Source organism: Ruditapes philippinarum, unplaced genomic scaffold (genome assembly GCF_026571515.1).
Source record: "Ruditapes philippinarum isolate M1 unplaced genomic scaffold, ASM2657151v2 ctg1175_1_1_1_1, whole genome shotgun sequence".
Classification (NCBI taxonomy): domain Eukaryota; kingdom Metazoa; phylum Mollusca; class Bivalvia; order Venerida; family Veneridae; genus Ruditapes; species Ruditapes philippinarum.
The window spans coordinates 1-131,035 of NW_026853488.1; the positions used below are offsets into that span (position 1 = coordinate 1).

Genomic DNA, 131,035 nt, shown 5'->3' on the forward strand with positions numbered 1-131,035 from the left:
GTGTAGTCTCTATTCTTTGCCTCCTATCAGTTCAGTGTCTATAATGGTCTGAAATATTTAGAAATTCCCAACGAGTTAAAAGAATGCCAGACTATATGACATTTCCTTGGACATTGACCCCAGTGGCATTTATCAACATTAAAGGCTCATTATGCCCCAGAAATGCTTTATTCTTATTTTTCTAAATGTTGTGCTGTTATAGCTTCCAAAACTTAACCATCTCTTTCATCTGTTGCATTTTGGCAATTAGTACATTTATAGTGATTTAGTATTTTGTATGGAAGTCAAAATACTACTTTGTTTACATTTTGCTGCTTTTATGACAAATAATTTCACATTTATTAAGCGTTATTTTCTTCAAGCGGCAGGCATCCAACACTCTCTAAAACCATTATTTAAATTCAATTTAAATTATAATAAAATTCATGTTTGCCCTTAATTGCCAAAGCAGTAAAACATGATTTGTTTCTGAGGAACAATGTGCCTTTAACAATAGATTTCCATGTGCATGTACCATAACTTTTCAAATATTGACAGATGAATTGGTGTCTTGTACGTAAAGATCATATAAAAATATGCCTTTTTGTAAAATTGTAATAATAATAATAATAATAATAATAATAATATAATAATAATAATTATAATGATAATAATAATGATGATAATAATAATAATAATAATAATAATAATAATAATAAAAATTGCGGGAACAAAATTGTGACTATGTCGGGAAAATACGCTACTATGAGTAATATTCTTTGTATTTAATCATGTAGTTTAACAGGGACTGGATTTTGATGATCAACGAGAGATTATTTTATGATAATTTTAACATTACTGACAAGACAAATGAGCTCTAATGCCTGTTATATAACAACCCATATCGTTTCTGATGTTATATATCATTTTAAAAGATCTGGCGTTTTTCTCGATGTACTAAAGACGCACCGTGTTGATTTATTTTTTGAGCATTGTCATTGGCTGGCATAAACCTCTATAAAATCAAAACACAGAAGATTTGAAATTGCACGATTATATAATCCTAGACTTTATCTCGGGTGGGAGTGGGTAAAGTTGTCTTCTTTAAACATATAGTTTCGAAAACAATGTTAGATTTGGATTTATGAATCTTGGCTAGTATCGAAAACAATGCTAGATATGGATTAAGGAAAATTGGTCCTACATGTACTCAGGGTCCTGATGTACTTAATGTATGTTTCTTATCGGGAGATCTTCTTAGAATTTGTGTAATTGTTCTCGTCTGATGAACAGACGATATCAAGCACTTATTCCACATGACGATAAGATAACCAAAACGTGAATAGATTTATGTTTTTAAACAACATGTTGTGCATTTATGTAATTAAATTGACATAAACATTACAGTAAAGATAAACCGGAATGCATAAAATATAAGTTAAGGTATATGCTTACCTTGCACGCCACTTAATATGAAAATGAATGTGAAGGATATTAACATAAATGCATTGCGAAACTGGAACCGGAATTCAAATGTTATGTCACAAGACTACGATAATTTATTTATTTATTTATTTATTTATATTATACTTAGAAGAAGTCACGTGTCATGCGTACTAAAACAGAAAAAAAAGTGTTATGTATGGTATTTCTATGCTTTAGATTGTATCTACAAGACTTTTAATATATCCTCCTCAAATGCATGGCGGATTTTGATGAAACTGTATTGCATTTCAAAAAAGAAGAAGCTAAAATCATTCTGACCGGTGTGATATAAAAATATAAACAAGGTAAGATGGCATATCCCTTGCATTAGGAAGACTCGGTCCTTGGTAGTCCTGCACAAAAATAGTTCTGGATCGCTGAACAATATGTCCACCAGAGTTGAAAATAGGAATCCTTTAAAACTCAACAAATCCAGGGTTCTAATAAAATTGATTTTAACGATCTTTGCACCGGTGATCTTTGAGTGGTACTGTAAAACTTAAAATTGTTAAAGTTTAACAAGATGATCACCAGGCCCCGTGTTCACTAAGAAAAGATCAGGGTCAAGATCAAGTGATTCTGATTTTCTTTTCTTTATTTTATATAACTAATATTGATCATATTTTGCTAGAATTAAATGGTACATATTCAAAATGTAAACAATTGCTGATTTGCAAAGAAACAAACCTATTTTGGGATAAAATTGATGAATATTAAAACAAATACAAAAATAATCGGATCAAAATAAGGATCAATTTTAGGATCAAGATCAATATTTGGATCAACTGTAAATTGTCCATATCTTGCAAAAATAACAATATATTTATTCTAAAATTTCATAAACATGCTATTTCAAGTCCTGTTTTATCATTTTAATATTAAATATTTAATCTATGAGGATAAACAATGGAGAATATTTGAGTTTTTAGATTTGATCCTGATCCTTAAATCTTTGTGAACACGGGGCCAGATCTTAAAACAGAAATAAGCTTTTATGACATATATCTCTTAAATGTTTGTCAAACTTTATTAAAAAGTTTGATAAAACTTTTCTAGAATGTCACTTGGCTTTTGATATGAAAAAAATCGTTTCGGACATCAACAAGACGACCACCAAAGCTAAAAGAATAAAGAAAATGTAAAGAACAAGTTTTCAAACAAATTTATGACATTACTCATGACTCACTTGAGCGATCCAAGACCCTCACGTCCCTCTAGCTCGTTTTTTTTTAAATTTATTTATTCATTTGAGTCAGCCTATAAGTGCTGTAAAACTTGTAACAAAACACACTCATTATCATTCTGTTCTCCGCGTGACTCGAAAGAATCATTTTGGGCGAATCGAAACCACATTGAAGAAAAAATAAAAATGCTGGCCATTGTGTTTATTCTTGTGGTCAAAAGTTGTTGTATACTTATCCTGTTCTTTTATGGTAACTACATGTATTATGTCCAAAGTACTTTTTTATATGAAGTTGTTTCATGATACTGGTAATTCTCACGAAACTGATAATTCTCACGAAACAGTAAAGTACTTTTTTATATATACAGTAGTTTCATGACGTGGTAATTCTCACGAAACTGATAATTCTTATGAAACAATTAAGTACTTTTTAATATACAGTAGTTTCCTTATGGTGATAATTCTCACGAAACCGATAATTCTCACGAAACAGTAAAATACTTTTTGCATATACAGTACTTTCCTAATGCTCATTATTCTCACGAAACTGATAATTCTCACGAATTTTACAGTAAAGAACTTTTTTATATACAGTAGTTTCCTGACGCTGATAATTCTCACAAAACAATGATGACGTTTTGAAAGTTGAGATTTCGGGAATACAAACACCTTAACACGGTTTTATTTTTCTTCCGTGGAAGAAAACAGCATACGGTTTTGCGTACAGGTTTCGCTTCAGAAAACCTGTTTTATCAGCGATATATACCGGTATGCAGTAAATGTCTTACAAACTTTGCGCGTGTGAAAATTATATTGCTCAATATTTACACAGACGTTTTTCTTTAACAAGTTTTCTTCGGATAATATTAGGTTATTTCAGCGAAATTAAGTGTGCCTATAGATATTGTGCTCTCTTGTTTTTGGTGGATTTTAGCGATACTTTATGCTGAAATACTTTTGTGAAGTTTTAAAATGACTCAGCCTGAATTATTGGGAAATATTTATTTTAAATACGTACTCTCCCAGCTAAGGTATGTTGTGTATTCATTGTTTTCCGGAAGTTAATGATGTATGTTTTCATTGATAAAATTAGTGTCGAGTCAGATAAGGGTCAGCTACCAGGTATTTATCTGTTAAGCAGAAATAATAACGAAAACAGAATACATGCTGACAGCCAGGACATACCCGTATATTGCACGAATACAGATGATCTATAAATACATTTTGATCGATTTAAAACACGAACACTGTTTAATCTATGTATCTTGTTATATGAAACTGTCATTTGAAGACAAATTTTAAATGTAGTAAAAAGAATGTTCTGAATATTAACTTAGTTTGGTATGCTCTAACGACCTTTTTTATGTTAATAAGATAGCTCGGTGTTCATCTTTTAGATATATTTACAAACGCGTACTAGTTCCGCCATTCATGTTCATAGCTTTAATCTTGGTATTACGTTTGAGTTAAAGTTGACTTTTTACCCGTAGTTATAATTAAATAGTTAAGCGGAATCCCTGTAAATGTTTTGTAATTTGGACCATCCCATGACCGAAACCAACAGATTATGCATTCTTTATTCATTATACCCAAGTCATGCTTCCTTTTTGTTTCATGGTTATAAAATAGCATGCTATTTTAGATTATTGCTTGGATTTCTTTTCTCCACTGATAGGTCACCCAATCTATGATAAAAGTATCTCATACACCATAAAACATATATCAGTTCATAAACTTCTCAATTACTTTGGCTTTATTTTATGATTTGATAGTTTTTGATGTGTCGACTTTTAGATTCCCTCGACCAAAAAGTGGCAATAAATTTTTTATCGACTATGTACAACATTTAGTACCATCCCATTGAATGGCGACTGTTCAGCTTGACTAACCTTACTATGCAGTATTTATTTTCTCGGATTACAAAAAATAACTTTAACAATGAACATTCCACAATAGGCGCAAGCAAAAACAACTTCTTCGTTTCAACGGTTTAAGGGTTTTAGAGTACCCGTTTTTGGAATCAAAATTTTGTTACCCAAACGGCACCCAGGGCTATTATTCAAATAACTCGGACTTAATCGGATAAAAGTTTTTCAACGTGGGTTCAAATTTAAAATTTTAAAAACAAAGGAAAAAAAAGTCCATTTCTTTAAAAATTTATTATAAAAAGTCTGAAATCATATAAATTTTAAAAAAAATACCCCCCCGATGTAGTTTTAGAAAAAAAAAAAATTTAGTTTAGAATTTTTGTATTTGGGTTTCACAGCCGTTTATAAGTATAAAATTTTTACTGTTTACTTTATTACTAAAATTTAATTTACTTTTAGGATATTTATTGGATAAATAGCAAAACTCCCCAGCATTTTTAAGACTATTTGTTACGAGAGCCTTACCCGAAGTTTGACGGAAAGTGTCCAACAGTTGCGATTGGTGCTTACGGGGATCGGACAACCTGGTTATGAGCTTGAAACAGCCCTACTGGCTATGTCAATAGATTATTCTGTCGTTCTTTTTTCTTCTTCTGTCGTTCTCAATAGATTATGAATCTTATAAATGTCTGATGAGAAATTTGGGTATGCTGTTGCGTATATCATGATTTAAGAATATTAAGAATATTGAGAAATGAGAATATTAAAAAAATCTGTTTATGATACATATTGTAATGTGACAGTCTCACGCCCCTTATTATCATCAAGGACATATTGTTCGAAACTTTAAAGTTTCTAACGGATCTTTATACTTAGAAATAAAAATGTAAAGTTCAGAGAGTGGCTTTCTGTTTGTCGACATGTAAAATAGTTCGTTTAAAACTGCACATCTTTTACATATTAACATACTTTTTACACTGGCAGGTTACAATTGCTGCAGGATAAATAAGAAGATAAAGGAGATCCTTCACCAGCGAAATTATTCTTAATTTTGTGAAAATTACACCAATCAAGTGCACTTTTTCTTCGAGATACTTGATTTTTTCCGGAGGATATTTGGTTTCATCGCAGTAGGTAATTATTTTAAACTATATTTTATCTAACTATAAATACCATCAAGTATCCCTCCGTAACGACGTATAGATATGAATTCTTCACAGAATTTGTATTTTCTTATCAGCTCTACAATATGTCTATGTGGTTGCTCGTAAAAGATTTGACTTGGCTCTGAGTTGGGCTGAGTACCGAAGCTTTCAGACTTTATGATTCAGTTGTAGTATTTATTTATGTCAAAACTCCAAGCATTACTTTTTATACGCCCGTTTAAAAAACCCAACTAAAAAGGGATCGCACTTGGTGGGCCAGTGGGCGGGCGGCGTCCAAGAAACATTCATGAACTAGAATATCTAGGTTCAATGCTATGGTCACACTTAGATCTTTAAGGAACACACTTGTCCGTAGCAAAACGTGTACGTAGATTTGCACAAATGTTCACCATTGTAAGGTGGTGTGTGCACAGAAAATTTACCCCCCCCCCCCTTGGTGAAGATGAAGGTTAAACAAAGAGGTCAAAGTTCAGATAAAAAAACAAATTGAGAGCGGAATATATATACGATCATGAGTTAGAGTATCATCAACATAATTCAGGTCAATATATGCAATAAAGATTATCAAAAATAAATATTTTTTTCCAAAGAACACCTTGTATGAAAGAAGCTTAGAATGACTTAACTTAGATTTTCTTCGTCATGAGACAAGTGTTGCGCATATGAAACAGGTCTCAAAGTCAAAGAGGAAAACACTTGTCCATATTGGACCTTGCACATATCTATAGGGACTGTTATATAACTTTGTACAAATGTTCAACACTGTTAGACATACGTATTGTATGCTTGCGGGAGATCTTTGCTTGTGTTATTTTTTGTATACTTCAAATGACAAGAGGGTGGGGGTTCTTTTAAGGTAAATGATTCAAATCCATTAACACAAATATTGCTCCATTTTTTTCCGGGCGCCTTATCTTTTTATCTATAAAAGTTGAATTAATTACAATGTGTTTTCGTTTGCTTTAAGCATAGTGTATATGTTACCTGTTAAACTTAAGTTCTCTCATGTTTTGTTTAAAATACAATGATTCTCTCATTTTCAAAAGCATTTTATACGGACAAGTAAATGAATACATGTTTTAAAATTGTGTTAACATGAGACGCTCGAATTTAAACTGGACGAAGTACCAGTTTATTTCTTGCATTCCTGCAGTCCTGTATTCGCCCGACGTAACCATGAATAAATGAATAAAGTTATGTTCTGTTCTTCATTAAAGTGCATTGTCATAATTTGCAAGTCATCTTGCAGTTTATGTCAACGCATGCGCAATAACGCCTGGGGTTATAATGTCTTGTTTATTTGACAGCCTGCTCATATTTAGTTTTTCATTCAGCAGTAGTTGCACAAAATTGATGAATGAATGTTTCATTCATATTAAGCCGTCACTATTTTTTGCATTTTAACGCGATATAAAAATCTTTCACATTTTGTTTTATCATGAATATAGGTCATGACCTTATTACAATATTATAAAAATAACGTGCATCATATTTCTTGTTTTATTGGATTATACATGTATTATTTATTCACACTTATAATCGAATTATTTATTTACTATAAGCCATGTCCCTGGTGCGTGTAAATGTATATAAATGTGTATATAATTAGTTGCAAAACAGTACATGTCACCGAAAAAAAACACTGACGTTCACAGTACTAAATCTAGCAATTTTCTGAGCCTTTTCTGAGTGTTTTCTCACGCGACAGACAATATTTCGGTAAAACAACTTTACAATGACTTGTCACATTATATACAAAACATTAACACCAAAATATGCACAATCACGCAAGCTAAATTATGATTGTATTATACATAAACGCCTAATTTGAATAAACTGTACATATTTACTGTCTGTCCACGAACCGTATTTCTTTCTTACGTAGTATAAAATTTTACTTTTGAAAACGCCGTTTTACACTATTTTGACATTTGGTGATAATTTGACAAATTAGTCTCCTTTAAATATGAAATATCTTTTTAGAGATTTATTAAAGAAAAGCGATATAAAGTTAAAAACCTCATTTACACTTTTTTGGGTTTTACGTCACATCGACACAGTATAGGTCATATCGCGACGTCCAAAGGGTTGTTACTGTGGAGAAGACTCGGATGCCTTCGTGCATTATCTTAAGGCACAAAAAGGGCCCCGAGTAAGACCACCTAAACGTTCTAAGCTATAATTCTGGATAGTTTTCCGAGCATGAAATAATCCAAAGTCCCTGTCTGGATTCGAACCCACAGCGGTGAGGGGCAAGTGGTTTGAAGTCAATGACCTTAACCACTCGGTCACGGACGCCCCTTATTCATGTTATGTAAAATGGTAGCTAACGTGGAATAGTGTCATGTAGCATGACATATCGTGGATTAAAAAAATGAATAAATAAATAAATAAATAAAACTTTCATTTGACAAAAAAAGAAAGAATATTTTTTACGTTTTTAAACATATGCAAGTGTATCTGCATATTTTAGTCTGACATTACGAAGATTATGTACAACTGCTGTGTTTTCATCCAGGCTTCTGGTTAAAATTTTTGTGCACTATAACTTTTTTCTGAAGGGATCTACTTCAAATTTCAAATTATTTTTTCTTATCATCACTCACATCATATGTTGCAAGGTTCATAATTTTGGCATTAATATTTCCAGAATAAATCCACAGGCACGAGTATCGGACCTGGGATGAAAAAATATGACCAGATTGATAATAAAACCTGTGTTCATCTTAAAAGTGTCAAAAACCAAAAAAAAAAAAAAAATGTAAATAATGACCCCCTTTAAAATATACTATAAGAGAGGGCCGGAAACTCCAGATTCGAGCCTACGAGCAAGGGATTCATTTCCCGAGCCGTTGTGAAAACAATTGACCAGACAATTAAAAAAGACTTTTATCACTATTTCACGTTTGTATTAAGCTTCCAAATGAGACCGACCCCAAGTCAGTCTCTAGCCCTTCCCGTTCATGAAATATCTATCGGGAAACGAGCGAATTCGTGCTAAAAATCCTTGGTAGACAGAATTGCGGCACAACGATTCGGTACGTAAACATAGACTAATACATGTTTGTCAGCTGAGTACGGGTCAAAATCACTTGAATTTACTAAATAATATTACTAAATACATTAAGTTGGACCACTCACAAGCGTCAGTAGCACCTGATACACACGAGATTCGAGTTTCAAACATTTACACGGTCTTTCAATCGCTTTCTACGCCATTATGCATCCTTGTGTGAAACGTTTGCGGTTTCGTTGCTATTGGCCAATCAGAAGACTCGTTACAAAATATCGAACAGCTGATTGACAATGGCGTTGAAAGGAATCTAAATACCGTGGAAAGGTTTGAAATTCGAATTTTACGTGTATCAGATGCTACTGACGGGTGTGTGTGGTCCAACTTAATGTATTTAGTAATATTATTTAGTAAATTCAAGTGATTTTGACCCGTACTCAGCTGACAAACATGTATTAGTCTATGTTTACGTACCGAATCGTTGTGCCGCAATTCTGTCTACCAAGGATTTTTAGCACGAATTCGCTCGTTTCCCGATAGATATTTCATGAACGGGAAGGGCTAGAGACTTGGGGTCGGTCTCATTTGGAAGCTTAATACAAACGTGAAATAGTGATAAAAGTCTTTTTTAATTGTCTGGCCAATTGTTTTCACAACGGCTCGGGAAATGAATCCCTTGCTCGTAGGCTCGAATCTGGAGTTTCCGGCCTTCTCTTAACTTATAGTATATTTTAAAGGGGGTCATTTTTTACAATTTTTTTTTTTTTTTGGTTTTTGACACTTTTAAGATGAACACAGGTTTTATTTCAATCTGGTCATATATTTTCATCCCAGGTCCGATACTCGTGCCTTTCCAGAATAAATCCCTTAAACATAGTATTTTCCTGAAAATTGTTATTATTTTACACTTCTTCATTTCTTAAGAGATTTATTTTAAAGGCACTTTGTACCTCAGAAATGAAGCTTATATTCTTCTATATAAAGTCTTTATTTACTGAGGCTACACATTTGGTTTCCCAATCTTTCATGTGGGCCTCAATAATGACTGGAGCCTGTTGGGTGCTAATCACTAGGGTAGTAAAATAGCAAAAAGTGGTATTTTGACTTTGATACAAAATACTGAATCTCTTAAACTATACTTTATTGCCAAAATGCTTTAACAGTAAAAATGAGTCAGCCATATGTATATGACAGACGAGTACTCTTTTCGAAACTCTAAAAGGATAACAAAATAAAAAAGCTTTTGAAAATATAGAAAATGTGTGTCTTTATTGAGTTGAGTCTTTAAACGGTTAATGTGCTGTCTCTATTTACAGCTGTTGAAAATGTTTTGCATTTGTTTTAAATAAATGGACTTAAATTCCATACTTCTTTTCAGTGCATATAAGAGTTGATACGGTCCAGATAATTATTGGAAATGAAGTGTTTGTTTTACGATATGAAATATAAATGTATTCATTGTTCTATTTAAGATATAATTTACGATTATTTGCCATGTTTGCTTTATAGGTGAATGAATATTGATTCATTATTATGAACAGAACATTTTCGGACTTGAACTGGCTCCTCGTCCACAAAAATAATGATTACAATACATCATCAAAACGCAAAGTAAGCAGATCTTACATGTACAATAATAAAGAGGGAAACAAAATGAAGAGACACTGCATATGTATTACAGATACATATATATCACAAAATAAAAAAGTTACATTAGAGAGAGATCTAGTTTAGTCTTAAATTTAATGAAGAACTTTCATTTATAAGGTGAAATTGATAATAATTCAGACAATAAGATCGTATAATCTAAATGTGAGACATATTTTTGAAATATCTTCTCAAGCACATCTCACAGGGGCATCCGTGGCCGGGTGATTAAGGTCACCAACTTTAAATTACTTGCTGTTGGTTCGAGTCCCGTCATGGTCTTTGCATTCGTTCATGTGAGGACACTATCTAGCTCGATAATGGAAAGTCGGTGGTACTACTTAGGTGACCGCTCGTTCTTGAAAAAAATGAACTATGCACGAAGGGGCTGAGGTCTTCCTTCACCAGGATAACCGGAAAGTCACCGTATGACCTTTACAGTATTGGTGTGACATAAAATCAAACAAATTGTCGCACACACTTCAGAATGAGACTGTGTGATATTTGATTAAAGATTGGACAGTAGCAAGTTATGAAATAAAATTTGACGATCTCCCCATTTCACAAAAATATGCTTATTTTATCGCTATGACAGACATGTTCATTTATAATAAAGTATAATGTGCGTTTCCACATCTGCTGTCTGACAGATATATGAGTTAAAGTTCAAGAAATATCTTATCTTTTGACAAATGTGTTTCAGTGTTTACAGTAGATTTATGACACCTTTTAGTCAGTAAAGGTACGTTTTTGTGATAATGGGTCATTTTCTGCGCGTTAAGTTCACATGACTTTTAGTACTGTTTTATGCATGTTGTTTTACTTAAACTAACGGACACTTTTTTGTGATTTTGGAACTTTTGGTAAATATTTTTTTATTATTATTTGATGTAAATTTTGGTTGTTTGCTGTATGATGCTGTTTATTTTATTTCTCCTAAGACTCAGTGTAACATTATTTTTTACTAATAAATATCACCAGGGTAAAAATAAATATATAAGACAAAATAAAAAAGAAATCTGAATGACTTTTCGTTTAAAATTGTAGCATTTATTCAAATATATTCACTACATGCTCCTATACGCCTCAACAGAATAAAATGCAGTAATATTTTATGCGTCGAATTTCAGCCTCCCGAATCTAGTTCGAGTGGGAATTTTAAATGGCTGGAACTGATAAGGGTTATCATGTATTCTCACATTGCAGTGCTTGTTGTTGAATATCGTCTGCATAGAATGATCAGAACTTCTATTTTTATACATCATCAGTCTTCACTCCACAAATCCTGATGAGAAATCCATTTGCTAGGGAAAATCCGTTCACCATTCATGTGGCTATCCTCTTTGTTAATATAATGCTGAATATTGGAAATATGAACCCGTTAAGTCTGAGACGACAGCGACCTGATCGATATGTTTATACCCAACCCACGCAATCCCAGCATTCATTGATCTTTTTGCCAGCTTCATTGCGGAGGATAGTTCTTAATTCCTTAGAGACATGAACTTTTTATTATAGCAGTGTATTTAATAAGATATGCTAAATACAAGCCGTGCAATATTAAATATAATATGCTTTATAACATTATGACGTCAAACAATCCCTGTTAAACATTTTAAACAGTATTATCGTTTTTATAGCTAAACTGCTCGTATGTGTTTTGAAGGGCCGCGGCCGTCCGCCGTCTACATTAAAAATGTAAGTCTTCGGGACCGTATCAGCTACATTCTTGCACAAAACGTGAATCATTAAAACATTTTTATTCTTATCTGTCTTAATGGATGAAGGGCTTAAATGGCATCGTTTTGCCTCGGTGCTTGTTTTCAAAAAAGATGAAATAGATGTCAAAATTAAAATTTCAAAAGTTCATGACCTACAGTTCTAACATTTGGCATGCAGCGTCATTTAGTGGTCGACAGAGAAGTTTGAATTCCTGGTCTTGTCACACAATGACCTTCGTCTGCATTACAGAAATCATGTCCTTCTCTAGCAATAGTTCTCAATAGTGACTAGGGCCATATTATCTATTATCTATGAACGGTCAGTTTAAAATAGAAAAGTACAAATTGTATGTTTCTGTTTAACAAATTTATATGTAACGTAAACTGTAAGAAATGATTGTTTTTTCTTCACAAATTTTTTTTTGAGGTCACACATCAAGAATAACATCATCAAATGATATTTACAAATTTTAGTTGGTCAAAAGTAAAGTTGCTTTTCTCAAAGAAATAAACGTGCAGCTGATGATAATGTCCTTTCATTTTTAAAAATCATTCCTTTGATGTACTTAAAACAAACAGGTTTCTAACGTATCTCAGTCTCTTTTGACTACTAATAAGAGATAATATAAAACTCGAACACATTGTCACTTTTGAGAGGCAGACATATTGACTGTTTAGACCACCGTTTCTGTTCTTTCTGAAGTAAGTCTTAAAGCGGGTTTTCTTGTTTGTTTCTTTGTGTGTGCGTGAGAAAGAACTATCCTTTTAAGTGCGTATCGACTAAAAGTATTAGCAAGGATAGTGAATGGCTAAGCTTTCATTCATGAAAAATTCGCTTATCATGCAAGTAAGTTGTACTGGATTTATAACGAGAAAAATGGTAATATTATCACTCGGATATTAGATGTCTGGTACGATTAACATTTTGTTGGTGTGTTAAACGAAAATTTGATAAAACGTGAGACAGGTGAATCTAATTATTTGTTTTTTTTATGTGTAAAATCTACATTAGTAGGGACGTGTTTTGAAAAACTGGTGAAAGATATCTTTCATTCAGATACTGAAAATCAGCCATTTTATTACACTATCGACAAATTACATGTAGTTTGAACGTAATTTTCATGTGACCTCGAATGTGATATCTTTAAAATTTTCTCAAGATTTTGAAAGGATTGGCATTATATGAATTGAGGAATATATGCGCGGATGTGTAGATGTAATGAATTATTATGGATGAGTTATTGTGGATGCCTTATTGTAGATGCGTTATTGTGTATGTGTTGTTGTAGATGTGTTATTGTGTATGTGTTGTTGTAGATGTATTATTGAGTATGTGTTGTTCAGGATGGGTTATTTTGGATGTGTTGTTGTAGATGTGTTATTGTGAATGTGTTGTTCATCTATATATAGTAATAGTCATACGTTATTGTGGATGCGTTGTTGTGAATGCGTTTGTTTTAGAGCGTTATTGTGAATGAGTTGTTGTGGATGCGCTGTTGTGAAAGCGTTGTTGTGAAACGTATTTGTGGATACGTTGTTGTGGATGTGTTGTTTGGAATGCATTGTTGTGGATGCGTTGTTATGAATGTGGTGGTGTGTATGCGTTGTTGTGAATGCGTTATTGTGGATGCGCTGTTGTGAATGCGTTGTTGTTGATCGTTATTGTGGATACGTTGTTGTGGATGTGTTGTTGTGAATGCATTGTTGTGGATGCGTAATTGTGGATATGTTAATTGTGGATGCGTTGTTATGGATGCGTTGTTGTGAATGTGTTGTTACGAATGCGTTATTATGGATGTGTTAATGTGTATATGTTATTGTGTATGCAATGGATGCCTGTTTACTTTATATACTATTTTAGCACGAAGAATCTGGTCTAAATTAATTTATAAGATATTAAATAAGTTGATAGCTATCAACTGATTTTTACCATTATATTGTACACGTATTTAACTTTATACTTACCTTAACTATGCTTATTTTCTATGCAATATTTCCGTTGCACATTTTTGTTGTTATTTTCATATCAAGAATCTTAAAGATGTGTTAATATGTTGAAATCAATCACTTGATTTAAGGGAAACATACGAGAAATGGAATATGAATATGAAACAACATATTTTATATTAAGTTGTATTTAAAACTACATACTGCATATAAAATGCTGAAATGTTTCACGAAACAGACCTATATAATCACGGTTTATGTGTCCGCTGCTCACCAATCTTGATGTAGTATTATATATCTTCATTTTCTGTGATTTATTTTTGTACACGAGTATATTTAATTCCCAGTGGGCCAATAATCGAAGTCGCCCTTCTGTTTCTGACTCAGTAAAATTGGCACAGATTCTCTCAATGTTTTGATAAAAGGTATTCTAAATATTTTTTCAATACATAATTATGATGTTCCGCTCAAGTCGGGCTAGTTTTTTTTAACTAATCGGGTTATTCGAAACTTTCTGAGTAGCAATTCTACATTTTTAAAAAGATGGTACACTAGAGTAAACTCAAAATAAAACTAATCCATTTTGTGTTTTAATTAATTAATTTCACTTCAGACTTGTTTTCGATGTTATTATCAGTCAAAATTGGCAATAGACATGTATTTTTTTAAATTACTGCGTGATCAAGTGTATAAATTGTGTTTGAAGTTTCCGTGTTACTTTGTGCCTGATTATTTAACAGCTTAGAAACGGGGAAAAAACAAGTGTGTAAATTCGTGCTTTAAAGTGTGTTTATATAAAAACAATAATATTTATGTGTTTGTTTTCATAATAAATATTATAGGGAACATTCTTCATCTCACTAGGCGACAGTAATTGAGCCGCGTCACGACAAAACCAACATAATGGGTTTGCGACCAGCATGGATCCAGACCAGCCTGCGCATCCGCGCAGTCTGATCAGGATCCATGCTGTTCGCTATCAGTTTCTCTACTTGTTATAGGGTTTGTAAACGAACAGCATGGATCCTGATCAGACTGCGCGGATACGCAGGCTGGTCTGGATCCATGCTGGTCGCAAACCCATTATGTTGGTTTTGTCGTGACGCGGCTCAATTTATTTTTGCAATATATTTAACCATTTATAAACGTCGTGGCAGGGACGTTCTCGTAGCAAAAGAAGATATTTCGTGCCTTTTAATAAAGACATTAGTGAATGTTAATTCGCCGCGAACATACTCGGTTGTCAATACATGCATTTATTGCAAACCTTTGTTAATTTCGCTTTATTAATTAGACAATGTGTTACATTACATAAAATGGGTCAGTCTGCTTCACAGCAGCTTTCCGAATTAGTAATTAATTTAGCCTGAAGCCATTCCGACCGGAAGTGGATAAACCAATGTTATCAGAGACCCAATCTCACCAATCTGTCTATTATTCTATTAGTTTTCATTATATAGCATATGAGTGTTGATTTATAGAAAATCGAAATGGATAATTATGTCTATGCTTAACAGCAAAATTAACTGTGCATTTTTGGTGTTACGTTAAAGTGACAGCGCAAATTGTAAGTTCAGTTCACGTTATATTTTAATTTTAAAATATAAAATAAGTTGTTACTTCAACAAACATCTATTATACTGTTAGCAAGTATTTTTTTATTTCAAAGTTGTACAAATATCGTCGATCGGACGATCGTACTTATATACATTTTTGTATATTGAATGCTTCACTGATCCGTTATAGCCTGTAATGAAATATCAAAAATAAAATATGTATCTTTAAAGGCACATTATATCTCAGAAATTGGTAATATTTTAATTCAATCATGTGATGAATTATGACCTAAAAATAGATTTGGAGCATGTTAGAGGTTATAAAACTGAAGAATTAACGCTTAACGTGCAAAAAATGTGCCATAAAGGTAGCGAAATGAAAATAAAGTAGTATTTTGACTTCTGTATACAAAATACTAAATCACAATAATTATACCAATTGCAAAAAAGGGACAAAGAAGAAAAAGTGAGGAATGAGATGAGTAACATTTTGAAAACTGTGAAAAGATATCAAAAATAAAATAAGATTTCGAGAAATAAAAATGATTGCATTTCGGAACAATAAAATTGGGCCGTTTTAGAGCTACAATGCAGAATGAAATTTTAATATTTAATTTCCCGTACACAGCTGCTTTTCAGTGTGATTTAGAAAGTCATGGATAATTTTTTTACAAAGACATAGTAACTGTAATGTGCACAAATACATTTCATTGATGTTTTCATTTTTTTAGTATAGATAGTATAGAAAACGAAGCGGTAGATAATTTACAGGCTTGATTACAATTCAGGAGGGCTTTTGTTTTAATGTATATAGTTTATGACACGCTGATTGCTGTAATATTGGAATAGAGTGAAATGAATGCCTATGTGTCGAACCTATTCTTTTAGGTTATTCTCAAATTGAAACGCAACTAAATTCAACGACAATAACTGATATCATTTTGCGAAAAAGAAAGTATTTAAAAACTGCTAACAATAAAAAAAAACTTTGTTGTAGTAACAACTACAGAAGCCTCTGAAAACTATTTGAACATAAATTCAACATTAACCAGATACGAGGTAACATTCCATTGAAATGGCCCATTAATAATAATTGATTATAGGCTGCACGAAATCACGTGTACGAACAGAATCAACACGCGGGAAAGTAATTATCACCCACCTTTCAGGATAATATTTTTCCTTCATCTGACTCAGCTTAAAATTCATAGAATTCTTCAAAGAGAAGACGTGTGAAACAAAAATACGGAGGTGTATTTATGGAAAATAGGTGTTTTTTTTTCGTGTTCATAATTTCGTTTTATTTCTGTTGTTATGAAGTTGTCAATCAACTCATTATTTTTAGATATTTTACAATATTTCTTTTCTTTTTAATTCAGCTCAGCCTGGCCCTTTTTATCTCCGTTTTTTCCTTGTGACTTCTCAGCCCCGTTTTGGGTATATCTCAGCTGAATGTTTATGGTATTTCAACCATGTTTTCGTTCATTTTTCAGGCCTAACTTTGCCTTGTTTAGTGCATACCTCAGGGTCTCTGTAGTCCTGTTAGATTTTCGTCTCGTATTTTTTTCTGATGGTTTATACGAATGATTTAGGTTGTTGACTTCGTACCATTTTCCCGTGAGGGAATTTGAGCAAGCTATCCAGCTGGCTTTCCAAAGATCTGTGGTTCTAATTAGGTGCCCGCTCGTGCCTGAAATAATGCACGGAGGGGGACAGAAGTCTTCCTCCACCACTAAAGCAGGAAAGTCGCTATATGACCCTAATGATAGCGATGTGAATTATCCCAACCAAAAAAAACAAACAAACAAACGAAAAAAAAAAACGGTCCGGTATACATCTCAGCCTCTTTTTAATATATATATATATGTGTAGTTATATAATACTTTAGTGTCTTTTACGTACTTTATATGCAATGACATTGTTGAAAGTTTCCAGATATCGTGCCTGTTGGGGTCCGTTGAAGCATATTTATGTCACATCTTAGAATGTAAGACTTGGGTGCGTTAATTAGTTCTTATTAAACCTATATACTGATGATTTTGGGATATTGAATTTCTCTACATTAACTATATCATTTAAAAAAAAATCGAGAAAAACTTTGCATATCCAAAGTCTCTGCCATTTTTGCAAGCATTTTCATCAAGACCATACCAAGTGAAGTCTGTCAGTTTAAATAAACATAGCTGTGCCCAAACTTCGTCCTTGACCAAGATCACGTGACATCATGTAATAATCATGCCATGAATAAAATTATATAGCCAAATACGGAATCTACGGAAGCCAAGAGTTACCATCTTCGCTGTTACAATTATTAAAATATGGTCCTTGAAATGATACAGAGTATATGTAAACAGTTGGTAGCCTCATCACATAACAAATCTATTCTCGCACTGATGAGGTCATAAATTTTGTTTCAGAAGGAACGTTTTATACGTATAATAAATGTCACCATTCACACGACATGAAAGCTTCACGTAAATTATCTTATTGCGTTATCAACACAATCACTCAAATGGTTGGAAAACAATCGTACCGCAATTTGCCTTTGAAAAATCATTTTTCTTTGACGATAAATATATATATAACTTTGTATCCATCTTTTAAAGCTGCGAAATTATGCACAAAATAAGCTACAAATGACATAATTGTATATGATATTACGTCTTCGTTATCACTCAGCTTTATTTAAACCAACACAATCCTTAATGTATGCGGTTATCATTTTCTACTTTCAGATTGGATCATAGATTCATAGAGACGTATTTGTCAACAGCAGACTTTTAACGAGTTAAATAACAACCTGATCAAAGATGTCTTTTGAAGAACCGAAAGCTCCTATAGTCCGTATCAGGAAAAAAAGAACGAAGAAAAAGTCCAAGGACAACGACATTGTACATCTGCCGGTGAGATTTACTCCATATATAGATCTTTTTATGAAGCGACCTGTTGCTATGCAAAACCAACTGTAGGTAGTACTTTCTCGCGCTTGCGAAGGATTAAGTATATGTATGTCGGTTTGAATAGTGTGAAAGCGCAGAATAAGTGACAGTTCTTGACACAAATGTTTTCACTTTTTAGACTTGACTTAAATTACGTTCATGTATATTTTTTGATCAATAAAGTCCCTGATTTGGGAACAATTTCTTGTCTACCATTGCACTGGTGCTTTGTTATGTTCAGTGGGACTATTTCTTTGTCTATAGTAACACACTGATGTTACCAAGAAATTATATATAATTTGAAGATTAATACATTGAATATTATAAAATATCTTCTTAACTGAAAATTTAGTTATTCAAAAGGTCATGTGAGGGATATTGGATTTACTTAAATGGCTGCAGTAATATATATTACAGAGCTTGCTAATTAAACAAGATCAAGTATATCTGAAGAGGACATCAGCTGTTCAAATGTTAGGGTTTCTCCTGTAAGAGAAAGAAATAAAGTTGTTTCTCTCAGTATTGGAGTAACAGTTATGAATATAATGAAATTCATCACCAAGCTCATGACTAAGTACAAAGTGTGCATACTCGTTCATTCCTTTCTTAACCATAGTATATTTAAGATTCTATAGGAAATTTAAAGTTGCGTGTTCTGAATTATGCTCTGTTAAATACCATGAAAAGACTGTTAATGTTAAATAAGGAAGGCTACAGAGAGAATATAGAAAAAGTGATATGGCTTAGGGGTATGTAATGTATATTATCCCATAATGGAGTGGGGGATAGGGGAGAGGCGGACTTATCTAATTACCGATCTTGTCATTCATTATTTATTGAAAATAAATTCTTTGTAACAAATTTTCAAATTTGTTTCAGGTTCGAGCGTCTCAGCAGGGCCGATATTCCAGTCTAACAACACCGCCAAATCCGCAGACGAAAGGTCGAGAATGTTGCCGCCAAATTTTTGCGTGTTGCATGAAAATACCCGTATGTAGAATGATCTGTTTCCGGTGTATATTACCGAAATGCTACAGCGGTGAAGGAAGTGACGACGAAGAAACAAATATAAAAGATGAAGGTTATCATAGCCAAAATAGGCGGAGTTCGGAAATAATTCCAAACCCAGAGGGCGGTGCTCATGGTGGTATGGACCCACAAAGTGTTGAAATGACCGAAATCAAAAGTGAAACAGTAACTTTAATACCGCCTCCGCGAACTAAGATAAATGATTATAGAAAGGATCCATGTAAATCCGAAAAAGCAAATGACAACATAAAAGACGAAGTAACTTATATTGAAGTTGAAAGTGTATCTTTGACAGGCAGTGTAAATGCAGATCATAACATTCCAGACAATGACTCTCTAGTAGATGATTCAAAAACGTTTAAACTCGAAGCAACAGAAATGGGTTACGAAGAACCGGTTCACGTGGGTGTACCTGAGTTTACTAATTTAAAATCACTTGCTGCGGAGGATTGTTCAGAATATGTTGACTGTGACAAACCGGATAATTCTGAGTCACAAGTTTATGTAAATGACAGTGTGTTAGGTATACATGGGGACTCTGGTGAAAAGAATAGTCCACATTTAGAAAGACATTACATAAATATAGCCCCAAGTGGTGTACAGGAAGAAATGCATTCCGAAGAACAAGTGGAAATTTGCAAACCGCATGAATATGTAAATTTACCGTCGTTTGAATCAACAGAGATTGGAGTAAATAAAGATGAGAACGGTTATAAAGTTGAAGTATCAAACACTGAAAAAGAAACGGAAATAGGAAACTTATTGGAAGAGGTTGTGAATGAAATCAAGTTTGGTAAGAAAGATATAGATGATAAAATACTGAACACTGGAACTGAAGAGCGTGACGAAGTTAAACAAAACGAGTTGAATGTTAAAGATACTATACACCATGATAAAGATTTTGTGATAGAAAATAGTGATGGTGAAAAGTTGTTAGATAAAAAGAAAACTAAAGTGCATAAAACTGCAAAAGCAAGTAATGATACAGCAGATGATAGTTCCGATAATGAAGGATCTGGTGACCAGACAAAACTGATATGAATAATTTTAACAAACATTTTACAGCCTAGATTCCGTCGCATGATTTATAATATAAAGTAAATACCATTCGTAATCAACAGTATAGAGTAATGTGTTAGATATTTTAGATCGTAAAGTAAGATAAGACTTCAATTTACATAACCTTAATAGTCAATCATGGCCTTTAAATTCAAAGTCAAATAATTTTAACCCTGACCACGTTAGATATCTTAAATGGACTAGTCCGTCTTAAAATCAGACTAAAGCCATTTATCTATTTAGGGAAAATTTTAAAATACATTTTTTGTATATACATGTACTTACTAAATAACGAACAGCGCAGACCATGATCACACTAGGATGTGCCGGTAAACATTGGTCTGCATTAAGCGCATGCGTAGAATTTTTGCCGCTGGCAGGCTTAGAGAAACTCATTTTAGAGATTGATGTTTACAGATTACAAAGTTGGTTTTCTTGTTGTTGTTTTTGTTTGTTATGTTTTAATTTCTGAAACTGTATGGGAAGTTCACTATTCTATATTGACAATTTGTTGCGCCACCGTAAAAAGGGTGAAAGTACAGTGCCTAGAGGCTGAGTAACATCTAAGTGTTATGTATTCATATAATATCATCATTTTATTGTACAAGGGAAGTAACTCGAAAAACTGTCCTGATATTTTAGTAAACGGATACATGTAAAATACACAGATTTTGTCAAGTTTGCTGAAACAGGTATATTTGTATGATGATGATTTATTATTATGATTTTTAATTGAAATACTAAATTGATATATACATTTACATATTTTGCATAAACAATAGATAAGTATAATTATAATATTCATAAAACATTACAAATTTAATATCAGAAAGAAATTAACATTTTTATACATAAAATACATAAAAAAGCTATATAAATTTTATTTTTGAAAATTACTGTCAATAAATGAATGTTAATAAACGTTGTAAAACCGGACATATCTGCGTCTTTTTTTCCTTGGTCTAAACACTAATTCCATCAGGATTCCATCAGGTGTGGAAGATATAAGCTAGCTTGCGGAACTTTGGTGGTTCTTTTCAGCTGCCCGCTCCACCAGTAAAGCCAGGGACCATTTAACTTTCAAGAATGACTCACACACCCTAGTGTCCCTTCCTCGTCGTCCCTGTCTACTCTGTATGGCCACGTCCCTCGGCTTCAGTCAGAACATCGGCAGCTGGACAGTAGAATACGGGATAAGCGTATCTCCAACTCTATTAGAACTGATAGTTTGACCTGTAGGATTTGCTCTCCATGTACTAAACAAAGCTCGGATCTTAACCAGTAAGTCAGTCAGTCAGTCAGAGAGTCAGTCAGTGTCCTCAGTGTAACAAAGTTCGACCAAGCTTTACATATTCTGCCGATGTCCTGTGCTTCTCAACAAAGTCTGAGGAAATGAGAGAGTCTTATAAATCCTTGAAATAAACCATTGAAATATACCTCTGACAGCCCCGTACGTCCCTTTTATAAAAATGATATTACTTTGTGGAAAAATGTACCTGTAATTTCGCATTTTTCTATGGTGGAAAGTAATAAAACTTCAGTAATATTTTTTTTTCTCATTTGCATGTAATTGAAAAGCGATAGTAACAAAACAAAACAGTCCGTGTCACACCAATATATACATAGTCAAATTTAGGAAAAGTGCGCCATAGCAAGGCTTCAATTTCAATAAAACCCGTGGCCATTGCAACACCACATCACCTCGTTTCATTTTGTATGGAGTAATTGATATTCAAGCAAAAACTGTATGTCCCCAGTTGCTTTGATCAACACCGACGTAATACTAGTTAGGACCGCCTTCGTGGTCGAGGGGTTAGAGTCGATGACTTCTAATCCAGTTACCTCTCTGGCGTGGGTTCGATCCCCGGGAAATGCTTTGGTAGTTTAGCACGGAGGAAGGTAGTCTAGTACTGGTGTAACTCTCCAGGAACGATGGTAAGGAAACTACCCGCCTATATGACTGAAATACTGTTGGGAAAAGGCGTAAAATGAAACAAACAAACAAATAATACTAGTTAATGGTATAATTGTTGTGCTAACCTTGATCCCGTCGAAGTTCTGAAATGGGCATACCTAGTTTCAATATTTGGAACTGTTTATTATCAATTCTGAAAAATACTAAAACTTGGCAAAAGACTGCCTAGCTCCATACACGTGTTAATGGCTGTATGATATCGAATGCAGCATTGTTAGAGATTGGGACATTTGTATAAAATATTATACATTACGAAAACAAGATAAGGTTCAACATATTTCATCGACCTTACAACTTAAACCGATATTATTTAATTTACTTGTCGATAAGTATAATGAATTTCAAATTTTCACCATCTTATGTTTAAATGTCGGAATTCTGCAAATACTGGGTGCGTGGACAGTAGGATTCTTGTACTACTCCGCCCAATCAAACCGAGCCTGCAACATTTTCAATTTCGCCCATTTGGGCATTCTTTAGGGATTCAGTTTGTCTATATTTAAAAACTATACAAAATAATTTTGAAAAAAAAATACAGCCCTGGCCCCGTTTTAAAAGTCAGGATTAACAAACCACATATCATTAATGATGAATTTACTTATATAGCCAAAACAAAAAGTCAACTTTTACAGGAAAATTTCTTAAAATAGCTTCAGGTTGACTTCATATTTATACACAAACCTACTTGACGTTGGAAGAATAATATATATTCTGAAAGCATTTTCAATTTGTAAACTTACACATATATTTTAACTCAGTCAAAACGAAACTAATGCCATGAATAAGACCGTCTACGCCATGGAATAAAGTAAGAAAAAGAGGTAGTCTTAATTCAAAAGGTTATCTGCCTCTTGTACAAGGCAAAGACACCTCATATTGCATTTTTTAAGGAAGAATAGACATTTTTAACAAAGTACATAACCGGTATCATTTCCAACCCCATAAAGTAAATAAGGAAACACATATGAGCCGCGTCACGACAAAACCAACATGGTGCGTTTGCAACCAGCATGGATCCAGACCAGCCTGCGCATCCGCACAGTCTGATCAGGATCCATGCTGTTCGCTTACAACTCTATACAAGTAGAGAAACTGATAGCGAACAGCATGGATCCTGATCAGACTGCGCGGATGCGCAGGCTGGTCTGGATCCATGCTGGTCGCAAACCTATTATGTTGGTTTTGTCATGGTGCGGCTCATATGTTATTAGTTATAAGATTTTCGACAAGTTATTTGGCCCGATATGAAATGGTTGTTTTAAAATATAACTTGACCTTTTATTTTAGTTTTGTTTCAGTTTTGTTTCAAGTCTTCACGAACATTTCATTTTTCTTCACATTTTTGTTCTTTGTAAAACACTGACACCAAATATCAATCAGATAAAGTTTATTTCCATGTCATCGTTAAAACCACTCTCACATGGTTGTACAAATACTGTATTACAGTTTTGTTAAACCTAGAAAATGAAAAAAGGATTACACAACGTGCTAAAGAACAAGGCAACATCCATAAAATGTCTGCAGACTACAATTTATAACAACTAATTAACAGAAGAAGTTGTATTTTGGCGTCCCTATTGGCAATGTACTTGTTATACAATAAACTGTAAGTTGTACGTCATGCAGGGGACTAGCAATCGATCGCAGAAAACAACTCACTGATCAATACTGTAAAACTCCGCGTGCATAGGCTGGAAACCGGTGAACTTGCTTATCAATGTGTATAAATGGATAAATGAGGGAAAAAAAATTTTGCTAAACATTTTCAGGTATGTGACCATTTTATTTATTAAATTTCAACTTGATTTATGTATCGGATCGATTACACTGATACAAATGTATTTAGAATTCAATATTCTATATTTCTTATTGATTAGCTAAGTTCCATGTAAAATCAATATGCCTGTTTCTTTTTACAACTTTATTCTACGTCACTGTTACATAATTATTCACATAAAATTAGTGGATTTTTTTATTAAAGCAAACATAATTAATTATTGCATATTAATTGTCTATCTGAAAGCTATTAAGTATCTGTTGATTGAGAGCAGGTGCCTGTGTATGCTTTATGACTTTATACTGTAGTATAATCCGACCTCGTTTTTTACAATAATATCAATGTTCAGCCTTGATTAACCTCATTACATTTTAAGTTTCAAAGACATTAATTTTGGTTGATAATTTCATCAAATATGACAATTACAAATTATCCTAGCCTCAACATTGATTATCATTTTATCTAGTACTTTTGATGCATTTCTCTTTATACCCTGACCTGTCAATGCATTTAAAGGCACAGTATATGCCTAAGAAATCCATTTTTTCTTCAATTCTTTAGATATGTGAAATATGTCTTTAAAATCGATAAGGTGCTTGTTAGATTTTTTACAACTGAATAATGAAGTGCTGAACATGCAGTTATGTGTTGTCAAGGTAGCAAAATGTAAACAAAGTAGTATTTTGACTTCCATTCAAAGTACTTATACCAATGGCCAACATAGCTAAAGATGCAAAAGTTACATATGATAGCATTTCTGAGGCATAATGGGCCTTTAATGAATGAAATAATGCTGTAATATCATTACAAGACCTGATAGTGCAGCCACATTTCATCAGTTTATCTCTTATCCAGCTAATAAAGTATAACTTAAAATTGCTTTCACTGCCCTATATCTATTTGCTTGAATGATGACCAGCTGCCGGACATGACAAAGCGAGGCCTATAGGGAAATATAAAACACATTTTTTGACAAGAAAGATAATCTATTATGAGCACCGGCGTAGAAATTACGTTGATTATGACTCATTGTCTAAAGCAAAGGATATTTTTGTAGTTTTCACAAAAACGTCTCCCTCAGGATGATTTTACTAATGATAAAAAGTACAGGTTGTTGATGTTTTTGTTTATTTAATATTGTTATAGATAAGGCAGACGATACCGGTGTAAATATAGACATCCAAGCTGGAACAAATGACTGTGAACGTGAATGAATCCGAAGGTAACGTCAACAATTTTTGTATATTCTTTTTCTTTTATCATTTTTCTGTTTATTTATTTATTTTGTGCTTATCTTTAATGCATTGTACATGTATATGAGTGTTTTGATGCTGTGCACAAGCAACCCAGCAATACGTTGTCTGTACTTAATACGTGTAGCCACTTGGAAAAGACATTAGGGTATAGCCACCGTTTTACTGACCCTTTTGTTACCTAACTTTTTTTTATTTCCGCAGAAACAATGCTTCGTTATTAACCTTTGCCACTAATATAGAGCAAGACCAGCCTGCACATCCGTGCACTTTGAGCAGGCTCAACATTTACATCATTTCTTCATCCCATTGGTATCCAAATTGACAATACTGGACCGTTCCATCAATGGAAGGTTTCACACTACATTCATGAACTTGAAACTGAGGCAAATGTTTAAATACTTTTGGCGGATTAGTACATTTGTAATTAAGAAGTTTGTTTCAGTATTGTGTGTAGAAGAAGTACAACTATGTATTGAAATTAAGTAAATGTTGTGATGTTGACAGAGATAGTTTTGACGGCGGGAAAACGTGACAGCAAAGCTGTGGTCAGATTGGACAGGCGTCACGTGACAGAAGTTGATAGGGGCAAAGTTCACCATGTGTCCGGGGGTCCGTATAAAGGGTTTCTTATCAACAAGAAGTCACAAAGTATGTTGAAATATATTAATAAATTTATACTTTTTATAATTCTCGGAAAAGAATGTCAGGGTAGACTATATAAAGTTTTCGTCTTGTTCTCTCAAACTTTTGTTCGTCTTTTTAGGTGTTTTTAGCTCGACTATTCGAAGAATATGAGAGCTATTGTAGTCGCCCCGGCGTCGGCGTCGGCCTCAGCGTCCGCGTCGGCGTCTGCGTTGGTTAAAGTTTTTTGTAAAGTCAAATATCTCAATTATTGCTTGAGATATTCAATTGAAACTTACAATACTTATTTATAGTAACAAGGTACATCAGATTGACAAGTTGGATAACTCTACCTACAATATTGACAGAATTATGCCCCTTTTTAACTTAGAAATTTTGGTTAAAGTTTTTTGTAAATTCAAATATCTCAATTATTGCTTGAGATATTCAATTGAAACTTACAATACTTATTTATAGAAACTATGTACATCAGTTTGACAAGTTGGATAACTCTGCCTACAATATTGACAGAATTATGCCCCTTTTTAACTTAGAAATTTTGGTTAAAGTTTTTTTGTAAGTCAAATATCTCAATTAATGCTTGAGATATTCAATTGAATCTTACAATACTTATTTATAGTAATAATGTACATCAGATTGACAAATTGGATAACTCTGCCTACAATATTTACAGAATTATGCCCCTTTATAACTTAGAAATCTTGGTTAAAGTTTTTTTGTAAAGTCAAATATCTCAATTATTGATTGAGATATTCAATTGAAATTTACAATACTTTTTTATAGTAACAATGTACATCAGTTTGCAAAATTGCATATCTCTGTCTGCAATATTTGCAGAATTATTTGCCCCTTTGAAACTTAGAGATTTTGGTTAAAGGTTAAAGGTCTTCAAAGATATTTACTTGAAACTTTACACATGTACTTAGGGTCATAATTTGAGGGTCATAATTGTATGTCACTGACCAAGTTCCATAACTCTATCTTGCATTAAGGCTGATTCATATCCCCTTTTCTACTTAGTCTCTTGGTTAATGTTTAAATGCAAGTTTTACATATCTCAATAACTATAAAAGATATTTATTTAAAACTTCACATATGCATTTAGGGTCAGAATTGTAGGTCACTGACAAAGATCCATAATTCTATCTTGCATTTAGGCTGATTTTTCTTCCCTTTTTCAACTTAAAAAATTCATGGTAAAGTTTTGCTTGTAAGCTGTTATCTCCATAACTACTGAAGGGTTTGTGCCTTTTTTGGGACAATTTTATATTTTATAAAAAAAAATTAGCCCTTTTGTGAACTTAGAATATTTAACATTATTAAGGCTCTTTTACTATCAAGCACTTAGAATAGTCGAGTGTGCTGTCCTACCGACAGCTCTTGTTCATTGTGCAGTTATCATAAACTGACATTTCAGATATATGGTATACAGTTACTTTGTAAAGTCTCTTCCCATGATTGATATTCAACTGTATAGTAGATGTAATCAGAGTCTATCAGAATCAGCCTTTATTAGTGATGTGGGGTCTGCAATGTTTTATACCAACTTTCTTGAGACTTGAAGGTACATGCGTTGATTTATTCTTATAGGAATGGTTTAAAAATGATTGAATGCATATACTCGTATTTTACAGATCTGGAAAATGGTGACCCCGCGGAAGCAAGGCTCGAGTTTCTAGCGTACCTGGTCAACAAGGACCATAACAACGAACCAGTTCAGGACTCCTGGAACCTTCGCTTCTGGTTTAGGGGCAAACCAGATGGTATAACCAAGAAAAGAACTTTCTCCCAGTATTTTCAAGAACTGATGAATCCAGAAAACTTTCCGAAAAGTATGTTATTTTTTCAGGGAATCTTATAAAAAGACACATTCATATTCTTTTTCAAATACAATTTTTGCAAATAATCTTTAATTTTAGACATTAATCCAATATGCAATGTATCAAATTCTCCATAACTACATGTATGTTATTATGTTATAATGTTTATTATGTATATCTGTTAAGTTATTAGAAAATGAAAATTGTATAATGATATCCATTGTTTAAAAGAAGTGTATATCAAATCAATCAATTTCTAATTAAAATTATGTCATTAATAGCTGTATGTATGTATGCATTATTATTATTATTATTATTATTCAAGATTACATGTGTTTTATGAAGAAAGCTATGGTTCTGATGAAGACATATCTGCTGATAAAAAGGGTCGAGCTAGAGGTTGAACAGGTATCAAAACTTCAATCCCCAGAGGCTACCCCGCCCGTCAGTAAGTACCTTTCATGTAATCTTGACCCCCATACCATATCAATATAAATGTAGCAGGTTTAAGAATTCATAGATTAGAAACGCGATGGTTTTAAATAACGATCAGTTGAAGTCATGATTGTTTTGCAAGATTTGAAAACTAATTAACTTGGTGTGTCATGCAATGTTCAAATCGAAATGAAAAAAAGCTTTTACTATTTGCCCCTTATCTATTTTTATTGATACCTAGGTGAATAAAGACATTTGAATTAGACTAATAAAAGAACAATATTCTTATCATTTCCAAATATACACCATTACTCTAAAGCCCCGTGTGTATTTGAGCTAAAATTATTCTGACCTATTAAAGAATTGATGAATTCGATACAAAGATTTACTAAACACTGAGTAAACATGTAAGTCAGAGAGAAAAGACCATGTTTTTGTACGAAACTAATATTGATGGATCTGAATTGTTGAGGCACATACCTTTCAAATTATTATAATAAATAAGTGCTTGCAAAGGTCATTGGGTATATAAAACTTCAGATCAATAGCCTGTAGTTATATAAGAATCAACTTCTAGAATCCTACTATATTTTCAGAAAGTTTTGTAAGCTTGTTTACTCCAGACATCTACCAGTACAACTTTGTACCCGAGATTTCCATGAACACAAAAACTTATCTAACATTCATGATCAAAGCGAAGTGTGACGCCCATATAGCATTGTCAGCAAATTACGGGGAGCTTCATAAGAAGACAATTGAAATTGTGATAGGTGCAGATCATAATACTAGATCAATGATAAAAGATGGTGTAGAGGGAAGTGTAAGGGCTGATGCCTTAACTGCTAACGTTCTTAGTGGTTCTGTAAGTTTTGTTTTGTTTAAGTTAAATAAGGTATAAATGTATGTTGAAACTACTCACGCATTCAGAATAAGAATGATGGCTGAAGACATAAAAACATGTGTTCAATTATTCTTCGGCAGCTTAATGTTGTAAGAATATGTAGTAATTTTTTTGAGGATACCAACTAAATTATCTATAAATACATATTCTAGACAGTTCTCACGTGAAGGACCATGTTTAATCTAACATAATGTAGGGGAATGACCTAGATGACGTATTTGTTGACAATATTGTAAGACTGGTTCTGTTTGTATGTCAAAAGTGTTTTTGAAATCGATTGTAATCACTTTTATAGTCATATTAATCAATCCTTGTTTCAACGCAATGATATCTCCTTTTTCTGCATGTGCAAGAAATGCCAATGCAACGTGATTAATATGCATTGACTGCACGTTTTAATTTTTTTACACCAGCAAAATTGGTATCTTTAATATTTCCAATCTCTTCTCAACTTCTTCTTTGTCCACTGGAAGAGATATGCGTATTCAGTTAGATCTTTTTGGGGGTTGCTCGTTCATGATCATACTTTCACATGTATATTTTGCAGTACAGTCAAGCACCTGTACTTATATTACTTGACAAATACATGTACACAGCTGTTTTGTCTGACCTGAAAATAGTATTCTTTCTGTTTTAGGAGCTGCGTTACTTCTGGATAAGTTGGGGTGATTTCAAGATCGAGGTTGGTAGGGGATCCCATTACGGGGAAGGGAAATTCCTTAAATGGAATCTTCCGGATAATAAACGATTTGATATAACTTCCTTGGCTGTTGCCACTGACAATACGTCACATGGGCAATTTGAATTTGCAGAACTTATGGGTTCGTTCGTTTTTCTTTCACCAATATGGTGTTCATTTTTATATTGATGCAATTTTGCTTCTTTTTTTTTCAATACATTTTTATGTGCATATTTGCAAAAGAAAGTTAAATAACTTCAGAATTTTACGAAGATTAACCCACAATAAAAATAACGCAAAACTGTTCCATAACTAAAGATTTCATTGAGAATACAAGAAAAAATTCCAGAGACACGTGGCTTATGATACATTTTATTCTTAAAGTTCTTTTCACCGATATAATTTTGATATAAGCAGGTTGGCTATATATTGTCTAAAATGGCATAGATCACGCCCCGAGAATGATCATATATACTATAAAGCAAGTAATATTTTCTTAGAGGTAGAAACTGACTTCACCAAAAAGGCAAAGAAGTCCCGTATTCAGAGACAGCTATTGTGGTTGGCAAAAAAGCAAAGAATATTACGTTGTCTTGAAGATGCTTATCCGAATACACAGTCAGTGCAAGATATTTTAGCGTACGTTTACCTGATTTTATACCACATTTCAACATGAACCATTATATTTTAACATATTTTACATCACATTTCAACGTTAAATTTTTTTTGTTTAACATTTCAACACGAATTACATGTTTTTTTTCTTATGTTGAACGGGTTTTAATATAATACTGACCAATACTGTACGGTTAAAAAATCTGGAAAAGGGGAACTCATCCGAGAGCAATGAAAAAAGTTTCAAAAAGAAAATTGCAGACTCATTTCCATTACAGATCTCTCACGCCCCCTAGCACCGGTTATATAATTAAGGTCATATGACGACTTTTCATGTTTTCACTGGTGTAAGAAGACACTATATATATGCCCTTATGTGTATGAATGTATATGTAATGTAACATGATAATTTCACAAAGATGTTTCTCACTCATTTTAATCTAAAATATTCAGTTTAAAAGAAACGAACATAAATTTAGTTATATGACCCGTTTTTTTAAACGTTAAAATCTTAAGGCATTAAATTCATTTGATTTCATCACCAGTAATAAATAAAATGTTCATTTAATTGTATTTTGTTCTAAATTTAGCCATGATTTAATTGTATGATTTTTTTCTCACCTGGTTATCCCGGTCATATATAAATTCGAATAGGCAAAAGCACACACTTAGTTAGAGATTTGTGAAAATTGTATTTTGTTATGGTTTGCAGGCAAACAGCAGGTAGAAATTTGGACTCTGGAAGTTTGGTTATGTTAATGAAGGAGTTGGAGAAGACTCAACATGTTAGAGAGGTGGAGGTAGGGAAATGGTTGAGAATACAACACGAGATTCATCATGGAACAGGTCACGGTATGTCAAAATACAGACATGGTTCTTACTCTAAATATAACATACATTGACACGCTCACTAAACCCCACCTAGGTTTTATGCCCAAACAGTTTAAACGAATGGATGTTATGGCATATTCTCAGATAAAAATGTTTTGTACCTTCTGTGCCGCAAAAGAATAACGATTATAATTCATGTTTCACTCTTTTTTTTTCAGATTTAAAACTTGTAAAGGACCTTCCACAGCTGACCGGTCGAGAACAACCTACAATTGCCATAGTGACGTCATTGTACTGTGAGAAACTTGCCGTTGACGCTATGATAGATGACAAAATAACGTTCGTAAAATATAAAACTGAAGGTGAGATAATGTTTCCTTTTGCTTTTTATGTCCATCTTTCTCAACTATATAACCAAGATAGTATTTGTAGCCGATAAATTTGATTTTTGTATTTAGTAAAACAAAAAAGGACATGAAGTGCTCTGATTTAAAATGGAAAAATTTTACCGTGTCTTTACGGGGCAGTGTTTTAGTGGTGATGCACGCAGTTGTAGTTCGACAGGTCCCGGATCGAAGTTCTTTCGAACTCCCTGCTAATTTCCTTCAGCAAGAAAATTGCCAAAATTCACTTCACCTTGGTGAAATGGACACCAAGGTGGGGAATGCGATATATGCAAATGAAGGTTCATCAGAATATATGTTCACGCATATAACTATGCCATTTATTTTAACCATTCTATGACAAAGGAAAACTGTTAGAGAATATTCTATATTTTCGTTTTTTCAATGTTTTGGTATAATTTATTTATCTGGCCTCAAATTAAACAATATGTTTTACTTTATGTCTTCAGTTCGGCGTAGTTTTGTAGGTAAGCTTTTCTCTTAAAGAAGCACTCAATTGAACTTACATATTCAGTTTTGCTTGTTTGAGAAATGGACATACGATATATGTTCAATGAGGTGCTTCAATTTTGAGTTTTTTCTGCACGATTGGTAGTTAGATATAGGATTCAACCACTGCTTATATCTGTAGAGTGTGTCTTTGTGTTTCCTCAAATTCCCAAAAGTTTGGTACGGTGTCAGTTACATTATTGTTAACCCACGTTCCCCTTATTTTAAATGTCGTCTGCAAATTTTACATTTCTGAACATACGTGTTTTGTCAACTGTCCTCCTGTCATTGTTGATAATAGTCGACTGAAGGAAAAACATCAGTTAGTTTAAAGAAACAAGTTTATATATTGTAAAAATTCTATTTTAATCACTATGTTGTTATAACGTTGATGACGTCATAGGGCGAGCAATGCCATTCTAGATGATGTGTTGTAACATTCATGTAAATATAGAACAAAATATAGAAGTACCCAACAATATAATAAACAGGAAAACTTGTGCTATTATGCCAAAATTCCATTTCATGCTATTTTCCAAATATTTTCATTATACAACTCATGATATATGTCCTCAAATTTTTCTTTAATTACGGAAAAATCTAACTTTCATAGTTATTATCATTAAAATTTATTTCAAACACATGTATTTTCAATTTGTGTGCTTTTATTTTCTTCATTTCTACATATTTCATATAATTAGAAAAACATTATAATCACAATAAAATCACCGTAGTTAATTTGCCTCATATTGGGCCAGAGGTGTGTTTGAAAATGTGTGTAATTTATACGTTGAAATATTTAATTATCATTTGCCTAGTTTGACCTCACATGAGAATAAAATGCTTACAAGCGAGCATTGGTGATATCGCCCTGTTGTCCGTGGTCCTGCGTCGTCATTAAATTTTATTATCAACAATGTTTTTATATAACACCACATCTTCCATTCGGTACATTTTTACAAAACTCAACAAAAATTATCCTCACGTGGCCTTTAACAAAAATGATTTAAATATTTCAATGGCTCAAGTCCAATGCAAGAGCAGGTCATGTGAATTATAAAAATATTTTAAAAATATAGTTAAATATAGGTTTTAGTTTTCATCATTGATCATAGTGTATTTAATAAAAAAAATCATATACATGATTCTCAAAAACTTTTCTACTTACTTAGATGAGCGATGAAGACCCACATGGGTCTTTTGTACAATTTTTGTCACTGCTTTTTTTACATTAACCACTGGTAAAACTGTTTTCACCAAACACATACTTGTTTTGGAACATAAGCAAAGTCTTTTGTTCGCAAAGATAACAATTTTAACAGAAATTTTCTAACAGAAATTTTCAATGCCAGCTAACTGCTGTCTTAACCGCTTTGTTAGCTACTCTGAACTTAAACTTGTATGAATTTTCAACTGGCAAGTGTTAAAAGGGCCATTAAGCTTCAAAAATGTAAATGTTTTAAAGCTGGTTTTCTTTATTTTTGCTGTCCTGTTACAGTTTCCAAAAAGCTACATATTGGCTATCTTCCGATTCTTTTGCGTTATGACCAATTAGTACAGTTTTAGTGATTCGGTATCTTGTATGGAAGGCAAATTCCACTTTTTTTACATTCTGCTACTTTAACCACACATTATTTCACATGCAGCGCTATTTTCGCCATAAGTGTTTTAAGTATCATCAATAAATAGAGGATATTTGTTTAATTTTGTGTATGATCTTCAAAAACAGAATACTACTTTTAAAGCTCACTCGACGAAATAAAAATTCATCTTACACAAAAACAAATAAATATCCTCTATATATAAGGGCTACATATGATCCCTATATAATGTAGATTAAAACTACGATATATGTCAATATGTACATTTATGATCCTTGTCATTTTAAACACTTAAATGTCACTGTGTATATTTAAACTACATGTACCATCTTTACTCTGTTCATAAAGACTACTTCACTTTGTACATTGATACTTAAGATATTTGTCACTATGTACGTTAAAACTAAAAATCATCACTTTGTACATTTATATTGATACTAATGTTACTATGTACATTAAAACTACAGTCCTCACTATGTACACTGATACTAAGATCTTTGTCCCAATGTACATTTAAATTACGATCCTCACTTTGTACATTGATACTAATGTTACTATGTACATTAAAACTACAGTCCTCACTATGTACACTGATACTAAGATCTTTGTCCCAATGTACATTTAAATTACGATCCTCACTATGTACACTGATACTAAGATCTTTGTCCCAATGTACATTTAAATTACGATCCTCACTTTGTACATTGATATTAAGATTTTTTTGTCACTATGTACATAAAAACTACCATCCTCACTTTATACATTGATACTTTTATCTTTGTCACTATGTATATTTAAATAACGATCATCATTATGTACACTGATATTAATATCTTTGTCATTATGTACATTAAAACTACGGTCCCCAGTATTTACATTGCTACTAAGATCTCTGTCACAATGTACATTAAAACTACGATCCTTGTGCCACTATGAACACTACAACATTTGAATCTATATTTTATCATGAACAGGCGAGTCGCAGGTGTACACTATGGGCACCATTGGTAGATTTAAAGTGGTGAGCACAAAACTGTCTCGACATCCTACATCCAACCAGAGTGCGAGGATATCGGCTGAAAACACAATTACCCGGATCTTAGGTATGCTACATAAAAAATGAAAGTTCTACGGTAAAACCTGTATGGTTTTCAATAGTGTCGTTTGTGATATATGTTTTATGTTTAAATTACATAGTGCCATAGTAGAGGTCAAAGGCAAAGCAAATTATGTAAATACATAATAATGATAAATAGCAAGAGGACTGGGCCAAAGTTCTTATAACATAAGCGGTCGGCCCTCCCCCATTTAGAGGATAATCCGTTCAAATAGACAATCCGTTAGTATTAATCTGACAATAATTCTATATGTTGATTACTGTATTTCCAACATGTGTTTATTTTCTATTTCTATTAATTAAACAACAAGGAAAATTGTTTACAAATATTCGAAAAAGCGATATTCAAAAATTAAAATTTACCATCCCCAAAGAGTAATTCCGCCAAAATGTTTGGTTCAACTAAACATTGACATAAATTTTATTCCAGGTTCATTCAACAAAGTAGAGCACGTGTTACTTGTTGGCGTTGCCGGCGGTGTACCCATGCCAAATAATTACGGTCATCATGTTAGGCCAGGGGATGTTGTTGTCTCCATGACAACCGAAAGAAGGGACCCAATGTATCTCCATTGTGCCAGGATCAACCATGATCCAAACAGAAAAGGGTTTATCTACACGACCAGGTCATTTTCCTGTCATAACAAAACCCTTCAAAATGTCTCCATGAGTTTAGAGTCGATCGTTAAAACGGAATGGAGAAAACCTCGGCCTTGGGACATCTATATTGAGGAAGGCCTAATTAACCTAGGAAAACAGGAGACAAGCTTCAGTCGACCGTGTTCCGATAAAAAATTGCGTATTATACGAGGAAATGATGACTCGGGAGTAAGTTTCGAGCACCCACTTCCCTCGATGAAACAAGACATTAAGGGTGGCATTCCAAACATTTGCTACGGAGCCATTGGAAGTGGTAGATTGTTATCGAGAACACCAGCAGCCCGAACAGATTTTGCCATAGAAAATAATATAAGGGCCTACGATTTAGACTTTGAAGCTGTCCTGGAATCTCTCGAAGGCAACAGGAATGAAAGTTTTCTAGTTATCCGAGGTATAAGTGATTATATAGATGGTACGACGAAAGATTGGCAACCATACGCTGCGCTTACCGCCGCTGCTTATATGAAAGCTCTAGTGATGGCTCTATAAAACAGTCTGTGATTTCTATTTCTATTTGTTTATTTATTTGTTGCTTGTTAGAATGGGCAGTGCCTCCTTCCATTATGCATGTGTCATATTATTTATTACGCTTTCAAACTTTCAAAAACCGGCTTCAAGCAAACACACACATGCTTTATTGATTCAACATTTTTTCTAATAACTGTCTTATCTTACCATTTCAATTGTATGGAAATAAAGGCGATACATTTTATTTAAGCAGTTGTTTTCATTTAACTAATTTACCAGTTTTTTTATATAAAACAAGCCATTAATTAAGCCATTTAAGTAAATACCTGTTGATTCGAGTTGCGCAACGGTAGAAAGATTTTACCATATATAATACATGTAATTAGGGTAAGGAATTGAAGTCGATTGATAAAGCCAAATACTTGTTTCATACCGCACTTATTTGTCTTAAACTAATGTGTTCTCGAAAAAAGAAAGAGCGATAAACAGCGAGGATATTCGATAAGTTATGTCACTTATAGGTTTCCGTAGTTTTAACTAACTAAAACGGTTTGTTTCATGTCATTTGCATGTAAATGACTGTATAATACCGTATAAGTGGTTTTTTCTGCGGTGACTTTATTTCTGCGTTTTCTGCGGTCAGTTTCGGCACCGCAGAAATAAAAACCGCAGAATATTTCTCTTACCTGCTACGATATGTATCCTTCATTGTGACCTGTTTCGTCTAAAGTAATAACGACAAACAGATTATAACGGTTAGCGAGTTTTCAAGTTGTATAAAATTGCTGTCGGCTAATTGTATGTAATGTGTGTTTGTAAGGATGTACTTATTGTTAATTATGCTAATTTAAGAATAAAGATATTTTAAACCATTCCAACCCTTATACTGCTAAATAATCGTTGTATACTTTAATTGTCATCTAATACGATACGGTAAACTTATGTCATTTTCATTTAATTAAAGATCATACTACCGGGGTATATTTTTCACACGTTACTTCACGCTGATCAAAGATGTATACCTTTCTATTGTTGCGCATCATATTGGTTTGCAAGCAAACAATATAATTGTTTGTAATTACTATAAAGTTTTGCAGTGACGACGACAAACAAATGCGAACGTGTACATGAAAATATAATAGATAGGGTAATGTGACTTAGACTTTGATAAGACGAGTCGCAGAACTTAAATCATGTTTTGTCCAAAGAATGTCCCGCAGAAATAAAGTCCGCAGAAATAAAAACATGCCAAAATTTAGAAAAACCGCAGAATTTGGAGCCCGCAGAAAAAACCACTTATACGGTATTGCAATTCGAAATACATGCAGTCATATACATTGACTAATTAACTGACCATATTGTACAATGGACAACACACTGGGCTTGATATACATGTAGTTGCAACGCATATATATAATGAATTGTGTGGCGTATATGGACCTTAGATCATTTCAAAGCGCACAATCTGCAAGTTGATCAAAGCTTTTAAAGCTGGAAAATTGTCAAAAATCATTACCGTTCAGGTAGATCTACAACCTCGGTTACCTTGATGTAGTAAATGTTATATTAGAGCAGGATGCAAGAATGTCAGTAAAGAAAATAATTTAGGAGGCAGTATTCATTTATTTCTGACCAAGCTTTTGGGTCTAAGAAATGTTTACGCTACGTGTAAAAGAAACAGTGCCTTAAGTTTGCCAAAGAACTTCTGAAAACATAGAACGACTGTGATAGTATTGCTGACAGGTGATTAACTTGGGTGCATATATATGTTTTAACCCCAAATAAGGGCCGATAACAAACAGAAGTTGCGAAAAGATCAAAAACTGACCTGCGAAAAATTGTTAGACTGTTAAGTCTTTCTTGGCGTCTGAAAATGTAAAAATTGTAAACCATCCGCCTTTTCTCCTAAATTACATGTGAGTTCCTGCAACTTTTTTCTGTTTCCCAGGCTTAAACAAATACTTTCTGACAACAGACATACGCCCAGGAGTTCTCAACGCAATTAATCAGTGTCTGCGACAAAGTCAAAAAGGCACATTATTTTTCAACTTTTTGAAGCTTGGCAGAGAGATATCAAAAATGCATTTTTAGATACTTTGAAGGTTTGAAACAGAAAATATTTTTAGGATTGAAATGTAGCAGTTACAAAATTTGAACCAAGTGCTAGAACTTTTTGTATGACCCTCGTACATAAATATTGAATGACGTCATAAAAGTAATCTTTTATACTAATATAAGTCCTTTGATCGCGGTATTGCCTCGGTATGAAACTTAAGCTTTATTAATGCTATTTTTTTAGCTTCCCTCTCTAAAGGTTTACTTTTCACGTAAATAAACATTACGATTATATGGCTACTGGGTAGATGAAGTAAAAAAAAAATTGTTCCCAGGAATGGAAAAGAATTCGAGTTACGTGTACATGTATTCAAAAAATACGACTTATCGGACGAGGAAAAAGTACAGTTGTACTTTTAACAAAAACAATTCATATTCAAATGTGGAAAGAATGTAAGAACAAAAGAAATCACAAACTGCGGATGTGATGTAAAAAATTATACACATAAAAGTTCCTTTGTACTTTCACTCTAATCTGTCTAAATATTACCCGAAATACATTTTTGTATATTTCTATATTTCTCCTCTATGACAACACTATTTCTCATTTCTGATATTAAATAATTTATAAAATAATAATGACTAATACATGTATATAAAAGTATTATTTACTTCGTGGAACTATCGAATAATTTTATTGTAATAATAGTTTAATTTTACAAAGTAGCTGATATATTGTCCTGAGTTTGAACTACCGGTATTATTGATCTGGACAACGTGACATAAGTTGTGCACGTGTGCATAAGTATATAGTCGCTAACAATACATCTGGAATACTTACAAATTGCAACATTTACGCAAATTTACAAAAATGTCAAAGATCTTGCAAATATGAACAAGAGGACTGCTTCAAAACAGTCTTCCCTACAAGGAATATAATATTATTTCAGTGCCATAATATATGCAAAGTATTTGATATGTGATCGAGTGGTTAAGGTCACTTGCCCCTTACCTCTGCAGGTACGTACCTATAGTCAAGGATTTTGGATTTTGGGAGATTTTTTTTTTTGATGCGTTTTATTTAAGGTCGCCGCCAGAAAGCCCATATGGGCGACCGTACACTCAAGTCGGGCCATCCTAGAGCGTCCCGCCGAGTATACAGCTTACAACTATATGTAGCTTACGCGCGAGCTGAAAACGATGGCTGTAATGCCGTATACGGCGTTTTCCAAGCCACGCGGAAATCTCAAGACCTAGAGTTTTGTGCATTATTAAGGCTCCCACGTTTACAACCACACGATTGTTAAGAACCGAACGGTGGTACTTCTATGTTCTATACTACTCGCCAGATGATGACTCACTTTCTATTTTAATACATGTACAAATAAACAAATAAATAATGTTCAGGGCTCATCACGATTGTGTCGGCACACATTTATTGCATTGTATCCCCATTTCTCTCTTTTGAAAGATCGAAGGAAAAAATACTTTACAAAAAATGTATTTTGTCACGAGCGATTGTTGCACGGCAATGTTGTGTGGAAGGTTGTAAACATCCATTTTCCGTTTTTGACTTTGGAATAAACTAATTAGAATTGATAAAATCCATGATTACAGGCAATGATCAAGATATTTTGATTAAACGGTAAAAAATATCGTAAACGTTTACGAATGAAAATCGAAACGAATCCGTTTAAACGTGTAAATGCATTATATTGCTGTAAAGAACAACCTCCAAACTGATACAATTTCTAATTCGAAACGGATCACTCAAAAAGAGTTTCCACGGTTGGCACCAGAATATGTTCATTTTATTAAACTTTATATTGGGAAAGAACAAATCGCCGATCCCAAAACACGACCATACCACGCTGAAATCTAAAGGCTGAATACGTTGACTGTAATACCGTATACAGCTTAGGACGTACATGTATATAGCTTATGCCTGAGCTTAATACACCGACTGTAATAACATACAGAGTTTACATCTAATGCTGTATACGCCAAGATCCTGCAAATCACTGTATATAGCTCATTTTTGTAAGATGGTCAAGTAGATAATTGAGCCGCGTCACGACAAAACAAACATAGTGCGTTTGCGACCAGCATGGATCCAGACCAGCCTGCGCATCCACGCAGTCTGATCAGGATCCATGCTGTTTGCCTACAGACCCTATTACAAGTAGAGAAACTGAAAGCGAACAGCATGGATCCTGATCAGACTGCGCAGATGCGCAGGCTGGTCTGGATCCATGCTGGTCGCAAACGCACTATGTTGGTTTTGTCGTGACACGGCTCAATTATCATCGCTCTTTTGTCCAGACTACGGCCACTTCAACCACGACTATGACAACGACTACGATTTTAACGAGCTCGGCTTCGACAAAGACAATTTCGGTCATGTACACTACGCCAACTATGACTTAATAACTACGAGTACACCAGTGACTGCGACCACTTACACAACTTCTATATGTACGCTGTATACGCAACGCGAATACATCTCATCGTAATATATACCGTATACGTCCGCAATAAACGTATACGGCTAGCGTGTAAGGTATATACTATATACATATACGGTGCAACAAAGCTCAAACGCTAGGTTGCTAAGCTTAGGTGCCCGATCGTGTCCGTCGTGTGACCTTTACAGTGTGTCATTTTGACTTAAACAAAACAAACTAACTAAACATTAAAATTTACTAAAAAATGCTTTTGAAACGCATTAACCGCGCGAATCTATTTCTCTTCATTTATATTTGAAATACCAAATGTACTTTTTAGAACGAATTTGTGTATTATAAACTGGTAAAGCAGGATGCTGACAAGATGTACGGAAGAATATTGTCAAAAACTTCATATTAAAATGGGTCAGGCTAAATTTTCCAAAACATCCCGCCAGGTACTCAGAGACCTGTATGACTAACAAGTTTGCTGTTTTTTTCTGATCATCATTTTCACTATTTAAGGTGTAAACAGAGGTAAAAGTATGTATACAGTATAGGTATAAATTGTTTAGTACAAAAATAATGTCACATGAAACAAGATATACTGTATATACATGAGTAGTTCCAAATATATGAATTATGCATGAAAGTAAACCACAACTGAAGGGCTTATATGATATTTAAATCATCAATGAATCATTGCACGTGAAAACAGCGTCATATCGGCATTGTGAATACTTAAAGTACACACAAAATTATCTTAAAATAACAACAATATACATTATAAAGATTTTGCGTATTATAAAGGGAATAATTATCCACTTATAATTGTACAAATTTAGCAATTATCTACTCATTTCCTGTATTGAATATCACTTAATATTTAATTAGTCAGTAATATACAGTCAGAACGCTCTTATCTATACATCATGTAGATAAGATATATAATTATAAAGTGGCGACCGTACATCCGTTTGTGCGAGAATACTGAAGCTTAGTCGCTCACCTCTATCTTATTCTATGTACATTAAAACAGACAAACGGACAGACATATGTGATTTATATACACGTATATAATTGTCCAATTTATCCAAGGAGCTTTATTCATACCAATAATCAATCATTCGTAACTACGTGCCCTATAACAATAACAACAACAGCAAAACCACCACCACCAACAACAATGTTTATTATACCTGGCAATGTCTGCCAATTGCCTTAGTTAAACTCCAAGGGTAACCACCATAAAAAGTACTAGTATATCTTTCTGATACCTCTTGTCTTAAAATGTTAAATAGAATACCTGTCAAAGAAGACGTTAACATCTTCAATTATGATCAGACACTTAATTTTAACAAATAGTAATAATGACTAATATCTATATTAAAATCATTAGTTTTATAACATAATCTGAAATAATTCTCAATATTAAATCACAGAGAAATCCGGACTAACCATACGATTAATCATAGCTGATACAATTTACTCCCCATTATATTTTCATACTAATTTCTTAACTAAGTCATTAACGTCAATAAACTGTGACGTCAATTTGGTAAAGCTTGATTTGAAAAGGAATCTAATACATTTAATTTTCACGATGTACATTTATATTGCTGTCACTAGAATATAACAAAGAAATGTTTATCTAAATTTTATCAGTAATTAAATTGTAGATAAATATTGTAAATTTGTATTAAATTTGGATTTACTAGTATATAAAAAGTCGAAAAAGTTACACAAGAGTAGGATTTATGGCCGCGACATTTTAAACGGTTTTTTCTTTACTGCATATATAAATAATAACGATTCAAATTTGAGCTAAAATATGTTTGAATGCATAGAGAGACCAAGCGTTCTAGGTGAGCTTAATTTTGCCAGCCACGTGATTCAAGTGGTTAACGATACAGTTATATTGTATAAATTAGACGGTATCAATATTTTGATTCAGAATAATCACAAGGTTACAAGTTAAATTAAGAAAGATGAGCAAAATCAACAAAACTGAAGTTAGGGATGGATATAAACAGGTAAGTAAAAAAAACTTTGTATCGGTAACCCTTTGTATCTGTATTCAGAAATAAAATATATTTTTCAAAGCTATGTATTTATTTTTAAAATGTAAGCATTGACACAAATATATTTTTTATTGCAGAGACCGGTTCAGAATTTTCCAGATTATCTGAAATATGTCGCTAAAAAGTCAAGGGCAGGTTTCGGCAAAGTTCACGAGGAATTATACCGGATATATTCAGAAAGTTTCGGGACATCAGAAAAGCCTGCATCACAGACACTTGGCAATCAACAAGTTTCGTCGCAAGAAAAAAGAACGTCCAGAAGTAAAGTAGGCTTAAGGCAACGATGGTCGAATGCTAGTTTATTTTGGTCATCCACCGGTCATGACAAGTTGCGAGCAACAACTTATGAAGATAAATCTACTAACAACTCATTTGTTTCCTACATACCAGAAGAGAAAGATGAGCTAGACTCAAGTACTGGTTCTAATAGAGATTACGATATTATCTCTGATGATTTAGAGATGACGAAACAAAACAATCGCGAGTTAAATCATCACGAAAATAATGCCACGCCAACACGGGAAAAGGACAAAAAAGATGCCGATCTAAACAGTTTAAGATTTTCAATGCCATACTCCAAACTGACAGACGAAGCGATTTATATTAATGATAGAGTTATACACGTTGAAAAAATCGATAATTTAAGTACAATAGAAGAGCAAGAAGATATAGATCAGGATTACGCTATACCAAAAGTGAAACACCCGCAACAAACAACCCATGAAAAAGACGATTATGTCAACTTGCGTGACCCCTGTGAACCACTTGCAACTGTCATTGACAAGGCTAACAGCCATTCTAGAAAAAAATTAAAAGACTTAGAAAATAAATCTCATAAAATAAATACAATAGATGTACCTAGAAAAGTCACTTTGACACAACGACCACCTTATGACGAAAGTAACACAGACGACGATAATGAATATTTACCTCCAACAAACTGGACCCAATCATGCTATGAGCATCCATCAAAAGTAAAACACGAATCATATTTAGAAGAACGAAAAGTAAAGGAACCGGTGTCAACAATGGCCATATCTTCCAAAACTCTTGGAATTCAAGGAAATCCATTGGCAGAGGCTCCTAATGAAATACAAGAAGACGAGACTGATGAATACTATGTTCTTCCAGCGCAGTTTAAAGATGCAGACTATGAAAACATTCCGAAAGCGCTGCTTGAAAATAAAGCTTTAAACAGAATCGTTGCAAAAGATAATTCAGTATTTTCATCTAAAAGACAAGAGAAAAACAAAACAGATATGAATAAACACGAGACTGGAAACGAAGCGGATTATGACCGTCCAGTAGGATGGGTTCAACCGACAGGTATATGTACTGAAGTTAATCCCACGTCTACCGTTGTACTTAAATCTGTTACTGACATTGACTGTCATCAAAGTGAAAATTCTACTGCTGAAAGAACTGACAATCAGTACACAAAAATTGTGAAAGATAAAAAAAGAAACTCTGAAGATGCGGATTACAGCGTTCCAACGTGGACAAAATTAGCTGCCAAGGATTATAGTGATTCCGGCGACAGTAACTACAGTGTTCCAAAAGGAATTAGACCTATAAATTCTGGAAATAGCACCATGACAAATGACAGTCAGGCAATGTATGCTACCCCAAGATCAACTTTAAACACATCTGCAGTTCCTTCTAAAACAAACCATCAAAATGCTGAATCAGAAAGTGTTCACGCAGATATAAATTCAGACAATGGAAACAGAAAAGCTGATTTTTATCATTATACAGTAGATGAGGTTGTAGATTGCCTTAACGACTGTGCACTAACAAAACTAGCCAATATCTGTAAAGCAGACCAACTTGATGGGGAATATCTTACAAGTTTGACAACAGATGAACTAAAAGAAGACCCTTTTAATATGAACTGGTATCATATATCAAAACTTATCAAAGTAATTGACGGATGGAGACCAAAACATCCTCTCGGAAGTAAAGAATGTTAAATGAATAACCGAAACTGATTTGGACCTTGTATATACAGAAAATACTTTATCTCATTTATTAAGAAGTGTCTATGAACATTTAAAACATTTTTACTAAAGATCAAGTTGAACTGGCAGTAAGTGCTTCAGATGGTTTTAAGGTTGAGTGTCAGATCGTTTTGTTGATAATGAAAGTAACCTTTACCGTATTTATTTCCTTGATGTACTAGTTATTCAATTTAAATTTCTAATATTTCTAAACAAAGTAATTCTATCTCCGTAATATCTTTTATCATCAAATAACACAGCGCCCTTAATGCCTGAATGTACATTTGTTGTTATATTTTTCATTCTTTAAAAAAAAACAGTATCTTTATTTTGCTACGTTTCTTCCTCAAAAATTTTGTACCTCTTGATTAGATTAATTTCTACACTTTACATTATTATTGTTTTGTGTAAAAGTTTTATGTTATTTGTGATAAAGTATATGCTACATATTGTTTTTATTTATTTATCTTTTATTTAAGTATCATCATCGTACAATTCATTGCGTAAAATTCATACATAATAGTGAAATTGTAAAAAACTACTTAGTATTACAATGTTATTGATAACCTTATTTTATGATGTACATTGTATTAGAAAATATATACATGTCTCTAAATTTATTGTTGTATTACTATAAAGGTCACGCGCTGTCTGCAGTTTATTGTAAAATTTTGGTTTCAAAGTATCTTAATAACAGTTAATCTCAAAGATTCTCAACTTTACCAATACACAAAGTTAATCAATATATTCACACCATTTTAACTGATGTATTCATTTAACGATTTGACCGTTATATTCATGATAATCAATGTATTGAAACCAAGTAAATGTATAATGACTTAATAAATGTTAGAGCACTCGTTATATACTCGTGTAACCGTCCGGTTAGCTCAATAGGTAGGTAGTTGGACCGAGTTTGATTCCCGTCTAGTGCAGGCCACTTTCGTTGTGAATAACCATGAGTCATTCGCAGAGAACCTTCGCTCTGGCATGTATAGAAGCGAAAGTGGAGGCACTAAAACAAGTAAACTGCTAGACAGTCTATCCAGGAACGATACGTTGGCTCAACTGTGCTCTTGTAAATTCAATATGGCTTACTGCCGTGATCCGGAGTTTAAACTGACAACAGATATACTCGTATATTGAATGTATGGTGTCAGGAATATATGTATTTGCTTATATTCATTATAAGTAAGATATAGTAAGATTATATATAGTAACATACAACCATGAAAAATTAATGTTTTAACTAAAAATTTAAACATATTGCAAATGATAACATCTGTTGAGGAGGTGATGGCCTAGAATTTACGGATCTACATGTATATGAAGAGTTTCGTTTTAACAAAAACATACATCATTCACAATGGGTAAATGAAATCATATGTATGGTTTATTGTGGGCACAATCGCCTGTTATTTCCTATCACTGTACAATATTTGCAAGCTTTATTTTACTTCAACTTGTATTATTTCTTGCCAACACAGTAAACAAATGTAGTTACTTACTGTTTTACTGATCATTTCCTGTTATTTAAACAGTCATTAACAATCGGGTCTTAAGTTAAGCTGAACATCTTCATATGAATAAAAACATATTTTTAAATATTCACAATGCCTCTGACATTACATTGGCTATATTCAAAATAGGCCTTTATTTACATTACCTTTACTTACATTGAAGGTAGTTTCTTGATTAATGCTTGCTTTAGGCTAGCTTTAATTATGTTACTTGTACATTTGACAGCTGTTTTTCTACTAAAAACAACTCCTACAATTCAAATATTAGTAGTTATTTTGTGGGACACAGCTTTACACATACAATGGCCACAATAACGTTCATACCAGAGGGTCATGTATTCTGTCTATTGTTAGTTGCTGGAATGCAACCTTCAAAACATTGAAAATAAGTAAAACAAAACTACTTTCACTTTTTTATTATATCCAAAAACTGATAATTAGCATGTATAATGAAAAAATGCTCTAGTAACAAATGTTTTACATTTCTTAATAGTGTACGTATCAAACGTACTGTATCCTATACTGTGCTATATTAATACATGTAACTAAAAGTGCATCCATACAACAAGGATGTTTCCTCCCCAACTATATGACATGAAAACACTTGTATTATAATTGTGAGTTGGACGTCATGTGACAATAGGTCATAGTTTTGACATCTTAAGACCTTGACCTTAGACCTAAAGACCTGAGCCTTGTGGGTGAAACATTGACTCATGATATTTGAAATTTCTATCGAGATGTCTTAAGTTGTTTAGAAATGACAAAATTATATATCAGCCTTTGTCAGACACAAAAATAGACAGAGATTTTGACCTTGTTTCTCTGCGTATAACCTTGACCTTGGAAAAACGACAATTGACCTTGGAAAAATGACAATTCTTGGAAAAACGACAATTGACCTTGGAAAAACGACAATTGACCTTGGAAAAACAAACAACAAATATTGACCTTGGAAATGACAAATTGTCTCTAACGATTAAAATTTCTGTCAAGAAATAACAAAATATATTGTGACTAAGTATGAATTGGGGATGATGTGTTAACACATATACACATAAATACACACAGACAAGGAAAACACTATATGCCATATATCATAGTTAAGGCATAATAAACCTTACTACATGCATCAAACACTCAAATGTCCTCATATACCATGTTCAACTTATTTTACTAATACTGAAAGTTTTACCTCTTTTTCCTTTACTATTGTCAAATAATTAAAATACAAAGTAAGTATTTCACTTTGTTATCATCTAAATAACTTACTGCTAATACTTATCAAAACATATGTACATATATTTCCCTGTTAAACATCATAAATGGAATAGTCCATCTCTTTCAATCTGGACAAATCATTATTGGACATCATTTTTAGGAATAATTTCAGAACAACTACTGCCCCATTCTTTTTTATAATTGAACATTACCGCTATATTCTGAAGGTTATTTCTAGAAATTTCCATTTGGCACATGGATTTTTTTTCTGGGTAAAATATAAAATTAAATGCAATATATGGCAGAATGTCAAGTAAGTGGATCTTTTACCTGTCCACGGACCATTTTCACTTAGATGGGCAAAATGTCACTTTAAAATGGGTATTAGAACAAATATTCTCTTATTTCAGTTTACAGACATTTTTAATAGGTCACACTTTTTTGTCATCAAGCTGTCAACATATTCTTTTTTAGCATTAAATGTTATTTTTAAAATCTACTTCATATTCATATTTTTGCTTCATACATGTATATAGAACCACTTCAACAACAACAACAATTATACAAATTTACCCTCATAAACAAACTAACAATTTCATTACAAGTTAAAAAAAAACATAGACACTGTCTGATATTACACTATTCAAAAATAGAACAAATTATACATTCTGATTTCTGAATAAAAATATTTCATTCAAACTCACAAAGTTTGTAATAAATGAATTATCTTTATGAATTATCTTAACACCCAGCACAAGAAATATACAAAAACATAAATCAACCGATTTCAGCAGCCATACACAAATATCAATCACAATCAATCAAGTTTTAGCTATCATACAAAATTCAAATCATCAAACTTATGTCAATTAGTATACAAATATGCTAAGATTTTTTCAAAAAATATACAATTTACAATTCACACACAAACACACACATGGACACACAAACACCTTTTCTTGTTAAACCAGCAATTTCATTCATGTAGCAAAGTCATAGCACAACTAATGAAAAATAATGGGCAGGAAAAAATGCACAAAACTATAAATAAACATATCACAGGAGTTCAAATATAAAACAGTACAAATAGTTTATCCATGTAAGCAGGAAATTTTACAATGCTCAGGAAGGTAACAATATAAGCAAGTTCACCAAGTTCATAAACAATATTCACAAAAAAAACCTAGTATATAAAAGATTAGCACATTATCATATCATACCTATATATATATCTATAATATAATTATATTCTACATAATATCAGGCATGCTTCATAAATAAAACACATAGTCGCAAAACATGGCTCCAGATCAGCCTAAATTTCCTTCAGGCTTAATTTAATTATCAACATGAACAGAGTAGTGCCACTTCTACTAAAAAAGTATTTAATCATGTTAAGAATAATAAAAATTGAATTTTGTGTACTAAATAAAAACTATCTGTAAAAGAAAAGAGTCTAAAAGATTGTTTGGGAAAAAACTTCATAAACTTTTATAAAAAGAAAATATTTGCAAAATACTTTAGGGAATAAAATTAATGTTTTTTACTGCATAAAAAAATATCTGGAGCCCTGTTCTTAAACATGTACAATGTGTTGCAAAAATTTCATTTTTTTTATCCATAAGTTACATCATACTTGTTATTTTAATAACAGATTGTCAAAAAGCCAAATAACATATTCAAATGACCCAAAACTAAATGTATTTCTTAATAAAGTTAAAACATCACATTGGAAAACAACAAATATAATAGGAACAGATATATTTGTTGAAATACTTATTTGAGCTCATGCTTTATTTAGTCACGTATTCACTCATTTGGCAAACATTGTCCTATGTATTACCATGCAAAATAAGACAAAAACCTGATTTAAAATTAGAAAAGTAAGCCTCAATTTTTTCAACATTAAGTAATAAAGGCTTATGTCAGAAGAATCTTAACAAAAATCAAGTGTTTTTTTTTTAAATCTACAGTTTTCGGTCAATTTTACAGATCTTTTAATACTCATACTAGAATACTAACAAGCTTTATTTCAGATATGATGTTGGTCAATGTGATAAATAACTGAAAATCTGACATTTAACGTAGACTTGTCTTAAAAACTCACAGACTATGTTTATAACTGTACAACAATACATACAATCTAACCTATCACAAATATACATAAATACCAACTCAATCATATTCTAAAGAATTCATATTCTATAACAAAAATGTCAGCTTTGAGCTAGTCAAAATTTTAAAGAACACATTAGGTTAGATAAATCTACCATTCCGAGCTACCATTTAATTAAATATAGGGGTAGGGTAGAGGCTATTAGATTGAATCTTCATTATAAAAGGACCTAAGGAACAAAGTGACCATCATTTCAACATTCGGAATAAATCACATTCAAAGCTATACCTCATTACTTGTATATATTTTTTGTATTTTCACTATGTTCTATAAAGTTTTTATAATTATTATATTTTGCAACATTACATCTTAAGGTACAATACTTATATATAATAAATAGGATATACATGTACGTATGTTTGTTTTAGTGTAAGATTTAGATTTTTTCCCCAAAGTGGAAAACAGACCTACCCGGTAACCACAAACCACAAAAATCAATTCCCACGAATAATAATGATTTTGCAGTATATCTTAATATGCAGAGCATATATGATATATGTTTATGTTTGCTGTGATAATCAAATCATGTATATTTAAACTTTTCAATCTTTCAAAACAATTTACACATTGTACAGAAATATCACCACTGATGTCCCTACTGAAACACTAAACAATCAAACCTATGGAGATATATATCTTTGTAGTCAGGAAGTCACAAGTTCAAAAAGAAAATACTGTATAATGTGTATCAAAAGTGGGTCAAGAAGAGTTATCTTTCTTAATTATAGGGAGAATTTGATTATTAGGGTGCCTCTCAAAAAAAAAAAAGAAAAAAAGAAAAAGAAAAAAAAAAAATTGTTTGACTGGATGAGTTAAATACTGAACACAGATACATAATGCAACATGGAGACAATGTTAACAGTGTATGGTCTAGAAGGAAAAAGGAGATATGAGCCGCGTCACGACAAAACTTACATAGCGCGTTTGTGACCAGCATCCACGCAGTCTGATCAGGATCCATGCTGTTCACTTACCAACACTTTTACAAGTATAGAAACTGATTGATAACAGCATGGATCCTGATCAAACTGCTCGGATGCAAATGCACTATGTTGGTTTTGTCGTGACACGGCTCATATGATAATATAAGACAGATTATGATATATAATTTAGCAAAGCCTAGCAGATAACACAGTTAATGCCCATTAGAGTATCACACTATTATGCAATTAGAATTAGTATGTTAGATCTGAACCTTAACAAACAACTGATGTGACACAACAACCGGCCCTCAATCCCTAAACAAAGAATCATGGAGAAATGTATTACTCAAAGGGGAATAATTTGGAAAATAATCAAGCTTCAGTTACAAGTCTGGGTTAGTGCCCTTGAACCATAAATAAAAAAATAAAAAAACTTGAGTGGAGTTTCAAGTGAATATGTTCTAAGTAGATAAAAGGTGGAACAGAACATGTAATTTTTTAAGCAGAATTTTTTTTAATTTACAGTGGGTAACAAGAGCGATCAGTAATCACATGTGTCGCCTCATGATGGCCAATTTCATGTTGGGACAAATTTTGTGACAGACGGACGGACAGACAGACGGACAGTGCACAACTAGACTTGGTACTGATCATTTCTGTAAAGTTTGGATAAAATTGCACCAGTAGTTTATGAGGAGTAGTCCGGACAAGCTTTTGTGTATCTGGCAACACGAAGAAAAAAACACCTTTTTATCAAAGGGCCATAACTCTGACAAAAATCATTCAACCGGAAAACCCGTGCAATATGCGCAAGGACTTGAGCTACAGATCAATCCTGTAAAGTTTCATTGAAATTGCATTAGTGGTATAAGAGAAGTAGTCCGGACAAACTTTAAAATTAAAAATTATTAAAGGGCCATAACTCTGACAAAAATCATTGAACCGGAAAATGCTGACAATATGCACAACTAGACTTGGTACTGATCATTCCTGTAAAGTTTGGATGAAATTGCACCAGTAGTTTATGAGCAGTAGTCCGGACAAGTTTTGTGACGGACGGACGGACAGACAGACAGACAGACAGACGGACAGACGGACAGACAGACGACGGAGAAGTGATCCCTATATGTCGCCACTACTCCGTAGAGGCGACACAATCCGGACAAGTTTTGTGACGGACGGACGGACAGACAGACAGACAGACAGACGGACAGACGGACAGACAGACGACGGAGAAGTGATCCCTATATGTCGCCACTACTCCGTAGAGGCGACACAAAAAAACAGCATCAATGCTGGAGTTATGGGTCTTATTCAATGACCTGCATTATTGACTGTGAGCATATGAGTGAAGTTAAATTGAATATCTTTTAGTTATTTTGAAACAAAATTTTACCTGAAAACTATTACAAAATGTTGTGAGATAAGGACAACTTCACTATTCTTTGAAAAATTTTATCAAGCCAAAATGTCATAACTCTGTAAAATACTAGTTTGAAAAGCAACTATTAGTCAAGGTATGTTTTAAGCAAGTTTGACTCTACATAATTCTGTGAATGTTCATCTAGACTGGACAAATGTTTGTACAGGGTATTAGCCTAAAAAATTTTCTGCTAGATTAGCAGAAGGAACAAACAGTTCTACAAATACTTATCATAACAGAAAAATAAATACTACATTAAAGAACTATCTCTATAACTTAAAGGAACTCCACTGAGGTCTAACAGCCTAAATCATAAAATTTGAAATTCTTACATAGATCATGCGAAGCACTTAAATTGGAAAACTATGCAAGGGATAATAAAGAATTATACTCATAATTAAACTGAACATCAATTTTGGTGTGGTTCATAGCCCGATTTACAGTGAAAAACATAGCAATGCTTTTCATTTTTGGGTCATTTTGCGCAATAAAAATTATCATTCAGGAAAAACAGGGTGAAAAAAGAAAGACCTGAAATTTTGCACAAAAGTTGCTGTTCCAGACCTCCATCAAATGGTACAAAAATCTCGGAAAAAAATATTTCCAGTCCTGTCATGTCAAAAACCTCAGTTGAGTTTCTTTAAACCATAGGGACTCTCATAACTGAGTAAGTGAAAATAAAGTTTAGCTACAAAGACTGACTAAATTTGATTGAAAGAAAATCTTGGTTTTTCGCTATATAAAATTATAGCATACCAAGTGTCTCAGAAAAAATGTTTTCATTTTCATTTTCAAGAAATTTACCACATGCGTTGGAAGCTCTTGATGACAAATTACTAGGCTTACGTTTTATATAATTTACTTAATTTAGCAGTGGGAAAGTTTGTTTCAAACTCTATTTGGTTTATTCAGAATTTATTTTAGTTCTAATGTCCTGCTATAAGCTTATAGACACTTTTTCAAATCCGTTTTCCTGGAACCAACCAGTTTTGAGCTACAAGTGTAAAGTTTCTTGCCCAAGGAAACGACTTGCTGCTGATGAGGTTTGAGCCCATTTGCCTAGTGAACTTAAGATTACTAGTCAGACAAGTTAACCACTCAGCCATGCCGCCAAACTCTATTTGATGACTGCAATTACATGTAAATAGAATACTTGAAAACAGCATAAATGTGTTAGGGACAACTCTTTACTATGTAACCTTTTATGACTGGATAACTTACACACATTTTTTCTTATCAATATATTGTTAAGATGAATGCTCCCAATGCCATCATTCTATTAATTCTTTCCTTAAACCTGGTGCGCTTATCATGCTTAGAAATAAATTAACTTTTTATCATTTTTTGTATTAGTTAGGTTAAAATGTACAAATGTCGACATAAATATCATCCCAGCTTTGATTATTTAAAATTGAATATATTTTACCCTAAACTGTGATGGCCCTAGCCTCACATCTAATTCAGCAGTATTCAAAACTAGAGCAATTACCTACCAATACATTATGTATCTGGGAATGTGTGAAATAATATTGCTCTTAAATCCACACGCCTATCAGCCAGATTTTAGCGAGGCAATCACATTGAAATGATTTAACACTTAAAATAGAATCTTTTGTTTAAGCAGACTAAAAAATATACAGAAATATAGTGAGAACACATCTAATTATGACATAGTATACTGTAAGGATTATCTTTTATAACTTGTTCTACAAGTTTATTAAATTACATCAAAGTTGAACCCTCGTCTTTATATCTCACCAGTCAAACAATAATCTGTACGTGTTCCGCTACTGTAGTAGTGATATTGTCAGGTATGTGTTCACATGTGTTCAGGCAGTATTGATTGTGTGTTCAGACAGAGGCTGTATATGATGTATATAATACTGAACGGAGGACTAACCACAACCCAGCATTATTCATACTCTAATATCTGCTTATGATAAAACAGCAAATACCTGAAAATATAATAATGATTCATAGTGTAATAAAGTATTGAACATATAGAGGATATTGAATGAATGTAGATTAAAAATTGCTTTATTCAACTCGTTCAATAAATTTAGAATTGAATCTGCATGAATATAATATTCTCTTTATCGCATACACAAAATAAGGTTTACAACTAAAAACAGTCATTTTTCACTGACGTGCCTCTTGTGTAGCGTCCACAGCAGTAATGCTGTGTTTGTATTTAACACAAATTAAATCACGTCAAAGTGTTATTATGCTAGTGTAATATCTTTATTATTAAATGGTATTATTACACTCCTGCGCATTCTGTGCCTAAGTTTATTTGATAAATAACTATAAACCTGTACATACTAGGATTTGTATAACAGACTTGTCCTACTTTGAAAAAAATAATGGAACAGTACATTAGTACATGCTCAACTATAGTAGAGTCTGTGTTTTAGTATACATGAACAAAATTTGCACAGAATTAAAACTTACATTTTCTGAAAGTGTGTAGATTTTAAAAACAATAAGTTTCCTTCCAGGAAACTCCAAAATCCAATGCTGAATTTCTTAAATAGATTTGTCCAGTTTCAATTTTTGTATTTCTCGATATCGCAATGAAAGCAACTAATTCAATTTAACAATTTTAAGGTTAAGAAAATATTTTTACCCTTCACTGTTTAGCACCTCCTGAGGCAAAGCACGAGTTATCAGATGATCATCACATTTGAACCACTGGTTCTTATGCTGTCGTATAAAACACGTGTAATGTCCACATTCTATTGTTCCACTGTGATTGACAACAGCAAATAGAGAGTACCTGTAATTTTAATACCTTACATTAATTTCAATATACATTGTTTTAAGGCTATCAGAGTGCATTTAGACAGATGTAAAATTCTGGAGAGCAATTCATGGTCATGACAGCTCTCTTGTTTTAGCAAATTTACCAGACACACAAAATGATGTCTCAACTAATGTCTAATAAGTGACTACCTTATTGTTTTCCACACTACCTAAATTGAAATAAAATGTCAAGTTTATATGACAAGAATAAACATTACAAATATCCAGTTTTATAAGACTGATGATAAATCATACAAAATTTGAACTTTCAGACTTACTGTAAGTGACTAAGAAAAGTTATGTCATAAAATGAGGACAAAATTGAATATCTTACTTGTTTTTACATGAAAGCCCTTTGGTAGAGATATGAACACTGCCATTGATATTGGTCTTTGAGGACGACATGAAAGGTGTCATGTCAAGCTCTTCTGGGAAAGAAACATACGTAGAAATCTTCTTATGGTAACCCGTAGAATGCTCAAACCGCTGTAATATTTCATCAATAAAGAGATCAGTTAAAGGTAATATTTCCAAAGCAGACGCCACTTTAATTCTTTTGATTTGACAATAATATGGAATGATTTAGTTAAAATAACATATTAAACCTTTAGGAAAGCTGAACACTGCTTTAAGATTCATCTACATGTACTGTTTGACAGATGATATATTCTAGAATTGATTGCTGCCATGAGAAAACTACTTATAACAGTTTTTTTTTAATTGACATATTTACTTTTTAAAGATTTTTTTTTAACACTTGAAATAATTAAAAGCCTATGGAAATTTGTGTAACCTTGTCTATTTATACATAACTTTTAACATCTCAAGGAAAATTCAGATTTTTATTTTAAACATTAACGGCAAGGTAAACACTTCAAAATATAAGATTCTAGATCTGTGAAATACCTTAAGATGAAAGCAAGCCACTATAGGCAGTTTCTTCATGGTTAGCTGTTTAGTTGACTCCTGATAGCAACCACAGTTACTACATTTGATCTTCGCTGAACTACCTAGGTGTTCAGGTTTTGTAAATCTGGAAAACAATTAACATCATTGATTAAGTTCACATTAGTAATACTTGAGGCAGCACTGTCATTCAGGCAAACTGGTATTTAAATTAATTAGGGCTTTTATATCTTTATGTTATGATAATGATAACAAAATGAAACATTGAAACATTTTTTTTATAAACTTTGATTAAATAAGAAATTATAGGAAAATGTAATCTTGGTACTCAATTGTGTGTTGTTTTTTAAAACTGTTTTGTTTTGTAAGTCTAAAACTTTGAAAACCACTCTGGAAACAATTAATAGATAACTATTTAATTCACAAAGTTTATCAACCGTCAATGTTTCGAGGGGTTAAAACCCTCTTTATCAAGGAGTTTGCTGTTTATTTCCTAGATCACATATTAATCTTCTTTTTTCTTACACTATGTTATGTTACAAATCAATACACGAAATGACCCTCCAAACGTTGGAGGTTGATAAACTGGCACCACATCTAAAGTGTCACATGTGGAGAATATCATTTGATCATTTACTGAATGTTTTTTGAAACATGAGTTTGTACCAGAATTGCTGTAAACATTGAATCTAATATGGATAAAGTCTCTGCTAACTATAAACACCAGTAGACAAATAGTTCAAAATGAACAACTTGAATTGACTTAACATCATTTTATTATAAATTCTATGAGACAAGATGTGTGAAATGTTACCTCTTTAAGCAGTCTAGTAATGAGGTAGGATCGTAGTTTCCTGGACTGTTTGAATACCCTGTAATAAATCATATAAATATATATCACCTTCTTTCCCAAATAACCTTTATAACAAACATTCAAATATTTTAAGAAACATTTATTTAAATATCCTTTTAAGCATTAATCAAAATACACTAATTAATATTTATCTGAATATCCGTTTCAGCCATCCAAAATATGCTATTTCACATTCATACAAATACCCCAATATATATATGTATCCAAATGTCCTAATTAACATTCATCAAAATACCCTAATGCATGTATAAACATGTTGTTTTTTGGGGCTTATTTTTGGGGGAAGAGGGGGGGGGGCGTGTTTTTCATTGCTCCATCACTGCAAATATGGCGACTTTCCAGCATTACTGTGGAGGAAGACATAAGGCGCCCTTCCAATCATTATTTTAGGCAATTACAGGCACCTGAGTAGAACCAATGATGTTCCATAAGCTAGCTGGATAGCTGCTCCACATGACAGAATCTTGACAGAGTGCAGGTCAGGATTCGAAACCCACAGCCCTGGGGAGTAAATGGTTTAAAGTCAGTCACCTTAACCACTCAGCCACCTATGCCCCATTTAGCAAATGTTATAATGATGTTAATCACAAATTATATAAAATTTTCTAACCTGTTATAGGAGCAGGGTGTGAGCCGTTATATAAACCTGGTCCTAAATCAAGTGATATATCCCATATAGGATCTATAGTTGTAGATACATTACTGAAATATACAAATAAACATGATTACATTGTATTATATTTATTCCTTAATGTTATTATATATATTTTATATATCAATTCATCATAGACTTACAAATGAAATATTGATAAAATAAATTTCGTATTTCCATTTTTTGTATTTTTTTCACAGTACAAAATTTATTTTTACTGCAGTAAAACATATTTCTTGTATTTTCACTGGTGTCTTGCCAGACTACTTTTTTCTAAATTCAGCCAATATACAAAACAAGAAGGGAAAACCTTTCAAAAAAGGTGTATAATACATTTAAAACGGAAAATTCCAGTTTTTTCTATAAATACAAGATTTATTTCAAGCTTGTGGTATGAAAATTATCATATTTCACCCGTGGCTACCGTTCATGAAATATTTATTTTCATACCACTCCATGACAATAAATCCTGTATTTATAGAAAATATCTTGAATATCCTCTATATCTTTTATGAAATATTAAATGGTTAAAACACCTGACTAGTTTTAACTGTATATATCACTATTATACATAGAGAAACAAATATATCAGTCATTAATCAAACCTAAACTATTTTATCATAAAATTTGACAAATTATAAGCCAAAGTTACGTTTACTTTTGTAACTTCTGTAAAGTCATCCAACATTGCTGAATATTAAAAACTGCTTGCAACCCTCTGTCTTAAATCTTGTCAATATATTATTTGATATAATATTGCTCAAAAACTATTATCTGTTTAACCTCTGGATGATTCAATGTAATGGGTTTACCCGGCTTTGAAATTAGAACAGTCCATTCAAAATTTCATTGATTTCATTATCAAAATACAAAAATTGACCTGCCCACAGTATAAGGGTCTGGTCAGACTGTGATGACGTGCAGGCTAGTCTGGCTCTATGCTGGAGGCAAAGGACAATTCCTTTACCTTCCAGCATGGTCCAAAAGTAAAGTAAAGGGTAAATTATAAGAAAGATAGAAACATACTTGCAGTGTTGACAGGTGACATCTGACTGTAAGCCCCCTGTGAAGATTTGGTCTATTATACACTGGCAATTGTGTGGGCTGTTACTACTCCTTCCATTTGATCCTGCTGTAATATTTACAAATTAAGTTTTGAAATAATTCTATACTGTTCTTTTGGAGCACATTTTTGTATAAGAACAAAAATATCAAGTTTTTGTTTAAAATAATGCTTGATTGAAATGTAAGTAGCTTCTTTTTTGCATACTGTCAGTAAAAAATAAGATATTTACCTTTACAATAAGTATGATATTTACCTATACAATATCTATGATATTAACTATACTATAACTATGATATTTACCTATGCAATGTATATGATATTAACAATACAATATGTATGATATTAACTATATAGTATTTATGATATAAACTATATAGTATCTATGATATTAACTATACAATAACTATGATATTTACCTATACAATAACTATGATATTTACCAATACAGTAACTATGATATATTAACTATACAATAACTATGATATTTACCTATACAATGTCTATGAAGCAGGTCTAGAGCAGCTATGAGGAACTCGTGAGCATCTTGTTGTTCATAACCTGCTAGATGACGAGCACTAGTCCACACCAGATGTAATAACCGGAATGGAATGTATGTAGAGCTTATACCAGAGTAAAACTACAAAAAAATACAATTTGAAACATTCTAATCATTTCTTCAATTTAAACACACTTTATCACAGCTTATAAATATGTCTAGAATTCTTTAGCAAAGCTTTTACTTGCAGCACAAGTTGCGAAAATGTTGATTTTTTAACATTGATTAAGGAATATGTCTGTGGACTTTTTACCCAATATCAGATGTTTATCTTTTTATTTGTTTGATAAACAAAAATGATTGTTATAACAATGACTTTTAAAGCACATATTAAATTGTTAAGCTTTCAAAAATTGAAAATAAACAGCAGTTCAAAGTTTTTTTTATTGTCAATCAATGTATGCAATCAATATGCAGTGCAAAAGGGTTGATTGTATTTCAATACAGGTTTAATAATCAGTTTTAACTGATATAGTACCATAATTGCAAGAAAATTCATTATTAAATCAATAAAATAATAATACTAGTGAACAGTGCTTTTATTGTGTCTGGAACAGGGACCATTTAAGGGAAGCCCCCCACCTTACACACACCCCTGATTTTTTTTTAAAATCAATTTACAACAAGATCTGCCTTCTCCTTTTGCAAAAATAATGTTTTATTTTGCCCCTTCCCATGTCTGTGGAAAAAAACAGGAAATAGCTAAAGATAAAAGAAAACAATACATTTGGCGATGATTTGCATTAAATAACTTTTTATAATGAAATGTTGAAAAATTATGTTCAGCAATGTTTCTAATCTTGTCAATCTTAAATCTAATTTAGTGAATGCTTAAAATTCATGTACTTTAATTTCCAGTAAAACTTAAATTCAATAATAATGCCCACCTCTTGAAAGATCCTGGAGAGTTCACAAACAAGACATTGCTCATTTGCGTCCTTTGCCATCTGACATATATGTTTATCAGCAAGGAAGTATTCACGTAGCACCGGTGTGTGGATTAATGCTTGAACTATTGAGTTCATAAAACACGTATTACCCAAATTTATCAAACCTCGTAAACCTGCGAAATAAATTAATATCTATAAGTAAGAAAGTACATATGAATGAACCATGGTTTATATTATGCTGCAAATTGTTATTCAAATTTTTTCAGTAGCCTTAGACACTCTACAATGATTTTACCAACCTGGGTGGTTCATATAAATATCCCTTACACACATCTAAGTAAACAAAGGCTGATATTAAATGGTAAAAAGTGCAATGAAAGGTTCTATAATCTGTAGAAATTTTGTTGTCTAAGCATAAGTCTTGGAGCTAATTTTGAAAGATATATTGTGTAATAATGCACTTGATTGCCCTATCTGTTTGATAGGGGAATAGTGTGAAGCATGTTAGAATGTTAAATATAACCAGAAATTTACCAAAATATCAGCAGTGAGCAGATATTATTTTTAACCATTTCTGTCATTTTTTAGATGATGATCTTAACGAAAAATCAGATGTTACACTTCAAACTGATGCCAATTTTAAATCTAGAGTCTTTATATTTTATTTCTTTTAATTCTGACCTATTGTTGAGCTTTCTTCTACTCTACGTCTTTTAGAATTTTTCTTTAGTATATCTAGTTCTCTATGACTTGGATGCCATGTCACAAACTGGTTCAATACACCTGAAAATAAATTAATGATGGCTTAAAACTAATGAATAAATGATGGCTTAAAATTAAGCATAGTTGAATAAGTAAATAATTAATTACACTAAAATAGTTTTTTGCAATCCTACTCTAAACTGAACTATAACAGTTTTTTCATGTTCTATGTAAGTTGTAATTCACAAATTTTCAGGTCAGTATAACAACTGTATACTTAAATGCAACTAAAATAAGACAAGAAAATTAAAACAGTTAGTAGGACTATTTATAAGATAAACATAAATTCCCATTTTCTTGCATATCAGACAGGATTATCTACCGTTTACATCAGTGCTAGAAAACCCTGTCTTACATGAACAACAAGTTGCGTGCTTTACATGACGTCATTGCTGCGCGCCTTTTATGAATGAATTGCGTTCTTAGAATGACGTCACTTAACCGTTATGAATGAAGTTGTAAGTTCATATGCTAGTATTAGAAAAAAGTGCATAATGAAAATAACAGTTTTCGTAATTTATGTTCTGAAAATAATTGATATGCAATATGCAAGGAAAAGAATCAAACACAGGCTGTTGGTGCAGACGGGAATATCTAGCTCTCGGGTAACTGTTTAGCAGTAAGTTGGCAGAGCCTTGTTACCGCCGTAAACAGTCACCCTTGAGCTAGATATTCCGGACTGTACCGACAGCCGGTGTAAGATTCATATATGATGTACCTGTTTTTGATGTACTATGCAAAGTACAGATTCAGTAAGTTTTACCGAAATTTTTTTTAAAACAGTTTCTATAGTTTTTAAAACATAATACCCTGTGATGAGCTCCTGTTATTCAAATGTCTGGCTATCTTTTCAAAATCTCTATCATAAACATAGTCTCTGCATGCAAAACAATTAATCATCCCATAAGTCATATCCACAGCTGGAAAAAATCAAATATTTATAAAAGAATAAGCCTTAGTATTGTGTGTAAGTTAAAAAAAATCAAACCATTTATTGATAGGAAAAGAGACTTTAAAGATAAGTTATACTGAACAAAAGAAAATTTCATTCTAGGAAGAACTGAATATGTATAAACAAACAGTGCTAACATGTAATATACAATGTAATTTTTAATGTATAAAATTCAGGTCAAAAATTCTTTTCACAGTTTAAGTTAATCAAGTTCAATAATAACAAAATCATGAACCTCAGTAAAACAGTAACCCAGGCTATTCACTGTTATCAGTTAATATTACATGTCATATAAATGTGTACTGTGTGTTGCATTGTGTACAATGTAGAACATACATGAAAAGCCAGTTTGTAAATATGAAATATTAATCTGTTGAATGGTTAAAGTAAGAGAATTGATGAACGATGAACATTTATGTTAAATTTTTTAAATGCTGTCTCAGTAACTTTAAATAAGTATACATTAATAAATGAAAAATAATAGAAACACGTATATAAATAAAACAAGTATTCCCTGAAAAAATATACCTAGCCAGTGCTTGTTTACATAGGCATGATCCTGTATATGATGGTCATCATAGCAACCAAAATAGACACATGAAAGGCAGGCATGTAAACGTGCCCCATCTTCCCGGCATGTGTGACAGACACCGTGTCGCGCCTGCAATTATAAGAATAATTTGCAATTATGCATTATAATCAAGCAGATAGATAAGTTAAGAAAAGAATCTTGTTGAAAAAGAATGGTTTGAATGAACTCTGATGAATTGATAAACAAAAGACATCTGTGGAAAAACTAATTGGTCTAGCATAAATTCATTACTTTAAATGAAAAAGATTAAATCAAGGTATAAAATTTATTTTAAACACCTGTTTAATAAAGTATTCAATAATTATATACAGACAGGCAGGCGAAATAATGCATGGATTTGAGACTGATTTATGCTTTAAATATTTGAACTGTGAAAATTTTTATTGGAAGGTGTGGCAACCAGGTTGCACCAGAATGAGTAAACATATTCGAACACGAAAGAAGCTTAGGAAAGTTCGACGATATTTTTTTATTTAAATTCTTTCTTTAAATTATAAATTTTCATATGATTCTCTTCCGTTAAATGTGTTTTTATCATTCAGCTGTTTAGCTGTCAGCTGTGTCACAAATATCACAGAATCTTTAGTCACCTTGCGACGTCTTGCATCCGCAGTTTTACAGCTTATGAAGCACGCATGTAGAATTTTGTATGAGTCAGTGCCTTTTTCAGACTTTAAGGCTTGTAAATGAGGACAACCACTTAAGGTCATTGCTTTCTTATTTGCCTGAAACGATTTTGTTTTCCATGTCTAAATGTGCCTTGTTTGAACATTTCTTTTTGTTGACTATGCGCATCGTATCACTGCGCAGGATTTACACTTCCGGCTACTTTCAGTTTGATAAGATTACAAACAAGTGAAATTTACAAATTCAGTGTTTTGAAAAATATCGAGGCATGATAGCGAATTCGACTGTTGAATAAAAGAAGACTGACTGTTTGATTACAGATCTGAATCAACCTGACATTGGCAAACTAACTACTTTTTATGTAATTGTTGATTATTCATTGCACATGATGATAATGTTTCTGCTGTGTATTAATAAATTTAAGTTTTTTTGTGTCTCAATATATTTGCTGCAGTTGCCAGCATCCTGTAGATTTTGTTTAATCTTTTGAATAACTTAATTTCATTAGTTCAGTAGAATTTTTAATCTGCTACAATTTTTATTTGCTTGTTCAAGACAATTATTTTGTATTTATTATTACATGTATTATACATATATACATGTACAATGTACCAGTTAAATTAGGCCTACATGTATTTAAGATGTCTAGCTTTAAATGTTTTTACTTTTCAGATCTGTTACATGTTAGTTTATATGTTTTATGTCTCTGTTATTGTCGGTAAATGGCCTATTAGCAAATGTTTCTTGTGTCATGTGATGAAACATGACCAGAGTAGAGGTTAAAATCCATGATCCCTGGGTTGAGAGGCTAATACCTAAACCACTAGACCACTGCTCCCCATAACTGTGATATTTATTTGTTGAGTATTACAAGTAACTCATTGCTCAATATATATATTTATAATTCTCCACAAGTGACTGACTACTAAATCCCACATAATATTTTTATCAGCGATGTGAGACATTAAATAACAAATATTGGACTTGATGTATGAGATCATTTGTCACAGAGAAAATTTGACTTGCTCAACATGCTCAAGGTTGGCATGTAATGTGGTCATTTCATCATCTTATTTCCTTCTTATTTTTTTATCAATTTTTCGCGAGATTTTTGCTGGTGGTTCTGAAAGTCAAGGTTATAATTATGGGTGTTGAGAGATGGTTAGGGTTACAAATTATTGTACAATAAGGAACATAAAATTATAGTTAAGTTGTAAGATAATTATGTATAGTTTTGTGAGTTAGATTATTTCTAGTGTGTGCAATTTTTGTTTCAGGTTGAAGTTGTGCCATTATAAGAGGTATGACATTTGATTCACTGCTGGTAGGTGCTGGAGGAACAGCAAGCTTATTATATCTAATATACTGGCTGCTGAACAACAGGAAAAAGACTGATGTAACAGGAAAGGTTGTGCTCATTACAGGTGCCGGTTCAGGGTTAGGAAAAGGTAAGTCAAGCTTATAAATATGAAGTGTCACATGGTGAGAAAAAAATGTGCAGCCTGACCAGGACTCCTACTGGCTGCATACACTTGATGCATACACTTTTTCTATTGAATTTAAGTGAACTGATCATTTTGTGACAGATGGAAGCAGTATGCATATTTTGAAAATGTATCTGAAGGTGTAACTCTGTTATATAAATTGTGTTTATATTTTGATTCAAAATTGTTTTCAATATTTTTTTTTTTTGCTTAATAATAAATTGTATATAAGATTAATGAAAATTGTAGCAATTAACTTGAAGAAATATTTGCTTGATTTAAGTAAATATCTGGAGAGAGAAAAAAATCCCTCGGAATGATAAAATAAAGATTAGGTGAAAATAGATGAAAAATGTGAATGTTAATAAATGTACATGTTTGTTGTTTTTTCAGCTTGTGCTGAAGTATTTTTTAAGCATGGCTGTAAGGTGATACTTGCAGGGAGAAATGTACAACAATTACAGGAGGTTAAGTCTAGTCTTGCTGATCAACTTCCTAAGGTAACACTTAAATGTCCTTACTTAATTAACAAACATGTACATGTGTATCTGAGTTACAATAGCTAAAACAGTTAAACATCTTGTGAAATATCAGACACCAAAATGGCCTAAGAGTTAAAAAATAACAATGGGTTATCCAAAAGTTTTGTCAATGTCACAGTGCTTTTTTAGGAACAGTGCAGCAACTAACCACAGTCAACATTTTATGTCAGGCAGCATGCCTTCAGAGGAGCAAGTAAATTGTCCAAATTTCAACCATTAGAAACATGTGTTAAAAGTTAAATGCATGTATATTCACAATCCACATTTATGTGGAAAATGTTGCTGAATTTACTTCAGTTATCACCATATACCTACCCTGTTAAAATAGGAGTAATAGCTATTTTTGCATACTTTGACATATTTAGTTATTTAAGTGGATTGCAAGTGCCTTATTCTACATGTAGGTTAATTGATTTATTTGTCCATTTATCAATAATGTACAATATCATACATTAGATTTTAAGTTTTCATAAAATATAGCTTGAATCTAGAGCTGTTGAGATGATGGTAGGTAATGTAAGAATATTATGTACCCATAAAGCTACATATTTACTGTATGTATTGTTTTGTTTTTAAGCACAAAAGTCATTTGGCAGTATTACAAGTTGATCTAGCAGATGTCTCTAGTCTAGAAAAGAAAGGTGATGAAGCTGTAGATATATTTGGCCATGTTGACATATTAATCAACAACGCTGGTATAAGTTATAGAGGAAGTATACAAGATACAGATATTGATGTACATATGAAAGTCATGACAGTTAATTATTTTGGACAGATAGCACTTACTAAAGGTTTGGATCTTTTTAGCACTCGTGGATAAAAGTTTTAGGATAACAACTGAATTCAGAACTTTTTAAAGCCCTTTTTAGCTTGTGTGTTTCGAAGTAAAAAATTGAGCTTTTATGATTGCTGCAGCGTTGTCATTGTTGTTGTTGTCATCTTGGTGTTAAAGCCGTAAAGTAGCCTATTATTCAGACATTTTAAGTTTTCAACATGAAACTTTGCATACTTGATTATCATGACAGTGCAGTTGTCAGATAAGGGGCATAAATCTGAAAACAATATATTTTTGGAATTTTAACTTAGAAATTTTTAACAGACGAGCATTAATATCACGTAGGATGCTCTTGTTATGAGATGGGGCATATAGATTTGCCTTTGTTTGTCACACTCTTCTGCTGTCACATGATGTCTACTCGTTGATCTTCATTTTTGATACATGTAACTTTACAATGTATTAATACTTGAGTGATACTAAAAAAGGTGTTGGAGCACCACACTAAATACCAATTATTCCGGCATATACCAGACAAGGTGCTTGAATGATTAAATGCTAAGACTTTAAGACTTCTAATTCATCTTGTCACACAGATTTATTTACAGTCATGAATGAAAAATGTAAGAATCAGCGAAAAAAGCGATATTTGTCTACTTTACCTGCTTTATAGTCATGATTTCTTCAACATTCTAGAGGTACTGCTCCAAAACTATAGTGAGTTAAATCCTTAATACTTTGCATTCAGTTTGGTCAAGGTCATCTAGGCTAAATAAGATTGTTCTAATTTACCTTTTAGAGCTTTCATTTTTTGCTCAATTTTTTTTTTTTTTTTGAAAAAAAAAGTAGAGGTATTGCTATATTCGCGGCGGCCTTGCCGTTGCCATTCCCGTCCGCAAACTTGTACCTGGATCATAACTTTTTTATTTCTTGGTGTATTGTCTTCATACTTGGCCACAACAACCCTTGGGACAAGACCTTTCAGTAGACCACACTAACCTTGACCTTCATCCATAAATGACCTTGACCTTCAAGGTTAAAAGTCCAAATTTTGCTTGTTCATGCTGTTATTGGCTGTAACTTTGTTATTTTTGAATGGATTGTCTTCAAACTTGAACATAATAATCTTCAAGGATATCCCTTAAAAATAACCAGACAGACCTTGACCTTCACTCATAAATGACCTTGACTTTGAAGGTCAAATTATTGAAATTTTCATTTTTTTGGCTATTATTGGCTGTAACTTTGTTATTTTTGAATGGATTGTCTTCAAACTTGAACATAATAATCTTCAAGGATAACCCTTAAAAATAACCAGACAGACCTTGACCTTCACTCATTAATGACCTTGACTTTGAAGTTCAAATTATTGAAATTTTCATTGTTTTGGCTGTAACTGGCTGTAACTTTGCTATTATTGAAGGGATCAACTTCATATTATAACAGAACATACTTAAGGACAAGACCTTGTTGTTTATCAAACACTTGGGCTCTTTAATGACCTTGACCTTGAAGGTTAAATTACTGAATTTTCTCAGATTTGATGTCCATATATATTTATTGGTATGTGTGTGTGTCTGTATATATATATATATATCATCATCATCATCATCAACAACAACAACAACATCACGTGACACTACCACGTGACACCACATGACTCCATCATATGACACCACCACGTGATTTCAACACGTGACTCCACCACGTGACACCAACACGTGACTTCACCACGTGACACCACCACGTGACATCCAGCACGTGACTCCACCATGTGACTCTACCACGTGACACTACCACTTGACTCCACCACGTGACACCACCACCACGTGACTCCAACACGTGACACCACCACCACGTGACACCACCACCACGTGACTCCTCCATGTGACACTACCACGTGACTCCACCACATGACTCCACCACGTGACACCACCACCACGTGACTCTACCACGTGACACCACCACGTGACTCCACCATGTGACTCTACCACATGACTCTACCATGTGACTCAACCACGTGACTTTACCACATGACTCTACCACATGACTCCACCAAGTGACTTCACCACATGACTCCACCATGTGACTCCACCAAGTGACTCTACCACGTGCCTCTACCACGTGACTCCACCACGTGACTCCACAACGTGTCTCCATCACGTGACTCCATCACGTGACTCCACCACCTGACTTCACCACGTGACTCCACCATGTGACTCCACCACATGACTCCAGCACGTGACTCCACCATGTGACTTCACCACGTGACTCCACCACGTGCCTCTACAACGTTCCTCTACCACGTGACTCTACCACGTGACTCCACCACGTGACTCCACCACGTGACTCCACCAAGTGACTCCACCACGTGACTCTACCACGTGACTCTATGTGACTCCACCACGTGACTCCACCATGTGACTCTACCACATGACTCTACCACACCACGTGCCTCTACAACGTTTCCTCTACCACGTGACTCTACCACGTGACTCCACCAAGTGACTCTACCACGTGCCTCTACCACGTGACTCTACCACGTGACTCCACCACGTGACTCCACAACGTGTCTCCATCACGTGACTCCATCACGTGACTCCACCACCTGACTTCACCACGTGACTCCATCATGTGACTCCACCACATGACTCCAGCACGTGACTCCAGCACGTGACTTCACCACGTGACTCCACCACGTGCCTCTACAACATTCCTCTACCACGTGACTCTACCACGTGACTCCACCACGTGACTCCACCACGTGACTCTACCACTTGACTCTACCATGTGACTCTACGTGACTCCACCACGTGACTCCACCATGTGACTCTACCACGTGACTCTACCACGTGCCTCTACCACACCACGTGCCTCTACAACGTTCCTCTACCACGTGACTCCACCACCTGACTCCACCACGTGACTCTACCACGTGATTCTACCACGTTCCTCTACCACGTGACACCACCAGGTGACTCCACAACGTGACTCCACCACCTGATTTCACCACGTGACTCCACCACATGACTTTACCACGTTACTCCATGAAGTGATTCCACCACGTGACTCTACCACATGCCTCTACCACGTGACACCACCATGTGACTTCACCACATGACTTCACCATGTGACTTCACCACATGACTTCACCACGTGACTCTACCACATGACTTCACCACGTGACTATACCACGTGACTACCACGTGACTCCACCACATGACTTCACCACGTGACTCTACCATGTGACTCTACCACGTGACTCAACCACGAGACTCTACGACGTGACATCATGTGTCAACCACGTGACTCCACCACGTGTATCTATTTATAGAATTTTCTATTTATAGAATTGCGTGTTTCTATTAATAGAATTCCGTGTTTCTATTTATAGAATTTTCTATTTATAGAATTGCGTGTTTCTATTTAAAATATATAGACAAAACTAATGTGACAAGACAGACCGATTTATTTTATAAAAAGGAAACGTTAAGATTTTGTTCAAACATTTCTTTGTTTGCTTTTAGAGAAAGTAAAAAGTCGAGCGTTGCCCCCGCCCGACGGTGGCTCTTGTTTGACTTTTATATAGTCAGTATGTACAGTCAGGGGCGCCAAAATCTATTGTCCATATTGCCCAGGTTGTCCCGACAAGTGGCAATTTTCAAGAATATACTGTATAGATATCAAATGAGTTTAAGTTAAGAAATGCTTCAGATAAAGATGAACAAGTAACTTGAAAAAAGATTTTGCTGGCTCTGTCTATTCATAGACCACAGAAATATTTTAGTTGACCAGTATTTTTATGCCCCCGCCATGTAATGGCCGGGGCATATAGTGTTATCCTGTTCCGTCATTCCATCCTTCCGTCATTCTGTCATTCCGTCATCATCAGTTTCGGTTCATTATCTTAGTAACGGTTGCACACATTCCACTCAAATTTGACATATGGATATGTCATAAGAAAAGACAGGTCAAGTTCGAATTTGGTCATGGTTCGATGATTTTTGGCAGAGTTATGCCCCTTTTACTTTGAAAATAATATGAAATTTCAGTTTCCGTTCATTATCTCCCCAATGGTACAACTTATTCAACTCAAACTTGACATATGGATATGTCATGAGAAAATACAGGTCAAGTTCGAATTTGGTCATGGTTCGATGATTTTTGGCAGAGTTATGCCCCTTTTACTTTGAAAATTATATGAAATTTTCAGTTTCCATTCATAATCTCCCCAACGGTACAACACATTCAACTCAAACTTGACATATGGATTTGTCATGAGAAAATACAGGTCAAGTTCGAATTTGGTCATGGTTTGATGATTTTTGGCAGAGTTATGCCCCTTTAATGTAATGGCCGGGGCATATAGTGTTACCCTGTTCTGTCCTTTCGTCCTTCCGTCATTCTGTCATTCCCTCATCATCAGTTTCGGTTCATTATCTTAGTAACGGTTGCACACATTCCACTCAAATTTGACATATGGATATGTCATAAGAAAAGACAGGTCAAGTTCGAATTTGGTCATGGTTTGATGATTTTTGGCAGAGTTATGCCCCTTTTACTTTGAAAATAATATGAAATTTTCAGTTTCCGTTCATTATCTCCCCAACGGTACAACACATTCAACTCAAACTTGACATATGGATTTGTCATGAGAAAATACAGGTCAAGTTCGAATTTGGTCATGGTTCGATGATTTTTGGCAGAGTTATGCCCCTTTTACTTTGAAAATTATATGAAATTTTCAGTTTCCGTTCATTATCTCCCCAACGGTACAACACATTCAACTCAAACTTGACATATGGATTTGTCATGAGAAAATACAGGTCAAGTTCGAATTTGGTCATGGTTTGATGATTTTTGGCAGAGTTATGCCCCTTTAATGTAATGGCCGGGGCATATAGTGTTACCCTGTTCTGTCCTTTCGTCCTTCCGTCATTCTGTCATTCCCTCATCATCAGTTTCGGTTCATTATCTTAGTAACGGTTGCACACATTCCACTCAAATTTGACATATGGATATGTCATAAGAAAAGACAGGTCAAGTTCGAATTTGGTCATGGTTTGATGATTTTTGGCAGAGTTATGCCCCTTTTACTTTGAAAATTATATGAAATTTTCAGTTTCCGTTCATTATCTCCCCAACAGTACAACACATTCAACTCAAACTTGACATATGGATTTGTCATGAGAAAATACAGGTCAAGTTCGAATTTGGTCATGGTTCGATGATTTTTGGCAGAGTTATGCCCCTTTTACTTTGAAAATTATATGAAATTTTCAGTTTCCGTTCATTATCTCCCCAACGGTACAACACATTCAACTCAAACTTGACATATGGATTTGTCATGAGAAAATACAGGTCAAGTTTGAATTTGGTCATGGTTTGATGATTTTTGGCAGAGTTATGCCCCTTTAATGTAATGGCCGGGGCATATAGTGTTACCCTGTTCCGTCCTTTCGTCATTCCGTCCTTCCGTCATTCTGTCATTCCGTCATCATCAGTTTCGGTTCATTATCCTAGTAACGGTTGCACACATTGAACTCAAATTTGACATATGGATATGTCATGAGAAAATACAGGTCATGTTCGAATTTGGTCATGGTTTGATGATTTTTGGCAGAGTTATGCCCCTTTTACTTTGAAAATAATATGAAATTTTCAGTTTCCGTTCATTATCTCCCCAACGGTATAACACATTCAACTCAAACTTGACATATGGATATGTCATGAGAAAATACAGGTCAAGTTCGAATTTGGTCATGGTTCGATGATTTTTGGCAGAGTTATGCCCCTTTTACTTTGAAAATAATATGAAATTTTCAGTTTCTGTTCATTATCTCCCCAATGGTACAACACATTCAACTCAAACTTGACATATGGATATGTCAAAGGAATGCGCAGGTCAAGTTCAAATTTGGTCATGGTTCAATGATTTTTGGCAGAGTTATGCCCCTTTCACTTTGAAAATAATATGAAATTTTCAGTTTCTGTTTATTATCTCCCCAACGGTACAACACATTCAACTCAAATTTGACATATGGATATGTTTTTGGAATGCCCAGGCCAAGTTCGAATTTGGTCATGGTTCAATGATTTTTGGCAGAGTAATGCCCCTTTCACTTTGAAAATAATATGAAATTTACAGTTTCTGTTCATTATCTACCCAACAGTGTTACATATTCAACTCAAATTTGACATATGGATATGTCAAAGGAATGGGCAGGTCAAGTTGGAATTTGGTCATGGTTCGATGATTTTTTGGCAGAGTTATGTCCCTTTCACTTTGAAAATAATATAGATACATCTTAGGAATAAGCAGTTAAAGTTTGAATTTGGTCGTGGTTCAATGATTTTGGACAAACTTATCTTTCCTGAATGTTGGTAAAATTTTGAACTTTCAGTTTCAGCACTGAAATGAATGTAGTCATTATTTTGGCTACAAATATGCAATATGTTATTTTCAAAAGGTTAAGAATGAATTATTTCAGTGCCTTGAACATTGTATGAAAATGGTTTGTGTTAACATTGAAAAGTTTTAAGGGCTTTGAACTTAAAATGAAAAAAATAATTTGTGCAAACAAATTTGGAACTAAATATTATAGCATCTGAAATTTTGGCTGCATGCGGGGGCATCCGTGGCATGATGACACATTTCTAGTTTGTTTCAGCTATACTACCTCATATGCAGCAGTCAAGGTCAGGGCATATTGTGGCAGTGAGTAGTGTACAAGGGAGAATATCACAGGCATATAGATCTGCGTGTATGTATGATTTTTTTTATAAATTTTTGAGGCAGCTAAATTCTTACATACCAGTTGTATTTACAGTTTGTTTCTTCTCTAAATGCTGAATATTGTTGGAAAAGAGAGGTTTTGGGTAGTTGCATCAGCAACCCTTTACTTTTTTGGGATCATTTTGGAACTGTATATACCATCAACACCAGTGAAATTAGTTACATGTAATACAAAATCTATGCTAGTTTGATTGTGTTGGAAGCATAATTATGTAGAAACTCTAATTCTGTTCCTGGTACCAACAAGAACTGGACAATGCTCAAACTCTGCTTATCGCAAACTTATTTGGGACAGTCCAAATTTGTTCCTTATATCTCTAGTTTTATAGGGAACTAAGCCATTTGCAAAAGACTATTGACATCATTCATGTACATTTATAAAAATTATATACACATGAATGGTAGCATTTAGTAACAGGGGTTTTATTGGAGAAGGACAGTAAGAGCTTTTCAACGAATGAAATCAATGCAAATTTATTTTAATGCATGGTGTTTTTTTGAAAAGTCATTTGTTGCCATGAGTGCCAATATATTAATGTATAAAATTTGTATTATATTAGATGCTGTATCCAAGCATGCTATTCAGGCATATTTTGACTGTTTACGAGCAGAGATGTCATCAAGTGGTATACATGTATGTGTAGTTAGTCCAGGCTATATACAGACCAATCTTTCCAGGAACGCTGTCTGTGCTGATGGGTCAAATTATGGAGGTAATTTCTTTATCTAGATAAAACAACACCTTAAATGGAAGTTTCTTAAATAAGTGATTGCTTGTAACTTGTGTAGATACTGCACGTTTTTTAAGGTGGTTTGTATTGGAAGATTGTGATGTTTATATAAACTATATACAAGACTGAAGTCAATTTATGAAGTTATTTCAGATTTTTTCTCTTATAAAAGAAGTTTGCTCTATTATACATGTAAATTCATTATTTGCTTAGTGGCTCAGGTTATATATACAAATAACTGTTTGTATAGGACCATATAACCTGTCAGAAATCTTTAGAACTAATAATATGAAATCATAGAAAGTCGAAACGTTTATAACTAATTATAAAATTTCATCTTTGATTTCTGTTTTGTTAAAATTTGCTTAATTTCCAGAGATATAAATTTCTTAAGTTAATGTTATGAGTTTTATTGTTTACACCTCTTTTATCCCCTGTATTTGTAGCTTTAGCATAACTATACAAAGAATAGAGAGAGCTACAATGTATTTCATTAAAATATTTTATAATGTTTAATTAAATTTGTGTACAATTTTAGTTTTAGACAAGACAACAGCAGAAGGTTTACCACCAGAGAAAGTGGCATCTCTTATACTGAAGGCAGTGGAGTCACATCAGCCAGAAATTATTCCAGCTAAATTTATCTACAGACTGGTTATTATTCTTAGAGCCTTGTTTCCTAGACTGGTTTTCTGGATTTTGGCCAAAAGAGCTAAGAAACAAAGGAAAGACTATATAAAAAGTACATAAAAGATGGAATTTAATATGTAATGAATACCTTTAGATAGGATTTTATTTTAATTAGTTTCATACATTTTTTACGTATTTTCTGAAAGGGAAATACTGTTCAAATACATGTTTTTAGGATCCATCATTTATTAGCAGTGTTGTTACACATGTTATAGAAAATGAGAAACCAAAGATTTTTTTAATGTAGTTATCATAGTATCTATTGCTGGCAATAAAGTGGCCTTCATCTTTTCTAAGGTTTAATATGTTATTTTTTAGATAAAGCATTTCATATCATTGTCAAATCAAAAGAATTAAGTAGGAAATTGAAAATGGCTGTCGATGAAATACATAAACAATAAGGAAACCCCTCGATACCTCTAACTTACTGAGCTGCTCTCTACATGTAAATTAGTAAAGCAGACTATTCATTTCCCAAGCTTCTATTTTTAGAAAATGAACATTACTGTCTTGCTAAAAATAGCTCTCAGGACACGGTTTTGAAGAAGGCTTAACAGATATATAATATAATTTCCCAATTTTTTGATAGGAATTAATAATAATTAATCTGTATTAATTTGTTTAAGAAATATTAATTTTATACTGAAAAAAGAAATATTTAGGATATTTTAATTCTTTGCAATTCATGTTTTAAAATAAAATGACCAAAGATTTTACTTAAGACTTAAAATATGTTAATTATTGGCAATATGAAGCATGCTCAATAATATGTTTAGCCAGTACCGCGATGTTAGGGATTTTAGGAGAATAAATTTTCATCTTGTAGAGTATACATGTGCTTATGTTATATCACTATTTTGTGAAGTCTCCTTGATTATTATAACTTGATCCAACAACCGTACACACCAGGCTAATATTACTTTAATGTGATATACATGTACTGTTCATACATATGCATGTGACACCATATTTTTTTTTAGAAGAGAAGAAAAAGCAAAGCAAATAGGTTAATTCCAATTCTGAAACGATTTGCAATCTATTACATTTATATTGTGATTGTTAAGCTAATAAAACATGTAAAACCTATATCGATTGACAAAGTTTCTTGTGTTTTATTTACTGTCCCAGCATCAGTGTCCTGGAATAGTCGATATTAACTAATAACTAAATTTAATTACAATTTTTTCTTTCTTTTTTAAGGTGAGAGTCACATTTCAAGGAGAATTGCTAATACTATGTAAACATTAACCAGGTACTTTAAGTATAAATCGACTAGAAATTAAGATCAAATTATTAAAGGAACTCCACTTAGGTCAAAAGTCTAAAAACATTGATCATTACTTAGACACTCAAAACAGAAAAAAGAAGCAAAATATGTTTAAGAAATATACTCGGAATTAAAAGGAAAACTGTATTGTTGTGCTATTCTTAGCCTGATTTGAGTTAAAAGCTTGTTAATGTTGTTACAACATGAGTATTCAGTTTGTGTCATTTTTTTGTGCCCCCACTATAGCGGGGGGCATTTAGGTTTACCCTTGTCCGTCCGTTCTCTTTTTGTGTCGCATGTGGCTCAAAGAGTAATTGACCTAGTCATGAAACCTTACAGGAATGTTGATCAGCATGTGAAGTTGTGCACCTGGGTATTTTCATGTGGATATATTTAGTATTTTAGAGTTATTGCCCTTGACTTAGTAAAAATTTGCAATTTTCAACTTGTGTCGCACGTAACTCAAAAAGTATTTGACCTAGAGTCATGAAACCTTACAGGAATGTTGATCAGCATGTGAAGTTGTGCACCTGGGTATTTTCATGTGGATATATTTAGTATTTTTAGAGTTATTGCCCTTGACTTAGTAAAAATTTGCAATTTTCAACTTGTGTCGCACGTAACTCAAAAAATATTTGACCTAGAGTCATGAAACCTTACAGGAATGTTGATCAGCATGTGTAGTTGTGCACCTTGGTATTTTTGTGTGGATATTTTTAGTATTTTTAGAGTTATTGCCCTTGAATTAGTAAAAATTTCCAATTTTCAACTTGTGTCGCACGTAACTTAAAAGGTATTTGACCTAGAGTCATGAAACCTTACAGGAATGTTGTTCAGCATGTGTAGTTGTGCACCTGGATATTTTTAGTATTGTTAGAGTTATTGCCCTTGATTGAGTAAAAATTTCCAATTTTCAACTTTGTCACACGTAACATAAAAGGTATTTGACCTAGGGTCATGAAATCTTACAGGAATTTTGCTCAGCATGTGTAGTTGTGCACCTGGGTATTTTCGTGTAGATATTTTTAGTATTTTTAAAGTTATTGCCCTTGACTTAGTAAAATTTTCAACTTGTGTGGCATGGTACTAAAAATTATTTGACCTAGAGTCATGAAACCTTACTGGAATGTTGATCAGCATGTGTAGTTGTGCACCTGGGTATTTTCATGTGAATATTTTTAGAGTTATTGCCCTTGACTTAGTAAAAATTTCCAATTTTCAACTTGTGTCGCACTTAACCCAAAAAATATTTGACCTAGTCGTGAAACTTTACAGGAATGTCGATCAGCATGTGTAGTTGTGCACCTGGGTATTTTCATGTGGATATTTTTAGAGTTATTGCCCTTGACTTAGTAAAAATTTCCAATTTTCAACTTGTGTAGCACGCTTCTAAAAAAGTATCTGACCTAGAGTCATGAAACCTTACAGGAATGTTGCTCAGCATGTGTAGTTGTGCACCTTGGTATTTTTGTGTGGATATATATAGTATTTTTAGAGTTATTGCCCTTGAATTAGTGACAATTTCCAATTTTCAACTTGTGTCACACGTAACTTAAAAGGTATTTGACCTAGAGTCATGAAATCTTACAGGAATGTTGCTCAGCATGTGTAGTTGTGCACCATGGTATTTTTGTGTTGATATACATAGCATTTTGAGAGTTATTGCCCTTGATTTAGTAAAAATTTCCAATTTTAAACTTGTCGCACGCTACTCAAAAAGTATTTGACCTAGAGTCATGAAATCTTACAGGAATGTTGCTCAGTATGTGAAGTTGTGCACCTGGGTATTTTCGTGTGGATATTTTTAGTATTTTTAAAGTAATTTCCCTTGACTTAGTAAAATTTCCAATTTTCAACTCGTGTCGCACGTAACTAAAAAGTATTTGACCTAGAGTCATGAAACCTTACAGGAATGTTGATCAGCATGTGAAGTTGTGCACCTTGGTATTTTCATGTGAATATTTTTAGAGTTATTGCCCTTGACTTAGTAAAAATTGCAATTTTCAACTTGTGTCGCACGTAACCCAAAAAGGTATTTGACCTAGAGTCATGAAACCTTACAGGAATGTCGATCAGCATGTGTAGTTGTGCACCTGGGTATTTTTGTGTAGATATTTTTAGTATTTCTAGAGTTATTGCCCTTGACTTAGTAAAAAGTTCCAATTTTCAACTTGTATCGCACGCTACTAAAAAAGTATTTGACCTTTAGTCATGAAACCTTACAGGAATGTTGCTCAGCATGTGTAGTTGTGCACCTTGGTATTTTTGTGTGGATATATATAGTATTTTTAGAGTTATTGCCCTTGAATTAGTGAAAATTTGCAATTTTCAACTTGTGTCACACGTAACTTAAAAGGTATTTGACCTAGAGTCATGAAATCTTTCAGCAATGTTGCTCAGCATGTGTAGTTGTGCACCTGGGTATTTTCGTGTGGATATTTTTAGCATTTTTAAAGTAATTGCCCTTGACTTAGTAAAATTTCCAATTTTCAACTCGTGTCACACGTAACTAAAAAGTATTTGACCTAGAGTCATGAAACCTTACAGGAATGTTGATCAGCATGTGTAGTTGTGCAGCTGGGTATTTTTGTGCGGATATTTTTAGAGTTATTGCCCTTGACTTAGTAAAACTTTGCAATTTTCAACTTGTGTCGCACGTAACCCAAAAAATATTTGATCTAGTCATGAAACCTTACAGGAATGTTGCTCAGCCTGTGTAGTTGTGCACCTGGGTATTTTTATGTGGATATATAGTATTTTTAGAGTTATTGCCCTTGACTTAGTAAAAATTTCCAATTTTCAACTTTTGTCGCACGCTACTAAAAAAGTATTTGACCTAGAGTCATGAAACCTTACAGGAATGTTGCTCAGCATGTGTAGTTGTGCACCTTGGTATTTTTGTGTGGATATTTTTAGAGTTATTGCCCTTGACTTAGTAAAAATTTACAATATTTAACTTGTGTTGCACATAACTCAAAAAGTTTATGACCTGTAGGCCAGAAAGTTACAAGGATGTTGGTCAGCATGTGTACTTATGCACCTTTGAGTTTTCTTGTGGATTTATTCAGTATTTGTAGTATTTATCCTTTACTTAATAAAAGATTTTTAGTTTTCTACTTGTAGAAACATGTAGCCAAAAAAAAAAATTTGACCTAGAGACATAAATAAGATTGACAAATCGGTGGAGTGTGGGGGCACCCATTTCCTATGGACACATTTCTAGAATGCTAGAATCCTGCAAGGGACTTGTGAAAGCTATCCAGCTAGCTTATGATTCGTCAGTGGTTCTGCTCAGGTGCCTGTTCATGCCTGAAATAATGCTTAGAGGGGCACCTGATCTTCCTCCATCAGTAAAGCTGGGAAGTTGCCCATATGACCTTTACAGTGTTGTTGTGTCCTAAATTTGATGCTTTACAACCTGATGTTATCAGTTACTGATAACTTAAGAATTATCAATCAGATGGTAATGTTTTTGACTTAAAATAATTATCACAATCTTATAGACTGAAAATACTGTCAACCTGCAGCAAACACAATTTGACCTTGTCCACTGTGTAGCCCCATATGACAACAGAACTCCACTTTGATGTGTCACCTTGTGAACAGTATATTAACACCACTCTTACAATGTACATGTACCTTGAACTTTAGTGGCATTTTATTTAAACTGATTGTAACAGTGTTACATCAGAATTGCTTTATTGTGTAGGAGATTTGGCACAGACAAAAAAAGTATAATAATTAACAAAGGGTAATAACTCTTAAATCATTAAGTCCAGAGTATCCGTTTTTGTGCACTGCTCTTCTTCTCAATGAGAGCTATCATCCTATGAAGTTTCAAGTTCACAGCTTTTATAGTTTAGGTGAAATGGCCTGGACAAAAATAAAGTATGTAAAACAAAGGGCAAGTACTCAAAAATTAAGAAGTGCAGAGACCCAGTTCTTGTGCTCTGCACTGCTATCGTCCTATTAAGTTTCAAGTCCATAGCTTTTAAAGTTTAGGAGAAATGGCCCGAACAAAAATAAAGTATGAAAATTAACAAAGGACAATACAAAATGTAACTCCAAAAATAAGACGGGCAGAATACCGGTTTTTGTGCACTGCACTTCTTAATGAGATCTATCATCCTATGAAGTTTCAAGTCCATAGCTTAAAAGTTTAGGAGAAATGGCCCGGACAAAAATAAAGTATGAAAATTAACAAAGGACAATAACTCCAAAAATAAGATGGGCAGAATACCAGTTTTTGTGCACTGCACTTCTTAATGAGATCTGTCATCCTATGAAGTTTCAAGTCCATAGCTTAAAAGTTTAGGAGAAATGGCCTGGACAAAAATAAAGTTTGAAAATTAACAAAGGATAATAACTCAAAAATTAAGAAGCGCAGAGTAACAATTCTTGTGTACTGCACTTCCGGTCACTGAAAGAGACATGCATACCTAGTTTGGAGTTAATCTGACTTCTAGTGACTGAGTTATGCTCCGGACAAGCCTTAGGGGACGCGGCACCCGACAACGATGCCCCCCAACAAAAGCAACCCCTATATGTCGCCTTTTTCAAGACGACACAATAAGTCTGTGTCAAAGCATGCCAACGCTATCTGATGTAATGCTATTTAAATGACAGCTTAATGGTGTATGATTGTTAATTCAGCTTAATGGGATTTAGACAAGTGAAAAGATATCCAGATATTTTTTAGAAACTCATTGGTGCCATTGTGCTTAAAACAGCTGAGGAAATCCTGGATAACCTATGGTGCGAGGCATTTTTAGATAAAAATAAGCCAACATTTAAGATGCAAAGGCCAAAACAATACACCTATGCAATAAGAAATATGATAAAGAAAACAAAAATTTAAGTCGATCAATATAATATTGTACAGCCATAAAAACCATATCATATAAACTTCATATTTTCCACTTTGAACAAATATAATGCAACACACTTATCCAGCTTGAATCAAAAGGGTTTAGCCTTTGTCACCAGTACAGAGCCATTACAGTCTGTACATGATTATTCCTGCAGGCAGGTCAGACTCTTACTGTAATCTTTTGGATGACTTATTTCATTTTTTTTATTTAATAACCCAAAATTGAAAATGAACAATTCCAAAAATAGAAACTGGACAAATTTTCCATGTCTCAAAGCAGATCCCTGGCCTTTTTGACACTTTTAAGACCAAATATATTACAATAATATCTCCTTCAAAATATACAATATAAAACACAAAATACAATTTTGGTTTCATCTTTAATTTACAAATCCTCAATTAAAATAATCTGAATTTGTTAAACTTAACTCAATTTTCAAAGGAACATGCTACATGCCCGTCATTAATATTTACATACACTTACAGAATTTACATGCTTGATAACAGTTTCACATTTACAATTTATTCAAATATTAAACACAATTATGATTGCATCCAAATTCAAATTCAAACATTTACACCATGATAATTATGACTTTAACCCTTGTCCTGCTAGAACCGAATTGGTTAGTCTTTGCTACCAATACAAAGCCAGGCCAAGAACCACTGATAGCTAACAAACTTTTAATTTAAATTTTCATCTTGATATCCCAAATCTTGACAAAGAACCATTCCAAAATGAATACTGGAATAGCCTTTCAAAGGCACATTTTGCCTAAAAAGTCCATATTTTTTTAATTTCTTAGAGGTGTTAAACATTTGCTCACAGCAGAGTAGGGCCTGAAGGTGATAATCGGCCAACAAAATGAATAATGGCCCTGCGGGCACCAGTTGCCAACAGAGTAAAAGTAGCGAAAAAAGGTTCCTGTATAAGGCAAACGAGTACTGATTTTCAGAAATGTACCAAGATACCAAAAACTAAAAGTTTTGAGAAATAAAATAAAATTAAAAGCATAATGGGCCTTTAAACAAATACAGCAGATCAAGGGTTACATGCAGATGCTTATAAGACATATTAAGAACATTACATGAAATAGTTCATTGTAAATAAAGAAATAAACTTATTGAACAGTGCAGACTGACAGGTATTTAACTTGTCAACAGATTGAGATTTTCTTACACAGTTAATGCCCTTGATTATCGTGAACATCTAATATTATCTGGACATGATAAAATCATGGCAGTTTCATAATGCTTCATTATTCATAATATGGAAATATGAATTAGTGTCTAAAAACTATAAACACATTCATACAACTATTTTGACTCTGCATCTTGAGTGCCATTACAAAGACATGATCAAATAAAGAGTGTGTCGCAATCAGATTTAGTCTAATGAATGGCACCATTTCTTTTTTAATATACCAATGTACAGTTTCTGATTGATCATTCATTCTTCACATGATGTCTTTGAGTCAAAAAATGATTTATGTAAATGAGCTCTAAAATGTCCTGACATTAACTTTTGATCCATTTGTAAAATTTGTATGCACAAATAATTCCAGATATTATAGCAATAATATTGTGTAGCTTTTTTCTACGAGCGTCCTCTTTCCGTACAAGAACTACAGGTGTGACTGTGTTGAGATTTTCTAGAATTTTTTCCAACTTTGGTAAATTGTCTTCGACCTGATATTTGCAACAGGGGTCATACTGCCACGAAACTGCATAGACACTGGCGCAAAATACGCTGAGAACACCACAAGATATTATAACATAGTTCCTTGAGCTGTCCACATACAATGTAACTCCGCTTAGAAAGCCAGTCACAACTGCTGTTTTGTGTAAACAATTCCCTACTTTAATCCATCTAGCTGTTTCGTCACCGAGGGTTTTAGGTTCAATGACAATAAACTCTGCCTGAGCATCTAGTGCTCTATCTAACTCCATTTCTAAATCTTCATCAGTAAATTCCTCAGTGTCTGGCTCCTGGATAATAACATACTCTGGTGGACCCCCAGGACTGTAACAAAAACAAATATACAATTAATCATTCTCTGAACTTGATGGAATACACAAATTGTCTGGTTTTGGTAAGTGAAAATTATTTCAATTATTGATCAGACTCTGAAATTCTACTGCTTACATGTAGAAGTTGGAATGGAGAAGGTTTAACCGGTGAGCGAGAAAGTGTATCTTGGCGAGCTTTACAAGCCAAAAATCACTTTCACAGCGAACCGGATAAACCTTCTTCATTCCGACATCAACCATGTATTCCATTTATACTGCTATTGTGTAGTCATGGTTTTAGATTACTTAAATGGTTTCATTCTTACTTTTCCCACAATAAAACAGCGTCTTTATGTAGTTGTTTGATGCTTGATAATGAGACATAATGACTGGAAATAGATAAGATTTTTGGGCAATGCCTTATCTAGTCCAAGTAATTGTACAAGGTGATGTGATATTGTGCTATTTTTAGTAAGGGTACGGTACTAAATTCTGACCCACAACAAAACACATTTCAGAATCTAGCTTTTGCACGTCAATGTATTTTGACTAGGCTTTATCCAGCTGATAATATGGCCAGGAGCAGGATAAATAACTTTTCTTAAGAACGTTTTCAACTTCAAGTAAAAAAATATCTGACAAAAGTGGAACGGTGGAAGTGATCTGTACATTTACGTAACAAATTGGGTACATAATTAGCCGCTTTGGGTACTTTTTGCCACAGATTTGACAAAATTTTGGGCCGGATAATCTTCGGGCCGGACTGTAACAGTTTTCGAAATTAGCACTAGTCCTATAGCCCCTGACTACTAAATTTCTCCTCGGGCTACCAACTTTTCAAAGTAACAAGCCCAGCCAGACTATTGTATTTTCAGAGGCAATATAAACCACAGTTTTGAACAAATGAATTGTGCTAGTGAAATGTCTTTTGGGCTATTGAATATTCCAATCTGGTAGTCCGACCAGCCTAGTGCTTTCAAATCCGAATTTCGTACACTGCTGTAATTCGATCTGCACCTTCAATGGCTTCATCAGTGTTTCATTTACTCGAGCTTGTGTTATGAATAAAATCTACTCAATTTTGAGCATGCATAACTAAATACTTTGTTTTGAATAGATTTCTTATTACTTATCTTTACATTTAAAATGCTACATATATGTTGCCAATCTACAAATGATTATATAAATCTAAAAAGTTTTAACTGTACCGAGTTCTGGCAGTTGTGACCGCCATTTTTGTGAAGGGAATTAACTCTGTTCTTTGCTAAATACCGATATCCGGTATAACTAGTAATGAATAAATACCGGTATCCGGTATAATTAGTAATGGACATTTCGGATTATAGACAATTCGGATAATTTTAGGACATTTCGGACTATGTCTTCAATCATTCGGACCATAGCACAGGAGACCTTGATCCATATCAAAATAATAATTTTATATTAATCTATTATTGATCTTAATCATAGATTAATTTTTTGATAGTTGAAATAGTAGTCAGGTCGGAATTACAGTCAACCCTGCCCCAAGTCAACCCGGCCTCAAAATTGGTCAACCCGGCCCCAAAATTGGTTTCTGAACTTCTCGATTTCAACTCGTCATTCCCAAAAATGATCTTAAAGTTAAAAAAATATGCCTGAAAATATTTATAATGCTGGTTTAAGTATAATGTCATAGCAGCCGTATATATTTATTGATTTATTTTTATTTGATTTACGGTAAAATATTTGGTCCGTATACGTTTTGGCAAATTAGCTAGGCGTTACTTTTTCGTTAATTGCACATTCCTGCGTTACTAGATATATACACAGTGGTCTTTGTCATACCTGTAGGATGATGACGATATGTAAAAGTCACATGTTTTAAACAATATGTGCTTTGTTAATTTCACTTGACTTCTGGTTTACATTTTAATGTTTTTCCCTGGGAGATCTTGAACTTAAACTGTGTAATTAAGAAATAACGTATAGTTATGGGATACGGAGAAAAAAAAGAAGCGCATGATATATATAGGAAGTCTTATTTTTACAATTTTAGATTGATATAGAGACAAATCATTGATCGTGTTAATAAGAAGTTTCTGAAATCAATAGTTATATGAGACATAGTTTTCTTGCTTGTTATACATGTTTATACTGCATAACCATGATAACAGTACACGATTTACTCAATATGTTTGATCGATAACTTCACCTTGGTATTTTTAAGACCTATAATTCTCGCATGATGGGGAAATTAATTACTTACCCTGTCATGGTTCGTTCATCTGTACCCATGTATCCTTTCTGTACAACAGATCTCGAAGCGCTCTATATAATTTTAATTAACCAGATCTCACTTTAATCCATACCCTTTAAAGCCCCCTCTATAATTTACAATCATGTAACAAAATTATCAGTCCATCACTCTGGCTCAAAACAGCTTCAGTGTTCGGCGTATCGTTCCGTGACTTCATGACAGAAAATATGTAACTGCGAATTTAAATTTTTTTTATTAACACGAAGTTAAACGACAAAACAAGATTTACGTACTTCGTCCACATTTTCCTGTGTATATATGTAAGCTTTATTTTACGAAAGATTGTGGGGACATTTCAACTTCACGAATTCACTGTTTCATCCTCGTGAATTCACAATTTTAACTTCGTAAATTAAATTCACGATTTCAACTTCACGAATTCACGATTTCATCTTGACAGATTCCATGATTTCAACTTTACGAACATCATAAAATTGAAATCGTAAAGTTCAAAACTTGAATTCATGTTAATTAAATGACACTAGAGTGCTTAAAGTATATGAGTCTAATAATACCCGTATATCACAAATTTCACATGAAATTATATATGATAGTATACGGGGATGTGTCAGATAAGTAATTCTTGATTATATTTCGGGAATCGTTAGATTCATTTTTTTTATAAAGGATTCTGGTGCCAGTGGTCCCATCGGTCTTTCGTATTTACGTCACTAACTATTGAGTTCATAGACGTAGCGTGTTATTCTTCATAATTTTCATGTAATGTGAAATGACATTGAATAGACGGAATTCTTTTGATTTGAAATTACGTTTACTGTGTGTCATTAAAAGTGTTTCTTCGCTTTGTTTTTTTTTTCTCCATCTTTTGAAAGTATAACAAATGAAAGTTTAAAGGCATATTCTACAGTTACACCTATAGACATAAAGGCAGCTTGAAAACTGTATAATAGAATTTGTTTAAACTTTGAATGAACTTGAATAAAAAACAATTGTGTAAATATGTCACAGCGGGAACTGAGTAGATAGATACATGTAAACCAGGCTGTACATCCTGTACTGAACCGATCGACTCTGTAATTATGGCAAGCTTGATATTCCTGCGCCAGATTGATCGATAGTTTTAAAAACAAAATTGAAGCTTAAAAAGTGCATTTTACAAATTTATGAGGTTAAGATTAGGCTTGCAAATATGCACAGCCTTACTCGTGTCAAAATTGTCGGCTGCTAAAGTTTTATCCATCATTTCTTGCTTTACGTTACCCATTTTATTGCAAGTAGGATAAGTCGAATATAGAAATTAATTGCGTACTTGGGCAAAAATGCCCCCAATGTTTTTATTTGCAAACAAAGTGTGAAATATATCTCTGATTGTCAATGCATATAAAACGTTTTTGAAACGTTTTATAAAATTAGTGTTTTGCAAAAAAAAAATACTTAATACACAGGATGAAGTGTAGAAAAAGCTGCAAACTCAAACTTTCCCAAGAAATTATATATGACCTTTTGAAAATATCATAGCGAACTTAAAAGGACGAAATCATACCCCCGCTTGGTTTGCGTTATTATTGTTGTATATAAACCGATTCAAGACATATCTGTGGAAATTAGCTAGCCTCCTTATCAATAACAATAAGGAAATGGCACGATTTTAATTAAAGTCTGCCCTTTAATAAAAGGGTGGACGGCTCTAAATTTGTCCTTTTCTCGTAAGAGGATGGGAATCATGTGATGCGTGTATGTGGTCGTACGGTCACTTTCCTTGCAACATATGTCCTCGATGCATGTATATGGTCGCATGGTCGAAAATCTCTTAAATAAGTGTTTCGATACGAAACCATCTGTTCCAAAATTTAAATGATCGTAAAAACACCGTTTAACTCATAATAAGGATTTTTAAAAGCATAATAAGGACCTCTTTACATATAATTAGGAGTTATAAAAGCCTAATTTTGACTTTAATTCTCATAAATAGGACAGATTAAAAACAACCTTATTTCAACTTTGTCACTCCCAGTTACAACTAATTAGGAACTTTAACTCATAATTAGGAGAAATAAACCTTATTAAAACTTTGTAACTCTTGAGGAGTTCTGAAAGCCTAATTAGAAGAAATAGATATATTACGAGGATCTTCAAAAGCCTAAATATAAAATAAAAACCTAATTTGAACTTTGTATCTTCTAATTAGGTTATTATACAAAGAACAAATAAGATTTCTATTTCTCATACGTTTTTAAAATTTTTATTAGGACATGCAAAGTCTTAATAAGTTTTTAGACATTAAAACGTTAACACCAACGAAGTAAGGTCATATACTGACTTTCTAGCCTTACTGGTACAGGAAGACCTCCGGTGCTCCTCGATCCGTGCACGAAAGAACGGCAACCTGAGTAGAACCACCCACGTTCCGTAAGATTCATCACATGAAACAATCCTAAGTTCATGGCAGGATTCGAACTTGCGGGACAAGTAGACAGACACTAGCTAGTCTACTTATAAATTTTGCAAAAGTTCGCAAAGCAATTCACTTAAAAGATGAGTATTATGTGCATCAAAAATGTAGAGTAGTTTCATACTATATTTTAATCAATGTTTTTTACATTTTAATTGCAAAGAAAAAAGAACATTTAAAGTGAATTGGTCTATGCTGGAAAGTATGCGATATCATAAATATTTATGTTTATAGTAGAATGTATGATACCATGAAATAATTATGTGGATCTTGATAATAAAATTAATAATAAAAAATGAATTGATACAAAATATTAGTAGTTCATCATATATTATGTCATTTTAAATCATATAGAACCAGATAAACATTTTCTGTCAAAGAAATATTTTGTAAGAATGATATTTGAAACGTTTCTTCAAAATGAGCCCAATGTAGACCAATCCACTTTAAAAGCATTCTGGTTTATAGTAAAGCACGTGCGTAAAATGGAAAGTTAATTAGCGAAAACACGCTAATTAGCAGGGGCGCGGGTTCGCCCTGCGCCCCTGCTAATTAGCGTGTTTTCGCTCCCCGCCCGGTCATTTAAATTTGTTAATTCTCGACTTTTCGCTCGCCAGGATTGCGGGACGAAAACACGAATGGTACAAATCAGCCACCACAATCTTCAGAAAAAGTTGTATTTTCTCATAAAGACATACATACGTGAAATATATATACTTTTACTTTAAAGTGGACGCAAACCATTACATTGGATGAAAAATTAGGGCAACACATAATATAATATTCTTGACGTAATGGTCATCTTGCTTGACAAAATTATAATAAAAGTGTCAGACCGGTTAATTACAATTAACGTATTAGCCGCATGACTAACAGGTAATGCCCATGTTTTTGCATTTCATTAATTTAACTACAGTACCTTTATTTACAAAATCAAGAAAATAGTATCTATAAGCTGAAACATAATATTAACCTATCAAAATGGCCAAAGGAAGACCAAAAAATAACACTTGTGCCAATATGCAGTTTATATTTCTTTTATGAAACAAAAATACTTTCCAGTGAAAGTCTGGATGATGGACATCGTGCATAATTTCAGCATGTTGGAAACAATACATATATTTTGTATTACTAGTCACTGACGAGAGGTTCTGTCTTTGTTTCTGTGACTTGTAGAACCATTTTTCAAATTTTTTTTTTGTTATTGATAATTTATTGATCTTTATTCAGACTGTAACCTGTGTACGCATTTTTTATTCTATATTTCTGTTTAATAGTTTGTTTATTAGTTCGAATTCTACACGTTTTGTTTCTGTATGTTATGTCAGACAAAAGTCCGAAAAATACAATACAATGACCGGTTGTCATGAAACTGGTCTGCGAACACAGCAATAACAAATTACTACTGGATTTATTTTTAAACTTTTCCCGTTATTACAGTAAGTGATACAATAAATGACTAATCTTTATTAAGATGACCGCTTTAAAATCAATTTGTTATGTCTACATTTTTGTAGTCTATTCATAAAAAAATATTTGACCGCGCGGTCAGCGGCATTACTTACCCCGCGGTCTAATCGGCCGACACATTACAGTTAAAACCGTCACACTTTTTACCAATACTGCTATGTACAGGTCATGTAACAGTCACACATTTTAACCGATAATATTAATGTTATTGGCAACCATCATTCGGTTTACAATTTACACAAAAGATTAATAAATGTCAATAATGGTTCTGACAAGATTTAAAGACCGTCCTATGTTTTAAACCATACCGGCCTACCTTTTTTTCTCTATATAAAAGCAACAAAATAAGTCGGAATAAGCATTCTGGTCAGTGCAAGATATTAACAAGTATACGACATTTTTGCTTGATAAAGAGGAATATTTTTAGTGAAATGGCGGCTGAAGTTAAAGCAAAATTTGAGGGTAAATGGACTGTCTGTGAATCTGAAAATTTTGAGGCGTTTTTGGAAAAAATGGGTAAGTGCCAGTTATATAAATCCACATTTTATTTAGGATAAAATCAAAACTAATGTGTTTTATTAAACGTATGATTTTCAAGATTGTTTGAAATATGGTACTATTCTATATATCACGATGAAATATATATGGAAAGCGGGATAAATATATTATATTTCGGTTAATATCATAAATGCTAAATATCTGAATATGATGAATTTTTGTATAAATGTTTGATTTTTGTTTGTTTGTTTTTTTTTGTTTGTTTTGTTTTGTTTTTGTAAATGTTGTACCCTTTACGAGTATATCTTACTCTGACACATAATCAGATTCAAGTACATTAAATTGAAGCAATAAAACAACTATAACAATAACAAATTTCACAAAACCGCCAAAAGAAAAAAAAAGCAAAAAAAAAATAAATAAATAAAATAAAATAAATCAGTATTAGATTTGCTTTTATTTATGTTTAAGGTGTTTTCAAACAATATTGCAAGATTAATAACCGGTTTAGTTTAATATAATGTTTTTTTGTTTGTTTTTTTGTGTGGGTTTTTTTCCTTGATTTTTTTAATCACATGATGTACATATACTGCAAGAAGTTCTTTAAATGTGAAACAGAGAGAACACTAACCTTTAATAGGGTCTACGTCCGAATTTTATGTTGGGAGCTTGTTTAAAGTCTGTCAGTTTTGTCCCTTGCTGTATTTAATACTGAAAATATTTCAATATTCAGGAGTGAATATTGTGAAGAAGAAGATTGCACTTCAAGTAAAGCCGTCGTTAGAGCTCAGCGTGGATGGGGACAAGATTTCTATTAATATATCTGCTGGACCAGTTACAAATAAAGTGTCATTCCAACTTGGAGAAACATTTAAGACAGATGCAGAATATACTGGGCAGGTAAATAAAACATTTGCTATATGATATTTTATTCAGCAAATATTATACAATAAACGTGTTGGTGCCGGATTTTTAAGTAAACATGTACATGTATATTCTATAAAATAACTATTGCTTTGAAATACATAATGAATTAAATGCTTTAATTATTTGCTATATCGGCTAGCATGCAAGTAGTTGTTAAGTTACTTTCTGTTATACATTCAAACGAAATTGTTTTGGTTCGTTGTAATCAATGTCATACTGACATCAATTTTTGTTTCGTGAAAACTCGGCATATGTCGGCTTTCACAACAATTATACCACAGTACTACTAGTTTCAAAGATCGCGTCAACCACCAGATCGCAAAATAAATGAGTAGATGAAAGTGACATTTATGGAAATAATGAGATCTTCTCAAGAGCAATGAAATCAAAATTCAATTGACGAACATTGCATATTCGTTTAACCGAGTCTGCTCATAAGATAAAGGAAAGTGGGACATTCACATCCCCCCGGCACCGGCGTATGCAGTATTCAGTCGCCAACACTACAAGTAATTGATTCAATGATCCCGAATGTTCAGAAAAAAGTATCATACTATTCAGATATAGTATGGAATCCAGTTCCCATACAGCACTTAAAATACTTTTTTGGCGTATACTTCAAAGAATTGTTTGTTCCTCTTATATAAACTGATGTGCACAACTCTGTTTTATTATTAATTGCAGGCTGTCACGGAATTTACAGATGGTAAATTAGTCACAAAAGGATCACCTAACGAGGGGAAATTAAAAGGAGAAACGGTCACAGTTGTGAGAGAAATAAGTGGAGATCAGCTTATTCAGGTAAGCTTTACAATGAAAACATAAATTATATCTTTATATCATAATTAAAGAAATGAACGATAGATGTTCACACAAAACAGCCACCGCATCGTTCCTAGGCAGGCTGTCAATCAGTTTATCAGTATTAATTGCCTTCATTTTCGCAAGGAACATATAACTACCGTACATGCAAGAGTAGAGGTACGTACAGTGCGAGTGACCGTAGAAAGGATTTCATGATCAATCACAACGAAAATGATATACCGTCCGGGAATCGAACCCGGTCGCACGATTCACGGTCCAACGCTCTACCTATTGAGTCAACCGGACGGCTTTATAGTATTTTGAAAATGAAATCCCTTTGAATGGGCTGTTCCAAATTCAAAGCAAGGCAAATTCATTTCATAAATTAAGCAAGTTAAGCATTGAAAGCTACGTGCAGCCAGACTGACATTGCTTTTTGATGTACATGTTACATTTGCATAACATAATTGTACGACATTCTATAACATTAATTCAAATAAATTATATTATTTATAATACAAAATCATTCATCCCCATTTATAGCAATTTTATTCATATGGACATTTTTCTGTTGCAGACGATGTCAGTTGGTGACGTCACAGCTAAACGTATCTTCAAGAAAGCAAAATAGATCTTTTTGTTATGAAGATTCTGCAATTTAATAGAGGACTGTACATTTATTTATCACACATGTTTCTAACATACTCGTATAAAAATGTCTGCATCAACATTGTTACAATGTACAATTAAGGACGGAGATACGTGTGAAAATAAAAAGACTAACTTATAAATATTAATATTGCAAATTATTACATGTATATTTTTTAACCTTTTTTTTGTGTGATTGCAAGGCTTTCAGATGTTCAAACAAATAAGTAATGATGGCAAGGCTTTCAGATGTTAAAAAACACATTCAAATATATATAGTTCATTTAAATGAAGTTTAATTAATTTATTGCATTTCCAACCGCTGCAATTTTATTTCAATTTGACGGCATTTTAAACAGCTGATGATAGGCACTATTTTTATAAGAGTGTTGTCAAGTAATTAAAGTGCGTAATTGCAAGCTGGATGATTGTTTTTAGACTCTGAAAAATATAATGTTGCTAATGCAAAGTTTCAATGTTCATGTCATTCACTAAATTATTTATAGGTTAGTGATTATCTCAAGAGCTGCTCAACCGATTAAATTTGTAAATATTTACTAATGAAGACTTACAAATTCGATTTTATAAACAATAAATTCACTAGACTGCTTTTACCAAAATAGATATGTTACGATTCATTTTGAAATATTGCAGTTTATTACTATTGGACAATAATAATTTCAGACAATGTTTAAATTGTTAAAATCAAAAACATTTTTTAAACTGTTTTATTGTGACTCCTTTTATAATTGGTATACTAATGTTATAACAATTAACGACTTCTAATCCTTTATAATTTCACTAAGTGAAGACATTTTTTCCTGCAATATCAGTATTTACTTCAGTTGTTAAATCATGTAACATTAAATTATGACTATATCAATTCATTCACCACATGTCCAGTATGTGCAATTACGTACATTTATTTATATATGTAAATCTCATTGTTTTTATACTGATGTTTTTTTTTCTAGACCAAAGGTCTTTATTTTTACTTAAATAAAGTTGTATGAATTAATGACTGTTGTTATTGTTGTGATATACTGGTGTAACAGCCAGCAGTTGATAATGACACTGTTGCTGGTAGGAAGAAGTTAGAAAACTGCTTGCGGCATGGCCGAGTGGTTAAAGTGTCGAACTAGTCATCACGGGATCCCTAGTCGCGTGAGCATGTCGTTATTTCCTTGAGCAAGATACTTTTCACTCATTGCTCTATATATACACTGGTTTGTTCGAAAGTGTTTCTATGAGCTTATAGCTTCCTACAGTACCGAACTTGAATAAAGTATGTATAAACTAAAGCTGCATGGCCACTGACCAGTATCCATATCAGTATCCGGCAGTTATACATATCGGAGTTTACACCACCTTTACCTTACAAGGAATCAAACAAAAACAACAAAATGGAAAATGTTGCAGGCTCGGTTTTATTGAGCAGCAGTGATAAATACAATATATCCTTCACGTCCCCGGCACCAGATTTCTTAACTAGGCTTTTTTATCTTACGTTGGAGTTTCATAGTGCATTTACGGTATTATTTTTTTATATAAAGAACAATGTAAATTGGCACCATATAATTATATATATATTTAAAGCTACATATTTGAATTCATTAAACTTTCGTGTTATCTAAAAACAGGAATATTTAAGCGACAAACAAATTGGGGCATCGATTTCATTTTCGACTTATCTGTCCTTGAATTTGAATTTTTTGTTAATTTATGTCAATAATTGATACATAATCTTAAAAACCTTATTTTGCTATTGGTTTATATTTGTCATTATATCTTTGGTCATAATAGTACATTATTTCTTGAAATTCCATTTATCATCTGTATTCCCTTCATCAGGTTTAAGTACAGGCACTGTAAGTTCCTTAAAATATGTATTTCGTTAAAATAAACTAAACAAACTATATATTACTAAAAGTTGAAATTTTGTATCATTACTCAAATGGAAGTTAGCTTCATGAAATGCAAGAAAGGCATTGGTGACCTTGATTGTGAATAAGAACAATTTTCAAATTGAGGGGCAGATAACTCGAAAACGATATCGGAGGCCAAGTTCATTTTCGCTGAAACTTTTCTGTTTTGATATTCTAAGATCATGTTAAGCTCAGATAAATTCAACTTTGTTTCAATATTGCTATATGTAACCCTAGCATACGTATTTAAGTTCAATTTATTGTGTTTGTATTTAAACATAAAATATTGTCTGGCAGTTGGACAATATATTATATTTGAATAAACTCATTGCGTTTCTTTTAACTTTTATGCCGTTATTTTGACTGTTCATGTTAATAAAAATATCGTGTATTAGTCTGATTTTATTGACCTGTCAATTACGAATACATTATAGCACTCATTTAAATATTCGATCCCACTTCGGTTTTTTCCGTTTATTTTACGAGAATTAATATGGAGTATATCACTTACGTTTGGAAAACCCTCACTAGATTAATGTAGGTTCTTGTAACATCCGCAATAGCACAGTCGGTTAAGTGATTACCTAATGCATGAGGGGTCTGAGGTTCGATCCCCTTTTTTGACATTCGTTTTAGACTTATTCTTTCTTTATTTTTAAGAATATTTTAATGAAAATGGTCAAGCGCTTTCAATTTGTCTACACGGATATGAACCAAATAAGAGACACTGAATTGTCACATTTTATATTGTATAATTACATTTATTGATTTTAATCGGAATGAATTTTCAGTATTAATTCTTAAACATTGTTATATACAAATGTATAGTATTTACAAAAAGGTGCAAAATATATTAAAAACGGAACAACCATAACTTAAAAAACATGTTGAAAATGGTTATGAATAAAAAAAATACTGGACATACTCTGTCTCGATCCTACAACACGTTGAACATTCAGATAAAATATACCTGTGGTTTACCCAATTGCACTATAACGGTCAGTGTAACTAATTCATAAAAAACAAGATGAATTTAATCACATCTTACTGCGCACATCTCACGGAATTTACCGAACATTTATCGAATATTAATATATTCTGTGCATTGACCGTATAATCAGTATGGAATTGACAGGTTAATAAAATCAAACAATATAGTATACCAAAAAAAAAACCCACAATATTTTGTGTATATCAAAATAAACAAGATGAAATCTGTAACCAATAATCGCAACATACATGTATAATAGCATTTGATATATACATGTAGATATCTTAATCCAAATGGACAGAAATTCGATAACAAAGACTAGACTTTTATCAAAAATAAAATCTGATGACACTGTATAATTATTTGTATTTTCATTTATGTAATGACAATATTGTCTCGACTTCCGTTGTAATGTAATTTTCATATTTTTGCTGAAACAACAGACGCAGCTTCATTCGACCTGAGAACTGAGATTGCGTCAAACACGTCAACGAAAACGCTACTCCGAGAATAGGACTCGAAAAAGTCGCTAGCTTCAAAAGTTTTACCAACGTTTTCAGAGATTGCAACGAAGTAAACGCTGACATCTACCGTAGTGTATTCTTTGATGATTTGTTGCAGAGCAGCTATTCCTGCCATATCGATGTAGTGTACCTTTGAGAAGTCAAGTACCAACGATTTCAGTTGTATGTCCAAAGGATCTGCTGTATATTTCCCCTCATCCTCGAGAAACTTGCTGTCTCCTACAGCGACTTCTTCTTCATCCATTATCTTAACCAAATTTTCCAATTTCTGCATTTTCTTCAGGTACTTTTTGGGATTTAAAACTTGTCGGAAGATCTGAAACTTCATCCTCTCAGCAGTCGCAAAATATAAATTTGTTGGAATTTTAAAGATCTTAACTCCGCTTATATCTCTTACTTGTGTATTATCTGTATATTTGATCACGATATCTTCCGATTTGGAAAGGCCAATCAAATGTCCAGTCGACAATTGGTCAATTATAACGGTTAGAAAGATTGAGATTCCAACCCCAGCAATGATACCATAGTTCAAGTCAACGAGAATACTAACAGAGTTTGTCACAACCCAAATAATAAAGTCATATTTGTTTATTTTCCAAATTCGTGGTAGGTTTCTGTACTGAAGGAGAAGATCTTTCATGGAAACTATAATCATTGCTGCGAGAACACTAAGTGGTAGTGACACAAATAACTGTCCAATGACAAGAATCACCAGCAGGAAAAATACGGAAGTAGCGATGGCATTTAGCGTCGTCCTAGCACCAAGTGAACTTAGAATCATCGTCCTAGGTGGCGCTGTAGCTTGCGGGAAACAATGGAAGAAACCTGACACAAAATTAGCGGCACCGTATGCAATTAGTTCTTGGTTATCATCAATTGGTAAACCGTGTTTGTTTGAACAAAGCTTTGCCATTGAAATACTCATAGCTAGTGACAATATCGCCATGACAAAAGCGTCGCTCATGTAATTACTTGCGTTACTGAAGTCAGGTACAGCCGGCCTTGTGAAACCGCTTGGTATTTCTCCAACAATTGTTACATCGAATTTATCCTCAAACTTTGCAAAATGTGATATAAATGTCGCAATAACTACCACAATAAGGTCAATTGGAATTGGCATCTTCATCTTTTTATTGAATCGCTCATTGATACATATCTTCACAACCAACAACACAATCATACAAATAACTGCTATAATTATTTCAACTACTTTTGTGTCTGCAATTTTACTGAAAAGATCTATATACATAAGCACCAATTTTCCAGCTCCTGCAAACGCCTTGACCTTAATTCCAAATATCTTAGGCACTTGGCTGGATGCGATGTGAAATGCAGCTGCGGAAGTAAATCCACCGACAAATGAAACAGACAAATACGAAGTGATTATACCAAGTTTCAGAAGTCCCATTGCCATTAGAATTATACCAACAAGTACACAACACGCCATTGAAGCACCGATTTTAACGTCCATAATCTCGTCTTCAGTAGGCAGAGTTCCGTTATGATTACTTTTGAATGAAGCAGTGAAAGAATCAGCTTCTCTTTCTACCACCGTCTGTGTAAGCAATGCCATTACAGCGTTGGTTCCAAACGATATATAAGGCGATGTTCCAAACAATAGATATACAAGCACCGGGAAGAATGTAGAATATAAGCCATGGACTGGTCGTAGTGAAGCAAGAATGCCAAATCCCATTGCTTGAGGAAGGTGCATGAAGCTGACTGTGAGGCCAGACAAAGCATCTCCAAGAATATATTGCTTCAACTTGTACTGACGTATAAATCCAACAACTGGGAGGTAAGACCCAAGAATCTTTCCGACTTTTCTTTTCGAACAAGTCATGGACTTCTTGATTTCATCAAAGACACTAATGTTTTCTCCCCCATCATTGTATTTGGCAGTATATGCCTGGAGAGTATAGATTTGTCTTTTTAGGGTGATTGTGTTCGTTTGTCCGTCGTCCATATTTTCACAAACGCTTGTCATGAAGTGTTCCTGAAAAACAAAATTATCTTCAGATTTCTGTTAAAACAAATGAAAGCATTGTTGCAATACACTTTGCTCATCTAATGAAAAATCTCTTTTTTTTTAACTTTGCTTTGTTTTCATTTTTAAGTCAATAACATGTACATTATATTATACGCATATAAAACGTTTTTAGTTTTTAACAAATTATCGGATTAAAATACTTGTATTATAGTCTTAAAATTGCCTTTACAGGATTAGATAAAATTGTAGTAGATTTCGGGAATAACAAAATAAACAATTGTGTAAAAACAGTTATATATTCAGATATACGGCTTGTGTTATTACGATATATACTTTGAGTATATATGAATGTTTTTATAACAAAATGGGAATAGTTCTCAAAACTTTCGATTCCATTAAAATAATGTTTATTAATGAAATGCGATGACATAGTAATTTGAACATAAGCAAGAACATAATTAACATTAGTCAATTAATCAAATACATCAAAACAAAAAAGAAATTAACGCCTCTAATAGCACTTCCACATGTCAGCTGCACTAAAAGAGGTAAATAAAACATATTTTATTTCTCCCCAGATTGTTAGTTTGTTAAGTAAATCTTCTTATTAAATCCCTGTCCCGTATAAATATTTCAAATGCATTTGTCCCGTATAAATATTTCAAATGCATTACATGCATTATAATATATAGTTGTTTCTTAAACGAACACGTGATGAAAACTCATTATTCGCAAAATAAATGCATGCACAAGATAATAATTTAAACATGTTACAAAATGTGCGTTACTGATATTTTGCAAATAATTCATCGAAGAGTGTGAACTTAAAGAAATAAAATGCGACGGCAAGTGTGTAGATGGGCTAGAAAGCATCGTTTGTCAAATAGTTCGATTCTGTACTACGAGAATATTTCAGAGTTATGAATACAGTTGATGCATAAATAAATGTGGTATCAAGCATGTAATGTCAAGATTAGGATTTTTCGTATTATTGGTACTTAAATTTAATATTCATTGAACTGTTCATGTACGGTGCAAACATTTCGTCGAAAGACAGGCCGAATACGACGGTTTGTTGAATATGACATTTGGTCGAATACGACAGGTGGCGACACTGAGACTACGACATCTGGTCGAAAATAAATTTTAATCCTACGACAAATTCTGAGGCGGTCTTGATTACAGTCATGGCTATAATGATAAGTAAATATGAATGATGATCAGCTTGGTCAAAATTTCTATTAAATATAATCAAACATCATATGAAAAAAGTGAACTATTTCACAAGAAAATATCCATAATCTATTTAATTAAATATTTGGTCACATTTTAGTTACATTCCCCATTGACTGCACCATCCAGTATGGCACCGCAACAAGATTATATTAATACCAAACCAACAATGGTTGATCAGAAGTTGATGAATATAGCAATGAATACGTGGAAATGATATCTAAATTGAGACGACTTTGTACATTTATGTGCCATAGCCCTCCAAAATATCTTACTAAAAGGAAACTAAATTGTCAAAATTAATCTTTTTTCTTTTCTTCTATACTATATTTGTTTTATCAAAGTGTTTTAAATAAAATGTATATGATAGTTAACAATATTTTTTATCAGTACTGGACGTACGGGGTATTATTTCAAAAGAAGAAGCTATGTACAAGTACATACAGCTGATAAAATATAGTTATATAATCTGGGGTTAAAACACTCTTATCATATCGTAAGGAGCTTCCTGGGGTTTAAAATAACTAGTACAATCATATGAAATTTGTGAATAGTTTAATATCTTAGTAACGGTAGTTATTATAGGTTATAACACTCTCTTATAACTCATGTAAGATTTTAATATTTTATATAAGTCATTAATGTACATGATGATGATACTCTGATTAATCATCTTAGAAACAATCCAACAACATTAAATTAGTTGCTTACAATATAAAACAAAAAAAAATGTATTCAGAATTTAAACACATAACTACATTATAGTTTCTGCTACAACCTAGCGTGCATTAACATATTTTTTAAATTGAATGTAAATGTTTAATTTGCTCATTGAAATGAGCGTCATATGGAATTCATTTTCCCATAGTTTTTAGCAAAGCCCATCAGCAACCAGTCATAGCGTACGTGTAGCAGGTAAGTTAAAATGCACAGGTGGAAACTTGGACTGTTACTGAGTCGTGAGAAAGAAACTGTTTTCAGCGTATTGGTCTATATTTAAATTCAAGCACGTTTATTCAAGTATCCACGGTGATGCTGATAAGATGTTAAATCAATACGATGTCGCCAACAACATGATAACAACAGTCTATGTTCGATTCAGTGACGTCATCAGAGTTTTTTCTATCAGCCTAAACTGTAACAGCATGTAGCATCCATATTATGTTCAACATGCAACTATGTGCAACATGCATGCGTTTTTAGTTGCTTAAACTTAATACAATTTAAAAATATTAGTGATAAAATGTGACAAAATAACTTACTGTTTCCCCTGCCATTTTCGTTAAATATTATCCCTAATTATCACTCACAAACTTATCGATGTTTCTGTTCTAATGTCATACAACATTATCTGTAACATCGAGTAATCACTGTACGCTAACTTGTAAGCGGAATTTTGTCAACTGCTGAGTTAACAAATATATAATGGTGATCGATTACAGCTGCATGAAAATCGATTATTGATTAATTACATGTATAAATGTTATGTTATCGATTAAATAACCGACTACACTGATAGAGCTGTGTAATGGAATACTTTCGATTACTTTGGCAAAAGTAATCGTGATTACATAATCAGGCCTCGACATTAGCGGTGGTCCGTTGGTCCGAGACCACCTGATTTTGGCAAGGACCACCTAATTTTAAAAGACACTGGTCCGTCGGACCAGTTGAATTATCTGGTTGGTGAAAGGCTCATTTGGGAGTATGGCGATTTGGTAAAAAAAAAACATGTTATATACTTGGTGCTTAAAATCATTTGTCCTATACATGTACATATATACGATTCATTAATCTCTGATTAGTTCAAGACGTTCTTAAGTCATCAATAATTTTAATTTTAAGTCGCCAAAAGAGTTAAGATTTTGTTATATTGAATTATGTAGAAAATTCATTCAAATGATGCTTTTGCTAGTAATTATGATATTGTATGGGATATCGGATGAACTTAAATTTCAGAAACTTGAATAATGGCATCAAATAAAATGGAATGAAATTCTTTGCTACTTATCTTTATTTTAACGATAAGAGATCCATTTCTTCCAGAGTTAAATTACTTCAAAATGTTAAAAATACTCAATGTCAAAAATAAATATCAACCAACAAGCAACAAGGAGGTAAAAATTCTGCTTTGAGAAAAATTAGTTAAACTATAGTTATATTTAACATTGGTATCATTTTTTATCCTTTAGATATTTCCTTGTTTTTAAAGACAAGAATTAGATAATTTAATAGTTTTATTAAAAATGTTAATCTATAAAAGATAATTGATCATGATTATAAGAGTTAGACGCACCATGTATCAGCAATGAATATTTGATTAACAGTAAGAAAAAAGGCAGACACAAATGGTTTCACTATTCCTTAACTCAAGTTGAGAGAGTAGTCGTTTCAATATAAAAATTAAAATAAAATCGTTATTTATATTGCATATAAATTCGTTTGTTTTATAAGTAACCATCACCAATTTCTCTCAAGCCTATACTGTAACGTTAAATATATCTGTTTTCTTTATTGTAAAGGTTAATAATCTTTGTCATCAATTCAAAGCTTTTTTTCTAAATCTGCATTCAAAGAGTCAAAATTCAAAAACAATAAAATAATAATATGGTAGTAATAATTGACCACCTGACTTCCGGAAGGACCACCTAAATTTCAAATCTAGTGGTCCGGCTTACCACCTGCTAAAAAGTTAGTGTCGAGGCCTGCATAATGATTACATTCAATTACATACTGTTACAATCAAAGATGTCATTCAATCTGTCAACTATATTCCTTTATTTATTTAGACATATACAGGTATTTGCACAGTTTATCAATATATGGCACAATTTTGAAATGTAATTAACTCTTTACATTCAAAATTGTTTCATTTGAAATTAAGATATCTTTTGGCTAGAAATTTTATTCAAAAGGTTTCAAAAGAACCCTGTTGTACAATTTATATATATTAAATTCGCGTGTATTGAGCACATCTCTAAGATAGAAGAACATTTTGATATAACAGCTTCAGGGAATAACAGTTTGGTTGATAACCTATCACTTCTTTTAAGTAGGTGTGACCGCACCTTTGTATCCAACAAACACGAGGAAGGAACTGTTACACGGAGTATGGAGTTCTTATGATAACTTGTCAGGAGTTATTGTGATAACTTGTCAGGAGTTCTTGTGATAACTGTCACGGAGTTCTTCTACAAAAAACACACATCAAAGATGGTAATTTTCATCTTTAAGAAGTGAGTTTTTAGGTTTTAAATAAACTTTAATGATTAAGTTTGCCTTACATCTTGTGTTATGTGTCAACTAATTCATAGACCATTTTTCATTGCCTCTAGTTTAAAATCTGGTAGTTTTGAGTAAAATTTCCAAACTATTTGCGAACTCGCTGTGTTTTGTGACCTTCATCCTTGCCATGCATAATTACATATAAGTTTGCAAAATTACAAACATAAAGCCCCGGCTACAAATTTATGCCCGATTTTTCAAATGTCCTGGAGTTCTTGTGATAACTTTTGTTTCTTTGCACTAAGGTATTGTATTAATGAAACCAAATAAAGCTTGACATTAAATATGTTAGTATTCATCCGTAGCTGTTCTACAGAAATTAGAAATTCTCCTGTCGCTATCGTTCCCGTCGAAGTTTCTATTTTTATGTAGAACACCATGGATGAACACTATAAGTACATTTATGATCATTACCCACCTACAAGGGCATCATCTATTTTATATCTTTAAAAATGTCTTCATTATTCTTACATTTCTCTTAAATTTACACGTAAACATAATCACTTTATACAAATAAAATTAAAGAGCGGAACAAATAGTAACGAAATCCTAACCTGCAATCATAATTAAAGATATAGCCCATAATATATCCGGATACAAATGTATATCAATGTTTAATTGTCTACTGATTGATTTCAATCTAATATAAACATTAATTTTATATCTAATCAAAATTGTAACAATATGTACATTATCCTCAAGTAGGTCATTTAATAATCAGATATTTAAATTATTTGACTGTAACGTATATACTAAGGCGATAAAACCCACAGGTTCAGCAGTAATCAAAATCGGTTTGTGTTTGCTCTATTTTACATTTAACTCATTCAATCGGTACGAACTTGTCATTATACTCAGATCTTCAACTGTTTTACACACTGTACGTCAATGTACGATGAGAGGCGGGTTTTGGTATACTTATCAATTAATCAAAGGATCACCAGGATGGGATATTTAATCTATATGATTGTTTCAACAAATGTTTTTCAGTATGTTAAATATTTTAAAGTCTTAGATAAAGACGATTCAGACCATTTTCCTCTATGTTGCAATTTAGAATTTAAGATAAAAATACCTGTGCAAGATACACTTTATCAAACAAACACGTGTACTAATATTAATATGATAAACTTCCGCTGCAAAAAATAATTATAATGAAATTTTCGTGAATAGTTAACGAAACCTTTTGCATGAGAAAAATGATACATTAATACAAAAGCTTAACGAAAACATTGATGAGTATATAAATTTATTAACTCAGATTTATCATGAAGCTGGCGAGTGTATGAGAATTAAGTTTAAATTTAGTTCTAATCAACCTGCATGGTGGGATGATGAATGTTTTAGATTGAAGAAACGAAAATATCAATTATTACGTCATTTTTGTAACACGAATACACAAAATGATTTGAGATTATATAAAACTAGTCGTAATGAATTTAAAATATGCTGTGATAAAAAGAAATTCGAATACCAAAGTAAAAATAGATATAACTTAGTGAACAGCACTGACGCCATTTCTTTTTGGAAACAATTGAAATCAGCCAAACCACAAAATAATATAACAAGCAATAGCATTTCTTCTAAAGAATGGTATGATTATTTCAATAAACTATTGTATGACGCAAACGCGGTAAAAGTGCCGTCACACGTAAATAACGAACATGTATCTTCTGATGAAAGTGCGAATTCACTAAATTTACCTTTTACATTATGTGAAATTGAATCAGTTATTTCTAAACTTGTAAATAATAAAAGTTCTGGATTCGACGGGATTCCTTCTGAATTTTTCAAATATTCACGCCAGGACATCGGGGAACATTTGTTACTGCTGTTTAACACAATTTTAACAACAGGAAATTTTCCAAATACTTGGGGTCAAAGCATTATATGGCCAGTTTACAAATCTGGGTCGTCTTCCTTACCGAACAATTATCGGGGCATTTCTATCACAAATACAATGTATAAAATATTTTCTGGCGTTGTTAATAAAATGTTATATAATTGGGCTGAAGAAAATAATAAAATAGACGAATGTCAGGCAGGTTTCAGGTGTAATTACTCAGCTATTGGTAATATTTTTTGTTTACAAGCCATGATACAAAAATACTTGTCTAAAAAAGGTGGTCGTTTTTATTGTTTATATGTCGATTTCCGAAAAGCTTTTGATAAAATTGACCATTCAAAATTATTTGATTCACTACAGAAAATAGGCATTCATGGTAATTTTTTAAGGGTTTTAAAATGTATGTATTCCGAATTAAAGTCTTGTGTGAAAACACAAAACGGTTTAACTGATTTTTTTCCCGTGTAACATAGGAACAAGACAGGGAGATAAATACTTTTTATCAATGAGTTGTCTATCTTACTTAGACAAAATTGTGGCACAGGAATATTTATTACTAATGATATACCTGATATATTATGTCTAATGTTTGCCGATGATGTAGCAAACTGTGCAGAGACTGTATCTAAATAACAACAACAATTAAATGTAATTGACACTTTTTGTTATATCTATGGGGTGAAGATTCGCCTGCGTACGATGTTGTCAATTGTAATCTTTTTGACTTACTACAGACTGATATTAACGAATTTCAGGCGTTAGGAACGGTTTTGGTCGGCGGGGATTTTAATTCCCGTGTAGGCTCGAAACCTGATTATATTGTGAACGATCGTATAAACTCGATCATCGATAACGAAGAGTACATACCAGATGAACCTATTCCAAGGACAAATTCTGACAAAGTGTTTAACAATTATGGCATACAACTACTTGATTTATGTAAAGCTACTGGGCTACGCATTTGCAATGGGCGTTTAGATAAGGGTTCCTTCACATATTACGGACACAATGGTTGTTCAACAATTGATTATTTACTGTGTCACCAGGCTAACTTGGGGCGAATTGGTACATTCGGCACAAGTGATTTTACCATGTTTTCAGATCATGCTATGTTACAGTTCAGCATCATCGCACTTATGTATAAGGAACCGGAAGTTGAAAATGAATATAGTCATTCCAGAATAAAGTGGAATTCTCAAAAACGGGATGCCTTTAGAAGCAATATTATAGTGTCACTTCCACATTTTAACGCATTATTTGAAAATAAGACCGGAAATGATAAAGCACATGTGAATGAAACTGTCACAGGATTTACACGTTTAATAAATAGTGCGTCGGCGCCGTTGTTTGAAACACGTTCAAATCATAACAAGGTGAAACATAATAATAAAATTTGCACAAAATCGGCATTTAAAATCATCAGAATGGTTCGATAATGAATGTGTGAATAAACGGAGGATATATTTAAAAGCACTAGAAGTTTTCGACTTAGATAAATGTAATGAAAATAGGAATCAGTTATTAACTTTTAAACGGGAATATAAGCGACTCGTAAATCGTAAGAAACTAGCTTATAAAAGCACGAAATCAAAGGAAATAGAAGGTTTGCGCAAGAAAAAGCCGCGAGACTTTTGGAAGTACTTTTAAAAAAACGAAGGGATGCGCGGAAATTCCTTGTCTACAAGTGATTTCTACCAGTATTTTAAAAACCTGAGTAATGAAATTAATATCACAACTGATGTTGAAAGCGAACGGTTTGCGTCGGAAGACATTAATTCGGATAGTCCTATCTTCTCAGAATTAGATAATACTATATCAGAGACAGAAGTTTTAGCGGCTTTGAAAACCTTAAAACGTGGAAAGGCAGGCTCTACTGATAACTTAATCAATGAATTGTTCATTGAATCTGGGGATATATTAATAGGCCATTTAACAGATCTTTTTAATCTTATGTTTGATACCGGTGTTTTCCCGGATAAATGGGCAGAAGGTATAATTATCCCATTATTTAAAAAAGGAAACGAAAATGATGTAAACAATTATCGTGGAATAACATTGATCAGTGTCCTAGCAAAGCTGTCTACATCTTTTTAACGTTTAACCGAATGGTGTGAAAAAAATAATATTATTTCCGACGCTCAGTTTGGATTTAAAAAAGGTTTTCCACAGTCGATGCTATATTTTGTTTAAACGGATTAATAGAAAAATTTCTTGGAAATGGCTCTCGTTTGTATGCTGCGTTCATTGATATGAGCAAATGTTTCGACAGCGTTTATAGGAACGCGTTATGGTACAAAATGTTTAACCTTGGAATTTCTGGAAAAATGTTACGTGTAGTGAGGTCGATGTATGAGCACGTGAAAAGTCAAGTACGTCACTGTTATACGTTTTCTGAATTCATTGAAGTAGCGGTAGGCCTAAAGCAAGGAGAAATATGTTCGCCTTTGCTGTGGTCAATTTTCATCGAAGATTTAGAATTGTATTTAGGTTCAAATATTGATAGTAGTTTTAATATAGCAGACTTGACACTTATATTGCTTTTATACGCTGATGATATGAATCTACTGTCTGAAACAGTGCAGGGTTTGCAGTCACATTTAGACAATCTACGAATTTACTGTGATCGTTGGGGTTTAAAGGTTAATGAAGAGAAAAACAAAAATAATGGTATTAAGACAAAGCGGTTTCGTTGAGAGACGATGAGAAATGGGAGTAAAACGGGAAAACGTTGGATATTGTAGATACATTTAATTATCTTGGAACTGTATTTGGTTCAAATGGTAATTTTAAACTGTAATCAACAATTGTTAATTGGTAAAGCAATGAAAGCTATGAATTTGTTAAACTATAATATCCGTGAATTTGATTTACTCTTAAAGTTCAATGTCAGCTGTTTGACTCATTTGTAACATCTATATTAAGTTATGCAGCAGAAGTGTGGGGTAATTCAAAAGCTAAAGAAATTGAACGAGTGCAGTTAAAGTTTTGTAAAAGACTTCTTAATGTTAAAATGTCAGTAAGTAATGTGTCTGTATATGGAGAGCTAGGGCGCTATCCGCTTTATATAAATCGTTTTGTTAAGATATTCAAGTTCTGGATAAAAGTTTTAAATTCCGATAATTGTATCGTTAAAAACGTTTATAATGATGCTATTCATGGTAAAAAGAACTGGGCATATAAGTTAAAAGTTTTATTAGAAAACTATGGATATGGATATCTTTGGGAAATACAGGACAGTATTATTGACGGTAAAAGTTTGATTCCGTGTTTTAAACAAAGAGTGATTGACTGTTTTCTTCAGGAATGGAGAAGTGATATCGATAGCAAACCTGTATTATTGGTATATAAACATGTTAAAGAGAATTTCGAATACGAACCTTATTTAGACTTGTTGAACAAATCACAGAGACTTTTCATAACAAGAATGAGAACATCTGCGCACTGTTTACGCTTAGAAACCGGGCGTTATGGAAATAATAGAATAGACAGAGAATATAGACTGTGTCAAATTTGTGAAAATGGCGAGATAGAGGTCGAATGTCACTTTATGCTTAAATGTGCGAGATACAGAGTCATTAGAAAACGATATATTAATGAATATTTTTCACTACGACCAAGTATGTTTAAGCTAATTGAACTGCTAAGATCTGTGAATCACAAGACAATGACAAATTTGGTGATGTTCATCAAATGTGCACTTAAAATTCGAGAAAATATGCTACGACAAAATGACTTTTCATAAACTCTATATTTAAATTTATTGCCGACTGTTTAATGAGTTAATTAATTTGCTTGTCAACACATACCATCATTTACGTAAATAATATTTATATTCATATTAATTTTATTATTTATTTGACATAACCTTTATATGTAATGCATGTATAGATGATAAACTATGTTTAAATCTAAAATCTAATAAACAATATGTTCTGTTCTGTTCTATAATACTGGCATGGAAATCAATCTTGATAAAACAGAAGTAATTGTTTTCCGTAATGCTGGTCCTTTACGTCATTATGAGAAATGGTATTTCCGAGGTAAAAGCTTAAATATAAAATCTATGTATAAGTATATGGGACTCATTTTCACTTCTCAATTATCATGGATTCATGCTAAGGAAAAAATGGCATCTCAAGCCCAAAAGGCAATATTATCGTTAAAATATTATCAGAAACCTTTCGGTCATTTTCCAAGTAATGAATTGTTTAAAATTGTTGACCATATGATTAAACCAATTTTATGCTATGGATCACAAATATGGGGTTTTGAATATAGCCAAACTATTGAATATGTGCATAACGATTTTTGTCGAAAACATTTATCTGTTAAAAAAACTACAAATACAGCTATGTTTAAGGGGAATGTGGTAGATTGCCCTTAAGTATTTCGTACATGACAAACTGCATACGATATTTTTGTAAACTTCTGATCATGCCTTCATCTAGATATCCTAAACAGTGTTATTTAATGTTGAAGTCACTAGACGATGTAGGTCGAATATGTTGGGTTACCAAAGTTAAACATGTACTGTTTAGATATGGTTTTGGTTTTGTCTGGATATCTCAAGAAATTGGTGACACGAATATGTTCCTTAAACTTTTCAAACAAAGACTTATTGATTGTTTGTACTCAACAATGGTATGAAAATATAACGAATTCTAGTAGATGTTTTCACATTATAATAAATTTAAATCACTTTTAAATGTTGAACGATACTTATAAAATAGAAATACCATTTAAACATAAAAAGGCGTTTTGTAATTTTCGTTGCTCCAACCATAAATTAGGTATAGAAATAGGCCGACATAATAATATCCCAAGGGAAGAACGTCTGTGTACAACTTGTAATGATAGTATAGATTGTGAATTCCATGCTTTCTTTATATGTAAAAAATATAAACAAATCCGTGATAAGTATTTATTCAATTGGTATTTTGGCGGAAAAGAACTACATGATTTTTATGTATTAATAGGTACACGTGATATAATCACTTTAAGGAAGCTTATGTTTTATGTATATGTTTTAATGGATAACATAAACAACTAGTCTTTTTTCGCATTAATAAACATTGTTAAGGTGACGCAACCATATTACTATATTGTTGTATGTATGCTATGTATTTTGGGTCTGAGGCCTTTGAACACAAATAAAGTTATTTGAATCTTGAATCTTTATAAAATTTCGACTTTAGAGTTTCCATGTTAACAGTCATGACATCTACATAAACTGAAATGAGAAAGTGGTGAACTAAGACCAACACTTGCAGCTGCACCGTAAAAATGTAACAGAGACGTCCACTTCTAGGGCATAATAGATAGACCAGAAGCTATATATACATTATGCATTATTATATCTTGTATTTCAATATACACAAGACTAAATGGAGTAATAATGTATTTTAGTCAAATCTGCGTAATACCAAGTGGTGTGTAATTGTCTCTTTCGACTTCGCGCAAGAGTTGCCATTCCTTGACGAAACATCTACTATATAGAATACTGTATATATATGAACAGTGTATATGTCTACAATTACGTGCTTTTTATATGCTATCATTTTTTTCTACTACCGGTAAAATGGATATGTTCAGTTACTATGAACCTAGTTATTTATTCGGCTTCTATTATATATAACAAATCAAAATGTTTTTGTAGTTTAACGCACAAGAGTTATAACTAAGTATTACTAACAAGTTAATCCTAACTTTATTTTTAACATTATGTTTCCTTATGAACAGTTTGTGATAAATATACATTGATAAGATGAGATAAGATAAGATCTGTTTATAGTGACTCTAATTTTAACATTCTTGGGTTTTTAACAACAACAATGATAATAGTGATAATAAGAGTAAATTTTGTCAAATTTCTGTAAATCAATTTATATATAGACATTATAGAAGATTCATAATTATCTATAATTTTGTTTGAAAATTGTAAGGACTTAGTGATCTTCATGTCACAATTCGTTTTATTAGTAACCATCACCAATTTCTTTAAGATATGTATTTTAAGCCTATACTGTAACGTGTATTAACTTTTGGACTTTACCTGTATAAGTTTCCTTTTGTTTTTGTTTGACTTTATATTTTTGCATATTATCATTTTGTACTCAAAATTCATCCTACTTACTTGAAGTAAAGGGTTTGTAAAACATTTTTCAAGGATGTAGCCCTACATCAAGTGGTACTAGACACAAGATAAAAGGGCACAGGTTTCCAGACTATGGTTTTTCATGGGCGAGTCGAGCACGATTTGAAAAATATTTATGATCAGTAGTTTATATTATATAAATATTATACAATATCTATATATATAATAATATTATATAAAATATCTATATATTTATATATGTGTGTAAATGTTGGGTGTTTTTGTTGTCCAACTTTGTGTCATTTTTTATAAAGTTTGCTACAATTGTTGGTTTTTGTGGTCCAACTTTTGTCATCTATTATAACGTTTGCTACAATTGTTTTCTACGGAAACGTATAGCGACCACCTCTATATGTTAGTTAAAACAGAATTTTTGACAATTTATTTAATACATATTATATACCTAACCAATTTTTACAAACTTACTTGATCTGATATATTTATCTAGTAATATCTACAGCCCCTGCATGTTGGTAAAAACAGAATTTAAGACAATTTATTTTACACACGATATATATTTGACAATATTTACAATGATATTTGATCTTGAATATATATCATTTACTAAATCTGCTGTTTATATTGCTGGATTCAAATTTATGTGACATTTTTCTGTTCATTTATATGTATTAGTTTTATATATTGAGGTTTTTTATTCGCATACCCCTATCATTATAAAATATAATATAACATATTTTACAATTTATATTTGATAATATGTTAATAAGCATAAAATAAGCTACTGAAGTAGTACCTGATGTAAATTATTAATCATAGAAACCATTATATTTTTGTAAGATATATAATATATAGCTTAAAACGAAAACTATTGACAAATTTACCATTTTAAATGTATGTACAGAGGATGATACATGAAAAATATTATATAAAAAGGAATATTCGACCAGTTGATGTTATTATAGGAACATAGATCCTAAAGCGCAAGCGATATTTCTTCTTATATTATGTGTGACACGAGAAAAGTCAGACATTTGTATTGATAAAGGCAGCAATTAATTCAAGTAATATTGTTAAACATACATAATACGTATTTTTTGTAATCTTTCGTACGTTTTTATCTTATAATGCAAGATAAACTACTTTTAACTTTTTGACAAAATGAAAAAATAAAACACTTACATCTTTTTAGATATGTTATTCTTTCCTCAAATCATATTTGCATATAACAAACATACTATAAAACTGTAAAAAAAAGTCATTTGATATATATCATATAGGGATGGTCGCTATACGTTTCCGTAGTTTTCTATATAAAAGCGTATTTTAAGTTTTTGGTTAATCTTTTGATTAAATCATAATCTATTATTAAACAATAAAGACGACCAGTATCATGCTGAACATTGTTTATAATGATGCAAAGACTTTATTGTTAAATAATTTTAAGACTTTTAGTTGCTGGTGTAATCTGGAACAATCCATTATTAAAATTGTTAATATTCTTGTTGCATATCGATCTAGTCAGTCGACAAAATTGTCAACATTTTATTGTACATAATGAACATCACTTACTTGGGCTGGTGACACTTGTTATAATATTTTGCGTATATGTATTCGGGTGACTTGCTTGGGCTTGTGACAAATGATATGTTTTATTACTATTTCATTAAATATCATAGGTTGGTTAGCTTCAGTCAAAAAAATACCATTAACCAACTTTTTACCTTCGGGAACTCTCTGTTAAAGAAGCCCTTTATTGGTAAGGGTTTCAAGATCATTAACCTTAGTCTTCTCTCCTTTGCATTGATATGTGGGGAAAAGCTAGTCTAATTCTAGCTTTTATGGCGTTTTTCGTACGAAACCCTCACATTTCTTACTATTATAGTAGAATATGTTTTTGTTTACTACAGTTTTTTTCTCTTGCAAATAATCCTTTTATATTTAAGCACCTCCCCAAATTGTCAGCATTTTTCCAACTGACTCAAGATTTTTTTTAAAAAATTGATTTAACAAAACTCTATCTTGTTTAAAATATAATATCCTTTTTCTTAAATTTTTCTTAAAGAGATTCACGTTTAAGCTCTTTGAAATTATTTTAAAATGTCTACAACAACATATATATTAGTTTGTAACGTATGTTATGTAAAATAATTAATTGTAAAATGAATGCATTATGTAAAAAGGAAAAGTAAATAAAAGGGCCTGTAGTCCAAACGACGATAAATGTCCAAAAAATGACGATAAATGTCTCAATCGCCGATAAATGTCCAAAACTCATTTGACGATAAATGTCCAAAAAATAACGAAAAATGTCGCAACAAAGTAGGTGCTCATAAATGTCCAAATCGGTTAACGATTAATGTCTCAACTTTTCATATGTTAATTTGTAATTTATTGTATTGGATACTGTAACAGTCTATCCAACTAACCCGTGATTTTACCCTCTGGTTTACCCCCGACGTAAAATGTATCATACATTGTTGCAGATCCGGATGGGGCGCGGGGGTAATGTGCCTTCTTAACTCACCGAAGCAATACGTTTTAGCATTGTTTGTGTTCTTCAATATTTTTTGTGCCCCATATAGCGTTGCCATTGTCCGTCCGAGTGTCTAAGTGTCCGTCCCGAAAGTTTGTTAACGGTATAGGGGCGTGGACAGAGTTGCATATTCCTTTACTGTCAAGTGGACAAAAGTTAAGAAAAATATGCAAACTCTATCTGGCAAACAAAGCAGTTAACCTGTATAAACCATGCGAGCTAATCAAGGGGTTAACTGCATTGACAGTTAAAATCTGACCTACTGATTCAAAGTGCCGACCTTGACAGGATGACGCATTTGCTTGTCGGGGGATATGGTTCGACAATGGTCGTTATAAGCATATACGCAACACGTGTTAAATGGGTTTTGTGACTTTTCTCTTAAGTGCTGCGAAGACGGTCCTTCTCATGCTACATTGATTTAAGACATTTGTATTTGATTATTACTCATTCGCGCGTGGTGGACTGAACGCCACTGCGGGGCCACCACCTTATAAATACAGAGTTTTGAAAGGCTACTTACATGTATCCCTCCAGTGTCGACCCAGATCAGTTTGCACGCAAATGCGTCACCAGATGAGGGTATGCGCTATTAAACACCAGTAATTGGTAGTTAAGGTTTTGTTTGTCCCTACAGTGTGGCACTTTCAAGATCAACCTACATGGTTATACATGAATATAATGTATATATAATCAAGTAAATGAAGTAACTGCTATATTACCATTTTACAGCTTCTGATTGGCTATAATTATGTCGTGGGAACAAGATAATTATTTCGTGGGAACAATATATTATCTCGTGGGAACAAGATAATTATTTCGTGGGAACAAGATAATATCTCGTGGGATCAAGATAATATCTTGTGGGAACAAGATAATATCTCGTGTGAACAAGATAAATTAAGACACCCATGTGTCACATCTGTGCCACCGTAATAGACACTTGACGTAATAGTATGTTTTATTGCTGTGCTGGTTGGATACAAACATGTAAATTTAAAAATTACTTATATGTCAAATATTAACTTAACAATATTATATAAATAACACATGGCTGTCATTTTGCATTATGCTTACTGGTTACTAAAGCAATTATCGTTTTTATCAATACAGAGTTATGTAAGAGTTATGCACCCCAGGGTGATATAAGAAATATTCCCCGGGAAATATATTCTAGGAGGGTGATATTTGATCAGAACACATTGTAGGCCTATTGGAGTTTTACATTGAAGGATATATTGAGGTATAATGATTTATAAATAGCATATTGCTGTCGGGGTGATAGAGGATATTGTCAAGACGAGAACTGGTATATTACACCGAGGCGCAGCCGAGGATAATATGCCAGTTCAAGGGTTGGCAATATCCTCTATCACCCCGACAGCCATATGTTATTTATTTTATTAACCGAAAAAAAACTCTTAGGTCAGCAGTCTTTGCCTGAAAGAAAATACAGATCATCATCTCACAATTATATCGATTTTGATCTGTAAATGTTCGATATACACAAAAATAGTATAATGTATATAAATAAAAACAAGAGACAGACAGACAGACTAGGAAATAAATAATATTATGCTAACTGGGTACAAAGGCATTATCGCTTTATGAGTGAGTTACGTAAGAGTTTTTGCTCCAAGGTGATATAAGAAATATTCCCCGGGGAATATATTCTAGGAGGGTGATATTCGATCAGAACACATTGCAGCCCTATGGGAGTTTTACATTGAAGGATATATTGAGGTATAATAATATGCATGTTTAAATGACACCATCATATAGCAATTGTAATGTTACTATTCGAATACTACGTAATATTTATTTTAATTTGTTGACAAAAACTTTTAACATTTCTTCTCCATTCGACAAACGTTATTTTGAAATTATCACAATTTGTCAATGAATAATAGGTGTTTGTGCGTTACGTATGTGATATATAATCGATATAATATGTACCCCTGTGCATCCCAGTGTCGTTGACGTTCAGCATCACCAGAAGAGATTTCAAGACACAATTCTATGAATATTCAAAAGTACCAATCTAATAGTAACAACCATTTGTGTACGTAAAGACAAATTCATCAACTGTTAAGAAAATTATTAGTTTATGTGCATCAACTGAATAAATGAATACGGTAGAAATAAGCATATCTCATTTTCTGTCCAAAATGTTTCACATTTTCAAGTTATATTAGTGTTCACTATTAATCAAACTGCGCTTTAGTCGTGAAAATAACTCAAAACCTGATTAATACATTCTCAAAAAACGTAGAATAAATTAATTCTGTCGATAGACTTCAGCAATTTGATGGTAGAAGCAAGAATATACTTTAAATATAGATGAATTATTATTGTACACATACCACTTGCTCATTAGTCAACGTTTTATTCTGCAAATCATTTTCAAAAGTACATGTACAAATGATGTCTGTACCAAATTCATATTTATGATACTTTCAAATCAATACTTATCTTGAAATCCAATTGATATACATAATGAATTATGTAATTATTTTTCCAACATAGTCACTTTAAAGGAACAATTGATAATAAATGCAACATATATGTTTAACTTATTTTATTTATGGTTGGCATAAAATTTCCGTCATGACTGGTCATTAAGTAACATAAAGTTAATAGAGTTTGAACCTTTATATAAAATAGAATATTATAAAATAGGTTTTGCTTCGTCATCGATTGCAAAAACCTGTAATTTTATGTTAGATTTTCGCCATATCGACGGCTGAATAAGAGCATTAAATATTCCAGACAATCTGTTATAGAATAATATTAACAATTACATGTATATCAATTATAATATTATATGACTTAATACTCATATCCCCCAACAGTCGGAAGTGGACATTTTATATATTTTTAAATTATATGCTTCGGTAGCTTAATATGTTTTTTCAGATATTAATCAATTAAAAAATTATGTTTTCGAAAAAAAGACAATGTGCTGAAAAATTTGCCAGATATGATAAAACTTTGATATCCCGAAGCTTATAAAATAATATTTTATTAAATATTTATTCAATAAAAATTAAAGTTAAATTTTGAAAAGACTTGATACAGCCATTTTTATATATAAATACATTTATTCAAGCATATCACGATCAAAAACTGCCATAGAATGTCTAGGACATTCCCAAACCAGGAACAATTACTCAAACAGTTTGATCGTATATTCGTCTTAGGAATACTTGGCCGCCTACGTAAAACCCCTTTTTTAAGAGGAACCGTAGCATCCGTTGGCATGCACGGAGGAAACCTCCTCAGACTATTCCTCGGTTACAGGTTATCTAATGACTATTCTACAAATATCCGAAAGTCAGTAGCATCCCACAGGTGTTCGAAATGTTTATGCTTATGTACTGGCCAGTTAAATGTATGTTTTGAACCGACGTCGGATTCAAATGACAGGGGTCTGGCAGTCGACGTTGGTAAATTTCCGGATGTCGCAAAACAAATATTGACTGTTGAAATGATAATTCCAGCCATGACGAAGAAGGGCTAAGTATCGCGGCGGTCATTATTACCTGAAAACAGAAAAAAGAGACAACAGCAAAGCAAATGGGAAGGGCGGGTGGGTATTTTTCCGTGTTAGTTCACGGCAGCTTCTGGAGCTCGGAGACTGGATCGAAAAGGAATTTGCAGAAGCGTGCTCGGTTTATATGTATACCCAGTCTACTAAGCATGCGCGAACGAGATTGAATGACTTGTTAGGAGGAGGAGCCAATTATACAGGTCATTGCAAAAATACTGTGACGTATAGTGTAAAAATAAAGAGTTTAAACTCAAGCGCTTAAACTGAATATTATTGTGTATTTTATTGAACAGATCACCTATAACAGTGATTTTACGGGTGATTTGCTACTCAAACCTTCCTCGGGTAAGTCGAAGAAGACTTTTAAATATGAATACCAATTCTACACTTGAGTTCACCTTGACTGAATATAGCTATACGTGTAGAGTAGCGCAATGCAGATGTTATCAAGATATGTTTGTAAAACACGTATGCCCCCTTAAACACAGCCAATTTGATATTATAACATTAGATTTTTAAATGTGTATAAAAATGCATAGTAAATTTGTTATGGAATACATGTATATCATTGCCATGGGGCAGAACCAATATGACCAATGGGTCCATGAATTGAGTAAACCCTGTAGTTGTCAATGAGACAATGTTACACAAAAAATTTCTTCTAAAAAAAAGGGTTTTTTCAGGGTTTGAGATCATTTGGGGACCTTTACCTTTGCCCACTGCCCCCCAAAAATCACAAAGGGGTCTTTTTACTATTTTTATGCCCAACCTCCACACCGTTTATAAAGGACCATCGGGCCAAAGCATTGTCTAGTTTTTTGAGCGGGAAAGGGGTATGGGTTCTACGGACCACGGACCAAACCAAACCGGGACATGGCAAAGAAAAGGATACCCCCAAAATTTTCTTCAAAGGGGGGGTTTAAATAACTTATTTTTTGACTTTTTTCTTGGGTTTACCCGGTTCCCCTTTAATCCCAACCCCCCAAAGATTTTTTAGTTTTTTTTTTAAATTTTTTTCGGGGGAAAAGTGCATATACGGGAAAGACGCCCCTTTTACAGAGGCGCCCCCGGGTTCTTTTAAGTGCCCGGGGAAAAGGGCCCCAGTGAATGCACCTGGGTTTTTAATTTAAATTTTTTTTCCCCTTTAATAGAAAGGGAGTTTAGACTGTTTTCCAACATTAAAATTTTACATTGTATTTTAAAAAACCTTTTTTAAAACCCTTTTTAACAATCTCACAAGCTAGATTTTCCCGGGGGTGGGTCGGGTACCCAGGAAGGGACCGGGGTACTTTCCGTAACCTTTCGGCAACGCCCCGGGATTGTTTAAAGGGGCTCTGCCGGGGCTTTTACCGGTGATGTCGGCACTCTATCTGACCGTCCCGGGCCCTCTGCCGCCCATCACCCGGGGCTGGGCTAACATGGTTTTCCCCAGCTTTTTTTATCTTTTTTGATCGAAAAACTTAACAGCTTTTTGAATTTTCTGTTTAGGTAAAATTCGTCGTCCACTTACTATCTGTAATATCCGTAGTCAACTGGACTCTGCATGGATGGCCCGGAGTTCATCCTGGTTGTTATAAGTATGGAAATTGGGTATCGCCGTAGTTTTACCGGGGTAATTGAGACTGCAACAATATTTTCATCCCAGATCGTCTGGGGTGGTCCTGGGCTTTGCCGGGATGCTGGTTAGAACGCTACTTAAATCGGTACTTTTAATCCCTTTGGAAACCTTTATAACTGGCTGATTTGCATTACTGTTGATCATAGAAATAAGTGCAATTAACATATGAAAAGTTGAGACATTTATCGTTAACCGATTTGGACATTTATGAGCACCTAATTTGTTGCGATTTTTTTCGTTAATTTTTGGACATTTATCGTTAAAGGAGTTTTGGACATTTATCGGCGATTGAGACATTTATCGTCAATTTTTGGACATTTATCGTCGTTTGGACATTTTTCGACGTTTGGACATATATCGGCGCTACAGGGCCTTAAACGTGGTTAAAAAAAAAAATATTATAGTAGAATTCGATTAATTATTATTCCTACATGTGTATTTTTCTATATTGTATTACGTTGCATGATATTGATGTATGTACTATTCTTAGCGAATGCTTAAGTATTGTTGGATAAAGCAATAAATAGAGGCCCTACCTTATAGTATGGAATGGCCATTAAACACAATTTGATAGTTTGTTATTCCTCGCGTGGCTGTTCATAAATATAAGCTATGCCGAATAGCATCAGCGAACTTTATAAGCCGCCACGTGAGGTACGGGTTTTAGCTTTTCGTAGAAACGGCTGAACGGATAATAGCCCTCCATAAAATCGTTTTGAACCAGTTAGCAATTTGTTTGTTTGTTTGTTTGTTTGTTTCATTTTACGCCTTTTTCAACAGTATTTCAGTCATATAGGCGGGTAGTTTCGTAACCATCGTTCCTGGAGAGTTACATCAGTACTAGACAACCTTCCTCCGCGCTAAACTACCAAAGCATCTCCCGGGGATCGAACCCACGCCAGAGAGGTACCTGGATTAGAAGTCATCGACTCTAACCCCTCGACCACGGAGGCGGTTAGTTAGCAATTACTTAGACGCGTAGAAGGAGGAAGCAAACATTTTTACCCTCCCCCATCCCCTTCAACACAACAAAATTATAAGGGTCTCAGTGTAACCGACATAATTATTTCAGTGGTTGTTAGAAAGAAAGGCAATATTAATTTTTATTATATTATACTTTCTGTAACAATTGAAATGTTAATAATTATGTAAGGTGGCGTTTTGTAATGAAACCCTCGCATTTCTTACTTTTATAGTAGAATTCGATTAATAATTATTTTTAAATGTGTATTTTCTATATTGTATCAATTTGCATAATATTGATGTATGTACTATTCTTTGCACATGTTTAAATATTGTTGGTTAAAATTATGAATGGAGGCCATGACGTTTTTCTTACGAAACCCTCACATTTCTTACTATTATAGTAGAATTCGATTAATCATTATTCCTTCATGTGTATTTTCTATATTGTATTAAGATGCATAATATTGATGTATGTACTATTCTTTGCACATGGTTTAGTATTGTTGGTTAAAACAATAAATAGAGGCCATACCTCATAGTATGGTATGGTCATTAAACACAATCTGATAGTTTGTTTCTCCTTGCGTGGCTGTTCATAAATAGATCTTACGGGTATTATTAACGTTTTCACGTATATTAAAAGCTAACAGTATAATACATTTTACATTTTGATTACCACGAACAATCTTTTTGGGAAAAACAAGGACTTTGATTTAAAGTAGTTTTTTTCAATTTTTTTTAAAAATTAAACTTAATTTGTTGTACATTTTTACAAATAACTGCTGGCGAGCAGTGACTTTTTTAAACAGTTGCCCGGATGTATAATTTAATTTTCATAAAGGAGCAATACCATTGTGTAGCTTTTTCCCCGGTGTCGTTTTCAAATTCGAACGGGAAAAATCACAGTAATGACTCATGAGGGCCAAAAATTCAATTTAAAATTTCGGGGAAAAATCCCCTTTTCCAATTTTGGCATATATTTTCTTTAAAATTTTTTTAATATTTTATTTTTACAGGGTTAAAAAGAACCCTGTTTAATACAGCCCCATTCTTACATAAAATGTATAAATATTAAACATAATCAGTACACATTGCTGTTCTTTACACTCCGAATATCGACGACGAAAATATTATGACAAAGTCGTAAAAGGACCCAGACAATTCTGGCTGGAAACTCTACATGTAATGTTCATTTTTCATTGCCGTGTTTTGATATGTAATATCATTTGAACAAACGATGGACAATTCAGAGTTTAAAGCTGACAATTTCAACAAATAAACCTGGTTAGATATTATGGTATAAGTACATTAATTATATCTTGGTATTGCCTGAAAAATGTGCATTAAATTAATGTTTAACTTAAAGAACTAGTAACATAATGTCCTTATTAAATGGAATATTTGCAAACTATTGCTACCCAGCCACAAAGAAATTATAAATGCATCATACTTTATTCTGGTTCCCTGTCTACATTTACTACGGAACTAGTGTAAGGGCAAGGAACTCTAGACTACTTATGGAATCTATTAAATGGAACGATTTTGACATTTTTCCACTTTCAGAATATATATACATTACAGAATGGACTCAGTATGAATCGCCGACATTTATTTTACACGTTTCATGTAAATTTTGTCGTTAAAAATAACACGTATACAATGTACCCATACTTGAATGTACGCGAAGTTGTGAATGTGAGCGTTCATTTTCTGGTGTACCCAATGGATCTCCGTGGTTACCCGCTCCATTGTTTAAGATGGTACATATGTGTGCCAGCAATAACATTGAGACGGAGGTAGCCCATGTCGGAACCGTACATGTTATAGTTAGAAATCAACACAATAATCACCGCCGGCGAACAACTTGGAATCGATCTTTGAAACTTGGCTCTTGTGTCCCGGGACGCCTCAACGTAAATGTAATAACCTAGAAATAGTCAAACATGGTGTGTTTCTTACAATATAGAAATCTTATAACTACTGTTATGCAAAAATTCCATCAAAATGTAAGTATTAGAATTAGATGTTGTATTACCTAAAATATTTTTAACATATAGTGTTTTCTTTAAAAAAAAACTTTTTAAAAGCCTAGTTTTCTAAATATTTAGTACAATTTGTTTTTAAGTTAACAATGCTTTTTTTTCGTTAAAATGTTTAGTATTATAGTTGCATATATTTTTGTAATTCATCTGAAATATTATAATATTTTGTAAAAAATGAAACAAACCCGGGGATTAATATGTCCAATCTTAAACCGTTTCATATTAAAAAAAGTTAATTTTTTATGTTGTGAGAGTTTTTTACCTGTAGAAGAACCATGAGCGTCGTTTGTTGGCCCTGTATGTGAACTTGGTGTAGCTTACCCTTATGTCTTACCCACTTGTTCTGATCTGAGTGTGGCTCCGTCCACAGTGACAGAAGTTATTGTTGGAAGGTACACACGTCAGCTGTATATAACATTGTATATGTCTTATTTAACTTATTATGACTTGAAGAAAAAAACAAACCATATTAATACAGAATTTATGCGTTACATTCTTATGTTTGTTTCATTTTTTTCATAAATTTTTATATTTTAAAATTACATATTGTTATGTTATACATTTATAATGATTCTTATTATTTGGTAGCATATAGAAGCAAACTAAACCTCAGAAATGAATACACTCTTTATTCCGTAAAAGGCCAATCATGTGTTTTAAAAATGATGTTATATAATGGATGAAAAAGTAGTAAAATGCCTATTACCTTAAGGAAACAGTGCTGATTGTAAAGTTTTTTGTCGAGAAGCAAAATTTACTCAAAGCGGTATTTTGACTTGCATACACAATTCTTAATTCATAACTATACAAATTGCAAAAACCGCAAAAGAAGCTAGGGATTGCTCAGTAAATTTTTAGGCCAATTTGGTACGTTTTTCGAAACATTTAGGTCCCATAAAAATCAAAATTTCCCCTTTTTGAAATAAACATAAACCTAATATTTGCGGAGGGGCTAAATTAGGCCTTTTAAACGAAAAACTATTTTCCACTGTATATTTATAAGATTATAAGTTTCTGTTGCAAAAAATGAAAAAATAAGAAAGAACTATTTCAATTCCCCGTCTATAATAATGTTCAAAAAACCAAAAATATGAGGTTGTTTGGCTAATTTTGTTGAGAAAAAAGTGGCATACCGCGCTTAAGAAAACGAGCAACTTTTTTTAATTTATTATCTTACAGCCTGTTGGAGGTCTTGCAGTTGTGAATTGGTGGGCGTTGTGACAAATCCAGTCACTTGACTTTCCGCTGGCGGGTACTTTGAATACAGTCGTACAGAAGTTGGATTTCTTTGACATCTGTATCACTAGACACGACTCTCTGACCAATAGTTCACTTCCAGATTGTTTTTGGAATAATGGTTTTTTTTCCTTGAACGGTCAATAGCAAATGCCCATATGCGCTGTAGTGCATGATACTGCCATAGTCGTAGGGTTGTCCCAACATATCGATATAACCAACTGGGTATTTGTTGAAAAATTTTCCTTCATGTCCTCAAAATATTGAAACAAAAAATTCATAAAACCTTGCATGTACACATAATAGGTTTAAGGAAAAAAGCCCCCGTTGCTTACTGTTAAACGTTAATGCTTTCAAGATAGGCTCAGGCGTGTAAAATTATTCGTGCGAAAGCAGTTACTAAAAAGCTGATCATGTTGGAAAGCCTTTTTAACTAAGATTTTTTTCAATTTTGCACTTCTTTTCATTGCGCTTAACCATTGTATGAAGTTGCAATGAATTCTAAACATTAGCTTTTAATTTATGCACCAGACAAGGAAAAGGAACAAAGGGCAATAACTCTACAAATGCTGAAGATGGAGTTGTGGTAATTGTACATTGCACTTCCTCTCGTTGCCCTTGATCATTGCATGAAGTTGGGTTGAATTCCAACGACTAGCTTCAAAGTTGAACAAAACTTGTAACGAAGGGCAATGACTATGTAATTAGTCCAAATAGTAATGGTTCTTGTGCACTGCACTTCATATCACTGCCCTTAACATTGTATGAAGTTTCATTGAATTCCAATCATTAATTTTTAAGTTAGGAACTGGACAATAGAAAATAACCATAGGGCAAAAACTCTTAAATGAGTCAAAAATGAGTTATAAGTTCTGTGCACTGCGCTTCCACTCAATATACGTGACCATTGTATGAAGTTGTATCAAATTCCAACCATTAGTCTTCAAGTTATGCTCCGGACAAGGAAAATTATAAAGGGCAATAACTCTGAAAATACTCGAGATGGAGTTATTGTTTAATGCACTGCACTTCCTCTCAATGTGCTTGATCTTTGTATGAAGTTGTATTGAATTCCAACTATTGGTCTTCAAGTTTTGCTCCGAAAAAAATAAAACATGGGAAAAGTAACAAAGGGCAATCACTCTGAATTAATTTAGATAAAGTTATGATTCTTGTGCACTGCACTTCGGCTTATTGTCTTTGACCATAGTATGTAGTTGTTTTGAATTCCAACCAGTAATTTTCAAGTTATGCTACGAACAGGAAAAGTAACAAAGGACAATAGCTCTGTAATAAGTCAAGACAGAGTTATGATTCTTGTGCACTGCACGTCCTCTCAAAGTGCTTGATCATTGTATGTAGTTGTACTTAATTCTAACCATTATTCTTCAAGTTATGCCCCCGGACACGGAAAATGCCCCAACGGACCCTCTGGGGCCCCCGGGAAAAACCGACCGGGCTTGGGGCCATCCGGGGGACTCTTATATGGGATGTACCCCCCAAATTTTTCAAAAAAATGCTATATTAATTTTTTCAGCCCTGATTTGGGGAAACAAATGAAAAAGACATATAATAAAAGCATTTTTCCTTTCTAATATTACCTTTAAATCGATTTTTAAACATAGTTATCTTTTTTCTGTTCTACTCCCCCATGCCAAAAAACCCAAGCGGTGCCCAAAAACTCGTCCCCTTAATTTTTTCCTTTTGCGTTCACATCCATGTCCAATAGTAACACTTGACTGCGTCCAATATAACCAACTGGTGTGTGGCACCTTTAACATGTCCATATAAGCAAATATTAGCCTTTTTACATGAAAAATATATATACATATGTGTATATTTTGCAATGGCAAATATACTGTAAATGAACATTCATGGCGTTATAAATTTGAAAAAATGAAAATGTGTGTCAATTGATACTAACCCGGTTCCTGTTACAAATTTGACGAAACCTTTTTCGCCTGCATGAGGTTTAAAGTGAATACATGTCTTTCCGTTGACCTTTGTCCTCGTTTCAATCTCATTCATGGCTTGATGAAAGATGTTTTTAACGGTTTCAGCTGAAATATGAAATAAAATATGATCTTATCTTGGTCTGATGGATGACGACGATCATGACGATGAAGAGGAGGTGGAGCAATGACAGTCACGAATTATAATGAAGAGGTTAGAAAAGACGAAAAGATCCTGGTGATTATGATAATGAGAAGGGGGGTAAGAAAGAGGGGCTGAAAGAGGTGGGTGGCGACGAACATGATCAGGAAGAAAAAGATGATAAAATTGTTTTGTTTTTAATAATGCTTGACTATAAGCGATGGCGATGATGAATACAAAAGAATGTTTTTGTAATGATGAACGTTTGATTTAGACAACCATTATCAAGTGTGTACTTACAACGTCAAAATGGAGCTTCTTGTGAGAATGATCTAACGTGAAGAAGTTACTTTCAAAGATTCATAGTCGCGTATGCTTTTTTGTCTGTTGACAGACAGAAAGGAACACTCTGGTTCGTTATATTACTATTGCTTATCTTGACGCAGATTAAACAATTTCTCAAACACTCAAATGAAACTAATTACATTACTTACGATATGATGATTGGATTTCGCTATGGCAACAATACCATTGGCCCATCTCCTTCTTCTACGGCAATAGCATTTCTGTGCTTAAATACAAAAAGTAAACAAAAATTGTTATACTTCCCACAAAGAAAATACAACTGTAAATCAGTTTTTAACAATTATTTCGTCAAAATAATTGAGTTAAAGTTTTTCAAAAACACAACTTGCATTTCACACGTTAAATGGAATTTTTTACGTTTTTATGTGAGTTGTAACTACACTAATTACTAAAAAACAGTCTCTTAGGCGCAGAAGACGTTGTAGAAGATTGTTTTTTAAAAAGAACACAACTTTAAAAAGTTTTCACCCTGCATTAAAGTTAATTTACCATCCCACAAACTTAAAGTACACAGAACCCGTGGGGTTGAGTTTGGGAGCTGAGACTTATTTACCCAAAGTTTGGTAAACTGTTTTCTTTAAATCTAACGTTCGGTATTTCTACATGATCATGGACTGAATATAGATATAATTTCCAATCGACGTGCATGAGATATGAAAAAAAAAAAAAAAAAAAACACAAGAATACCGAATAAAAAGAATATGCGGAAACTCACCATTTGGGGTTTCTCCGGGCAGGAGGTCAATATCACCCTCGAAAAGACCCGAATTCTCCTCGGGATTATCATAAGCTTTCTCTTAAAATAATACAAAAATAATACAAAATTACGCAAATGATGTAAATAATACAATTACATGAGATGCAAAAGTAATAACAAGCAATGCAACGGGTAATACACCAGTTTGAACAATATATACAAAAATATTGTAATAAGTACAAATAATGCAAGTTATACGATCAATGCAAACATTGCAAATAATACAATGTTATAAAAGTGGAAATAACATAAGTAAAACAATGAAAGCATTTGATACCGTTAGAACAAATAAGGTAAATGATACTAAAAAAGTAAATTTCAAAAACTATGCAATTGATGAACATGATGCTATTCAATTAGTGCTAAATAGTGCAGGAAAAGCTACGTATGCTGTTACTATAAAAGTTGTGCTATGTTAAGTTTATAAAAAAAATATTTGCGAAATGATACAAAAATTGCAAATGGTACAAGTAATGTAAAGTCCACAGAAATGCAATAGATTTACTACACGAATAATGTAAAAAAAGAAATAATGAATATTATATGGAAATGTATGGAAAAAAGAGCCATATTTAGAAATGTGTAAATAATGCAAATAATTCAAATTACTAAATAAAGAACAACTAATGCGTTTCTTTAAAATATGTAGAAATGAAACAAAAAAACAGAATTGTTGCATTAAGTAAGCTTTATTATATCACCCAGAATTATCATATTTTTCTTAAATGAAGCCGCGTTCACGACAAAACCAACATAGTGCGTTTTGCGACCAGCATGGATCCAGACCAGCCTGCGCATCCGCGCAGTCTTGATCAGGATCCATGCAGTTCGCTATCAGTTTCTCTACTTGTAATAGACTTGGTAACGAACAGAGCATGGATCCTGATCATACTGCGGCGGGATGCGCAGGCTGGTCTGGAATTCCATGCTGGTCGCAAACCCACTATGTTGGTTTTGTCAGACGCGGCTCATATAAATTTAATCATTCATTCACCTATATATGTGTATATGGCAAATATATTTATACATGTATATAGTATATATTTATGTTCATGACCGCAGTAGGTTCTGCTATTTTCCACATTCGTTATCAATGTAAGGCCTCGTTCGTTATCTCTATTTTTCGTGAAATGATTAAGTTCATGTTTCTAAACTAGGCACTGGCGTGACAGTATCAGAAAGTTTTTTTGTTTCTAAGTGATGTCTTATATAGTTCAATAGTTCAGTCACCTGTTCTGCCTTTGTTTCAAACTTTGTATTACATTTTATATTGATGAAATATTTTCAATATGAGAACGGTTATAAGTAAATAGAAAAAATATATATTTTGAAATTATACTTTATTTCATTACAAGTTAAGATCAAGTAAAACTAGAATTATGAATAATAGAAATGTAGTTGTTCAAAGCATTTTTTTAAAAAAATTGTATTGACAGGCAATGGTCTAGATTAACGACTTGAAATTATATAAAATCCAATCTCTTTTATAAAATAAATAGGACAACAGCTGTGTGACTGTGTTATATATACATGCACTAACAAAGTGAAAATTTGGGAATGAAACAGTTATGAAGATTTTACTCTTTTACTTGCTAAATTTGTTCAATGGTTTGCCCAGTTTTTGAATTTTTAATTCGTACGATTTTAAGAGAATTCAATATAAAAATATATAAATAAATATAAAGAATGATAGAAATCCTCGTGCAGGACAGGCCAGGTCCTTTACTGGTAATAAATGTCGTATTCGCTTTTCAGTGGCAACATTATTAACAGTTAAAATCTAATAAATTGTTTAATTCAACATAACTTCTTCTAGCTTTTTTTTAAGTTTGTGAATTTTTTAATTTAATTTTTACGATTTCGTTAGAGTTTTAATGTTAACTTTTCCATTTCCTTAGGAGTTCAGTTTTGGAAAAATAAGCCGGTTAGAACTTTTAAAAACAGTAAAAACATCGGATTTCAAATGTAGTTCGATCATTGGTTTAAAAAAAAAGAGATGTTTTAAAGGAAAGAGGAAACACTTTCAGCTTCTATAAATCTGTTTTCAATACTTTTTTAATCCTTTTGATTCTGATTCCATTTTATCATGAGTGTTTGATATTTAAATATTATTTTTTCTTCATTTTGCAACTTTCATACCATTTCAAAAGGTTTCATTAATTTTGCATATTGTACCCAGTTTGCAAAAAGAAAGTTTGCATTGGGTTTTACAGGGGATATTTTGTATACATTTTGAAAGCAAAATTATTTGATTGGCATAATTGATTACCAACATTTTGCAGAAATGGTATTGACTACATGATTTGGTCTATATTTTATTGAACTTTGAAAACAATCAGAATATTGACTACGTGTGAGCTAAGGGGTGAAAATAAAGTTGAAGAATTGTGCTTTTTGTAAATACGTTTCTGCTTTTGGATACTTAATTTTTTTACAAACATAATTCAATACCAAGTCCATATGATGTTAGGTCAATTCCATGTAGTATCGAACACTTTAGTTAATCCATTTACGTTATAGACGCAACAAATACAGATTAACTTTCACGTAATTGGACAAAAAAGTTTAAAAGTCACAATTCTGCAACTTTAATTTTTCGCCCTTCCGCTATTTACACGAAGCCGCAATCTGACAATTATCAAATTTCATTACTGAATAAACCGTTGTATGGACCATACATTTCTAATAATTTTGATACCAAATGTGCTAATATTTTACTCAAGTTAGTATTACTAAGAATTTACTAAGAATTTCCAAGTAAAAAACAAGTGCCCACTTTCTTTTGCAACTTAGTAAAGTTTCAAGCGTTTAAATCTATTTAAAAATCCATCTTTTTTAAAAACAAAAAGTTTAAACCAAAAAAAATGATTTAAAGTTTAAGAAAAAATTGTTTGGATGAAACCAGTACCCCGATTTATTTTTTATAAATTAAATACATCATTTTTACAAGTTTTAAATGATATTTGAGGGGTATTTGTTTAGTTTAAATTTTAAATCGGGAAAATATTTCACCAGGGGGCACCAAAAAGGGATATTTCCCCGGGTGGGGCAGCCCACGAGGAAAATTTTTGAACTTTTTTTGGGGTTCACAAGGGGGAAAATATTTTTCAACTTTTCAAATAAACTTTAAAAAAATTTTCTTTTTTTTATATGCAAGAAACTTTTAAAAAGACAATTTTAAACCCAAAAACTGGGAATTTAAAAGCGCGGGCCAAAAAATAATACAACCCTGACGTCATTTACGAAAAGTTTACGTCATTAAGTTGGTACCCAGTACTGTGTACGCTGGTATTTCACTGAAACAACGTAAGGGGCTTAAATTCAAAACAGTGAAATTATCAAAGTGGTAATTTCACTGTTTCAAACAGTGAAATTACCAGTTTTAAATCACTGATATATTTCTATAAACCACCAAAAAGCATGTAATAAATTTCTATAAACCACCAAAAAGCATGTAATAAAAAATGTTCATAAACTTACCTCCATATACGGCTTCTGGTACCGGCTGAAAAGGATAAAGCAAAACAAGTAAATCATATGTTGAAATTGAAGACATGTAAGGTAAATCAGATATGACCGTTTAGTTATCAAGATATGAGTCGCGTCATGATAAAACCAACATAATGGATTTGCGACCAGCATGGATCCAGACCAGCCTGCGCATCCGCGCAGTCTGGTCAGGATCCATGCTGTTCGCTATCAGTTTCTCTAATTGTTATAGGGTTTGTAAGCGAACAGCATGGATCCTGATCAGACTGCGCGGATGCGCAGGCTGGTCTGGATACATGCTGGTCGCAAACCCACTATGTTGGTTTTGTCATGACGCGGCTCATATATCCATACATGCATATACATCTATTTATCGGTAGAAAACGTTCAAGATAATACATTTATTATATACTTACGAATGAAATATTGAGAAATATAGATGAAATAAAATGTGTATTTTCATTTTCCGTATTTTCACTGTAAAAATTTATTTTACACTGCAGTGAAACATATTTTCCGTATTTTCACTGGTGTCTTGCCGGACTACTTTCTTTTAAATTCTGCCTGTACACAAAATTTAAGGGAAAGTCTTTCAAATTTTAATGTCAAAAAAGAGAAAAATGTATATAATAAACAGAAAATTCAAGTTTTTTCTATAAATACATGATTTATTTTCATCTTGTGGCATGAAAATTACCATATTTCACTTGTGGCTACCGCCACTCATGAAATATTTATTTTCATACCACTCGATGAAAATAAATCATGTATTTATAGAAAAAACTTGAATATCCTCTATTTATTGTTTTGAATATTCATAACTGAATAATTAACTACAAGTAATAATTCAGGTATGAATATACAGTTAATTATTAAGATATGAATATTCAAAACAAACATATAAGCAAACCAATATGCAAAGTTTTCAACCATCATATTATTTGTGCAATATAACATTGTATTCATTATTTTGTTTTGAATATTCTTACATGAATAATTAATTTCTATAAGTAATTATTCAGGCAGGTATGAATATTCAGTTAACTATTCAGGTATGAATATTAAAAACAAACATACCAATATGCAAAGCTTTCAACTTTTATATTATTGTGTGCAATATAACATATTAGGGGGTTAAAGGGACTTTTTTGTGCATTAGCATCTGCTGAAGTACAAGGACGTTTATTTAAAGCTCGTTGGCTGAGGAATTAAATAAGTCCGAGGGCTTTTGAAGATTTTAATGCACGACAAACGTTGCTTTAGCGCTATTCTTGTCTAATTGGGTCAATCTGCGTTTCGCTGTTTGTTTTTCGTATATTATAAAAAAATCTCATGTTTTTTACGTGCTATGACAGCGAAAACTACCGACGCTCTGAGTCACGAATATTTATAAACGTGCACAAACATCACGTTTTCTCACTATTTTTTCTAATTGATTTAATGCTCTCACCTCAGCCACAAGCGGCTCGGCCACAGCTAGTCCGAAAATCGACAACAGAACGAGCACTTTCATTCCGTCTTTTGATTCTTTCCTTTGTAAAGGGAATAGGACAACCTTGAATTCCTTTTATACGTGTAACTTCACCTCCAAGCAAGAGATAACACTAAATAAGGTCAACTTTCTAAACCACCTTTTAGTGTTATAGAACAATATAAAGTGTTATAATAATGAGCGTTATCAATTCTTAATTCGGCCAACTCTGAGTTTTCCGAAGTATAGGATCTTACACCGGCTGTCGCGGTACAAAACGAAAAAACTCTAGTGCTTACGACGGTTACCGGTAGGAACGGTAGAAAATCATGTCTGATATGCCAAAAGAAAACAGCCTTTGATGCTGGATTATTAACAAGCTCACTTGCTACTACATACAATAACTGTTACTTAGTAAAAAAGATGACTTAGTTGAAATCATGAGTGATTTCAGTAAATTGTGTGGTACTTAAGCAGTATTAACGTTATATATTTCAAACATTGTACACCATTTACAATTCAATTTCTAGTGCTACTGTTCTCATAAATACATTATCCCTATGCTTTTCATTTACTGCATATTAATATTTATAGATGCCTTATTTATCATCATTTAGAAAATGTGCTTATAGTGTTAAACATGAAGAGACATTATCCGATCGGCTTCAATAATTTTCGGACAAATATTTATATCTTTTGCCGCATCTCATTTATATACACATAAGCGATTTCGCAAAGTGATACAAATACAAAATATCCAAAGCGACATAATGAAGTATTTCTACAGCAGATTTAACCAATATTTAGTTCCCTTTTATATATATCTAATATTAACAGTTTTAAATAAACTAGCCTTTTTGTTTCGTTTTGTTCTCAAATATTTAAGTAAAAATAAAATATCACTGTTACTATATATAGCACATAGTTTGCAAATGGAAGCTCTTGTGGACTTTCATTTAAAACCTGGAAAGAATGGAAATGCCAAAGATACAAACATAGCATCTGATACACCAATAAAACAGGTCACAAAGTAAGGTCATATGACTTAGTACATGTAAAATAGCAAGTTTATGGCATTTACCCTTGCTTATATAAGTATGTCACCAGAATGAACTTCTTCAACATTTTATATTTGTCCCAATAAGTTAACTTAATTTAGAAGGCAGGTTAAAAATGGCTGACATAACACATGCTATCAGTCACGAAAGATCTTAATGTGATAGTCTTTAACATATGTTTCGTACTTGTTCGTGTATACATGTAATAATATGATTGTAAAGTTCTATGACCCAACATTTACAAACTTAGATACAATTATGTCGTCACGTATTAACATGACGTTTCATCAGTGATTTATAGTAAACTAAAGGGCCGTCCTAACTATTACATAAACAAACATAGATTTTGATGTTGAAGTTTATAACTTAAATGACTATATTTGTGTGCATATCAAGACATACTTTTGCATTTAATGAATATAAGACAATATCATATGACAGAGTCATTTATTTATTGTATTAAAATGACAAAACTGAAATTGTTTAATGCTTTGATCAACTGGCAGTTGCGGTTTATGTAAGCTATTGTCCACACCATCCCAGGCACCGCTTAAAGCCGGAGTCAATATTATGAACTGGTGATTAATTCAGAAACAGCCGCATATGTGTGAATTCGGCCTTGGTCATAGAAGTTAAACTTGCAATTGTATAAAAAAATAATGAATTTTTTAAGAAAAAAGCTTAATCCCAATAATAAGTAAACAAATTATATTTATGTTTTTTTTCCAAGCATTTTGTTTTCATATGTTTTGTTAATGTTTATTTTTTCTATAAAAAATGAACAATTCTGCGGAGGTTACTTAGTTTAAAATGTCATAATTTTCATGTTAAATGTTAAATTCTGTGTAAGCCGGTGCTAGGGAGTGTGGACAGTTGCTTGCATTTACTCCATTAACATGCTCAATCCGACAAAGTCTACATCATTTTCAATTTTTCTTTGA

General features: G+C 32.9%; 9 protein-coding genes and 2 long non-coding RNA genes across 18 annotated transcripts; 5 read left to right on the forward strand and 6 right to left on the reverse strand.

Moving 5' to 3' along the window:
• Positions 1-1,664: 1,664 nt before the first annotated feature.
• LOC132737023 (uncharacterized) lies at positions 1,665-21,528 on the forward strand. Of its 6 annotated transcripts, none has more exons than XM_060724251.1 (4): positions 1,665-1,769; positions 5,500-5,649; positions 18,301-18,468; positions 19,384-21,528. In XM_060724251.1, the coding sequence occupies exons 3-4, from the start codon at positions 18,376-18,378 to the stop codon at positions 20,572-20,574; spliced, it is 1,284 nt and encodes a 427-aa protein (XP_060580234.1). In that variant the 5' UTR covers positions 1,665-1,769; positions 5,500-5,649; positions 18,301-18,375; the 3' UTR covers positions 20,575-21,528. The 6 variants fall into 6 exon arrangements, with proteins under 6 accessions (XP_060580234.1, XP_060580233.1, XP_060580232.1 ...); XM_060724250.1 differs by lacking the exon at positions 1,665-1,769 and adding an exon at positions 3,325-3,415; XM_060724249.1 differs by lacking the exon at positions 1,665-1,769 and adding an exon at positions 3,327-3,678.
• Positions 21,529-24,105: 2,577 nt separating this feature from the next.
• LOC132737025 (uncharacterized) lies at positions 24,106-36,495 on the forward strand. 2 transcript variants are annotated; one of them, XM_060724255.1, is made up of 13 exons: positions 24,106-24,336; positions 25,491-25,566; positions 26,105-26,248; positions 27,877-28,074; positions 28,388-28,510; positions 29,094-29,359; positions 30,036-30,219; positions 30,578-30,716; positions 31,405-31,544; positions 31,742-31,885; positions 32,377-32,394; positions 34,992-35,120; positions 35,565-36,495. In XM_060724255.1, exons 2-13 carry the CDS (start codon positions 25,539-25,541, stop codon positions 36,281-36,283), a joined length of 2,232 nt encoding a protein of 743 aa, XP_060580238.1. In that variant the 5' UTR covers positions 24,106-24,336; positions 25,491-25,538; the 3' UTR covers positions 36,284-36,495. The 2 variants fall into 2 exon arrangements, with proteins under 2 accessions (XP_060580238.1, XP_060580239.1); XM_060724256.1 differs by lacking the exon at positions 32,377-32,394.
• Positions 36,496-42,661: 6,166 nt separating this feature from the next.
• On the forward strand, positions 42,662-45,361 carry LOC132737026 (uncharacterized). Its single transcript, XM_060724257.1, has 2 exons — positions 42,662-42,794; positions 42,920-45,361. The coding sequence occupies exons 1-2, from the start codon at positions 42,750-42,752 to the stop codon at positions 44,810-44,812; spliced, it is 1,938 nt and encodes a 645-aa protein (XP_060580240.1). The 5' UTR covers positions 42,662-42,749; the 3' UTR covers positions 44,813-45,361.
• A 1,398-nt stretch (positions 45,362-46,759) lies between these two features.
• LOC132737027 (uncharacterized) lies at positions 46,760-48,304 on the reverse strand. The gene is made up of 2 exons (XR_009626670.1): positions 47,262-48,304; positions 46,760-47,222 (listed from the first exon to the last, which is right to left on the reverse strand). It is a non-coding gene; the product is annotated as an uncharacterized LOC132737027 (long non-coding RNA).
• Positions 48,305-52,843: 4,539 nt separating this feature from the next.
• Positions 52,844-62,884, reverse strand: LOC132737028 (ubiquitin carboxyl-terminal hydrolase 22-like). The gene is made up of 13 exons (XM_060724258.1): positions 62,745-62,884; positions 62,091-62,223; positions 61,420-61,530; positions 60,530-60,631; positions 59,846-60,021; positions 58,892-59,039; positions 58,363-58,468; positions 57,295-57,386; positions 56,625-56,682; positions 55,811-55,937; positions 55,239-55,390; positions 54,729-54,878; positions 52,844-54,057 (listed from the first exon to the last, which is right to left on the reverse strand). The coding sequence occupies exons 1-13, from the start codon at positions 62,862-62,864 to the stop codon at positions 54,015-54,017; spliced, it is 1,518 nt and encodes a 505-aa protein (XP_060580241.1). The 5' UTR covers positions 62,865-62,884; the 3' UTR covers positions 52,844-54,014.
• Positions 62,885-63,003: 119 nt separating this feature from the next.
• On the forward strand, positions 63,004-74,885 carry LOC132737029 (dehydrogenase/reductase SDR family member 7B-like). 2 transcript variants are annotated; one of them, XM_060724259.1, is made up of 7 exons: positions 63,004-63,142; positions 64,059-64,229; positions 64,659-64,765; positions 65,385-65,598; positions 72,254-72,346; positions 72,939-73,091; positions 73,648-74,885. In XM_060724259.1, exons 2-7 carry the CDS (start codon positions 64,085-64,087, stop codon positions 73,857-73,859), a joined length of 924 nt encoding a protein of 307 aa, XP_060580242.1. In that variant the 5' UTR covers positions 63,004-63,142; positions 64,059-64,084; the 3' UTR covers positions 73,860-74,885. The 2 variants fall into 2 exon arrangements, with proteins under 2 accessions (XP_060580242.1, XP_060580243.1); XM_060724260.1 differs by lacking the exon at positions 63,004-63,142 and adding an exon at positions 63,905-63,948.
• A 5,402-nt stretch (positions 74,886-80,287) lies between these two features.
• LOC132737031 (transmembrane protein 11, mitochondrial-like) lies at positions 80,288-83,280 on the reverse strand. Its single transcript, XM_060724261.1, has 2 exons — positions 83,155-83,280; positions 80,288-81,959 (listed from the first exon to the last, which is right to left on the reverse strand). Exons 1-2 carry the CDS (start codon positions 83,178-83,180, stop codon positions 81,455-81,457), a joined length of 531 nt encoding a protein of 176 aa, XP_060580244.1. The 5' UTR covers positions 83,181-83,280; the 3' UTR covers positions 80,288-81,454.
• Positions 83,281-88,381: 5,101 nt separating this feature from the next.
• Positions 88,382-91,935, forward strand: LOC132737020 (fatty acid-binding protein, intestinal-like). Its single transcript, XM_060724247.1, has 4 exons — positions 88,382-88,644; positions 89,360-89,526; positions 90,238-90,354; positions 90,935-91,935. Exons 1-4 carry the CDS (start codon positions 88,560-88,562, stop codon positions 90,986-90,988), a joined length of 423 nt encoding a protein of 140 aa, XP_060580230.1. The 5' UTR covers positions 88,382-88,559; the 3' UTR covers positions 90,989-91,935.
• Positions 91,936-94,267: 2,332 nt separating this feature from the next.
• LOC132737032 (sulfate transporter-like) lies at positions 94,268-99,071 on the reverse strand. Its single transcript, XM_060724262.1, has 2 exons — positions 98,931-99,071; positions 94,268-96,441 (listed from the first exon to the last, which is right to left on the reverse strand). The coding sequence occupies exons 1-2, from the start codon at positions 98,943-98,945 to the stop codon at positions 94,342-94,344; spliced, it is 2,115 nt and encodes a 704-aa protein (XP_060580245.1). The 5' UTR covers positions 98,946-99,071; the 3' UTR covers positions 94,268-94,341.
• Positions 99,072-122,549: 23,478 nt separating this feature from the next.
• On the reverse strand, positions 122,550-123,499 carry LOC132737022 (low choriolytic enzyme-like). Its single transcript, XM_060724248.1, has 3 exons — positions 123,448-123,499; positions 122,784-122,919; positions 122,550-122,631 (listed from the first exon to the last, which is right to left on the reverse strand). The coding sequence occupies exons 1-3, from the start codon at positions 123,491-123,493 to the stop codon at positions 122,550-122,552; spliced, it is 264 nt and encodes an 87-aa protein (XP_060580231.1). The 5' UTR covers positions 123,494-123,499.
• A 535-nt stretch (positions 123,500-124,034) lies between these two features.
• On the reverse strand, positions 124,035-129,167 carry LOC132737021 (uncharacterized). Its single transcript, XR_009626667.1, has 3 exons — positions 129,016-129,167; positions 127,557-127,581; positions 124,035-124,115 (listed from the first exon to the last, which is right to left on the reverse strand). It is a non-coding gene; the product is annotated as an uncharacterized LOC132737021 (long non-coding RNA).
• Between the last annotated feature and the right edge of the window lie 1,868 nt (positions 129,168-131,035).

What these genes read in the sequence shown, in the direction of transcription:
- LOC132737023 (XM_060724251.1), top strand. Translation starts at nt 18,376, where the DNA reads ATGTCTTTTGAAGAACCGAAAGCTCCTATAGTCCGTATCAGGAAAAAA. An exon ending in ACGACATTGTACATCTGCCG is followed by an intron (nt 18,469 to 19,383) that starts GTGAGATTTACT and finishes AATTTGTTTCAG; the next exon opens with GTTCGAGCGTCTCAGCAGGG.
- LOC132737025 (XM_060724255.1), top strand. Translation starts at nt 25,539, where the DNA reads ATGACTGTGAACGTGAATGAATCCGAAG. An exon ending in GAACGTGAATGAATCCGAAG is followed by an intron (nt 25,567 to 26,104) that starts GTAACGTCAACA and finishes TGATGTTGACAG; the next exon opens with AGATAGTTTTGACGGCGGGA. An exon ending in TATCAACAAGAAGTCACAAA is followed by an intron (nt 26,249 to 27,876) that starts GTATGTTGAAAT and finishes CGTATTTTACAG; the next exon opens with ATCTGGAAAATGGTGACCCC.
- LOC132737026 (XM_060724257.1), top strand. Translation starts at nt 42,750, where the DNA reads ATGAGCAAAATCAACAAAACTGAAGTTAGGGATGGATATAAACAG. An exon ending in TTAGGGATGGATATAAACAG is followed by an intron (nt 42,795 to 42,919) that starts GTAAGTAAAAAA and finishes TTTTTATTGCAG; the next exon opens with AGACCGGTTCAGAATTTTCC.
- LOC132737028 (XM_060724258.1), bottom strand. Translation starts at nt 62,864, where the DNA reads ATGACCTTAAGTGGTTGTCCTCATTTACAAGCCTTAAAGTCTGAAAAA. An exon ending in TGTAAACAAGCACTGGCTAG is followed by an intron (nt 61,531 to 62,090) that starts GTATATTTTTTC and finishes GATTTTTTCCAG; the next exon opens with CTGTGGATATGACTTATGGG. An exon ending in AGAAGAAAGCTCAACAATAG is followed by an intron (nt 60,022 to 60,529) that starts GTCAGAATTAAA and finishes TTTATTTCGCAG; the next exon opens with GTTTACGAGGTTTGATAAAT.
- LOC132737029 (XM_060724259.1), top strand. Translation starts at nt 64,085, where the DNA reads ATGACATTTGATTCACTGCTGGTAGGTGCTGGAGGAACAGCAAGCTTA. An exon ending in TTGCTGATCAACTTCCTAAG is followed by an intron (nt 64,766 to 65,384) that starts GTAACACTTAAA and finishes TTTGTTTTTAAG; the next exon opens with CACAAAAGTCATTTGGCAGT. An exon ending in ACAGGCATATAGATCTGCGT is followed by an intron (nt 72,347 to 72,938) that starts GTATGTATGATT and finishes GTATTATATTAG; the next exon opens with ATGCTGTATCCAAGCATGCT.
- LOC132737031 (XM_060724261.1), bottom strand. Translation starts at nt 83,180, where the DNA reads ATGGCGGTCACAACTGCCAGAACTCG. An exon ending in GTCACAACTGCCAGAACTCG is followed by an intron (nt 81,960 to 83,154) that starts GTACAGTTAAAA and finishes TTTTTGTTACAG; the next exon opens with TCCTGGGGGTCCACCAGAGT.
- LOC132737020 (XM_060724247.1), top strand. Translation starts at nt 88,560, where the DNA reads ATGGCGGCTGAAGTTAAAGCAAAATTTGAGGGTAAATGGACTGTCTGT. An exon ending in GGCGTTTTTGGAAAAAATGG is followed by an intron (nt 88,645 to 89,359) that starts GTAAGTGCCAGT and finishes TTCAATATTCAG; the next exon opens with GAGTGAATATTGTGAAGAAG. An exon ending in ATGCAGAATATACTGGGCAG is followed by an intron (nt 89,527 to 90,237) that starts GTAAATAAAACA and finishes TATTAATTGCAG; the next exon opens with GCTGTCACGGAATTTACAGA.
- LOC132737022 (XM_060724248.1), bottom strand. Translation starts at nt 123,493, where the DNA reads ATGGGCCAATGGTATTGTTGCCATAGCGAAATCCAATCATCATATC. An exon ending in CGAAATCCAATCATCATATC is followed by an intron (nt 122,920 to 123,447) that starts GTAAGTAATGTA and finishes TTCATATTTCAG; the next exon opens with CTGAAACCGTTAAAAACATC. An exon ending in AAATTTGTAACAGGAACCGG is followed by an intron (nt 122,632 to 122,783) that starts GTTAGTATCAAT and finishes GACATGTTAAAG; the next exon opens with GTGCCACACACCAGTTGGTT.